The sequence below is a fragment of the Pristiophorus japonicus genome, chromosome 19 (assembly GCF_044704955.1).
Source record: "Pristiophorus japonicus isolate sPriJap1 chromosome 19, sPriJap1.hap1, whole genome shotgun sequence".
Taxonomy (NCBI): domain Eukaryota; kingdom Metazoa; phylum Chordata; class Chondrichthyes; family Pristiophoridae; genus Pristiophorus; species Pristiophorus japonicus.
In genome coordinates, this window is record NC_091995.1 from 70,184,815 (window position 1) to 70,328,993 (window position 144,179).

Here is a 144,179-nt window from a genome sequence, read left to right on the forward strand (position 1 = left end):
GGGAAATGACAGCGGTCTGACTGGCAATGTGGATCGACTCCTTCATTCTGCACGAAAACACACTGCTGTTTTTTTTTTGGTTGAAAGAACTACCAAAGAAAACAGGAAGAGGGGGAATGTGCAGGCTGTTCTGGTCCGTCTCACTGCTGAGCTACACCGTGGGAGCATTTGTGATTCTATTGTATGGCAAGAGCCTGTTTTGAAAGAGCCTACAGTAACAGCTGGGATTATCCCCGGAATAAGCAATAACTGGAACAAGAGTGCAGCTACTCGGGGAATAACCAGGGAGCGGTTCAGGGAATATTGGCCAATTGAAAGTGTGGGGGAGGCTGTCAGAAGAAAAAGGAGACTTGCATTTCTATAGCGCCTTTCACGACCACCGGACGTCCCAAAGCGCTTTGCAGCCAATGAAGTACCTTTGGAGTGTAGTCACTGTTGTAATGTAGGAACCACGGCAGCCAACTTGCGCACAGCAAGCTCCCACAAACAGCAATGTGATAGCCAGATAATCTGTTTTTAGTAATGTTGGTTGAGGGATAAATATTGGCCCTAGGACACCAGGGATACATCCCCTGCTCCTCTTTTTCAAAATAGTGCCATGGGATTTTTTACGTCCACCTGAGGGGGCAGACGGGGCCTCGGTTTAACGTATCGATCTGAAAGGCAGCGCTCCCTCAGCACTGCACTGGGAGTGTCAGCCCAGATTTTTATTTTTGTGCTCAGTACTCCACAACCTTCTGACTCAGAGGCACGAGTGCTGCCCACTGAGCCAGAACAGTCTCGCTGAAACATGCTCCCAAACAGGACCAGAGTGCCACCTGAACTCAGCTGCCCCTCAAATCCTGCCCACTGTCTTCCTGCAGATACACAGCCATCATCGGCAGTCCCTCGGAATCGAGGAAGACTTGCTTCCACTCTTAGAATGAGTCCTTACATGGCGGAACAGTCCAATACAAGAACCACAGTCCCTGTCACAGGTGGGACAGATAGTCGTTGAGGGAAGGGGTGGGTGAGTCTGGTTTGCCGCACGCTCCTTCCGCTTGATTTCTGCATGCTCTCGGCAATGAGACTCGAGGTGCTCAGCGCCCTCCCGGATACACTTCCTCCACTCCGGGCGGACTGGTCTTTGGCCAGGGACTCCCAGGTGTCAGTGGGGATGTTGCATTTTATCAGGGAGGCTTTGAGGGTGTCCTTGTAACGTTCCCTCTGCCCACCTTTGGCCCGTTTGCTGTGAAGGAGTTCCGAGTAGAGCGCTTGCTTTGGGAGTCTCGTGTCAGGCATGCGAACGATGTGGCCCGCCCAGCGGAGCTGATCGAGTGTGGTCAGTGCTTCCATGCTGGGGATGTTGGCCTGGACGAGAACGTGGATGAAGGTTGGTCAGGCGGGTTGCAGGAAGAATGGGCAGTGCTGGAGTTTTGGGGCTTTGTAGCAAGGACTGGGATAAACCCAGACACGGTGGGGGGGCAATGGGAAATTCTCTGCTGGATTTCAAACTGAAGGGTCACTGCTGGTTCGCTGCTCCACCCTTCCAGAGAGAAAGCCTTTGGGGCCGAAACAGCCCCCTCCCCAAACGGGACGCACTTCGTTGTTTGTTACCGACGAGGTTCAGCCCTTTGTATTTTTGCGGTGTTGCGGTCGGGTGTGGGGCGGACGTGCCGTGACAGCGGGTTGGCCGCTGCCCCGAGTCATCAATGATGTCATCGCGCTGACGCGGTGCACCGTCCCTCGGCTTCAGTTAAAGGGGAGGGCCGCTGCGAGCTCTGCAGCCACTCTAGTGACACCCACCCAGCCATCGGGGAGGGGGTTTGGGCCGGGCCAGCGGGCCGGTACCGAAGAGGGGGGTCCCGGGCTGCCCATTGGCGGCCCCGCCCAACCCGTGGCTGCCATTGTTGGGCCGACTGACAATTCGGAAAAAATGGCGGCCACAGCAGGACTCCCTGCCCGGCCGCCGGAAGCTTCTCGCCGGGGAAAGCTGTCGGGGGCACCGAGTGGCGGCTGATGTGCTCCCGTGGGGCAGTTTCCGTCGCGTGCCCGACGGAATGGGACGATGCCTTGGGCGGACCCCTACACGCTCCAAAAATAATGGAGGCCAATTTTCAAAATGGCGCCCCCTCCGTGCCGACCGAGCGGTGAGTCCTTTCCGACCCGTGATCGCCTCATTGAAGTCACGGCTCTTATAGAAGGGGCAATTTGGGCCCCCCTCGCATTTTCCAGCACCGAAGGATGAGCCGAATGGCTCCCTGCCTGTGCTGGAGCAATCCCAAAAATAATCCCACTGCCCCGCTCTCTCCCCGCCCCTTCCTCTGCTCCAATTGCCCCTTGAAGGAGAGCAATGGTCGCTGTCTCTGCTTCACTGCATCAAAAATCATCTAATCGGATAGTGGAGTCTATTCTCTTCCCAATTGGTGCAGAGAGGCTGGTCGGCCCAGGATGGACGTGTTGGTCGGCCAATGGCGGCACGGCCAGGGGCAAGGAATTCGTCCAACCAGAGTTGGCAACTCGACTCCTGGCCATTCCTGTCCCAGTATCTGAAGTATCTCTTCATCCAGTGCAATGGAAAGCCAGCTGAGGAGGGAATGGGGATGGAGGAGAGCTAACTCCGAAGATGGACAAGGCCCAGGCCCAGCCAAAGGCAGCCTGTTCGCCTAGGCCTCGGCCCATGCAGATACAGCAATAATGGAAGTGTTCTTTCTGGCTAAGCCCTGGGTGAACATCCCATTAAGCCCGAGGTCCTATCCTGGCCCACTTCCGGACACCTTCCTGTTCCCTGTGAGTGACCGTGAAACCAGAAATGAGCAGGATGGGGAGTTTGGGTGCAGGAAGCCACAGATTAACACGTGAGGCTCTTGTACAAAATGCTGCAGCTGCTGGAAATCTGAAATTAAAAACACAAAATGCTGGAAACGCTCAGCAGGTCAGGCAGCATCTGTGGAGAGAGAAACCGAGATAACATTCGGGTCGATGGCCCTTCGTCACAACTGGCTCTTTCACATGAGGCGCGCGCTCTCTCCTTTTTTGAAAGCACCCCATGCTCGGGATGTGGGCATCACTGGCGAGGCCAGCATTTCATGCCCACCCCCGGTTAGCCCGAAGTTTGATGCAGTTGCATCTCTTGCTCAGTCACTTCAGAGATCAGTTAATATTCAACCACGTTGGTCTGGGACTGGAGTCACACATAGGCCAAGACTGGGTAAGGATATCAGTGGACCAGTTAGAACATAAGAACATAAGAATTGGGAACAGGAGTAGGCCATCTAGCCCCTCGAGCCTGCTCCGCCATTCAATAAGATCATGGCTGATCTGGCCGTGGACTCAGCTCCACTTACCCGCCCGCTCCCTGTAACCCTTCATTCCCTTATTGGTTAAAAATCTATCCATCTGTGACTTGAATACATTCAATGAGCTAGCCTCAAATGCTTCCTTGGGCAGAGAATTCCACAGATTCACAACCCTCTGGGAGAAGAAATTCCTTCTCAACTCGGTTTTAAATTGGCTCCCCTGTATTTTGAGGCTGTGCCCCCTAGTTCTAGTCTCCCCGACCAGTGGAAACTACCTCTCTGCCTCTATCTTGTCTATCCCTTTCATGATTTTAAATGTCTCTATAAGATCAACCCTCATCCTTCTGAACTCCAAGGAGTAAAGACCCAGTCTACTCAATCTATCATCATAAGGTAACCCCCTCATCTCCGGAATCAGCCGAGTGAATCGTCTCTGTATCCCCTCCAAAGCCAGTATATCCTTCCTTGAGTAAGGTGACCAAAACTGCACGCAGTACTCCAGGTGCGGCCTTACCAATACCCTATACAGTTGCAGCAGGACCTCCCTGCTTTTGTACTCCATCCCTCTCGCAATGAAGGCCAACATTCCATTTGCCTTCCTGATTACCTGCTGCACCTGCAAAATAACTTTTTGGGATTCATGCACAAGGACCCCCAGGTCCCTCTGCACCTCAGCATGTTGTAATTTCTCCCCATTCAAATAATAATCCCTTTTACTGTGTTTTTTCCAAGGTGGATGACCTCACACTTTCCGACATTGTATTCCATCTGCCAAACCTTCGCCCATTCGCTTAACCTATCCAAATCTCTTTGCAGCCTCTCTCTGTCCTCTACACAACCCGCTTTCCCACTAATCTTGGTGTCATCTGCAAATTTTGTTACACTACACTCTGTCCCCTCTTCCAGGTCATCTATGTATATTGTAAATAGTTGTGGTCCCAGCACCGATCCCTGTGGCACACCACTAACCACCGATTTCCAACCCAAAAAGGACCCATTTATCCCGACTCTCTGCTTTCTGTTCGCCAGTCAATTCTCTATCCATGCTAATACATTTCCTCTGACTCCGCGTACCTCTATCTTTTGTGTGGCACCTTATCGAATGCCTTTTGGAAATCTAAATACACCACATCCATCGGTACACCTCTATCCACCATGCTCGTTATATCCTTAAAGAATTCCAGTAAATTAGTTAAACATGATTTCCCTTTCATGAATCCATGCTGCGTCTGCTTGATTGCACTATTCCTATCTAGATGTCCCGCTATTTCTTCCTTAATAGTTTCAAGCATTTTCCCCACTACAGATGTTAAACTAACCGGCCTTTAGTTACCTGCCTTTTGTCTGCCCCCTTTTTTAAACAGAGGTGTTACATTAGCTGCTTTCCAATCCGCTGGTACCTCCCCAGAGTCCAGAGAATTTTGGTAGATTATAACGAATGCATCTGCTATAACTTCCGCCATCTCTTTTAATACCCTGGGATGCATTTCATCAGGACCAGGGGACTTGTCTACCTTGAGTCCCATTAGCCTGTCCAGTACTACCCCCCCTAGTGATAGTGATTGTCTCAAGGTACTCCCTTCCCACATTCCTGTGACCAGCAATTTTTGGCATGGTTTTTGTGTCTTCCACTGTGAAGACGGAAGCAAAATAATTGTTTAAGGTCTCGGCCATTTCCACATTTCCCATTATTAAATCCCCTTTCTCATCTTCTAAGGGACCAACATTTACTTTCGTCACACTTTTCCGTTTTATATATCTGTAAAAGCTTTTACAGTTGGGTCTTCATGGTCCCTTTTACTGATTTATTTCGAGAATTAAAAAAAAAAGAAAAAAAATTATTCAAAATCCTGCCGTAGAGGGATTTGAACTAATGTTCTTGGAATCTCTAGTCTGGGCTCTGGACAACTGTGGCCCAGTGTGTAGCGCACACTCCTCTGAGTCCGAAGGTTGTGGGTTCAAGTCCCACTCTAGAGACTTGAACACAATAATCTAGGGTGACACTCCCAGTGCAGTGCTGAGGGAGCGCTGCACTGAGGGAGGGGCAGTGCTGAGGGAGCACCGCACTGAGGGAGGGGCCGCCTTTCGGATGAGACATTACACCGAGGCCCCGTCTGCTCTCCTCTCAGTTGGTCGTAAAGGATCCCACGGCACTATTTTGAAGAGCAGGGGAGTTCTCCCAAGTGTCCTGGCCAACAATTATCCCTCAACCAACACCTTTTAAAAGAAAAACAGATTATCTGGGCCATTATCACATTGCTGTTTGTGGGAGCTTGCTGTGCGCCAATTGGCTGTTGTTTCCCACATTACAACAGTTATTACACTCTCCAAAAAATTACTTAATTAGCTGTAAAGTGTTTTCGGTTGTGCTGAGGTTAAGAAATGCAGAGGCCTAGACTAGAAAAAGACTTGCATTATTCGTCCAGTAACATAACTACTACACCACCATCCCCTTCTGCAGTTATAAAGCCAAAGGTCCGTGTGTAGGTTTTGACTGAGTTAGACGTGGCTGAGTCCAAGGAGGAGAAGCCAGTGCGTCCGTGCTCTCGGCCCGGCTTTGATCTCGCGCACAATCCTGTGAACAGTCTGGTCGCCACAGTATAAAAAGGATATAGAGGCACTGAGAAGGTGCAGAACAGATTTGCAAGGATGATTCCCGAGCTGAGAGATTATTCCCATCGGGAAAGATTGAACAGGCTCGGACTCTTTTCTCTCAAAGAAAGAAGATTTGCATTTATATAGCGCCTTTCACGACCACCAGATGTCCCCAAGCGATTTACAGCCAAAATACTTTTGGAGTGTAGTCACTGTTGTAATGTGGGAAACGCTGCAGCCAATTTGCGCACAGCAAGCTCCCACAGGCAGCAGTGTGATGAGGACCAGATAATCTGTTTTTTAGTGATCGAGGGATAAATATTGGCTAAGACACTGGGGAGAACTCCCCTGCTCTTCGAAATAGTGTCATGGGAACTTTTACGAGAGCAGACGGGGCCTCGGTTTAATGTCTCATTCGAAAGACTGATTAGTCTTAAGATTGTGAATGGATTTGATCGAGTAGATGTAGAGGATGTTTCCACTTGTGGGGGGGGGAGACAGGAACCAGGGGCCATAGATACAGATTGAACCTCCCTTTATCCAGAACTCCCTTCTGCTGCATTCCCAGCCCCAAGCCAGCCAGCCCCGATTATCCCCTTGCTCAGGACCTGAACCATCCAATTTAACGTGACCACCCCTCGTCCAGAACAGGCCAGGACCTGAGGGTTCCGGAGAAGGGACGTTGAACTCCTGTATAAGATGGCCATTAATAAATCCTTTGTTTAATCCAAAGGGTGGTATGAATGTGAAACTCGCTACCACAAGGACTAGCTTGAGGCAAATTGCATAGAGCATTGAAGGGGACTCTTGCTGAGCACATGGCAGAGCAAGGAACCGAGTGATGTGTTGGTAGGGTGGGATGAGATGGAGTGGGAGGAGGCTCGTGTGGTGGCGAAGCACTGGGATAGACCAGTGGCCCGGGAACATTAGCCTCCTCTTGGTCCCTTCAGCCCTCGAACCTGTTCCGCCATTCAACTAGATCATGGATGATCTGTATCATGGCTCCATTTGGTTACGCTTTGGTTCTGCAACCTGTAATATCCTTGTACAAAAGCTAAATACTGCTGGAAATCTGAAATAAAAACACAATGCTGGAAACACTCAGCAAGTCGGGCAGCGTCTGTGGAGAGAGAAACTGAGTTGTCTTTTCTGGTCAATGACCCTGCGTCGGAACCTTAATACCCTTGCCTAACAAAATCTATCCATCTCCAGTTTGAAATTTTTTCAACAGCTTTTTGGGGGAGAGTTCAAGGTGAGTCCACACCTGGAGTATTGTGCACAGTTTTGGTCTCCTTACCAAAGGAAGGATATACTTGCCATAGAGGGAGTGCAACGAAGGTTCAGCAGACTGATTCCTGGGATGGGGGGATTGTCCTATGAGGAGAGATTATAAGGCCATCTAGCCCCTCGAGCCTGCTCCGCCATTCAATAAGATCATGGCTGATCTGGTCGTGGACTCGGCTCCAGTTACCTGCCCTCTCCCCATAACCCTTAATTCCCTTATTGGTTTAAAATCTACCTATCTTTGACTTGAAAATATTCAATGAGCTAGTCTCAACTGCTTCCTTGGGCAGAGAATTCCACAGATTCACAACCCTCTGGGAGAAGAAATTCTTTCTCAGCTCGGTTTTAAATTGGCTCCTCCGTATTTTGAGGCTGTGCCATCTAGTTCTAGTCTCCCCTACCAATGGAAACAACCTCTCTGCCTCTATCTTGTCTATCCCTTTCATGATTTTAAATGTTTCTATAAGATCACCCCTCATCCTTCTGAACTCCAAGGAGTAAAGACCCAGTCTACTCAATCTATCATCATAAGGTAACCCCCTCATTTCTGGAATCAGCCTAGTGAATCGTCTCTGTACCCCTTCCAAAGCTAGTATATCCTTCCTTAAGTAAGGTGACCAAAACTCCACGCAGTACTCCAGGTGCGGCCTTACCAATACCTTATACAGTTGCAGCAGGACCGCCCTGCTTTTGTACTCTGTCCCTCTTACAATGAAGGCCAACATTCCATTTGCCTTCCTGATTACCTGCAAACTAACCTTTTGGGATTCATGCACAAGGACCCCCAGGTCCCTCTGCACCTCAGCATGTTGTAATTTCTCCCCATTCAAATAATATTCCCTTACTGTTTTTTCCCCAAGGTGGATGACCTCACACTTTTCAACATTGTATTCCATCTGCCAAACCTTAGCCCATTCGCTTAACCTATCCAAATCTCCTTGCAGCCTCTGAGTCCTCGACACAACCCGCTTTCCCACTAATCTTAGTCAACTGCAAATTTTGTTGCACTACACTCTGTCCCCTCTTCTAGGTCATCTATGTATATTGTAAACAGTTGTGGTCCCAGCACTGATCCCTGTGGCGTGGCACACCACTAACCACTGATTTCCAACCGGAAAAGGACCCATTTATCCCGACTCTCTGCTTTCTGTTCGCCAGCCAATTCTCTATCCATGCTAATACATTTCCTTTGACTCCGCGTACCTTTATCTTCTGCAGTAACCTTTTGTGTGGCACCTTATTGAATGCCTTTTGGAAATCTAAATCTACCACATCCATCGGTACACCTCTATCCGCCATGCTCGTTATATCCTCAAAGAATTCCAGTAAGTTAGTTAAACATGATTTCCCTTTCATGAATCCATGCTGCGTCTGCTTGATTGCACTATTCCTATCTAGATGTCCCGCTATTTCTTCCTTAATAGTTTCAAGCATTTTCCCCACTACAGATGTTCAACTAACCGGCCTATAGTTACCTGCCTTTTGCCTGCCCCCTTTTTTAAACAGAGGCGTTACATTAGCTGCTTTCCAATCCGCTGGTACCTCCCCAGAGTCCAGAGAATTTTGGTAGATTATAACGAATGCATCTGCTATAACTTCCGCCATCTCTTTTAATACCCTGGGATGCATTTCATCAGGACCAGGGGACTTGTCTACCTTGAGTCCCATTAGCCTGTCCAGCACTACCCCCCTAGTGATAGTGATTGTCTCAAGGTTCTCCCTTCCCACATTCCTGTGGCCTGCAAATTTTGGCATGGTTTATGTGTCTTCCACTGTGAAGACGGAAGCAAAATAATTGTTTAAGGTCTCAGCCATTTCCACATTTCCCATTATTAAATCCCCCTTTTCATCTTCTAAGGGACCAACATTTACTTTAGTCACTCTTTTCCGTTTTATATATCTGTAAAAGCTTTTACTATCTGTTTTTTTGTTTTGCGCAAGTTTACCTTCGTAATCTATATTCCCATTCTTTATTGCTTTTTTAGTCATTCTTTGCTGTTGCTTAAAATTTTCCCAATCCTCTAGTTTCCCATTAATCTTGGCCACCTTGTACGCATTGGTCTTTGATTTGATACTTTCCTTTATTTCCTTGGTTATCCACGGCTGGTTATCCCTTCTCTTGCCACCCTTCTTTTTCACTGGAATATATTTTTGTTGCGCACTATGAAAGAGCTCCTTAAAAGTCCTCCACTGTTCCTCAATTGTGCCACTGTTTAGTCCTTGTTTCCAGTCTACTTTAGCCAACTCTGCCCTCATCCCACTGTAGCCCCCTTTGTTTAAGCATAGTACTCTCGTTTCTGACACAACTTCCTCATCCTCAATCTGTTTTACAAATTCAACCATATTGTGATCACTCATTCCGAGAGGATCTTTTACGAGGAGATCGTTTATTTTTCCTGTCTCATTACACAGGACCAGATCTAAGATGGCTTGCTCCCTTGTAGGTTCTGTTACATACTGTTCTAAGCAACAATCCCGTATGCATTCTATGAATTCCTCCTCCAGGCTACCCTGTGCGATTTGATTTGACCAATCGATATGTAGGTTAAAATCCCCCATGACGACTGCCGTTCCTTTTTCACAGGCCTCCATTATTCCCTTGATTATTGCCCGCCCCACCGTGAAGTTATTATTTGGGGGCCTATAAACTACGCCGACCAGTGACTTTTTCCCCTTACTATCTCTAATCTCCACCCACAATGATTCAACATTTTGTTCATTGGAGCCAATATCATCCCTCACAACTACCCTGATATCATCCTTTATTAACAGAGCTACCCCACCTCCTTTCCCTTCTTGCCTATCTTTCTGAATCGTCGGATACCCCTGTATGTTTAATTCCCAGTCTTGGCCACCTTGCAACCATGTTTCTGTAATGGCCACTTGTAATACCCATTTGTAATGATTTGTGCCGTCAACTCATTTACTTTATTTCGAATGCTGCGTGCATTTAGGTAGAGTGTTTTCATCCTAGTTTTTAAACCATGATTTTTAGTTTTGACCCCTCCTGCAGCCCTTTTATATTCAGTGGCCCTTTTTGTTTCTTGCCTTTGGTTTCTCTGCCCTCCACTTACTCATCTCTTTTTTCTGTCTTTTGTTTTTGTCTCCTTTTTTGTTTCCCTCTGTCTCCCTGTATTGGTTCCCATCCCCCTGCCATATTAGTTTAACTCCTCACCAACAGCACTAGCAAACACTCCCCCTAGGACATTGGTTCCGGTCCTGCCCAAGTGCAGACCGTCCAGTTTGTACTGGTCCCACCTCCCCCAGAACCTGTTCCAATGCCCCACTAATTTGAATCCCTCCCTGCTGCACCACTGCTCAAGCCACGTATTCATCTGAGCTATCCTGCGATTCCTACTCTGACTAGCACGTGGCACTGGTAGCAATCCCGAGATTACTACTTTTGAGGTCCTACTTTTTAATTTAGCTCCTTAAATTCGTCTCGTAGGACCTCATCCCTTTTTTTTACCTATGTTGTTGGTACCAATGTGCACCACGATTGAGTAGACTCAACCTATATTCTCGAGGGTTAGAAGAATGAGAGGTGATCTCATTGAAACATACAAACTTCTTACAGGGTAGATGCAGGGAGGATGTGTCCCCTGGGCTGGAGAGTCTAGAACCAGGGGTCACAGTCTCAGGATAAGGGGTCGGCCATTTAGGACTGAGACAAGGAGAAACCTCTTCACTCAGAGGGTGGTGAATCTCTGGAATTCTTTCCCCCAGAGGGCTGTCAAGGTTCAGTCGTTGAGTACATTCAAGACGGAGATTGATAGATTTTTGGATATTCAGGGATATGGGGATAGTGTGGGAATGTGGAGTTGAGGTAGAAGATCAGCCATGATTTTATTGAATGGTGGAGCAGGCTCGAGGGGCCAAATGGCCGACTCCTGCTCCTATTTCTTGTGTTCTTATTTCCACTCCCCTTTTGTGTGAAGAAGTGCTTCTTGACATCATCATCCTGTGTGGCCTGGCTCTGATTGTGAGGTGATGCCCCCAGCAGAGGAAACTGTTTCTCGCTCTGTACCCTTTCCAATTGCTTTCCAATTCCATCTTAAACACCTCAATTAGATCATCCCTTAATCTTCTATACTCGCGGGGACACAAGCCCAGTCTATACAACCTGTCCTCATAAGTGAACCCTTTGATCACGGGTATCATTGCGGTTAGTCTGCGCTGCTCCCCTCCAAACCCAATATATCCCTCCTGAGGGGCGGGGCCCAGAACTGGACCCAGGTACTCCAGCTGGGTTCTGGCCAGAGAGCTGTACAGCTGTAACATAACTTCCACCCTTTTCTAGTCCGACTCCCTTGAGATAATGGCAACATTCCTTTAAGCCTTTTTAAATATTTTTTTTTTGTCACCTGTGCATTAGGTTTTTGTGATTTCTGTACATGAACCCCTAAACCTCTCTGCCCCTCCACAGTTCCTAGCTTCTCGACTATTTCTGTGCTGTGAATTTGAAGTAATCCTCCGAGATCTGTGCGCTCCTCCAGTTCTGGCCTCTAGCACGTGGCCGATTTTAATCGCTCCCCTATTGGCGGCCATGCCTTCAGCTTTTGGTCCCCTGCCCTAACCTCTCCGCGTGTGGCTCTGTGACAAACGTCGTTTGTTGCGCCCTCCTGTGACGTGCCTCGGGGTGTGTGTGTTTGCCAGGTGAACGGCGCCGTTTAAATGCCTGTTGTTGTTGGGCTCTGCTCTGCCTTTGGATCTTGTCCCGCTCGACCCGTTCACCGTTTGTCGTCTCCGCAGCTGCAGAGTGTTTCCAGATGTGCCGGGGAGCGCTCCTAGGACGAGGCGCGAGGGCTTGTCGACCAGCCGGTGACGTTGCGGTCTGTCGGAGACCCAGGCGCAGCGCGATGGGCATCTCCGGGCGAGCGTGAAGATCTGAGAGCGAGGGACGCGGTTGGATGGTGAGTGAGCGCCCAATCCCCGAAAGGACCCGGCTGAATGTGCGCGGCATGTAATTGGTTCCACGGGCCTTGATGGACAAGCGCGCACAAGGCCCAGGCTAGCCTCGGCCTTGGACCCCAATGTCTGGTTCCTCAGTTTGTGGGCAGAGATAAACCAGTTCACCAATTTCTCAGCACATTAACGAGAACCTTTTTTTTTGAGAGACTTCCTGTGAGAGGTTACTGCACAAGATAAAAGTTCATGGGGTTGGGGGTAATATATTGGCATGGATAAAGGATTGGCTAACTAACAGAAAACAGAGAGTCGGGATAAATGGTTCATTCTCGGGTTGGCAACCGGTAACTAGTGGGGTGCCGCAGGGATCAGTGCTGGGACCCCAACTATTTACAATCTATATTAACGACTTGGAAGAAAGGACCGAATGCAACGTAACCAAGTTTGCTGATGATACAAAGATGGGAGAAAAAGCAATGTGTGAGGAGGAAACAAGAAATCTGCAAAAGGAGAGACAGGCTAAGTGAGTGGGCAAAAATTTGGCAGATGGAGTATAATGTTGGAAAGTGTGAGGTCATGCACTTTGGCAAAAAAAAAATCAAAGAGCAAGTTATTATCTAAATGGAGAAAGATTGCAAAGTGCTGCAATACAGTGGGACTTGGGAGTATTTGTGCATGAAACACAAAATGATAGTATGCAGGTACAGCAAGTGATCAGGAAGACCAATGGAATCTTGGCCTTTATTGCTAAGGGGATGGAGTATAAAAGCAGGGAAGTCTTGCTGCAGTTATACAGGGTATTGGTGAGGCCACACCTGGAATACTCCGTGCAGTTTTGGTTTCCATATTTACAAAAGGTATACTTGCTTTGGAGGCAGTTCAGAGAAGGTTCAGTGGGTTGATTCCAGAGATGAGGGGATTGACTTATGAGGAGGTTGGGCATCTACTCATTGGTGTTCAGAAGAATGAGAGGTGATCTTATTGAAACGTATAAGATTATGAGGGAGCTTGACGAGGTGGATGCAGAGAGGATGTTTCCTCTGATGGGGGAGACTAGAACTAGAGGGAATAATCTTAAAATATGGGGTCGCCCATTTAAAACTGAGATGAGGAGAAATTTCTTCTGATGGTTGTGAATCTGTGGAATTCGCTGCCTCAGAGAGCTGTGGAAGCTGGGACATTGAATACATTTAAGACAGAAATAGACAGTTTCTTAATGGGGAGCGGGTGGGAAAATGGACCTTAGTCCATGATCAGATCAGCCACGATCTTATTGAATAGCGGAGCAGGCTCGTGGAGCCATATGGCCATCTCCTGCTCCTATTTATGTTCTTATGAGACTTCCTGCGAGAGACAGGTGTTGGAGCAAAGGGCAGCATTCGGAGAGACCGGGCTATTGTGGGCTGCCATTCCACTGCCCCCGGGTTAATCGCTGCAGATCTGTCCTCGTTGACCAGACCGCAACTGTGACCCCAAATCTGAAACCGAGCAAGCTGGAAACACTCCGTTACGGGGAGAGACACCGGAGAAGCTGGGGTTGTTCTCCTTAAATCAGAGAAGGTTAAGGGGAGATTTAATAGTTGTTCAAAATCATGAAGGGTTTGGAGAAGAGTAAATGAGAAGAAAGTGTTTCAAGTGAAAGGAGAGGACACCGATTTAAGATAATTGGCCAGAGATGCGATGAGGAGAAATGTGTTTACGCAGCGAGTTGTTCTGATCTGGAACACACTGCCTGAAAGGGCGGTGGAAGCAGATTCAATCGTAACTTTTTCAAAAGGGAATAGGATAAATACTTCGAAGGGGTGAAATTTTCAGAGCTGTGGGGAAAGAGCAGGAGAGAGGGACTAATTGGATCACGCTTTCAAAGAGCCGACACAGGCACGATGGGCCGAATGGCGGCCTCCTGTGCTGTATCATTCCATGAGATTTGAGGTAAAATTCTTGTGGACAATGTCTCTTGTACCAGAAAGGGCCAATATTGGGAGATACCTTGTCACAGTCCGTCTCGGGAGGGACTGCAGGAGATCAGAACTCCCAGCCCCCGACCAATTCCGAGGTGAATTTATTTTTACTAAACATTCTCACGAAAGAAAACTGGTTACAGGGGATGGGAAGGAGCCACTGGCCGAGCAGAGTCCAAGTTCAATAACAAAACTGCTGTCCGCTCTGGGTCAATGGCTGAGGATTGGGAGAGGCCCAGCGTTAAACAGTGGGCACTGGGTTGGGTGACTGACTGATTTCCCCCCAAAAAGCTGTTTGGTCAATTGAAAATTTCAAAAATGAGTATGTGTTATGGAACCAAGGCAGGTAAATGGAGTTGAGATCCAGATCAGTTGAGATCCAGATCAGCCGTGATCTGCAATGTAATATCTCCAAGTTTGCAGATGACACTAAGTTGGGTGGCAGTGTGAGCTGTGAGAAGGATGCTAAGGGGCTGCAGGGTGACTTGGACAGGTTAGGTGAGTGGGCAAATGCATGGCAGATGCAGTATAATGTAGATAAATGTGAGGTTACCCACTTTGGGGGCAAAAACAGGAAGGCAGAATATTATCTGAATGGTGGCAGATTAGGAAAAGGGGAGGTGCAACGAGACCTGGGTGTCATGGTACATCAGTCATTGAAAGTTGACATGCAGGTACAGCAGGTAGTGAAGGCAGCAAATGGCATGTTGGCCTTCATTGCTAGAGGATTTGAGTATAGGAGCAGGGAGGTCTTACTACAGTTGTACAGGGCCTTGGTGAGGCCACACCTTGAATATTATGTACAGTTTTGGTCTCTTAATCTGAGGAAGGACATTCTTGCTATTGAGGGAGTGCAGCGAAGGTTTTACCAGACTGATCCCTGGGATAGCAGGACTGACTTATGAAGAAAGACTGGATCAACTAGGCTTTTATTCACTGGAGTTTTAAAGAATGAGAGAGGATCTCATAGAAACTTATAAAATTCTGAAGAGATTGGATAGGTTAGATGCAGGAAGAATGTTCCCGATGTTTGGGAAGTCCAGAACCAGGGGTACCAGTCTAAGGATAAGGGGTAAGCCACTTGGGACTGAGATGAGGAGAAACTTCTTCACTCAGAGAATTGTGAACCTGTGGAATTCTCTATCAAAGTTGTTGAGGCCAGTTCATTAGATATATTCAAAAGGGAGTAAGATGTGGCCCTTGCGGCTGAAGGGATCAAGGGGTATGGAGAGAAGACAGGAATGGGGTACTGAGGCAATGATCAGCCATGATATTGAATGGTGGTGCAGGCTCGAATGGCCGACTCCTGCACCTACTTTGTATGTTTCTATGCTTGGTAGATCAGGCTCGAGGGGCTGAATGCTGGCCTCCTATTCCTATGAGGACAGGTGACCAAAATCTTGGTCAGTAGTAGGTTTTAAAAGAGGAGAGGTTTCGAGAGGGAATTCCAGAGCTTAGGGCCCAGGCCGCCAATGGTGGAACGATTTAAAATTGGAGATGCTCAAGAGGCCATAATTAGAGGAGCGCAGAGATCTCTGGGGGGGGGCGGGGGGGGGGGCGGGGAAATTAGAAATGGTGGTGGGGGGGGGCTGGAGGAGATTGGAGATAGGGAGGGGGTGAGGCCAAGGTGGGATTTGCAAACCAGGATGAGAATTGTAAAATCGAGGCATTGCTAGACTGGGAGTCAATGTAGGGCAGTGAGCACAGGGGGTGATGGATGTGAGTGGGACTTTGTGTGAGCAAGGACATGGAGTGTAGAGAACAAGCTGAGTGAAATATCGGCTGGGTGGCAGTTTCAACCAATCAACAGGAAATGCCCCAAGTGTGAGAATAAGAATGAGCGGATGGGGGTTGGGAGAAGGGAGAGTGAGTGTATGTGGGTTGCTGGGTGGGGGGGAGGGAGGGGTGTGGGGAGGGTCTGTGGAGGAAGCGGGGGGGGGGATGTGTGTGGGGAGGGTCCAGGGGAGGGTCTGTTGGGGTGTGGGTCTGTGGGGAGGGGGGGTGTGGGGGGAGGGGGGTGGGTGTGTGGGTCTGTGGGGGGAGGGTGGGTGTGTGGGTCTGTGGGGGGGGGTGTGTGGGTCTGTGGGGGGAGGGGGGGTGTGTGGGTCTGTGGGGGGAGGGGGAGGGGGGGGTGTGTGGGTCTGTGTGGAGGGGGGGGTGTGGGTCTGTGTGGAGGGGGGGGTGTGGGTCTGTGTGGAGGGGGGGGTGTGGGTCTGTGTGGAGGGGGGGGTGTGGGTCTGTGTGGAGGGGGGGGTGTGGGTCTGTGGGGAGGGTGGGGTGGGTCTGTGGGGGGAGGGGGAGGGGGGGTGTGTGGGGGGAGGGGGGGTGTGGGTCTGTGGGGGGAGGGGGAGGGGGGGGTGTGGGTCTGTGGGGAGGGGGGGTGTGGGTCTGTGGGGAGGGGGGGGTGTGGGTCTGTGGGGAGGGGGGGGTGTGGGTCTGTGGGGAGGGGGGGGTGTGGGTCTGTGGGGAGGGTGGGGTGTGGGTCTGTGTGGGGAGGGGGGGGGTGGGTCTGTGAGGAGGGCGGGGGGGGGGGGCGGCGGCGGCGGTGTGTAAGCTGCACCGTGGGCTCCGGCCTCGGTCTGTTTGCAGCCTGGTACAATGAGCCGAGCCGGGCCCGAGCCTGGGATTGGCCGGGGTCCCCCGGAGAACCATTCCCAGCCCCCGCTCTCCGCGCCTTCCCATTGGCTGCCTGGAGTCAGCTGACCGGGTGATTTCCGCTGTAAATCCTGTCGGCACGGTGAGCAGGATCAGCAGCGAGGAGCCGAGCCCGCGGCGGCCCGCCCGGCCCGGCCCACAGCACAGCCCAGGGCCCAGGGCAGAGGTAACACCGAGCGGGCCCGGCCAGGGCCGCCCCTCCCCCACACACAGGCCTGGGGGGATGGGCTCTTCCAGCCTGATTCACACGGCTCCTGGTCACAGGAAACCCTGCTGTGACCCAGAGCCGTCAACCCAGCGCCGAGCTCCTCCCCTGCCTCGTTCCCTCGCTCCTTCCCTCTCGCGCGCTCTCCCCTTCCCTCTCTGTGTGTGTGTGTCTCTTTCTTCTCTCTGTCTCTCCTTCTCTCTCTCCTCTCTTGCCCTCGCTCTCCTTTCTCTTCCCCCGGTCACTGGGGTACAGTACTGGTGCGTACAGGTCTGTCACTGTATAACTGGGGTGCAGTACTGGTGGGTACAGGTCTGTCACTGTATAACTGGGGTGCAGTACTGGTGGGTACAGGTCTAACACTGGGGTATAGTACTGGTGGGTACAGGTCTGTCACGAACACGGGTATAGTACTGGTGGGTACAGGTCTGTCACGAACACTGGGGTACAGTACTGGTGGGTACAGGTCTGTCACTATAACACGGGTACAGTACTGGTACAGGTCTGTCACTGTATAACACTGATGATGGGAGGGAGTGCTGAGCGGGTGTATTGTGCGGGGGTGATGGTATTGACCTCGGCAGTGTGGTCACATTCACCGATGCCATTCCCGCGCTGTGCCCACAGACCCTGAGCCCGGCTCTCGGCCACAGCCAACCTGTGGGTCTCCCTGGCGTGCCCGTCTAACGGTGCCCCTTGCGCGGGCAGTAAGTGAGCCACCCTTGGGATCGTGGCTGGGACTGTGCACTGATCCTGCGCGGTATAAAAGGCGTTGTCCGCGAGTCCATGCTCCAAACTGGGCCGTCTGTACACGGACTTCAGCCCACATGAATTGTTCTCGGAGAATTCTTCTGCGGCGGGTGTTTATGTGATTGCGATGGTTTACGCCGCTTTGAGGGAAGGGACCTCACTATTCCCTTCCTGTTCCCCCTCTCGGGGATTCAGTAATGAGACCGTGCCTCAAGCAAGGGCCTGTTGAGAGCTTGGACTGAAGCTGTCAGCAGGGTATGTGCCAAGGGTGTGATCCACGCTGGCTGTGATCAGGTGCAAGTGTCCCTATCCTGGGGCATTGTACCCTGTTTCCCCCTCTGTACATAACCAGCTCCGCTCCAATCCCCCTGGGCTGTTGAAAGGACAGGCAGAAAGGAAAAGAGGTGGAGTAGCTCAGTTAATAAAGGATGAGATCGGTGCATTAGTGAGAAACGGTATTTGGCTCAGAAGGTCAAGATGTTGAAAGGGGATGAGGAAAACGTCACTGGTGGGCCTATTCTATAGACCCCCTAACAGTAGCTACGCTGTTGGATGGAGTATAAATCAAGAAATAATGGAGGCTTGTAATAAAGGAATAGCAATAATCATGGGTGATTTTAACCTTGATATTGATTGGATAAAGAAAATTGGCCAGGGTTAGCCTTGAGGAAGAGTTCATAGATGGTATCCGGGATAGTTTGCTTGAACAGTACATTGCGGAACCAAACAGGGAGCAGGCTATCTTCGATCTGGTGCTGTGTAATGAGACCGGATTAATAAATGATCTTGTAATAAAGGATCCTCTAGGAATGAGTGGTTGAATTTCAAATTCAGTTGGAGGGTGAGAAAGTTGGATCTCAAACCACTGTCCTGAGCTTAAATAAAGGAGACTACAAAGGTATGAGGGCAGAGTTGGCTAAAGTGGACTGGGAAGATAGATTAAAGTGTATGACGGTTGATGTGCAATGGCAGATATTTAAGGAGCTATTTCACAACTCGCAACAAAAATATATCCCAATGAGAAGGAAAGACTAAGAGAAGGGATAACCATCGTGTCAAATTAAGGAAACAAGGGATGGTATCAAATTGAAAACAATGTGGCCAAGACTAGTGGGAGACCAGAGGATTGAGAAACTTTTAAAAGCCAGCAAAGAACGACTAAAAACAAAATAAGAGGGAAGATAGATTATGAAAGTAAACTAGCACGAAATATAAAAACAGATAGTAAGAGTTTCTACAGGTAGATAAAAAGGAAAAGAGTGGCTAAAGTAAATGTTGGTCCTCTAGAGGATGAGACTGGGGTTTTAATAATGGGGAACAGGGAAATGGCAGAGACATTGAACAAATATTTTGTGTCGGGCTTCACGGTAGAAGAAACTAAAAACGTCAATAGTGAATAATCAAAGGGCGATAGGGAGGGAGGAACTTAATACAATCACTATCACTAAAGAAGTAGTACTCGGTAAAATAATGGGACTAAAGGCGGACAAGTCCCCAGGACCTGATGGCTTGCATCCTAGGGTCCTAAAAGAAGTGGCTGCAGCGATAGTGGATGCATTGGTTGTAAGCTACCAACATTCCCTGGATTCTGGGGCGGTCCCAGCGGATTGGAAAATCGCAAATGTAACGTTCCTATTTTTTTTTTTTTTAAAAAGAGGCAGACAAAAAGTAGGAAACTATAGACCTAAATCTGTCGTGAAAATGCTGGAGTCCGTTATTAAGGAAGCAGTAGTGGGACATTTGGAAAAGCATAATTCAATCAAGCTAAGTCAGCATGGTTTTATGAAGGGAAATCATGTTTGACAAATTTGCTGGAGTTCTTTGAGGATGTAATGAGCAGGGTGGATAAGGGGGAACCAATGGATGTGTATTTGGATTTCCAGAAGGCATTCGATAAGGTGCCACATAATAGGTTCTTGCATGGGGTTGGGGGTAATATATTAGCCTGGATAGAGGATTGACTAACTGACAGAACACAGAGAGTCGGGATAAATGGGTCATTTTCTGATTGGCAAACAGTAACTCGTGGGGTGCCGCAGGGATCAGTGCTGGGACCCCATCTATTTACAATCTATATTAATGACTTGGATGAAGGGACCGAGTGTAATGTAGCCAAGTTTGCTGAGGATACAAAGATGGGTGGGAAAGCCAATTGTAAGGAGGACACTAAAAATCTATAAAGGGATATAAACAGGCTAAGTGAGTGGGCAAAAATTTGGCAGATGGAGTATAATGTGGGAAATGTGAGGTTATCCGCTTTGGCAGAAATAATTGAAAAGCAAATTATAATTTAAATGGAGAAAAATTGCAAAGTGCAGCAGTATAGAGGGACCTGGGGGTACTTGTGCATGAAACACAAAAAGTTAGTCTGTAGGTACAGCAAGTGATCAGGATTGGCCTTTATTGCAAGGGGGATAGAGTATAAAAGCAGAGAAGTCCTGCTACAACTGTACAGGGTATTAGTGAGGCCACACCTGGAGTACTGCGTACTGTTTTGGTCTCCGTATTTAAGGAGGGATATACTTGCATTGGAGGCTGTTCAGAGAAGGTTCACTCGGTTGATTCCTGAGATGAGGGGGTTGACTCATCGTCATCATCATAGCCAGTCCCTCGAAACGAGGATGACTTGCTTCCACGTTTTTAAAAAAAAAAAGGATGCGTTCCCAAGTGTTTCGAAAGAAAAACCCGAACTACATCCTGAAGAGTGGAAGATGCCTGTGCGTGGATTGTTTTAACGCGTGGTGACCATTGCACACCAGCCACCACACGGGCTTGACAGAGCTAGGTCTTGGTCCAGTGGCAAGGGTTAACCAAGACAACTGGAGACCAGCTCTGCTGCACGGACCCAGTGCGCGCACATATCAGTGTGGGCAGCCCCTGGACCCGAACTCGCGCCTAACCTGGGCCCCGATCACATCCCTCTACAATCTCTCGCCGCTCCTTCTACAAGACCTCGCTGCTCCTGCTGTATCTGCCCGCGCTCCAATCACCGACCTGAACCGTGATGACGTCACTCTTCGCTGCCGTCGCCCTCCTGCACCAGCTCGCGCTGTACCTTGCCGTGGTACACCACACTGCTCCCAGGCCGCCGCTCACCGCTCCTTTTTGTAGCTCCGACCTGCCGCTGAGGTTCTCTGAGGTAGGGGCCTCCACGAGATTATGGTCTAATTGAATGATGGTGCGGGTCCGAGGGGCTGAATGGTCGTCTCCTGTTCCCAAGTTCCTCCCTGTTAATGGGGCCAGCAACGGGGGAGGGAAGGAGTCACGGCAAGTACTTACTTTTTTAGTTGACTTATGAAGGTCGGTTGGGCCTATATTCATTGGAGTTCAGAAAAAGGAGAGGTGATCTTATCGAAAGATCTAAGATAATGTGGGGACTCGACAAGGTGGATGCAGCGAGGTTATTTCCACTCATCGGGGAAACTAAAACTAGGGGACATCGGGCCCAAATTTGGCCAGTACAGATTTCTGGCCCACTCGCCAGAGATGCGCTGCTCTTGTTGAACTTCAAGGGTGCCAAAAATCTTCAGGCCGAGTTTGGCCGCTGCCCAGCCTCTCCTGCATGCACAGTAGCTCCTAGCCCCCGGAATCTGAGTGTGAGATACAGGCTGTGTGGGAGGGGCCGATGCTCGCCGTCCCTATCCCAGGCCGAGTGGCCTGCCACACAGGCCGGCCACTGCCCTATCCACGCTGCGGGCTACAAGACGGGTTGGTGGGTGGGGAGAGCTTTGAGCGGTGGGAGGGGAGGGGAAGAGTTTTGATCTGGCGGGAGGGGGCTCCCGGGGTGGGCCCGCTGTAGATCTCTTCTCTTCCCCCTCCCACCCCGTTACGATGCTGCGTTCAATACCCCCAGCCCCCCACCTCAGCCTGCCGTGTTGAGCCCTCTCCCTCTTTCTCCCCCCCCCCCCCCCCCCACCAATCCTGGGGTTCAGATGCCGCATTCTCCCGCAGCGAGTCCTGCATGGCCAGCCGCTGCTAAGATTAGTTGAGGGTAGGATTTACTTCAGTTCTTTATTCATTTAATTATTTACTTCAGTTTTTTTTATTGAATGCTTATTACTTTTTGTGCTGTGTTTGGAGCTTTAAATGTAGTTACTTGTGCCGATTCCTCAACTCTAGGTAAGGTTTTTCTGTGCGGTCAGAAGTGGCAACATATGCTGGCCTAAGTTAGTTTGGAGCAACTATTTGCTGGCCAAACTCGCTTAAATGGCCAAAACCGGTGTAAGTGTCTGGGGGGGAAAAAAAAACTTAAAAAAAAAACTTAACTAACTCACTTAAAATGGTTAGAATTGCAACTAAAAAGATACTCCAGAAAAATCAAGTTGCCCCCCAAAAAAACAGAGCAACTCCTGGGGAAATTTGGGCCCATTGGGCAGCCCCTTATTCTGAGACATTTAAAACTGAGATGAGGAGTTGCAAACCTGTGGAGGCTGGGTCATTGAATATATTTAAGGCAGAGATAGACAATTTTTGAGCAATAATGGAGTAAAGGGTTATGAGGAGCGGGCGGGGAAGTGGAACTGTGTCCATGATCGGATCAGCCATGATCTTATTAAATGGCGGTGCAGGCTCGAGGGGCCGTATGGCCGACTCCTGCTCCTATTTCTTATGTTCTTTTGTTCTAGGAGTCAGTTGGGGGGGATTGTGTGCTCCGCCTTGGGAAGAGCTATTCAGTCAGCCAGAATCAACCTCCACCATGGCCACGAGTGTGCATTCTTCTAATTCTACCCTTGAACTAGATTTCATTTTAGAAAATAAGAACCTTTTTGCAGGGTTGCTGGGCAACCAACAGTTGTCTATTGGTTATAGACCTAAATCTCTCCGGGCGCAATGGTTACCCACACCAGGATCAATCTGTCTTCAATAAATCGATGCAATGAATAATTATAGTTCTGAATAAATAGTGACTCTGTACAGTTAGTGAGTGACCTTCCCTCTGAATGCTCTCTCGCTCTCTCGCTATCTCGCGCTCCCGCCCCTTCCAAATGCCATGCATTCTCAAAACCTATTTGCTGTGCTTTCTCTGCCCCCCCACCCCCGGGCGATCACTCCTTCAGCTCCAGGTATCAAAGTGAATGGCCTCTTCTCTGTGGGAGAGAGGGCCTAGCGTTGGCCTCTTGACCACGGGAAACGTTGCCAGGGTCACACTCACTCTTCCCAGCCTGGCCCTGCAGGAAGTGAAGGGGCTGCTGCTACCAGCCCGTTGCATTCGACTGCCAGGATCCCAGCCCGCAGTGTGGGCGATTTGCGTTGGGGGCCCCGGAGCGGGGGTCGCTCGCTGTGCTGCCCTCTCTCCCTCCGGCCGGCCGGCCTTGGTGCCGTTTGAATGAAATTGAGCGGCTCCCATGGGTAAAGCTGTCGAATAGTCGCTGGCTGCATGAGGAGACTGCCGCCCCTCGCTGGTTTGCTCGTAAGCGTGCCGGGCACTGACTTCCTCGCCATTCCTGCGCCTGCTCCGTGCTGCCCCCTCCCCCCACCTCGCAGCGTGACCAAAGGAAAGGTCCGCCCCGGGGCCTAGTTTTGTACCAACCCCGATTGACGGGGCTTGGGGCAGGAATGGCCAGTGAGCTTCTCTGTACAGGCCGAGAGCCTGACCCCGGGAGTGATTCTCGCCCCCCCCCCCCCCCTGCCCCCGTGTCTCTTGCCGCTGTTGGCTCCGGCCACGTTTTACTGATATTTCTTTCCTTCTCTTTTTTTTTTTTGTCTCCGATTTTCCCCCGCAGACCCCTGACGGAGATCGGACTGGACCGCGCCGCACCGCAGCATGCAGTCGTACCGGGAGCAGAGCAGTTACCACGGCAACCAGAGGCTGCTGCACCAGGAGGCCCAGGAGTCTGCCCGGCTGGCCGAGTACGGCCAGCACCAGCCCAGCCAGATGTTCGGCGCATCGGCCGGCCGGCCGCTCGGCGAGGCCTGTGACCAGCAGCTGTACCCGGCCCTGCGCCGGGAGCCCACCGCCGACTACTACTACGCCCGGAGCAAGGAGCTGGCCGGCCCCCAGGCCCAGCGGCGGCTGGTCGGGCCCCTGCCCGCCAGCTATGGGGCGCAGCAGGCCGGCGGCTACTCGGTGCAGTACCTGAGCGAGGGCCAGTGGCGGGCGCCCCTGGCCGCCATGCCGGGCTACGGCCAGTTCGAGCCGGACGTGTACGGCGGCCAATTTTCACCGGGTGCCGGACAGCCGCAACAGCTGCGGCATCCGCCCTTCCCGGCCCCCCCTGGCTCCCAGCAGCTGTCCCAGCCCCCACTCTCCGCTGTCCAGCTGGCCCACCAGTCCAGCACGGCCCTGTTGGCCAAGTACCAGCAGCGGGCCGCCCAGTACAGCGCCCCGCAGTTCCCAGCCCCGGCCTCCACCTCCTCCTCTTCCTCCTCCTCCTACCCGTCTCCCCAGGGCTACGGCCAGTCCGCTGGCCAGGCCTTCGATGGCTACCACATGAGCGCCAGCACCCAGTGCGACGGCTACATGGTCAACGCTGCCGCCGCCCCCGGCTACGGGGCCCAGCCCGCGTACGGCTACCAGCCGGCCCTGGCCAAGCCCTGCTACGAGCAATCGAAGGCGGCCCAGGCTCAGCCCCACACCCTCCACCCCCTGCAGTACTCCAAGGTGGCCCTGCTCAACCAGCAGTTCGCCCCCTACTGCTCGGCTGACATTCCCGCCAAGTCGCCCATGCCGTTCCACCAGAACTTCAGCCCCGGCTCCAACCCCTCACCCACCACCCCCGTGGCCCAGTCCCCCTCCTGCAGCTCCACCCCCTCCCCCCTCATGGTCACCGGCGGCGACGGCCTGCAGTGTGGGCCCGCCGCCATGGGCCTGGGGGTGAGGAGCCGTGTCCTGCAGCTGCTGCCCCAGCCCAGCCCTGCCCCCGCCGGCCTGATGCCCAGCCCCGGCTCGCAGGCCGGGGCCTACGAGGGCTTCGGGCTGGAGGGGGCCGAGAAGCGGGCCTCCGACCTGGGCCTCAGCAGCCTGACCGCCCTGAGCTCGCAGGTGGCCAACATCCCCAACACGGTGCAGCACTTGCTGATCTCGGACACGCTGGCTCTGCACCGGCGCCAGGCTCGCCGCTCGTCCGCCGCCAGGCCGGGGGGCCCCACCGAGCACCTGGGCCTGGAGGAGCAGCTGAAGTCACCGCGGGCCGAGTCCCTGGACGGCGGCTGCTCCAGCTCCTCCGAGGACCCTGGTGAGCGGGTCCGGCAGCTGAGCGGGCAGAGCGGCTGCTCGGAGCGGGCCTACAAGGCCCGGCGCCTGGAGCTGCCTGGTCCCCTCGGCGATGGCCGGCCCCTCTCCAAGGAGGAGCTGATTGCCCAGCTGTGCCAGGAGGGGAACGGGGTCGCCCTGGCGACGCTGGCCGAGCCGCGCGGCGAGAAGCCGGTCGGCGTCATCGTGTCCCGCGAGGCGATGGTTGGCAGGGGCGACGCTGTGGGCGCCGGCCGGCACGAGGACCCACACTCCAGGCCCGCCGTCTTCCCAGCCGGCGGCGAGAAGGCAACCGGCCGCAGCCAACCGCCCGCCAACGCTCGCGGCGTCATGGCGCAGCTAACCGCCCAGAACGGGAATGGTCTGGTGCACCAAGGCCAGCTGGTGCTCGGTGACCCCTTGGCTGCCAGAATGGACCCCTCCTCCAAGTCTCCCAGCTGCCTGGCCTATGGGTTTCGGGACTTGCCCAAGACTGATGGGGGTTACCATTACATGCAGTACCCGGTGGCCCCTTACAACCAGCCGGAGGCCGACCAGTTCACACTGGGGGACAGGAAGCACCTCCCGGCCAAGACCGAAAAGAGCCACAGTTTGCTCCAAGAAGCTTTGCAGGCCAGCTACCACGGGCGGAAGTTCCACCCCGGCTACGCCCCTGAGCTCCAGTATCTGGGCTTCATGGATGCCCCGGTGCAGCCTGGCTACCCCGCCCGGCAGATGGTGGAACTAACGCGCAAGGACGTGCGCGCCAACCCCGTGGCCTCCCCCTCGGCCTGGGGGGACGGCAGGCTGCCGGAGCCGGGCTTCGGCGCCGAGCCGAGCAAGGCCGAGCCGGAGGCCCAGCTCGACGGCGTGATGTCGGAGCGGAAGTCGGTCATCTGCGACGTCTCCCCGTCGAGGCCGTTGGGCAGAGGCTCGGTGCCGCCGGACTGTGGGCACCCGCACGACGGCGGCTTTGGCCGGGGCGTCGGGTCTTGCAAGGCCGGCCAGTCGGTGATCCAGTCAGGCCTTTTCGCGGCAGGGGAGGCGAGAGTCAAGGACGAGGCGGACCTGGCCCACGGTCAGAACCGGGCCGGCGGGCACCGCGACGGCCTGGGCCCCGGGGCCCCCTCGCCGCCCCACTGGAAGTACGAGCACCCCGAGCTGGCCAGGGGCCCCGCCCTGGTCACCACCGCGTTGCCCCCGGGACCCGCCGCCGGCAACTTTCCCCATCAGGCCCTGAACAACCGGCCCTCGAGGGCCAGGCGGCCATACGGCAGGGGGGCAGGGCGGGCCGGGTCCAGGAGGCGACCTCCGGCAAGGGCGGAGGACCAAGTTCTCCTGGCCAGAGCAGCGCTGGTCAAGCAGGAAACCGGGCTGGAGCTGCGCGAAGCTGGGCCCCTCCGCCACCACCACCAGCCGCCATTCGACAAGGCCGCCTTGTATCCTCTTCCCGCCAACTCCGACACGCTCTCCGCCCTGCTGACCAAGCAGCTCCACGCCCCCCTGGCAGGTCTGGAGTCCGAAGCTGCCTTGAGGTCCCCAATCCCTTCGCACTGGCAGGTGCTGGATCCCGATTGGACGAGCGCCCCTGGCCGGAGGGAGCACCCCGGGGAGTTGTGCAGGGCCGGGGTTCCCAATGAGCCGAGAGTCTATTGCGCCGGGCAGCAGGAGATGGGCGGCCACCTCTCGCTCCAGGCCCAAAGCCCCAGGTCGGACGAGTGGTCAGCGGACGCGGACAAGCTTGTGCTGAGAAAGCCAGGTGACCCGCCGGGCCCGGAGGACCAGTCCGTTCAATCCCCGATTTTGTCGCGGAGACGGATTCGCTCGTTCATATCGCCCATTCCCGCCAAACGACTTTGCCCGGACTCCAAAGCCAGGGATGGGGAGGTCCAATCGGTGCCCCCTCACAACTCCAACCCCCCCCAGCGCCGAGCCAGCCTTAGCCCCTCGCAGAAGCCTGAGTTTGGCCTCGACCCTCCCCCGACGGCCGACGAGAAATACAGCCCCAGTGGCAGCGTGTCTCCGGCCGCTTCCCTCGCCAGCCCCGGTAAGACCAAAACGCTGCCGCCCCGAAAGGGCCGGGGCTTGAAGCTGGAGGCCATCGTCCAGAAGATCACCTCGCCCAACAGCAGGAAGTTCCCTGCCCCAGGAGCGCTGGACGGGGCCTGCGACAGCCTGACCCTGGAGGACATCCTGTCGGTCAAAGGGGGAGGTTGGGAGTGTGGTGCCCTGGCCGCTGTGCAGCCCGGCGATGCGGTGCGCGCCGATCCATTGGAGGAGGCCCGGGCCGCGGGGCACGGGGGCGCTTGCGAAACGGCGCGCGCCGATGGCTCCCAGATCGGCGGCCCTCCGCCGAGCGCCCTGCACCATCCCGAATCCAAGCCGTGCGGCGCCCCTTGCTCCCGGCCTGGCTCCCCGGGGCGCCAGGCCGGGGCGGGGCCTGTCGGCATGGCCCACAAGGCCGAGGGCGGGTCGGTCAAGGGTTACTTTCCCTCGGGCAAGAAGCGGGGGCGGCCCTGGGGAGCATCAACAAGCAGAAACGGCATCGGCCAGAGGGGGTGGTGGTGGGCGAGCGGCCGGCGGCGGCAACGACGGTGACGGCGGAGGTGGGCGAGGAGCCGGAGGAGACGGCCAAGCGGAAGCCCAAGCCCGAGGGCAAGAAGCCGCCTCCCCACCTGGACCGGCGCCGTAAGCGGCTGGTGGGCCCTGCGGTTACGCCCCCGGAGCCCGAGGCCCCGCCCAAGCATGCCACGCGGGCAGCGGGCCGGAGGCGGGGCGAGGCCCAGGACCGGGCCTTCTCCCCGTACGTGCTGCTGGAGACCAAGTGCGAGGCCACCCTGCTGTGCACGATAATCAACACCCAGGACGAGGAGCAGCACCGGGCCCAGGGAGGGGTGAAGGGTCACCCGGGCCCGGCCTCCGCCCCGCCACCCAGCTGCGTGGGCAAGGCCTTGCCCGCCTCCTCGCACATGGTGCCCGGCCCGCTAGTGATGGAGAGCGCCACCCTCGGCCTCCTGGTGTGCTGTCTGTGCGGGAAGTGTGCCAACCATCGGGACCTGGGCGACCTGTTCGGGCCCTACTACCCGCACCAGTACGCTGGCACCTTGCCCAAGAACCCGCCCCCCAAGAAGATGATGCCAGCCCAGAGCCGGGTCAAGGTGCGGCACAAAAGCATGCCCGAGCTGCGAAAGACCAGTCAATCGGAGGACGAGGGCAAGGAGGTGGGTAGCGTCCCGGGGCACTCCAGGTTCAAGCGCCGCCACAACTCTGAGGACTGCACCCCGACCTGGGCCAGCCCCCGCACCAGCAAGGGGCACCGCCGCTGCTACTGCTGTGAGAAGACCTCCTCTGTCGACTTCCGGACTCAGAGATTGAAGAGCGAGCTCGGCTCGCAGGTGGAGCTCCAGCTCCCGCAACTACCTCTCGACCCCAAGGAGCTGTGGATCCACGAGGCCTGCGTGCTCTGGGCCAGCGGCGTCTATCTGGTCTCTGGGAGACTCTATGGGCTGCAGGAAGCTGTGGAAATGGCCAGAGAGACGGTGAGAAATGTTTTGTGAGCGAATGTCGGGGATGGGTGGGGGTGGGGGAGAGAGAAGAGAGGGTGAGTGCGGGGAGAGGGTGGGGGAGGGGAGGAGAGGAGAGGGTGGGGGAGGGGAGGAGAGGAGAGGGTGTGCGGGGGGGAGGGGAGGAGAGAGGGTGTGCGGGGGGGAGGGGAGGGGAGAGGGTGTGCGGGGGGGAGGGGAGGGGAGAGGGTGTGCGGTGGGGGGAGGGGAGAGGGTGTGCGGTGGGGGGAGGGGAGAGGGTGTGCGGTGGGGGGAGGGGAGAGGGTGTGCGGTGGGGGGAGGGGAGAGGGTGTGCGGTGGGGGGAGGGGAGATGGTGTGCGGTGGGGGGAGGGGAGATGGTGTGCGGTGGGGGGAGGGGAGATGGTGTGCAGTGGGGGGGAGGGGAGGAGAGAGGGTGTGCGGTGGGGGGGAGGGGAGGAGAGAGGGTGGGAGGGGAGGAGAGAGGGTGGGGGGGGAGGGGAGTAGAGAGGGTGTGCGGGGAGGAGAGAGAGAGAGTGCGGGGGGGGGCGGTGGAGAAAGAGGGTGAGTGGCGGGGGGGGAGAAAGAGGGAGAGGGGGGGGTGGGGGAGGGTGAGTGTGGGACGGGGAGGTCGAGTACGGTGGGAGAGCAGGGTCCCGGTAGTTCGGTGCTGTGAGGTTGACTGTAGGACCTCTAGCCTTCGCTTGCTAATTAACAACATGAGGATTAGGAGCAGAATTGACCATTCGGCCCCTCAAGCCATTCAATAACATCACGGCTGATCATCGACCTCCACTCCACTTTCCTGCCCGATCTCCATATCCCATGATTCTCCTGGAATCAAAAAATCTATCTATCTTGGCCTTGAATATATTTAACGATTCGGCATCTGCAGCTCTCTAGGGCAGAGAATTCCGAAGAGCGATGTCCCTTTGAGTGAAGAAATTCCTCCTCATCTCAGTCTTAAATGGCCGACCCCTTATCCTGAGACTGTGTCCCCTGGTTCTCAACTCTCCAGCCCGGGGGAAACAACCTCTCAGCATCTACCCTGTCAATCCCTCTCGGAATCTTGTGTTTCAATGACATCACCTCTCATTCTTCTAAACTCCAGAGAGTATGGGTCCGTTCTACACAATCTCTCATCATAGGACAGCCCTTTCATCCCAAGAATCAATCCAGTGACCCTCCGTGCTACCGCCCCCAAGGCAAGTATATCCTTCCTTAGATAAGGAGACCAAAGCTGTGCCCAGTACTCCAGGTGTGGTCTCACCAAGGCCTTGTACAATTGTAGCAGGATTTCCTTACTCTTATACTCCAAACGCCTGCAATAAAGGACAACATGTCATTTGCCTTCCGTATTACTTGCTGTACCTGCATGCTCACTTTCTGTGTTCCTTGCACAAGGACCCCCAAATCTCCTGAACACTGATATTTAAAAGTTTCTCACCATTTAAAAAAAAAAAATTCTCTTTTTTTTTTTATTCTTCCTACCAAACTGAGTAACCTCATATTTCCCCACATTATACTCCATCTGCCACCTTACTGCCCACTCACTCAGTCTATCTATATCCCATTACAAGGGAGCGGGCGGGGAAGTGCAGCTGAGTCCATGATCAGATCAGCCATGCTCGTATTGAATGGCGGAGCAGGCCCGAGGGGCCAAATGGCCAACTCCTGCTCCCATTATGTTCTTAACCTCAAATAGACCCCTCTCCCCTCTCCCCATGTCAGTTTTGATGGGGAGTGTTTGTGGGCCATTTGACCACAGGCAGCACACAATCAGGCCCGATAACCACATGAGCATACTTTGCATGAAGACTTCTCAGGAACCTTGGCTGATTGATTTTATTTTTTCCCAACCCATTGCACCCAGCTTTGCCCCTACCTTGCCCCATCATTGGTGGTCATGCCTTCAGCTGGTTAGGCCCAGATCTCTCGCATTCCCTCTCCTCCTGTTAAGACCTACCTCTTTGGCCAAGTTTTTGGTCATCCATCCTAATTATCTCCTTTTATGTGGCTCGGTCTTTTTTTGTCTGATTACGGCCTTGGGCTGTTGTCCCAAGTCAATGTTGTACTGCTGAGTTACTGATATTTCCCAACCGCCCTCACCCCCACCCACCGTCGCCGGGTGAGGGGAGGCCCAGGATTTGACACTGGACCCTCGGGTCAAGTTACCCAGGTAGGGTTTTGTCTCCAATAGCAGCTGACCATTATCCCGCCATTCACACCCTATCTTGACTAATGTTTTTCTAACTCCTGGCATTACCATTTCAATTTGGCCCAGCATCCCTTTTGTCTCTAATCTCTCCTGCCTTCCACCCTAACACAGACCTTCCCTTTTGTTCTTTCCTCCCCTTTTCAGTGCTTTTTAAGAATCTGTTCTTTCCGAACACCCTCCAGTTCTGACGAAGAGTCATCGACCCGAAACATTAACTCTGCTTCTCTCCACAGATGCTGCCAGACCTGCTGAGATATCCAACATCCGCTGTATTTTGCTGATTCTCCTGGTTTTTCGAGTGCGCTATCTCCCTTCAGAGCTGAAACCCATATCTGTGAGCCCTTGCTAGCTCAGATTCAGCAACGACAGTAGGGCACTTGGAATAGTACACTGCGCTCCCCGACATGAGCAACTGACTCCTTGATCACTACTTAATCTTGTGTGATACCATTCCCATCAGATGTTACACCCACCAGTACTGTACCCCAGTGTCATAGTGACAGACCTGAACCCACCAGTACTGTACCCTAGTGTTATACAGCAACAGACCTGTACCCACCTGATATGAGTATGATTTTATCACAAGTGACCTGCCATTAAAAATTCCACATTTAAGTTCCTTTTTGTGACTCGTTCCCAGTGCACTATTGAGAAGGTACAGCTTGGGACACCTGTCTGTACAACCAGTCCCACTATCAGGCACTCCACACCAGCCTTTCTTTCATGATTTAAAAAAAAAAAAAAAATTTGTTGCCTAATCTGCTGCTCACCTTCCCCGCCCCCGGCCCCCCCTCTCCATCAGCTTGTCCACTGAGCACTTCCCCCGATCCCTCCTCGCTCTCCGCCCTCTCACCCAATTCCCTTTGTGAGAAATCATTACGCTCACTCTGTTTCCCTCCCCCTCCCCACACACTGTCGCTGCTGGGAATAAACGGAGAGCCTTTATCCGAGGGGTTGGACTCGAGGGCAGCCGTTCCTCTCCCAGACTAACCGAACATGATGTAAAAGTGGCATCACCCAGAGCCTAGGAAGTGTGGAACCTGGGCCCGGGTGATAATCTGACAGTGGTGCAGAAGCTGTTAAAGGGCCGCTGCAATGACATTGCTGGCTGGAGTGAGATTGGTTCAGGCTGTGTGGTGCGGTGCAATGACACATTCTTCCACCCTCCCCGCTCTGAAACTTGAACTCACTCTCGCTTTTCTCTGTCCTCTTGTCCTCCCCAGAAATGCTCGCACTGCCAGGAGCCTGGCGCTACCCTGGGCTGCTACTGCAAGGGATGCCCACTCAACTATCACTATATCTGCGCCATGGAAGCAGGTAACTGCGGATGGAGGCTGGGCCTGGCTCTGAGGTCGGGGGGGGGGGGGGAAACGAATGGGTTCGCAGTGACGGGTCAGGGGGTCGGAGTTGATGGGTCAGGGGGGGTGTTGTGGAGGCGAGGTGCAGGCTCGGGGGTTCTGTGTGGCTTGCCCGCTTTGTGAGGGGGAGGGGGTTTCAGTGCTGCCTGTGGGCAGCTGGGACTGGTGCCACACGGAGACTGGGCGTGGTAGCGTGGAACCAGTGCCCCGGCAAAGTTTGGCCCTCGCCATGCCTGCGAGTGCTCGGCGCCCGGCACAGGGCTTCTCGCATCGTACAGGTCACCTCCGTGCACTCCCACACGTGACCTTGGGGCCCCATTCACAGGGCGTAGTCCACAGATCGCATCGTAGGCACGGACTGCACAGGGGGAGGCTATTCGGCCTTTCGGCCCTCTGCTGGTTCTGTGAAAGTGTGATTGTGCTCAGTCCCACATCCCCACGTTTTGTCTGCAAGTTCCTCATCCTCCAGTACCTGTACCGCGGGGACAGGCTCCACCTGAACCAGAGTGGGCCCAGTGTCCTAGCGGAGAGGACCAATAGGACTGTGGCCTCGTAAGATGGGGGTGTGGGATCACAGAATCATAGAAATTTACAGCACAGAAGGAGGCCATTTCGGCCCATCGTGTCCGTGCCAACCGACAAAGAGCTATCCAGCCTAATCCCACTTTCCAGCTCTGGGTCCGTAGCCCTGCAGGTTATGGCACTTCAGGTGCACATCCAAGTACTTATTAAATGTGATGAGGGTTTCTACCTCTACCACCCTTTCAGGCAGTGAGTTCCAGACCCCCACCACCCTCTGCGTGAAGACATTTCCCCTCAAATCGCCTCTAAACCTTTCGCCTCCCCCAATTACTTTAAATCTATGCCCCCTGGTTGTTCCCTCTGCTAAGGGAAATATGTCTGTCCTATACACTTTGTCTAGGCCCCTCATAATTTTGTCCATCTCAATTAGGCCTCCCCCCAGCCTCCTCTGTTCCAAGTAAAACAACCCAGCCTATCTGGCAAAAATGTCAAGTCTGAAGACAGTCACATTTGGAGTTGAGAATAAACACAAGAACACAAGAAATAGGAGCAGGAGTCGGCCATTTGACCCCTCGAGCCTGCTCTGCCGTTCAATAAGATTATGGCTGATCTGATCATGGACTCGGCTCCACTTCCCCGCCCGCTCCCCATAACCCTTTACTCCCTTATTGCTCAAAAATCTGTCTATCTCCGCCTTAAATATATTCAATGACCCAGCCTCCACAGCTCTCTGGGGCAGAGAATTCTACAGATTTACAACCCTCCGAGAGAAGAAATTCCTCCTTGAAGGTCAGACCAAGGTCAGGAACGAGGAGAAATGGTCAGAGAGCAGATACAGTTATAAAACAGAAGTATAAAAGGACTGTTTTTTTTAAAAAAGTAACTATTATAGACACATTAAACTGCCTGTACAGCAATGTGCACAGCATCCAAAATAAAGTGGGGAAAAATGTGGGCCATAATCCTTTGCGAGGACGACATGTGGGAATAACTGAAACACAGCTACCTAAAGGGCAGGACTGGCAGCTAAATATTGCCGGTTCTAACACAATCCTAATGGATCGGGAAGGAAAACGGGGCGGAGGGGTAGCTGTACTAATTAGAGATAACATCATGGCAGTATAAAAAAGAGGCATAACTAACCGAAGGTTAGAAACAGAATTTATGTAGATTGAAATAAAAGATAAGGAATAAATTATACTAATAGGGGTATATATCATCATCATAGGCAGTTCCTCGAAACGAGGATGACTTGCTTCCGTGTCAGATGGGATGAGTTTACAGGTGTTTCAATGAAGGACCTAATATTCCAGGTCCCGAACTACATCCTGAAGGGTGGAAGATGCCTGTGCGTGGATTTTTCTAACATGTGGTGGCCGTTGCACACCAGCCACCACGCGGGCTTGACAGAGCTCGGTCTTGGTCCAGTGGCAAGGGTTAACCAAGACAACTGGAGACCAGCTCTGCTGCATGGACCTAGTGCGCACACATATCAGTGTGGGCTGGGCCCCAAATTCACACCTCTCCTGAGCCCCGGTCACTTCCCTCTACAAGCTCTCACCGCTCCTTCACCCCTCCTGCTGTGCCTGCCCGCACTGCAATCAGCGACCTGGCTTCGCAGCCGTCGCCTTCCTGCAGCAGCACGCGCTGCTCCCTGCAGTGGTATGTCGCCGCACACTGCTCCCTCCAATGGCCCCGGCCTGCTGCTGGTCTTGCAGGCCGGGACTGCATCGGTCTCCGGGCCGGGCTGCCGCATAGAGGTGTACAACAGACCACCGAATAGGGAAAGGAGGTGGAGGACAAAATATGCAAGCAATTATGAGTAAATGATTGATAATCAGAGATTTTAGCGACCCCAAATAAACTGGCAAGAAGGGGTACAGGGAATGGAGTTTTAGAATGTGTGCAGGACTCTTTTGTTATGCAATATGTAAGTAGTCCAACAAAAGGGGAATCACTGCTGGATCGGGTAATGGGGAAATAAACCAGAACAGACCGAGAAGTAAGTGTCGGGGAGCACCTAGGCAATAGTGATCACAACAACAAAAAGTTTAAGACAAAGATTGAGCAGGACATAAATAAGACAAAAACGAAAGTAATAAATTGGAGGGAAAAAGCTGATTTTAAGGTGATGAGAATGGAACGAGGGAAAATAAACCGGAAAAATATACGGACAAACCAAGAATTAGAACAACAGTGAGAAACACGGTACCAGTAAGGTCATGGGGAGATATATCCCACTACAAAGCAAGAACAACGAGCCAGTAATGACATACCATGGATGAAAAAACAAATAGGGGAAAAAAAACAATTAGGAAGGCAAAGAGAATCGACAAAATTAAATTATCAAGGAACATAAAAAGAAATAGTAAAGTATTCTACAGACACCTTAATAACAAAAGAAAAATTGGGATAAGGCCACTAAGGAATACACCTGATAAATTCACAGGTAATGGCAGAAATATGAAATAATTGCTTTGCCTTGGTACTTATCAGGAAAACTAACAGCAATACTGGACATAGAAGAAGGAATCAAAAAGGATATAAAGACATTTATGATAGAAAGGGGAGATAATAAAGTAACCAAACTTAGAGAATAAAACCCCTAGGCCGGATGCATTGATTCCACATAATGTTCGGGAAGAGATAGCAGAGACTATATATTATATATAGTGCCAGAGGACTGGTGAACAGCTAATGTGATTTCTATATTCAAAAAGGGAGATAGAACTGATCCAGGGCACTGTAGACCAGTTCACTTAATGTCAGTGGTAGGAAAGATTTAATAGAAAAACATCTAGAAACTGAAAATATTATAAAGAATAGTCAGCACGGGTTTTCAAAAGGGAAGGTCCTGCTTGACCAACGTTATTGAATTCTTTGAAGAAGTAACATTAATGCAGTAGACATAATATATGACCTTCAATAAAGCACCGCATAGACAGATGACTGCGGTGAGAACGTGTGGAGTCGGGACAGGTAGCAGAATGGATAACAAGCTGGCTACGGAACAGAAAACCGAGAGTAGGGGTTAAAGGTCGTTCCTCAGACTGGCAATCTGCACTCGGAAGTACAACTCCAAAATTTGCGGATGACCCCAACTTGGGGGTGTAGTTAATACATAGATCATCATCGGTAGTCCCTCGAAATTGAGGAAGACTTGCTTCCACTCTAAAAGTGAGTTTTCAAGTGACTGAACAGTCCAATATGGGAATTATAGTCTCTTTCACAGGTGGGACAGACAATGGCTGAGGAAAGGGTGGGTGGGACAGGTTTGCCGCACGCTCCTTCCGCTGCCTGCGCTTGATTTCTGCATGCTCTCGGCGACGAGACTCGAGGTGCTCAGCGCCCTCCCGGATGCTCTCCCTCCACTTAGGGCGGTCTTGGGCCAGGGACTCCAAGGTGTCAGTGGGGATGTTGCACTTTATCAAGGAGGCTTTGAGGGTGTCCTTGAAACGCTTCCTTTGCCCGCCTGGGGCTCGCTTGCCCTGTAGGAGTTCAGAGTAGAGCGCTTGCTTTGGGAGTCTCGTGTCAGGCATGTGGACAATGTGGCCCGCCCAACGGAGCTGGTCGAGTACATAATACATAGAAGAACTGCAACAAAATACAGAAAGACATTAATAAACTTGAAGAATGGGCCTGTAATTGGCAGCTGAATTTCAATATAGATAAATGTGCAGTGGTACATTCTGGCTGGAGAAATAAGGAGGCCACATACTACTTGGCAAATAGGGCAGAGGAAGAGGGATCTGGGGCACAGATACACAAAATCAAAGTCGTGACACAGGTTAACAAGGCCATTTTTTTAAAAAAAACAAAGCACTCTGGCTCCTTTCTGGAGAGATAGAATTGAAAAGCAGAGAAGTGATGTTACACTTGTATAGGCCAGACTTGGAGCATTGTGAACTGTTCCGGTCTCTATTATAAAAAGCATATGGAGGCTGTTAGATCTCTTAATTTCCAATGAAATACGAACTCCGATTGTAGTTTTAATGTAACTTTATTTTGGCGGCAGCAGCAACAAGCTCTTGGCTTTAAGCCAGGCCTTTGTCCTTCTGAGACCACATGGCCAAAATGGCTGTTTTTATACCTGGTTCAATTTACAGAAAAGAACTTTCCTTCTTTGACCTTATTGGCTCAAATTGATAGTCTGTTGACCTTGAATTGGCTCGCTACCCAAGGTCCTAAAATGTCAAGTTGATTCATGACTTAATGCAATGTGGTCTGTGTTTTCTCAAAACTGCAGCCAGGCTGCAGAGCTTGAATTCTTTCACAAACTGAATCATAAAACATCAGGTATCACTGGTTAAACATTCTACAGAATAATTTCATATGTGTTAATAGAGTTTCCTTCCAAAATTTGTCGATGTGTTTCGCCACATGTCCGGACTAGTAGCTTCCACACAAATTTACACCAACCCGAATTCCATCCTGGCCACAATGGAAGTCTGGTTTTAGTAGGTTAATTAACCTTATTCCAATTTAATCCAAATCAATATCTTAATTTAACCAGTAAACAACCTTCCCTTAAGCATATCATACCCCTGTGCCACGTACAGACGGTCTGCTGGGACCTGCAAGGTGTCTCACCTGCGGGACAGCAGCTACAGCCGCCTGGTCGCAACAACATTTAATCAACATAAACAAACAATATAAAAGTAAAACAATTACAACAAATAGAATTAAACCTTCCACCAATGAAGTTCCTATTGAACCTAGCCATTCAGTGGCTCCGCTCCACAAAGTGAATGATGGGGGTTGCTTAAGTTTTTCTACCTCCTTTTGGATATGCTCCGCTAAGTGGGTAATTTCTTCGGAGCTATCTGGGATATATTGCAACACTCAGTTCCGAGTAGGGCGCAAGTACCTCCCTTTTCAGCCAGGATGTAATCGAGGGCCAGTCTATTCTGTAGGGCTACTGTGCGGATTGCTACCATTTCTGCATTGATTTTAACTAGGGCCTCTGAGGTATCATTGGCTACTCGTTCCACAATGGATGCCATGTTGATGGATTCCCTTGCCAATCTGGCGGTCCCATACCTGGGGATCAGAATGGCAAAGAACCTCTGTTTCTGTGATAGCGCTCTCAGGACGGTGTAAATGTTCCGACAGTGACTTTATATGAAACATATATGGCACAATGTAGGCTAAATAGCAGGATCCCATCCAATTCTGGGGCAGCCAAGGGTAGGCCTTGTGGCCACACACCCAATAGGTGCCATTATAGGCAATGAATGTTAGCTGTTTCTTTGTCAGCAACACTCCTGGGCCTGTCCAGGCTTTTCCATCTGTTTATTCAGAATTCCCGTTACGTTAAGAATTCCCACATCGGCCCAGTTTGGACGGTTCCGTGGCTTGATTACATTATAATTCCGGGAGCAGTTACTGTACCCCATATTTTGGCCTCCTTTGATGTTTCTAATCAGACAGACCAATTCCCCCGGTCTTCCTATTCCCGTTGTATTAGTGATAACAAAAAATGGGGGCCGTTTGGAATTATTGTAACATGGTTGGTATCCCCCTTCAAAGGTAGTCAGATTGTAACCTGCTGACTTCCATTTACGTGCTCAGTTTTCCGTATCCTGAAACGCATTGCCTGTTTTGTTTTGATTAATTATCCACTCAGCCATTTCCGAGATATTCAAGGGAACTGGCCTCAAGGGAATCCCTCCCTTTGAGTGAATAGGAATATGCGCACACACCCAACAACTAGAAATGTTGCCTTGTTTGGCATTAATGTATGACGTATATAAAAAGGTATTTACATGTAATTCCCTTGCTACCCTACTATTTCTCTTTGGTGCAGAGGGTCGGCTAGTAAGAAGTAGGCAAATGCCTAGAATACCTACAGTCAGTAATACAGTAAATTTATACATTTTGGCAAAAAGTAATTGTCCTTATTAGATTTCAGCTTCAGTTACGGGTGCTCATTTAACATGAAGCGTGGATCCAGGCTTTCTTTCCTTGGACTTTAACAGCTGCCTGGGTGGTCAATAACACTTGATAAGGTCCCTCCCACTTGGCACCCAAAGGTTGTTTTGCAACTTTTTCACATACACCCAGACTCCCGGGATGATGTCGTTTCCTCCTTCGGGTGGATTATCCCAAGCTGCTGATACCTGTCGGGAAACAAAACTAATAGCATTGGTTAAGTTCTGACAGTATGATAACAGTGTCACTTATTAAGTGAACATCAGCTTTCCGTAAATTGATAGTTCCTGGCAGCGACATGGGTCTTCCTATTATAATTTCAAATGGACTTAGACCTGTAGTTCTGTTTGGGATTGCCCTAATGCTACATAGCACTATTGGTAGTGCCTGGGGCCATGGTGTTCCTTCTTGGTGATATTTGGCAAGCTGTTGTTTCAGAGTTCGATTCATTCGCTCTACTTGTCCTGATGATTGTGGATGATAAGGACAGTGTAAATCCCACGTAATGTTCAGTAACCTACAGACTTCTTGGCAGACAGCACCTGTGAAGTGTGTTCCCTGATCTGAGTCAATGCTACTCGGGACTCCCCATCGGGGAATGTAATCCTTACACAAGACCTTTGCAGTGTGATTGGCTGTGGCTCTTTTAGTTGGGACAGCTGCTACCCCTCTAGAGAATCTGTCGACCATGACAAGAATGTTAGTGTATCCTTGACATGAAGGAAGAGATATATAATCAACCTGCAGATGCTGGAATGGTCCGACAGGGGCAGGGGGCCTCAGTTGGGGCATTACCGTGATGGGGCCAGAATTATTTTTCTGGCAGACCACACAGCGGTCTACTACCAGCTGGGTGTGTTTTTTTAAATCCCCGACCCCACCAGCTTTTCTGTGCCGTCATCTGTTGTGAGGCCAAGTGTCCCCACGAGTGGATCTGTTGGGCTAAAAAAGGCATAAGCGCTTGTGGCGCGACTGGCTTGTCGGTAACTCTTTGTCTCCAGACACCATCTTCGCATAGCTTAATTCCTGCCTCAATCCATGTCCATTTTTCCTCTCTGGAGCACTCGCCTTGCATTGTTTGAAGGTCTCGTGTCAGAGTCCCGAGTGCTTTCAATCTGCACATCTGTGTTGGTTCTTCTGGGGGAACACCCTGTGAGGCGGCATCTTTAGCTGCCTGGTCGCCTAGGGCATTTCCCTGTGCTTCCGTGGTATTTTCCTTGGTATGGGCCTTACACTTCAGGATGTACACTTCCTGAGGTAATTGTATGGCCTCCAGTAAGTCTCGGACTTCTTTTCCATTTCGGATAGGTGTACCAGCAGCAGTGAGGAATCCCCTTTTCTGCCATAACAGACCAAAGTCGTGAGCGACTCCAAAAGCATAACGCGAATCTGTGTAGACATTAGCTGTCTGTCGTCCTGCTATTCGACATGCTTCTGACACGGCCCATAACTCGGCCTGTTGTGCTGACGTTCCTGAGGGTAAACATCCTTTTGCCACTATCTCATATAAGGTTGTAACTGCCCATCCTGCTTTTCTGGTACCATTGTCAACAAAGGAGGAACCATCTGTAAACAGGATGAGGTCTGGGTTGTGCAGAGGCTCCTCTGCTGCTAAGGCTGCTTCTTCTGTTTCTTTTAAAATCTCCATGCAGTCGTGCTCTTCACATTTTCCCCCCTCTTGCTCCCTCGATTCTGACATTGGGAGCATAGTTGCGGGATTAACCGGGCTGGCCTGGACAATATGGAGATTAGGAGCTTCCAAAACTGCTGTCCAGCGGGTCCATCTAGCTGCCGTCACCTGAGACATTCTATTCATAGACAGCAAAGTGTATACGGTGTGGGGACACTTGACAATCAGCTTTTGGTCGAGGACTAGACCCGCAGTGGTCATTACCGCTCGACATGTAGCTTCCGTGGCCCTTAGGCAACTTCCCCATCCGAGGGCAACCGCATCCAGTTTTGCCGAATAATAGCCAATAGTTCTTTGCCGATCCCCATGTTCTTGTGTCAGTACAGCTGTCATATATCCTTCTTTCTCATGGACAAACAGGGTTAATGGCTTACCACTGTCGGGGATTCCCAGAGCCGGTGCCGAACACAAAGCCTTTTTCAAACTCTGGAAGGCCTCTTGCTGTTCCTTAGTGAGGGTGATGGCTTCTTTAGAGGCACGTTTCCCCTTTAAAATATCATTCAATGGCTGAGCAAGCTGTGTGAAGGAGTCAATCCAATTTCTGTTAAAGTTACACAATCCCAAAAAAGACTTTAGTTCCTGAATAGTGGTGGGTTTTTTAGCAGCCCGAATGGCTGCAGTTCTATCCTGGGTAAGTTCTCTTTCCTTGTGAAATCCTTTGTCCCAGGTATACAACCTCTTCTTGGGATATTTGGGCTTTGTCGATGCTGGCTTTATGTCCTTTCAGCCGAAGGTGGTCCAGCAAAGCTCGTAAATCTTGTTCATGCTGTTCTTCTGTGTTTGAAGCTAGCAGGATATCGTCTACATGTTGGATGACTGTGGATGACAGGGGAGGTAATTCTCGCAAATGGCTTTGTAAAGTCATGTGGAATACCGTAGGGCTGTTGTGGAAACCCTGCGGTAACCGGGTCCAAGTATACTGTTGTCCTTGGACAGTGAAAGCAAACCACTGTCGAACCTCCGGTGCCAGAGGCACCGACCAAAATCTGTTGGCCATATCTATAGCCGAGAAATATTTATGTTCCGGTTTGAGGGCATTAAAAATGGTGGAGGGATCTGCGACCAAAGGAGCTTTTTGATCAATACACTGGTTAGCTTTCCTATAATCAACAGTCAAACACCAAGTCTCATTAGATTTCTGTACCGGCCACACGGGGCTATTGGAGGAGCTATGTGTTTTAATAAGCACCCCTTGTTTCTCCAATTGCTGAATAACCGGTAAGATTCCCTCGATGGCAGTTGGACTGATGGGATACTGTTTAGTGCATGGAGGCTTGGTCCCGGTAAATGACGCAGGCTCCATCTGGAGTAGGCCACAATCATTCTTATCTTTAGCCCATATCGGGTGTTCCTTCAATTCTTCTTTCTTCAAAGTTCTAATTGACCATGTCACCCGACCATCCTCGAAATGCAACGATGAATCTACTTGGATTAGAACGTCCATTCCCAAAAGGGGTTGATCTACTGAGCCTATCCAGACCGGCGTGGTTAGTTCATGTGGACCCAGCCTTATAAGTACCGGTGTTGTCCTTTTAATTTCCATTTTATGGCCCCAACTCCATAGGCTATACGGTGCCCTACCATCCAACGGCAAAAAGTCTCCATCTTGTAGGGGTAAGCATGTTAATTCCGCCCCTGTGTCTAAAAGACAGTCCACATCCTTATCGCCCACCCTCAGTTATAAAAAGCCCATCTCCCCTCTGTTGTATTAGTGCGAGGAGGGGGGCAAGGGTGGGCTCTAATCGTTTTTTGCTATCCCAAGTAACTCCTTCTGTTGTTGTATTGTCAGTCACTTAAATGCTTCTGAGGTCATTATCTTGTGACGAGCCTGGTTTGTTGGTTGAATTGTATCCCTGGCTGTGTCCTCTTCCCCAGCCACGACCTTGCTGTTTTGCCCTGCACATCTTGGCCCAGTGACCTCCTTTCCCACAATAATGACATTTTCCGGGTAATTTTCCTAATGACTGTTTATCGGAATCCTGGGATTTCCATCCATAGCCTGTACAGCTCGGACTTTAGCTCCCATATCCCGATCTAATTGGTTACATCGATCCACCAATGCTGCAAAGGTAGTTCCTCTATCTTCCCAGTCCGGTAACACTACCTTAAGCATTTTGGACAGTTCTGGCTTTAGACCTGCCACAAAAGCTGCTTTCAGGGGTCTAAACACTTGTTCATCCATTTCCTCATCCGTATTATTCATACCCGAATGTTCTAGCCACGTGCATCTAAACCGCTCGTCATACTCCAGGACCTCCTCTGTTCCTTTCTCTTGGCAGGCTGCAATTTTTCCCCAGTCTGTCTTAGCTGGACTGAAGGCTTGCAGCCAGTGTTTAATCACCTCCCATCCTGCGTTTAATTCTTGCTCATCCTGCCTCAAAGCTTCTTCTACCTTGTGCAATTTTCGTCCTTGTGTTTTTGGCACCATTATGGTCAAAATTTGCACTCCGTCCCAGGGATGAAGTTGATATATATTTCTTAAGCGGTCCAATTGGTCCCACGTTTTCACTCCCCCTTTTGGATTGGGCAATTCCTTGGACCATTTATCAATTTTCTCTGGGTCTGCCGGCTCATGAACTAAATATTCTGCATACACCCTTTTCTTTGTTTTTTTGGTTCCGCCCTCATCCGCAGTTTCTTCTGATTTGACTACAACTCGTCTTTTTTTTTTAAACGGGGCAAAGCGCACCCCTAATTCTTCATCCTCCGACCCTGTATGGTCGGAGGATTCAGAAACCGTATCTATTCCTCGGTCGTGTCTTTGGGTTTGCGCTTTTAATTTATCCAAACATGGGTACCCTGGGGATTATCAATACATTTTCCTTTTCCTATTACTGTCTCTTGACCTAATGAATTTTTCCATTCTTTAATTTCACCTTTAAGATCTTTAACTTCCACTTCCGACTTTTCAAGTTCAAGTCTTTTCTGTTATGCACGAACAGCTTGCAATTGGTCCTTTGTACTGGTCAGTTCTCGATCATGTTGGGAATGCATTATAATATCATTCCGCTTTTGGATCTGTCCCATAACGGCTAGGGACCATCTAGTTCGCTCTTTATTTTTCATACGGGTCGTTTTTCCCCAGACCCTTTTAATCTCATCCAAGGACCATTGTCCATTGGAGGTACCGTACTTTTGTTCGACCTTAATACAGATTTTAGATAAGTTGAATTGTTGCTCTATGTATTCTTTCAACTGTTGGAGGATTTCATCTATCGAAACCTCAGGTGGTGCCCGCCCGCCTTTAACAGTTGTAGGCAATTCTTTGCTCTTATCTCCTGCTGCCATAATATAGATTTCTTTCCTGGGGTCTCGAGTCGTAGGCTTTCCAGCCGATCAGTAGGTCGGTGGTTAATTAACTAACACACCGCCGAAGTTTAGACGTCTATGGGACCTCGAGCCGACTACCAACCGGAGGGTTCGCAAACCGGAGGCTTTTGGAATCGCGTAGAAGGAGAGGCGAATTTAGACTTTTGACCGAGGACTTTTTATAAAGAGGAGTCCTTACCTCAATATGTAGGTCCGATGTCCAAAATTCAGTTTCTTCCCTCAGTGATCGTGTTCGTGACGCCAAAATTGTTAGATCTCTTAATTTCCAATGAAATACGAACTCCGATTGTAGTTTTAATGTAACTTTATTTTGGCAGCAGCAACAAGCTCTTGGCTTTAAGCCAGGCCTTTGTCCTCCTGAGACCACATGGCCAAAATGGCTTTTTTATACCTGGTTCAATTTACAGAAAAGAACTCCTTCTTTGACCTTATTGGCTCAATTGATAGTCTGTTAACCTTTAATTGGCTTGCTACCCAAGGTCCTAAAATGTCAAGTTGATTGATGACTTAATGCAATGTGGTCTGTGTTTTCTCAAAACTGCAGCCAGGCTGCAGAGCTTGAATTCTCTGTCAGAGGCATTACCAGAATGATACTAGAACTGAACGATTATACCTATTGGGAAAGATTGAATCGGCTAGGGCTCGTTTCTCTAGAAAAAAGGTGACCTGATCGAGGTCTTCAAGATTATGAAAGGGTTTGATCGAGTTTACATAAAGATATTTCCACTTGTGGACGAGACTAGAACTTGGGAGCCATAAATATAAGGTGGTCACGAATAAATCGAATGGGAATACAGGTGAAGCTTCTTTACCGAGGGGGTGGTTAGATTCTAGAACTCACTCCCACGGGGAATGGTTAGATTCTAGAACTCGCTCCCACAGGGAATGGTTAGATGTGGAACTTGCTCCCACAGGGAATGGTTAGATGTGGAACTTGCTCCCACAGGGAATGGTTAGATGTGGAACTTGCTCCCACAGGGAATGGTTTGATGTGGAATTTGCTCCCACAGGGAATGGTTAGATGTGGAACTTGCTCCCACAGGGAATGGTTAGATGTGGAACTCACTCCCACAGGGAATGGTTAGATGTGGAACTCACTCCCACAGGGAATGGTTAGATGTGGAACTCGCTCCCACAGGGAATGGTTGAAGCTCAGCCGAATAGCACACAGGCATTTAAGGGGAAGCTCGATTAAACGCACGAGAGAGAAAGGAATCGAGGGATACATTGATGGGGTGGGAGGAGACTTATGTGGAGCATATACATTGGTGTAGACCTACTGGGCTGAATGGCTTGTTTCTGTGCTATAAAAACTTCCTGACTGGTAACTGTCGACCCGGTGTGACACGCTCCCTGTCGCACCCCGACTGTCGCTGACTGCAGTAGCTGTTGAGTTTTCTTGTTTTTTTTTTTTACAGATTGTTTTCTGAATGAAGAGAATTTCTCCATGAAATGTCCCAAACACAAGGTGAGTCAGGAGTGTACCCAGTCCACCCAGCGTTATTCTCAACTAATGTCAGTAAACTCTGCGATCCTAAACGGGGACATTTCTAAGCTGGAGAATGGAACACTTTTAGGCACCCACTGCCCCATCAAACATTCCCAGGGCAGGTACAGCACAGGGTTAGATACAGAGTAAAGTTCCCCCTACACTGTCCCATCAAACACTCCCAGGGCAGGTACAGCATGGGTTAGATACAGAGTAAAGCTCCTTCTACACTGTCATAAGAACATAAGAATTAGGAGTGGCCTGTGCAGCCCCTCGAACTTGCTCTGCCATTCAGTAACATCATTGCTGACCTTCGATCTCGGTTCTACTTTCTCACCCGACCCCCAGATCCCTTGATTTCTCGAGTCCAAAAATTTTTCTCCGTCTTGAATATGCTCAATGACTGAGCAATCCACAGCCCTCTGAGGTAGTGAATTGCAAAGATTCACCATCCTCTGTGTGAAGAAATTCCTCCTTGTCTGAGTCTTAAATCCTCTCTTCATCCACGTGTGAATTTTGGCTGCTGCTCTGGACTCCACCAGTAAGAACATAAGAAATAGGAGTAGGCCATACAGCCCCTCGAGCCTGCTCCGCCATTTAATACCATCATGTCTGATCCGATCATGGACTCAGCTCCACTTCCCCGCCCGCTCCCCATAACCCCTTATCCCCTTACCGTTTAAGAAACACTCTATTTCTGTCTTAAATTTATTCAATGTCCCAGCTTCCACAACTCTCTGAGGCAGCGAATTCCACAGATTTACAACCCTCAGAAGAAATTTCTCCTCATCTCTGTTTTAAATGGGCGGTCCCTTATTCTAAGATTATTCCCTCTAGTTCTAGTCTCCCCCTTCAGTGGAAACATCCTCTCTGCATCCACATTGTCAAGCCCCCTCATTATCTCATATCTTTCGATAAGATCGCCTCATTCTTCTCAATTTCAATGAGTAGAGGCCCAACCTCCTCAACCGTTCCTCATAAGTCAATCCCCTCATCTCCGGTATCATCGCCCCTCTCTGCATTTCCCTTCAAAATGTACGTTCACTTGTAAATAAGAGCCTTGCCATCCATGACCTTATTGTGGATGATCAAATTGACAGTGTGGCATTGACGGAGACATGGTTGAGGATGTCCCCGTAATAAGCTTCCTCAGCTGGCTATACCGTCCACCATATTCCACGCCCCACTCACACTTCTGTCCGTCTCCCTACTCCTGCCGGAACATGTCCTTCTCAGCATTCCCGATTTTAATTGCTCCACGACTTCAGCTGCCCAGGTCCAGGTCCTGGAACTCCCTCTGTAAATCTCTCCACCTCTCCACCTCTCTTTCCTCCTTTAAGACGCTCCTTAAAGCCTACCTCTTCGACCAAGCTTTTGATCACCTGCCCTAACATCTCCTTGTATGCCTTGGTGTCAAAAATGTTTTTTAACTCTCCTCAGAAGCAACTTCCGATGTTTAATTACATTAATAGCGCTAATTAAATATTTGTCGAAGGAGCGGCGAGAGACTGTGGAGGGATGTGATCGGGGCCCAGAAGAGGTGAGGGCCCAGGGGCAGCACGGGCCCAGCCCACACTACGATATGTGCGCGCACTAGGTCCGTGCAGCAGAGCTGGTCTCCAGTCGTCCTGGTTAATCCTTGCCACTGGACCAAGACCTCACTCTGTCAAACCCGTGTGGTGGCTGGTGTGCAACGGCCACCCCACGTTAAAAAAAATCCACGCATAGGCATCTTCCACCCTTCAGAATGTAGTTCGGAGCCTGGAATATTAGGTCCTTCATTGAAACACCTGTGAACTCATCCTTTTTTGCCGTGGAAGCAAGTCTTCCTCGTTTTGAGGGACTGTCTATGATGATGATTGAATATTTGTTGTTAAATGGCCGACCTCTTATCCTGAGATTGTGCCCCCCAGTTCTAGACATTCCAGCCCGGGAGAAACAACCCCTCCGCATCTACCCTGTCAAGCCCCCTCAGAATCTTGTATGTTTCAATGAAATCACCCCTCATTCTTCTAAACTCCAGAAAGTTTAGGCTCAATCTCTCCTCATAGGACAATCTCCTCATCCCAGGAATCAATCTAATAAATATTCATTGCACCATCTCTAAAGTATGTATAGCCATCCTTAGACACGGAGACCAAAACTGTGCACAGTACTCCAGGTGTGGTCTCACCAAGGCCTTGTACAATTGTAGCAAGACTTCCTTAGTCTTATACTCCAACCCTCTTGCAATAAAGGCCAACATGCCATTTGCCTTCATTATTGTTTGCTGTAACGGTATGCTAACTCAGTGTTTTCTGTATGGGGGCACCTAAATCTCTCTGAACACCAGCATTTAATAGTTTCTCAGCATTATAAATAAAAATCTGTTACTCTATACTTCCGACTAAAGTGAATAATCTCACATTTCCCCACATTATACTCTGCCTGCCAGCTTATTATTCATTCACTTAAACTTGCTGTATTCCTCTGCAAGCTCTTTGTGTCCTCACAGCTGTCCCATCAAACATTCCCAGGGCAGTACAGCACGGGGTTAGATACAGAGTAAAGCTCCCTCTACATCATCATCGGCAGTCCCTCGGAATCGAGGAGGACTTGCTTCCCCGTCCCAAAGTGAGTTCTTTGGCTGAACAGTCCGATATGAGAGCCACAGACCCTGTTACAGGTGGGACAGACAGACATTCGGCGAGGGAAGGGATCGGTGGGGCTGGTTTGCCGCGTGCTCCTTCCGCTGCCTGCGCCTGGCCTCCATGCTCCTTGTGTCGAGACTCAAAGAGCTCAACGCCCTCCCGGATGGATTTTCTCCACCCCGGGCGGTCTGCGGCCAGGGTCTCCCAGGTGTCAGTGGTGATGTCTGCCTCTACACTGTCCCATCAAACACGCCCACGGCAGGTACAGCACGGGGTTAGATACAGAGTAAAGTTCGCTCGACACTGTCCCATCAAACACTCCCAGGGCAGGTACAGCATGGGTTAGATGCAGAGGTGACAGACCAGTGTGTCTGCACTGTCCCATCTCCCTATCCTATTTGAACAAGTAGCCTGGGCCCATCCAGCAGTGTATTACCCAATTGGTGCCACGCTTTAGGCAGGTGTGTGTGTGTGTGTGTGTGTGTTGTGCGCCCATTGCGGGCTCTTGACTGCGAGACTAATTCCGGCCCCCCATGTTTCGCTGGTGAGTTTTGTGTTTGTGCAGTCCAGTTCCTGGGGAGGTGTGACTGCCCCCTGGTGCTGAAATAAAATGATAGAACAGTATAACACAGAGGGAGGCCATTCGGCCCATCGAGTCTCTGCCGGCTCATTCGAAGAGCAATCCAGTTGGCCCCGCAGTTTTATCTCCAAGTATGTATCCAGTTCCTTTTTGACGGCTTCTATTGAATCAGTTTCCACCGCCCTATCAAGCAGCCCATTCCAGACCCTAACCACTCGCTGTATGAAGTTTATTTTCTTGTGTTGCCTCGGGTCCTTTTTCCAATTGCCTTAAATCTGAGCCCTCTGGTCATCGAACCTTCAGCCAGTTTCTCATTATTTCCTGTCTAAACCCCTCATGATTTTGAATACCTCTATTGATTCTCCTCTTGGCCTTCTCTACTCCAGGGAGAGCAATCCCAGACTCTCCAGTCTATCCTCATCCTGGAACCATTCTGGTTAATCTCTTCTGCACCCTCTCTAAGGCCTTCACATCCTTCCTAAAGTGCGGCGCCCCGCATTGGACACAATCCTCTGGCTAGGGCCGAGCTCTGTTTTTATAAAGGTTTAGCATAACCTCCTGACCTTTGAACTCTCTGCCTCTATTTATAAAGCCCAGGATCCTGTATGCTTTAAGTGCTCTGTTAACCTGTCCTGCTGCCTTCAAAGATCTGTTGCAAAGGAAGGAACGAGTTAAGATACAAGGTTTGCTCTCTCCAGCACAGGGCTGCGAAGTGTAACAGTACAGAGCAGTCGGAGCGAGGCTGAGCCAGGCACCACCACTTCTCTATGGACAAAGCACGAACAGGTGAGCACACTGCGGAGGGGCCTGTTTGGGGGGAGCACAGAGTGTGGTGCTATGGGGTTTGGGGGTTACAGTGGAGGGGGGTACAGAGCGTGGTGCTGTGTCCGATCTCCCCTGCTAACCCTTTCTAACAGTGTTTGCTGTGGCTCAGTGGGCAGCACACTCGCCTCCTGAGTCGGAAAGTCATGGGTTTGGGTTCAAGTCCCACTCTTTGAAAGAGAATGTCCAATTAAGTCCCACTCCCTCTTGCTCTTTCCCCATAGCCCTGCAAATGTTTTCAGTTCAAGTATATATCCAGTTCCCTTTTGAAATCTCTTTGACGAGATTATCCAGAGGTCCACAGCTCAAATAAGGTTGTGGGGATCTGGAACTCGATGCCTGGGAGAGTGGTGAATGCAGAAACCCTCAGCACTTTTAAGAGATGGTTGGATGGGCACTTAAAGTGCCGTAACCTGCAGGGTTACAGACCTAGAGCTGGTAATTGGGATTAGACTGGATGACCTTTTGTTGGACGGAGCAGATATAATGATGAATACGGCCAGGGTGATCCCCTGGACTAGTGTCGATCGCTTGAATGGGTCAGAGGAATTTTCCCAGATTTTTCTCCCTAAATTTGTTTTTTTTGTGTTTCTTGCCTCTCCCAGGAGATCACATGGCTCCGGTTGGGGTGGAGTGTAGAATGTTTCAGTATAAGGGGTGTTGCAGTTGTGTGGGGCGGACTGGTTGGGCTGGGTGCACTTTGTCTTTCCGTCATTGTTCATAGGTTTATATGTAACCTTCAGGGCTGCTAACCGAGGGCCGTGTGGCTCTTTGTCGGCCGGTGCGGACACGATGGGCTGGAATGGCCTCCTTCTGCACTGTAAATTTCTATGTTGAGCACACAAATCTAGGCTGACACTCCAGTGCAGTGCTGAGGGAGTGCTGCACTGTTGGAGATGCCGTCTTTCGGATGAGACGTTAAACCGAGGCCCCATCTGCGCTCTCGGGTGTAAAAGATCCCATGGCACAGTTTCCCAGAAGAGCAGTGGAGTTATCCCCGGTGTCCTGGGGCCAATATTTATCCCTCAATCAACATCACCAAAACAGATTATCTGGGTCATTATCACATTGCTGTTTGTGGGAACTTGCTGTGTGCAAATTGGCTGCCGCGCTTCCCACATTACATCAGAGACTACATTCCAAAAGTACTTCATTGGCTGTAAAGCGCTTTGAGATGTCCGGTGGTCGTGAAAGGCGCTATATAAACGCAAGTCTTTCTTTCTGCCCCCGTTTCCTGCAGGTCCTCCTGTTGACGGAGACGGTGAATCCGACACGATTACGCGACCGGACACGGCGACTCCGCAGGCGTGTTTGCCGACCCCGGCACGCTCGCAGTTTACCGCAACCTCACCACAATCGCTGGCAAAGGACTTGGAGCAAAGAATGCTCACGGGCCCCACGGCCCAGAACCCCAGGGACTGCAGGGCAGCGCTCAAAACGGCAACCCGTCCCGACTGGGGAGGGGCAGAGGGCGGGGGGTCAGGGGGCTGGGGCCAGGGGAGATTCGGCTGAAGCTGCCCGTCCCTCCCCTCCCCTTAACCGTGCAGTGACCCAGAGCTGTGTCCCACACCCTGTGCTGTGCTTGGGTCAATCTCCTGATGTAAATGGCTTCAGTTTGAGAGGGTGGGTCGCCAAGATTTATATATTTTATTTTTTATTTTAAATATATCGGTGAGTCTTGGTTTTAAAATACTTTTTTCTCCTGTTTCTCTGTCCCCCTCCTCCCTCCATTGGCTGACCGGGGTCCGGTCTCCACACACGACAGTGAGAGAGCGGCCCATGTATGTTCAGTGTTATTTTGGGTGTTTTATTCTATATATAAATATATATTATATTATATATAGTTATTAAATTGTTTACAACAGTAATGGAGGCTGCTGCTGCTTTCATTTGTTTGCTCATTGAACAGTGGGGGGGGGGGGCCTTCCCGCTGGGGATTGAATGGACAGCCGATGCGTCCTGGGGTTGCACATGGAAGATGGCCACCTCGACCGATTTTGGTCGTGAGGATAGCTGGAGCTCTACTTGAACATCTGGAAACCAAAATTATAATATTGAATAGTCAGCTTAGATCTCAAAAGAGAAACTTGTGCTTGATCAACTTCGTTGAACTCTTCGAAGAGGTATCAGGGGAGTAGACAACAGTCATGCAATAGATGTAATGTATCTAGATTTCGAAAAGGCCTTTGATAAAGTACCCTATAATAGTGTAATGAATAAGGACAGGGCACAAGGTCAGGGGACAAGGAGCAGAATGCAAACCTCGTTGAGGAGGGGGCGGGGGCTCTCGTTGGGGGAGGGGTGGAGCTCGCCGATGAGGCCGGGTTAGCAAGGTCATAAAAAAGCAAACCAAGCACTCGGGTTTATTTCTAGAGGGATAGAATTGAAAAGTAGTGAAGTTATAATAAACTTGGTTCGACCACACTTGGAGAACTGCATACAGTTCTGATTGTCATATTATAAAAAGGATATAGAGGCACTGGAGAGGGTGCAAAAAAGATTTACACAGCTGTCCAGAACTGAGAGTAAAGGATGAACAGGCCTGGCCTCTTTTGCAAAGAGAAAGCTGAGGGGTGACCTCATAGAGGTCTTTAAAATAATGAAATTATTGATGGAGTAGACAGAGAATGTTTCCACTTGTGACGAGATCAAAACTAGAGGCCATCAATATAAGATAGTCACCAAGAAATCCAAAAGGGAATTCAGAAGAAACGTCGTCACCCAGTGGTGAGAATGTGGAACTCGCTGCCACAGGGAGTGGTTGAGGCGAATAGTATCGATGCATTTAAGGTGGGGCTGGACAAGCGCTTGGAGAAGGGAATAGAGGGTTATGCTGATAGAGTTAGATGAGGAAAGACGGGAGGAGGCTCGAGTGGAGCATAAACGCCACCATGGACTGGATGGGCCAAATAGCCTGTTTCTATGATGTGTAACCCAGTCAGCTTTTGCCAGATCTTCAGCCTTCTGCAAAGTTAAATTCTGGGACTAGCTTTGGATTGGCCAATAAGAAGCAAGCTGATAGTCTGATCAGGTGTTCCCTACAGGCAACTTTGATACAGCACCAGGGGTCACGGGATCACGGCTAAACGTGCCGGGGGTCACGGGATCATGGCTAAACGCACCAGAGGTCACGGCTAAACACACTCGGGTCTCCGCTAAAGGCACCGGGGGTCAGTGGCAAACAGAACATCAAGAATGTTTTCCTCCTTCGTTAATGTGTAAGAAAACAATGCCGATGTCCACAGGAGCCTCAAGCACTCAGCGGTGGCTCCGTGCGTACCATTACCACCTTTTGTTCGAGTCTCACTTCAGGGACTGGAACACAAAAATCCAGACTGACACTCCAGCGCAGTACTGAGAGTGTGGGAGCGCCCACTAGGGGCCAATCTCCCCACTCCCCCAGTGCAGACCCTGTGGATGCAGGCAGTGGGGCAACGTGGAGGGAGAGGGTTAGTAATGGCTGCCCCACTTGCGAACAAGGCCTTTCCCATCCATCAGCTTATCATGGATGATACCAACATCGTGGCCCTGATACGAACCTGGCTGAGGGGTGATGACACCTTCCCTTTCAATGAAGCCTCCCCGCCCGGCTATACCTCCCACCACTTGCCCCGCCCAGACCGCCGTGGTGGGGGTGTGGCTCTCATCAGCAAATCCCACCTTGGTCTGTCCCCCAACTCCCCCGACAATTTCTCCTCCTTTGAGCGTCTCACTTTATTCCACCCCTCCTACCTCTCATTTAAAATCCTCGCTCTACCGCCCACCCAAGTATGATTTTTTTTTTAAACTTTATCACGGATATATCCTCACTGCTTTCTTCCCTCAGCCTCTGCATCAAGCGACTTCTCATTCTCGGTGATTTCAGTCTCCATCTCAATTTGCGATCCTCTGAGTTCACCGGCCTCCTATCCTCCCTTAATCTCACCCTCCATGTAAACTCCCCAACCCATATTCACGGCCACCCCTTTGACCTTGCCATCACTCGTGGCCTCGCTACTCCCATCGTGTCAATCGTGGATAAGGCCATCTCTGACCACTTCCTCGTATCGCTCGCCACCCACTTCCCCGCCCCCCCCCACAAATCCGACTGTGACCGCCCTTGGAAGAAACTCCAAACTCTCTTACAAATGCACTTATCAACTCCCAACTGCCCAGCCTTTGGCCCTCCATTCACCAGGACATTTCTGCAGCCACCGACCTGCTCAATCACACCCTCACCACCACCTTTGATACCCAAGCCCCTGTTAAAAACCATTACTCTCTCTCTCTCTCACCCTGGCCGGTCCCCCTGGTACAGCCCTCATCTTCACGCTCTCAAGTTCAAGGGGCGCAGACTTGAACAGATAAGAACATAAGAAATAGGAGCAGGCCACCCGGCCCCTCGAGCCTGCTCCGCCATTCAATAAGATCATGGCTGATCCGATCACGGACTCAGCTCCACTTCCCTGCTTACTCCCCATAACCCTTTATCTCCTTATTGCTCAAGAAACTCTCTATTTCTGTCTTAAATTTATTCAATGTCCCAGCTTCCACAGCTCTCTGAGGCAGTGAATTCCACAGATTTACAACCCTCTCAGAGAAGAAATTTCTCATCTCAGTTTTAAATGGGCGGCCCCTTATTCTAAGATCATGCCCCCTAGTTCTAGTCTCCCCCATCAGTGGAAACATCCTCTCTGCATCCACCTTGTCAAGCCCCCTCATAATCTTATACGTTTCGATAAGATCACCTCATTCTTCTAAATTCCAATGAGTAGAGGCCCAACCAACTCAACCTTTCCTCATAAGTCAACCCCCTCATCTCTGGAATCAACCGAGTGAACCTTCTCTGAACTGCCTCCGATGCAAGTATATCCTTTTGTAAATATGGAAACCAAAACTGTACGCAGTATTCCAGGTGTTGCCTCACCAATACCCTGCATAACTGTAGCAAGACTGCCCTGCTTTTAGACTCCATCCACTTTGCAATAAAGGCCAAGATTCCATTGGCCTTCCTGATCACTTGCTGTACCTGCATACTAACCTTTTGTGTTTCATGCACAAGTACCCCCAGGTCTCACTGTACTGTGGCACTTTGCAATCTTTCTCCATTTAAATAATAACTTGCTCTTTGATTTTTTCTGCCAAAGTGCATGACCTCACACTTTCCAACATTATACTCCATCTGTCACATTTTTGCCCACTCACTTAGCCTGTCTATGTCCTTTTGCAGATTTTGTGTGTCCTCCTCACACATTGCTTTTCCTCCCATCTTTGTATCATCAGAAAACTTGGCTACGTTACACTCAGTCCCTTATTCCAAGTCGTTAATATAGATATGGCGGACAACTGGTTTAGCCATTCACCGCCAGGTCTGGCTAGTTCACATAAAGCACTATCGGGTCCTACTCTCGTCTGCCAAAATTTCTCATTGTTCCAGAATCATTCTGGAATGTAAAGGTAAACCCGGCTTCTATTCTCTACTGCTAACCATCTTTTTAAACCCCCCTCCCCAGTCTCCACCCTCACCTCCGACAATAAGTGTAAGGAGCTCATGGACTTTTTTGTCTCTAAGATTGAGGCCATCCGTTCGGCCGCCTCTGCATCTTCCCCTCCTTCCCCTTGCCCACCGGCCCAAACTTCCTCTAATGAAGTCCCCTGCCCTAGTTCTGGCCTCACATCTCTCTCCAGTTTCTCTCCAATCTCCCCTCGGGTCCTGTCTGAGCTCATTCTGCCCATGAGATCCCATGGCACTATTCCGAAGATGAGTAGGGGTGTTCTCCCCCAGTGACCAGGCCAATAATTATCCCTCCATCAACATCACTGAAAAAAAATGATCATCTTGTCATTGTTTGTGGGGGCTTGCAGATTGGCTGCCACCTTTCCTACATTACAACAGTGACTACACTTCAAAAAAGTACTTCATTGGCCGTGAAACGCTTTGGGATGTCCGGTGGTCGTGCAAGGCGCTATATAAATGTAAGTGGTTCTTTTACACTGGATGGTGCACCATTTAACACAAGGAATGGTGTGGAATCTCCCAGGGACAGTGCACAGAGGAGTGTCAGGACTGCTCATTCAGTGCCGTGTCTGAGTTACAGGGGGATGGTGGAGAGACTCGGGCCTTCAGCCTGGGTGGGGAGCTAATGGGGGAAGGACCTTATGGAGGGTGGTCGATAATAAACAGGATAGAGAAGGGAAATCAGATGCAACACTGAAACTAAAGCTGTGCAGTCGGAAAAGTGCTGCGTCAGTTGTCACACAAAGTCCGACCACCGTGTAGGTTTGGGCGTTACAAGCAAATACTCCAGGATCAGTTCACAAAGCATTTCACAGCCAACGAAGTACTTTTTGAAGTGTAGTCACTGTTGTAATGTCGGAACTGTGGCAGCGAAGCTGAGCACCGCAAGCTCCCACAAACAATGATCAGATAATAGGTTTTTCGCTGGACAAACTCGATGGGCTTCCTTGTACGTGTTCGCCTTGTGAAATACTCTGTGCATTGGTCAGGAAGTTTGTGAGACATGGACGTGACTCAATGATCACAGGCTCTGTTTTTAACCAAACAAAAACCACAACGAGGAACTGGGGGAAACGACAAACTTCCTTGTTTGATTTCTCCACAAACGGGGCTGAAAGGGGCAGGAGAATGTCTCCGACCACAAGGATCCTGATTGCACTGGTTCTTTATTCTCGGCAAGGTAGGAATCGGCATTTGGACTGACGGTGTTGTGATGGGGGGAGGGGGAAGAAAATGGGGCAGCTTCCCAGTCTTAAAGCTGCCTCTCCATGTTTGGAGGTGGGCTAACCCAGGCCTAATGTATTACACCCAGGCCCTGAGGCCTGGGCCCAACTTAATTTCGGCCCTTGGAAGTGAACAGGAGGGTATCGGACACACCGGGGGCGTGTTTCGGTGTCCCTAGCACCCTGCTTGTACCTAAATAGTGGGTACAGAATGGCGCCTGTCGTGTGAACTGGCTTTGTGCCCATTCCGAACTCGGGGAGGAGTGCGATCCTGGCATAACACAACAAAAGAACATAAGAAATAGGAGCAGGAGTAGGCCATACGGCCCTTCGAGCCTGCTCCACCATTTAATACGATCTTGGCTGATCCGATCATGGACTCAGCTCCACTTCCCCGCCCGCTCCCCATAACCCTTTATTCCCTTATCAGTTAAGAAACTGTCTATTTCTGTCTTAAATTTATTCAATGCCCCGGCTTCCACAGCTCTCTGAGGCAGCGAATTCCACAGATTTACAACCCTCTGAGAGAAGAAATTTCTCCTCATCTCTGTTCTAAATGGGCGGCCCCTTATTCTAAGATCATGCCCTCTAGTTCGAGTCTCCCCCATCAGTGGGAACATCCTCTCTGCATCCACCTTGTCGAGCCCCCTCATAATCTGATACGTTTTGATAAGATCACCTCTCATTCTTCTGAATTCCAATGAGTAGAGGCCCAACCTACTCAACCTTTCCTCATAAGTCAACCCCCTCATCCCCGGAATCAACCGAGTGAACCTTCTCTGAACTGCCTCCAAAACAAGTATATCCTTTCGTGCCAGTCGGACTCAGATGGCACAGTTATCACCCGCGGACTCCATTTCCATCCCTGCCACGGTGCCGCCCGCAGCTCCTGTTCCCGTCTGTGAAGCCAGCACAATACAAGTCCACCTGCCGCCATTTCCAGCGGCGGTTTTAAGGTTAATACCACAGGCCTCTGATCAAACTCTTGGAGGTCCGGGGAAACATTCTGCTCCTGTTGGCTTTTTGCTACTCGGTCGATTTCAAAGTGCGAGTATAATGTTCTAAACTCTTAAGGGGCGTCTGGCCATACACTGGTGGGCCAAAACGTCCCCCTTTTTTGAAGGCCCGTCACTGCCTCGAAGAAGCGGTAATGGGGCGGGGGGCTATCCCGACCGGTGCGCCCCCACCCGGAGTGTCCCCTCCCCTCCGGACCGGGGGCGGAGGAAGTGGGTCTGCGCTGTGCCCCGTGTTTCCAGCCCCGCTCGGCGCTCCGACCCATTGTCGGGCCGCACGGCGACCCCTGACCGACTGCCGGTGACCCCACTTCTGTCCGCGGTGCGGGGGTGGGGTGGGGGGGCAATTGCCCCGCTGAGAGCGTAGCCGCCGCCAGCCGGTGCCCTCCCCCCACAGCTTCGCGCCGCAACAAGCTTCCGGTGGCTGGGCAGCGCGTCCGCCCTTAAAGGGGAGGGCGCACCGCCGCGGCCGCCATTTTGTTTCAGTGCCGGGCCGACTCTGCCTCCAAAGAAAGTATACCCTTTCGTGCCAGGCGGACTCAGTTGGCACAGTTATCACCCGCGGACACCATTTCCATCCCTGCCATGGTGCCGCCCGCAGTTCCTGTTCCCGTCTGTGAAGCCGGCACAATACAAGTCCACCTGCCGCCATTTCCAGCGGCGGTTTTAAGGTTACTACCATAGGCCTCGGATGAAGGGGGTGCCAAGGGGGCCTCACTGCGTCCCGCCCCTTTAAGTGAGGGGGAGGGCCGTTGCTACGGCTCAGTGCGGCGCTAAATGGCACCGCCCGCCTCCCGCCCCCGGCTCTCTGCCGCCCCAACAACTTTTTACACAAAAAGTTCACCTTTTAACACAAAAGGGCCGAAGTTCCCTCCGATCTCCGCTCCATCTGCGCTGGTGGTAATTCATCGTTTCATTTTGTATTAAACGGGGTGGAGGGCAATCTCAGCCCCTGGGTGTCCTGCTGGGGTCTCTCGAGCCAAGAGAAGACGGAGGAGGAGCAGACGGGAACAGAGCTACAGCTGAAGGGAGATGAAATAGGAGGAGGTGAGCTGGCAGGAATCCTGCCCCTGCCAGCAGAGTGCACAGGCCCTGGGCAACGTACCCGGCGTTCCCCGAGGGGCAGAAGGCAGGAGGCTGCACTTCTCCAGGGAGGCTGTTTCCTGCAGCTAGGCCTCTGCCCCACTGCCCGAAGGAGCTCAGCCCGCCCTCAACATCACTGACAGCCTCCAATTAATTGCGTCTGCCTCCTTCCTACCCTCAAGGGCTATTAGGAACATCTGCCAATCTGCAGTCCGAACTTGCACCGAGTCCCACTCACCCATCACCCCCTGTGCTCGCTGCCCCGTGTCCGAACACGCACCGAGTCCCGCTCACCCATCACCCCCTGTGCTCACTGCCCTGTGTCCGAACACGCACCGAGTCCCGCTCACCCATCACCCCCTGTGCTCACTGCCCCATGTCCGAACTCGCACCGAGTCCCGCTCACCCATCACCCACTGTGCTCACTGCCCCGTGTCCGAACTCGCACCGAGTCCCACTCACCCATCACCCCCTGTGCTCACTGCCCCATGTCCGAACTCTCACCGAGTCCCACTCACCCATCACCACCTGTGCTCGCTGGCCTACATTGGCTCCCAGTTAAGCAACGCCTCGATTTCAAAATTCTCATCCTTGTTTACAAATCCCTCCATGGCCTCGCCCTCCCTATCTCTGTAATCTCCTCCAGCCCCACAACCCCCCGGAGATGTCTGCGCTCCTCTAATTCTGCCCTCTTGAGCATCCCTGATTATAATCGCTCCATCAGTGGCCGTGCCTTCTGTTGCCTGGGCCCCAAGCTCTGGAACTCCCTCCCTAAACCTCTCCGCCTCTCTTTCCTCCTGCAAGATGCTCCTTAAAACCTACCTCTTTGACCAAGCTTTTGGTCACCTGCGTTAATTGCTATTTACGTGGTTCGGTGTCAAGATTTTGGCCCATAATGCTCCTGTGAAGCGCCTGGGGGCAGCTCGCTGCGTTAAAGGCACTATATAAATATAAGTTGTTGATGAGCACTGCACGGTCAGAAGGGCCGTCTTTTGGATGAGACGTTAAACCCAGGTCCGTCTGCTCTCTCAGGTGGACGTAAAAGATCCCATGGCACTATTTCAAAGAGGAGCAGGGGAGCTTTTCCCCCAGTGACCAAGCCAATAATTATCCCTAACATTACTAAAAAACAGATCATCTTGTCGTTGTTTGTGGGATCTTGCTGTGCGCAGATTGGTTTCCTACATTACAACAGTGACTGCACTTCAAAAAAGTACTTCGTTGGCTGTGAAACACTCCTGTGAAGCGCCTTGGGACATTTCACTACATGAAAGGCGCTATATAAATCTAAATTGTTGTGTTGTTGTCCTTGTTTGTATTAAGCAGGTGACTGAGGCCATGTGTGCCAAAACAAATCCTGCCATTGCCTTCCCCATGGCCATCCAGAAGCAGGGCCTGGGTCTAGCCTTCCCGCAGACTGCAGGGCATCCCCCAAATCCAGAGCTCTGTTGACGGCAGCCACCTCACCCGACAGGCTCCTTCAGCCAACCTCTCGACCCTCATGAATCGTGAAGGCTTTCTCTCCACCAATGCGCAACTGCTGTTTGACCATCAGCAAAGCACTCTGAAGATTGAAGGGGCCCCATTTTCCTGGCAGCTGCCACAGCGCTTTTACATTCTGTCAAGCCGCCACCAGCCACCCCGTCCCTCAAAACCAAATGTCGAGGACAAAGTCTGACACCGCCTCCAGTGTGCCAGTGCAGCCTTTGGTCGCCTGAGGAAGAGAGTGTTCGAAGACCAGGACCTCAAACCCGGTACCAAGCTCATGGTCCACAGAGCAGTAGTGATACCCGCCCTCCTATACAGCTCAGAGACATGGACCATGTACAGCAGTCACCTCAACGCTGTCTCCGCAAGATCCTGCAAATCCATTGGCAGGATAGGCGCACCAACGTCAGCGTTCTCGCTCAGGCCAACGTGGCTTGAGGAGTGCTGCAAAAGGGAGGGATTCAAATTCCTGGGACATTGGAACCGGTTCTGGCGAAGGTAGGACCAGTACAAACCGGATGATCTGCACCTGGACAGGACCAGAACCAATGTCCTAGGGGGAGTGTTTGCTAGTGCTGTTGGGGAGGAGTTAAACTAATATGGCAGGGGGATGGGAACCTATGCAGGGAGGCAGAGGGAAATATAATGGAGGCAGAAGCAAAAGATAGAAAGGAGAATAGTAAAAGTGGAGGGCAGAGAAACCCAAGGAAAAAAACAAAAGGAGCCACATTACAGCAAAATTCTAAAGGGGCAAAGTGTGTTAAAAATACAAGCCTGAAGGTTCTATGCCTCAATGCGAGGAGAATTTGGAATAAGGTGGACGAATTAACTGCGCAGACAGCAGTTAACGGATATGATGTAATTGGCATCACGGAGACATGGCTCCAGGGTGACCAAGGCTGGGAACTCAACATCCAGGGGTATTCAACATTTAGGAAGGATAGGCAGAGAGGACAAGGAGGTGGGGTGGCGTTGCTGGTTAAAAAGGAAATTAATGCAATCGTAAGGAGGGACATTAGCCTGGATGATGTGGAATTGGTATGGGTGGAACTGCGGAATACCAAGTTGTGTACAGACCACCAAACAGTCATAGTGAGGTTGGGGACAGCATCAAACAAGAAATAAGGGATATGTGCAATAAAGGTACAGCAGTTATCATGGGTGACGTTAATCTACATATTGATTGGGCTAACCAAACTGGTAGCAATGCGGTGGAGGAGGATTTCCTGGAGTGTATCAGGGATGGTTTTCTAGACCAATATGTCGAGGAACCTAACTTGAGACCTGGCCATCCTAGACTGGGTGATGTGTAATGAGAAAGGACTAATTAGCAATCTTGTTGTGCGAGGCCCCTTGGGGAAGACTGACCATAATATGGTAGAATTCTTTATTAAGATAGAGAGTGACACAGTTCATTCGGAAACTAGGGTCCTGAACTTAAGGAAAGGTAACTTCGACGGTATGAGACATGAATTGGCTAGAATTGACTGGCAAAGGATACTTAAAGGGTTGATGGATAAGCAATGGCAAACATTTAAAGATCACATGGATGAACTTCAGCGATTGTACATCCCTATCTGGAGTAAAAAATAAAACAGAGAAGGTGGCTCAATCGTGGCTAACAAGTGCTAAAACCAAGAAAGAGGCATATAAATTGGCTAGAAAAAGCAACAAACCTGAGGACTGGGAGAAATTTAGAATTCAACAGAGGAGGACTAAGGGTTTAATTAAGAGGGGGAAAATAGAGTACGAGAGGAAGCTTGCAGGGAACATAAAAACTGACTGCAAAAGCTTCTATAAATATGTGAAGAGATAAAGATTAGTGAAGACAAACGTAGGTCCCTTGAAGTCGGATTCTGGTGAATTTATAATGGGGAACAAAGAAATGGCTGACCAATTGAACAAATACTTTGGTTCTGTCTTCACGAGGGAAGACACAAATAACCTTCCGAATGTACTAGGGGACAGTGGGTCTAGTGAGAAGGAGGAACTGAAGGATATCCTTATTAGGTGGAAAATTGTGTTAGGGAAATTGATGGGATTAAAGGCCGATAAATTCTCGGGTCTGATAGTCTGCATCCCAGAGTACTCAAGGAAGTAGCCCCTAGAAATAGTGGATGCATTGGTGATCATTTTCCAACAGTCTATCGACTCTGGATCAGTTCCTATGGACTGGAGGGTAGCTAATGTAACAATACTTTTTAAAAAGGGAGGGAGGCGAGACAACGGGTAATTATAGACCGGTTAGCCTGACATCAGTAGTGGGGAAAATGTTGGAATCAATCAGTAAGGATGAAATAGCAGCCCATTTGGAAAGCAGTGACAGGATCAGTCCAAGTCAGCATGGATTTATGAAAGGGAACTCATGCTTGATAAATCTTCTGGAATTTTTTGAGTATGTAACTAGCAGAGTGGACAAGGGAGAACCAGTGGATGTGGTGTATTTGGACTTTCAAAAGGTTTTTGACAAGGTCCTACACAAGAGATTGGTGTGCAAAATCAAAGCGCATGATATTGGGGGTAATGTACTGACGTGGATAGGGAACTGGTTGGCAGACAGGAAGCAGAGAGTCGGGATAAACGGGTCCTTTTCAGAATGGCAGGCAGTGACTAGTGGAGTGCCGCAGGGCTCAGTGCTGGGACCCCAGCTCTTTACAATATACATTAACGATTTAGATGAAGGAATTGAGTGTAGTATCTCCAAGTTTGCAGATGACACTAAGCTGGGTGCACTAAGCTGGGTGGCGGTGTGAGCTGTGAGGAAGATGCTAAGAGGCTACAGGGTGACTTGGACAGGTTAGGTGAGTGGGCAAATGCATGGCAGATGTAGTATAATGTGGATAAATGTGAGGTTATCCACTTTGGTGGCAAAAAAAGGAAGGCAGAATATTATCTGAATGGCGGCAGATTAGGAAAAGGGGAGATGCAACGAGACCTGGGTGTCATGGTTCATCAGTCATTGAAAGTTGGCATGCAGGTACAGCAGACGGTGAAGAAGGCAAATGGTATGTTGGCCTTCATAGCTAGGGGATTTGAGTATAGCAGCAGGGAGGTCTTACTGTAGTTGTACAGGGCCTTAGTGAGGCCTCACCTGGAATATTGTGTTCAGTTTTGGTCTCCTAATCTGAGGAAGGACGTTCTTGCTATTGAGTGCAGCGAAGATTCAGCAGACTGATTTCAGGGATGGCTGGACTGTCATATGAAGAGAGACTGGATTAACTGGGCCTTTACTCACTGGAGTTTAGAAGGATGAGAGGGGATCTCATAGAAGCATATAAGATTCTGACAGGACTGGACAGGTTAGATGGCAGGCAAGAGGGATAGAGTATAAAAGCAGAGAAGTCCTGCTACAATTGTACAGGGTATTGGTGATGCCACAGCTGGAGTACTGCGCACAGTTTTGGTTTCCGTATTTAAGGAGGGATATACTTGCATTGGAGGTTGTTCAGAGAAAGTTCACTAGGTTGATTCCGGAGCTGAGGGGGTTGACTAATGAAGATAGGTTGAGTAGGTTGGGCCTCTACTCATTGGAGTTCAGAAGAATGAGAGATGATCTTATCGAAACATATAAGATAATGAGGGGGCTCATCAAGGTGGATGCAGAAAGGATATTTCCACTCATAGGGAAAACTAAAACTAGGGGACATAGTCTCAGAATAAGGGGCCGTCCATTTAAGATGAGGAGGAATTTCTTCTCTCAGAGGGTTGTAAATCTGTGGAATTCTCTGCCCCAGAGAGTGTGGAGACTGGGTCATTGAATATATTTAAGGCGGAGATGGACAGATTTTTGAGCGATAAGGGAATAAAGGGTTATGGGAAGCGGGCAGGTAAGTGGAGCTGATTAAATTATTAAATAGTGGAGCAGGCTCAAGGGGTCAAATGGCCTACTCCTGCTCCTATTTCTTATGTTCTTATTTTTATGTTCTACTGCCCTGGGAGAGTTTGAAGGGACAGTGTAGAGGGAGCTTTACTCTGTATCTAACCCCCTGTACCTGCCCTGGGAGTGTTTGACGGGACAGTGTAGAGGGAGCTTTACTCTGTATCTAACCCCCTGTACCTGCCCTGGGAGTGTTTGATGGGACAGTGTAGAGGGAGCTTTACTCTGTATCTAACCCTGTGCTGTACCTGCCCTGGGAGTGTATGACGGGACAGTGTAGAGGGAGCGTTACTCTGTAACTAACCCATGCTGCTTATTCCTAGCTGCATTACTGTGGGCTCAATTTTGTCCAAGCCTGTTTTCTGGTGTATTACCAGAGTTATGCCCATTTTTCTAGGCCAGAAATGCGGCAGAAATATTTTGCCAAAGTTTCCCCGATGTATAATTCTAATTTGGCGCCGTGCAGCGTGTCCAGTCACCACGGGGGAGGGTGGAGCCTGCTGTCTGCGCCGAAAACACGATGCTGCACCTTCTGCGCATGAGCGACCAAAAAATGTCGTTTTTGACGTTATATCAATGGACGCGCATGCGCAGTACAGCTCCAGGTTGGCAATTGGCCATTTTGAAAGAGCCAGTTGTGTGAGAAGGAGTGCTGTGTGAGAGCATTGGAAAAATCAGAACTGCAGCAATACAAGATGCAACGCGGTGCAAGGACCAAGAATTTCTTATAGGATGAAGTGGAGGCACTAGTTACTGTGATTGAGGCCAGATGGCAGGAGCTGGACACCAGCAGAGGTCACATAGAAGATTACTGTGCAATGGTGACCACCATGAGATCTGGAGGCCAGTGTAAAAAGTGGCAGGACCTTGGTCAATGAGTTAGTGTAAGTAATATTTTCATTTATTCAATGGGATTGCAATTGTAAATGTGACCAGCTGTATATGTCCCACCCAGTAGAAAGACACCCTCTCTAAAAAGTTGCATTTTCATCTTTGCAGAGGAAGGTGGCACATAATAAAAGGGAAAGAACTCGAACAGGAGGAGGCCCGGCAAATCTGCAGCAACTGGCACCCTTGGAAGAGAGGGTCGCTGCTTTGATGGGTCCTGGCTGGAGAAAAGCAACCACCACTGCACAAGCTGGGCCCACACTCGAGGGAGAGGGTAAGTTCTGCAAATTCCACGGTCTGGCTTTGCTAAATGTTAAGTACTGTGTGGGCTAGCCATGCTTCGGTTCATGGGGCTGTCTCCATCAGCTACACTTCGGTTGGTGCAATGTGCTATCATTCACCGTCCTTCAAATCAGCCTGCTGCCTGCGCTGTGTGAGCCTACTCATGCCACCCACCCTGCCCCCTCCTCTGCTGCCAATCATTTGTCTGTTCTGTTATATAGTGCAGAACTTGAGGCCAACCCTGATGATACAGAAGAAGATTCAGACGAGGATGAGCATGAAGAGGAGAACATCTTCCAATCCCACCTTCCAGACCAAGAGTGAAGGGGGGTGAAGATGGATGAAACCATCACTGACTTTGGTGGAGGTGTAGGTGCCACCCATTGAGGTGCCAGCCCCTTCCGTGATTAGTGCTTTGAGTGTTGGTGGAACATTCCATAGTTTCCTAACGTCCGAGGCTGCGGGTTCCAGTGATGGGGTGCAGCGAGGCACACCCAGGGCCCCACCTTCCGAGGCTGCGGGTCCCAGTGATGGGTGCAGCGAGGCACACTCTGGGCCCCACCTTCCGAGGCTGCGGGTTCCAGTGGTGGAGTGCGAGCCACACCCGTGGGGAAGCGGGGAAGGAGGTGCAGGATGTGGTTGAGATGATGGCAATGAGTGGGGAGAGTGCTGACCTTACCCGATCACTCCTAGACACCATCAGTAAGGTGCGTGATGAGGTAACGGGACTGTCGGGAGAAGTAACAGCAATCTCACGAGAACTGGGAACGATGTCCGGGAACATGAGTGAGGGAATATCTCAGTCAGCTGAAACCATGTCAGTGACCATGAGGGAGGGAATGTCAGAGGTAATTGAGACAGTTTTGCTCAACATGAGGGAGGAAATGTTGCAGGTCATTGAGACGCTGTCAGGGTGCATGAGGGACGACATGTTGGAGCTAGCTACTGCAATAAGGGAATACGCTCAGACCCCGCGCTCACTGACAGAATCAACTTCAACTCCCACTCCAGTCCCCACACCAGCCTCTGAAGAACCCCAAGCCAGGCCCTCCACATTGTTGCCTGGGCCACCCCTCCACCCTCCAACAGATGCGCACTACCCACGATCTTAGAAAGAATAAGCTTGGTACTAAGCCCAGAAACACTGCGCCATCGCCTGTGGGCAGGGGTGGTGGAGTCACCAAGAATAAGCGTGGTGGGCGGTCTTAGAATAAGTTGGAGGAGAGCTGGGTGCAGCCTTTCTTTGCTGCTGCTGTTGTTGTTATTATTGTTACTGTTGTAACTGTTGTTCTCAAATTAAAAGATTTTTGTAAGTTATGTAAATTTGCAAATTTTAAAGTTAGTAAGTGATCGTAAAGTTTTTAAATGATCTTAGAGTTTGTAAATGATCGTAATTGAAAACTTTAAAGTTTGATACAAGAATAATTTTATTAAAGTTATGTTAAGTACAAAGAACTGTTTGTTAAACTTTTGAATAAAATATACTTTACATTAAATCAGAATCATTTCCATTATTTGTTCGATTATTAACACAACTTTTGAAGAAACATGAATCAATTCCATCATTTGTTCCATTAACACAACACAACACATTACGGAACAGCTCCAAACAGTAAACATGGTCCATGTGGAATAGTTGTCACTGAGCCCTCAGGCAGCAGTAAAGCTTTCACGGATGAGCACAAGGCTCGAGCAATTGTTAAAGGGCCACAATGGCCCGCCTTCCTCTGCCGTCGTGTTCCGGGTTCAGGTACTTGCATGGCTTCCTCATCCTCATCTACCGCCTCGGCATCTGTATCTTCGTCATCATTATCATCAGCCACTCTCACCTCATGTGGGTCTTCTCCTACCAGGTGCTGCTGGTAGGTTATGCTGGCTAAGTTATGCAGCATGCAGCACACAACAGGGGACTGACCGACAATCTCAGGGGAGTATTACAAGTAGCCTCCGGAATGGTCTAGGCATCGGAAGCGCTGTTTCAAGATGCCAGTGGTCCTCTCTATGATGCTGCGCATTGCAATGTGCGACATGTTGTATTCCCGGTCAGCTTCCGTCCGGGTTACGCGTAGGGGCGTCATGAGTCAGGTGACGAGGCCGTACCCTTTGTCTCCCAGTAGCCAGCTCTGCCCTTTTGGCTGCTGCTGCTGATAGATGCATCATGGGTGCTCCCAGGATACCTTGCATCGACTGACATGATGCGATGCATGTTGTCACACACGTGCTGCACATTAATGGAGTGGAAGACTTTTCTATTCCTGTACATCTCGGAATCCTCCAAAGGTGCTCACAAGGCGATGTGGGTACAATCAATGCAGCCTTGTACCTCTGGGAAGCCAGCAATCCTGGAGAAGCCCACAGCCCCGTCACGCATTTCTTGGGTGATGGGGAACTTTATGTAGTCATTCCTCTGGGCATATATTGCAGCTGTCACCTGCCAAATGCAGTCACGTGTTGCATGTTGAGAGATGGCGCACACATCCCCAGTTGTAGCTTGGAACGATCCAGATGCATAGAATGAAAGTGCAGCTGTAACTTTCACATCAACTGACAAAGCAGTCCTCCTGATGCTTCGAAGTTGCAGGTCTGCTTTGACCAACTCTCAGATCTCAGTTACAACTTCTTGGCGGAAACACAGCCTTCTGACACAGTCTGCATCACTCAGGTGCAGGTACGAACGCCTGTCTCGATATACCCGAGGTGGGTAAGGCCTCCTGCCCAGCACCCTACGGGAGTTCTGTGAGGAAAATTCCAAGCATGTGATTGCGTTTGAGATTGGCAAAGCTGACCTCTAAAGTTTAACCCTGTCAATGGGATATTCCTTACTTCAGACTGTAAGATGGTCTGTAAATTACAACAACAATAACATTTTAATTTATATGGCATCTTTAATGTAGTGAAAAGGTCCAAGATGCTTCACAGCAGTGTTACAAGACAAATCAGATAAATTTGACACCGAGTCACATAAGAAGGAATTACGGCAAGTGACCAAAAGCTTGGTCGAAGAGATAGGTTTTGAGGAGCGCCTTAAAGGAGGCAAGAGAGGTAGGGAGACGGACAGGTTTCAGGAGGGAGTTCCAGAATTCAGGTTCCTCATGCGATGGCGTTGAATCAATTGTTTCCTACGTAGCACCATGATGCAGAAGGCTCACTCAAGGTGTGGCATTGTCAGTGTTGCTCCCAGAGTAACATTTTACCTTTGCAAGAAGCTCAAAACGGCAGGAAGGCAGGCCGGTTCTTTGTTCTCTTTCCCCAAGGCCTGTATGGATGGAGCACACCCAGGTCTTGCGACTTCTCCTCCCCCTCTCCCCACCCGCCACCCCGCCCCACCCCCAAACTCATTGCAGTCTTGTGCCTAGTGCAGCAGCCTTACGATCAGCACCTCCCTCCCCGGGTTTGTTTTCCAGCCGAGCCCCTGTGACAACCGACCCCCCGCCCTCCAGCCCAGGTGGTGGCAAGTGGGGAAACAAAAAATGAAAACTTCAGTAATCCAGGAAACTTCCGTGTACTCCGTTGAAAGGTTAAAAAAAAAAGGTTGAACTTTATTATAGATATTTCCCTCCAAAAACTTGGATGAGAAACAATGGCGTCTCTCAGCATCGATTTCTCGACGCGCGCTGCTTTCTGTTAATGCGCCAAAATGTTTTTCGGGAGTAGCCAGGTCTGCCGACCGAGGATAAAACATTTTGGGCAAACCGCGGAAGATGTTGAAATCTGGCGCAGACATGGGAACGTCAAAAAAAAACGAATTTAGAAAAATCGTAACTGAAGCAGTTACATCGGCACAGATTCCGGGGGGAACTTTGAATTAAATAATTACGCCAGAAAAAAATGGCGCAAATGACCCGGGAAAATCAAGCCCTGTCTCCCACAGCTGCCATCCTTTTCCCTCTCGCAGCAGGACCATCGGGCTGAAAGGGGTCTGGCGAGGGATTCTGAGACTGGACACAATCATGTGACACAGGACCCTTCCTGCCAGCTGCCATATCAGCCCATGTCAGCCTGAGCCGGGGTGAAAGTTGAAAGGGCAAAGGTTCTGGGTCTTGTTCCGTGAGGAGGGAACTAACTGCCTGTGTGTGCTTGTTATAGGGCAGGGAAAACTGGATTGTCACATCAGTCAGACAGAAACGATCATCGTCGCAGTGGTGAACGAAATCGTGACGTTTCCGTGCCAATATAGATGCCACACGCCGACCAGCACGGCAACTTCACCAGCACCGCCCGTCCCCTACACCGTCAAGCTGCTGAAGGGCACGCAGCAAATTATTGAAACTTATAGCGGGAGCAGCGCTGAGCCCAACTTCGCCAAGGGATGGGAGCTGATAGTGCAGGGAACAGATCAGAGCGGCATGTATTACTGCCACGGAGAGGCTCAATCCATCCGCAGCGAAGGCAAAGGAACATTCCTGCAAGTGCGGGGTAGGTTCGGCAACCATTGCCAGAGTAAGAACCAGAAGTCCTGTTACACCCACTCTTGTAAACCCACTCCCGTTATATCCAACTCCCGTAACACCCACTCCGTTATATCCCACTCCCATAACACCCACTCCCGTTATATCCAACTCCCGTAACACCCACTCCGTTATATCCCACTCCCATAACACCCACTCCCGTTATATCCAACTCCCATAACACTCACTCCCGTTATATCCAACTCCCGTAAACCCACTCCCGTTATATCCAACTCCCGTAACACCCACTCCGTTATATCCCACTCCCATAACACTCACTCCCGTTATATCCAACTCCCGTTACACCCACTCCGTTATATCCCACTCCCGTTACACCCACTCCCATAAACTCACTCCCGTTATATCCAACTCCCGTAACACTCACTCCCGTTACACCCATTCCCGTAAACCCACTCCGTTATATCCCACTCCCGTTACACCCACTCCCGTTATATCCCACTCCCGTTACACCCACTCTCCGTTACACCCACTCCCGTTACACCCACTCCCATTATATCCAACTCCCGTTACACCCACTCAGTTATATCCCACTCCCGTTACACCCACTCCCGTAAACTCACTCCCGTTATATCCAACTCCCGTAACACCCACTCCCGTTATATCCCACTCCCGTTACACCCACTCCCGTTACACCCACTCCGTTATATCCCACTCCCGTTACACCCACTCCCGTAAACTCACTCCCGTTATATCCAACTCCTGTTACACCCACTCCGTTACACCCACTCCCGTTACACACACTCCCGTAAACTCACTCCCGTTACACCCACTCCCATAACACCCACTCCCGTTATATCCCACTCCCATAACACCCACTCCCGTTATATCCAACTCCCGTTACACCCACTCCCGTTACACCCACTCCCGTAAACCCACTCCCGTTATATCCAACTCCCGTAACACCCACTCCCGTTATATCCCACTCCCATAACACCCACTCCCGTTATATCCCACTCCCGTTACACCCACTCCCGTAAACTCACTCCCGTTACACCCACTCCCATAACACCCACTCCCGTTACACCCATTCCCGTAAGCCCACTCCGTTATATCCCACTCCCGTTACACCCACTCCCGTTATATCCCACTCCCGTTACACCCACTCCCGTTATATCCCACTCCCGTTACACCCACTCCGTTATATCCCACTCCCATTACACCCACTCCCGTTATATCCAACTCCCGTTACACCCACTCCGTTATATCCCACTCCCGTTACACTCTCCGTTACACCCACTCCCGTTACACCCACTCCCGTTATATCCCACTCCCATTATATCCCACTCCCATTACACTCACTCATGTTACACTCACTCCAGTTACACTCACTCCTGTTACACTCACTCTCGTTATACTCCATTCCCTGAAATACCCTAATCCCTGTTGAACAGAACCACAAACCTCACCTACAGTCTCACACACACACAGAACCACACACACACTCAGTCTTGCACACACTTTCAGAGTGACACATAAGTTCTTTCTCAGACACACACATTCCTTATTGTAATACAGTGTTCAATAATCTCGTGCTGCCCTGAGTGCTGTCCTGACGGTACATAGGAACAGGAGTTGGCCATTGAGCCCCTCAAGCCTGTTCTGCCTTCCAATGGGTCCATGGCTGAACTGCAACCCAGCTCCATTTGCCTGCTTTTGCCCCATATCTGCTCCTCATCCTGCCCCCTTCAGATAGTCTCCTGCTCCAAGTTGCCATGGTCCGTTTTCTGTCTGTCCCTCCGACAGTCTTTATCCTTAACCTCACAGGTAGCAAATACATGGTACCCGTTGGATAGCATCGGTTTCTGTGCCTCCTCATTCCCTTTCTTACCTGGGTTCCCCTAACCCTGCACACTATCAGTCACGCCAACCCCATTCTGAAGCTGCACCTCACAATGAGGTGTGACCGAGGTCCGGAGCAAACCACCAGAAAGGGCTTCTCCCTCCCTTACGTGTCCGAGTGTCTCCAACTCGCTCCAGCTCAATCATTCTGAGCCGGAGCGATTCGAGACGGAGACATCTCCTGCAGACATGTTCACTCGGGACCGTTTCGCTGTCCACAAACTCCCACATACTGCAGTCCAGTCACACAACCTGCTCTACCATGACTTACTCTAACTTTGTTTTATTTATTTATTTAATTAAAGTCTTTATTCAAATGATTTTTTTATAGTTATATTAATTAGTTTATCGAGTTAAGTTAGTGTGTTATATTAACGACTTGGAGGAAGGGACTGAGTGTAACGTGGCCAAGTTTACCGACGATACAAAGATGGGAGGAAAAGCAATGTGTGAGGAGGACACACAATATCTGCAAAAGGACATAGACAGGCTAAGTGAGTGGGCAAAAATTTGGCAGATGGAGTATAATGTTGGAAAGTGCTTTGGCAGAAAAAAATCAAAGAGCAAGTTATTATTTAAACGGAGAAAGATTGCAAAGTGCCACAGTACAGCGGGACCTGGGGGTACTTGTGCAAGAAACTCAAAAGGTTAGTATGCAGGTACAGCAAGTGATCAGGAAGGCCAATGGAATCTTGGCCTTTATTGCAAAGGGGATGGAGTATAAAAGCGGGGAAGGCTTGCTACAGTTATACAGGGTATTGGTGAGGCCATACCTGGAATACTGCGTGCAGTTTTGGTTTCCCTATTTACGAAAGGATATACTTGCTTTGAAGGCAGTTCAGCGAAGGTTCACTAGGTTGATTCCGGAGATGAAGGGGTTGACTTATGAGGAAAGGTTGAGTAGGCTGAGTAACTTTTAGAAGCATACGCAACAGGTTGTAGTTTAACTGACTCATTAGCTTGTTGGAGCACGCGACCAACTCCATATGACGAAGCATCACAGGCCAATACTAGCTGCTTGCATGAATCATAATGTACCAGCAGCTTGTTAGAGCAAAGCAGATTAGTAGCTTTCTCAAAAGCTCTATCTTGAGACGCACCCCAAACCCAGTTGTCGCCTTTTCTTTGCAGCATGTGCAGTGTCTCTAATAAAGTGCTCAATCTAGGTAGGAAATTACCGGTTGAGTAGATCAAGGAGGAACGAACGCAGCTCCATCACATTCTAAGGCTTGGGTGCATTTTTGATGGTCTTGGTTTTCGAGTCCATAGGCCTGATGTCGTCAGCAGCAATTTTCCTCCCCAGGAATTCGACTTCCGGTGCCATGAAGACGCACTTCGAACGTTTCAGTCTGAGTCCCACTTTGTCCAGACGATGTAGAACCTCTTCCAGGTTGTTCAGATGCTCGGCGGTGTCACGACCTGTGACCAGGATGTCATCTTGGAATACGACGGTTCTGGGAATGGACTTCAGTAGACTCTCCATGTTCCTCTGAAATATGGCTGCAGCCGAGTGAATTCCGAAAAGACACCTCTCGTATAAACAGTCCTTTATGAGTGTTGATGCATGTAAGTTTCTTTGGCATCTCGACAAGCTCCTGTGTCATGTAGGCCAACGTCAGATCCAGTTTAGTGAACGACTTCCCCTGGCTAGCATTGCAAACAGGTCATCAGTCTTCGGTAACGGGTATTGATCCTGTTTTGAAACTCGGTTGATCGTAACCTTGTAGTCTCCACAAATCCTGACAGTGCCATCACTCTTCATCACAGGAACAATGGGCCTGGCCCATTCGTTAAATTCGACTGGTGGTATGATCCCTTCACGCTGGAGTCTGTCCAGTTCGATTTCGACCTTCTCCCTCCTCATGTACGAAACCGCTCGAGCTTTATATGGACGGGTCTTGCATCCGAGTCCACGTGGATCTGCACCTTGACTCCTGTGAAATTGCCGATGCCTGGTTCAAACAGCGAGGGGAACTTGCTCAGCACTTGAGCACATGGAGTATCATCTTCCGACAACAACGCTTTGATATCGTTCCAATTCCATTTGATTTTTTTCTAGACAATTCCTGCCGAACAGCGTTGGACCATTGCCTGGAACAATCCATAACGATAAATCATGAACCTTGACTACTGCACTGCCAATCACCGTTATGAGTTCTTTAGTGTACGTACGCAACTTGGCATAGACTGGACTCAGCTTAGGCCTCACAGCCTTAGTATCCCACAGCTTGTCGAATGTTCTCTGGCTCGTTATTGATTGACTCGCACCTGTGTCCAATTCCATCAGTACCGGCACACCGTTAAGTTGCACATTAATCATTATCGGTTGGCTCTTTGTTAGGAATGAATACAGTCCATACACTTTCTCCTCTGGTATCTCGGATTGCATATCCGGATCTGCACTATACTGGTCATCATCCTCCACGTGGTGTGTTGCAGCACGCTTGCTCAGTTGCGGACACATGCGCTGGAGATGCCCCACTTTCGAACAGCCTTTACAAATATACTGTTTAAACCGACACTGATGAGGCTGATGATTGCCCCCACAACACCAACACGGTGAAATCGGATTCATTCCCGTTGGCGGACTTTGAGCAGCCACAGGTTTCGCATATGCGGTCGAGTAGACCCTGCCATATGCAGCTCTGCCAAACATCGATACAATCTTGTTTACAGTACTTGCCGAGTTCCTATTTTCTGATAATATCTGCTTTAAGTGTTTGTCCGTCATCATTGTGCCTGGGCAATCGTGATGGCCTTGCTCAAATCCAACGTTTCCGCCGCCAGTAGATTACGCAGGATCACCTCGTGGTTGAGGCCGATTACAAAGAAGTCCTGTAGCATGTCTCCCAACATGTTTTCGAACTTATACAGTCCAGCTAGACGTCTTAGGTCAGCAACGAATTCCAACACATCCTGGCCCTCAGTATGAACGTGCTTGTAGAATCGATATCGTGAGATGATGATGCCTTCTTCTGGTTTGAGATGGTCACGTACCAGAGCACACAATTCCTCATAGTCCTAGACCATTGGACTTGCAGGCGAGAGAAGATTCTTTATGAGTCCATAGATTTTCGGACCGAAAATTGTGAGGAAGACCGCCCTGCGCCTAACTGCGTCAGTGGGTTCCTCCATTTTGTTTGCCACGAAGTACTGGTCCAGGCGAGCTACAAAATCTGTCCAGTACTCTCCCTCCATGAATCTCTCCAGAATTCCAATTGTGCTCATTTTTGCATGCGAAGGTTCTTAAGTCACCTCGTCGCCAAATGTTATGTATGTAATAACTCTATAGACTGAATTCTGTAAACTAACACAGGTACAAACCTGGCTCTGCTTTATTAGGGCCCAAAGTGATTACATTACATGATGGCTTGCCTTTTATACCTGGGCTGCACACATGTGTATACAGCCCAATGACCTCCAACATTCGCGCCACCTGGTGGCTAGTAACCCCAAGCATTATCATGGGCGATTTCAATCTACATATTGACTGGGCTAACCAAACTGGTAGCAATGCGGTGGAGGAGGATTTTTTGGAGTGTATTAGGGATGGTTTTATCAAGGAACCAACTAGAGGACTGGCCATCCTAGACTGGGTGATGTGTAATTAGAAAGGACTAATGAACAATCTTGTTGTGCGAGGCCCCTTAGGGAAGAGTGACCATAATATGGTAGAATTCTTTATTAAGATGGAGAGTGACACAGTTAATTCAGAGACTAGGGTTCTGAACTTGGGTAAAGATAACTTGGATGGTATGAGACGTGAATTGGCTAGGATAGACAGGCGAGTGATACTTAAAGGTTTGACAGTGGATAGGCAATGGCAAACATTTAAAGATCACATGGATGAACTTCAACAATTGTACATCCCTGTCTGGAGTAAAAATAAAACGAGGAAGGTGGCTCAATCGTGGCTAACAAGGGAAATTAAGGATAGTGTTAAATCCAAGAGGCATATAAATTGGCCTGAGGACTGGGAGAATTTTGTAATACAGCAGAGGAGGATAAGGGGTTTAATTAGGAGGGGGGAAATAGAGTATGAGAGGAAGCTTGCTTAGAACATAAAAACTGACTGCAAAAGCTTCTATAGATACATGAAGAGAAAAAGATTAGTGAAAACAAATGTAGGCCCCTTGCAGTCAGATTCAGGTGAATTTATAATCGGGAACAAAGAAATGGCGGACTAGTTAAACAAATACTTTGGTTCTGTTTTCACGAAGGAAGATACAAATAACCTTCCGGAAATACTAGGGGACCGAGGGTCTAGTGAGAAGGAGGAACTGAAGGATATCCTTATAAAGTGGAAAATTGTGTTAGGGAAATTGATGGGATTGAAGCCCGATAAATCCCCGGGGCCTGATAGTCTGCATCCCAGAGTACTTAAGGAAGTGGCCATAGAAATAGTGGATGCATTGGTGATCATTTTCCAACAGTTTATCGACTCTGGATCAGTTCCTATGGACTGGAGGGTAGCTAATGTAACACCACTGTTTAAAAAAGGAGGGAGAGAGAAAACGAGTAATTATAGACCGGTTCGCCTGACATCAGTAGTGGGGAAAATGTTGGAATCAATTATTAAAGATGAAATAGCAGCGCATTTGGAAAGCAGTGACAGGATCGGTCCAAGTCAGCATGGATTTATGAAAGGGAAATCATGCTCGACAAATCTTCTGGAATTTTTTGAGGATGTAACTAGTAGAGTGGACAAGGGAGAACCAGTGGATGTGGTGTATTTGGACTTTCAAAAGGCTTTTGACAAGGTCCCATACAAGAGATTGGTATGCAAAATCAAAGCACATGGTATTGGAGGTAATGTACTGATGTGGATAGAGAACTGGTTGGCAGACAGGAAGCAGAGAGTAGAGATAAATGGGTCCTTTTCAGAATGGCAGGCAGTGACTAGTGGGGTGCCGCAGGGCTCAGTGCTGGGAACCCAGCTCTTTACAATATACATTAATGATTTAGATGAAGGAATTGAGTGTAATATCTCCAAGTTTGCAGATGACACTAAACTGGGTGGCAGTGTGAGCTGTGAGGAGGACACTAAGAGGCTGCAGGGTGACTTGGACAGGTTAGGTGAGTGGGCAAATGCATGGCAGCTGCAGTGTAATATGGATAAATGTGAGGTTATCCACTTTGGGGGCAGAAACAGGAAGGCAGAATATTATCTGAATGGCGGCAGATTAGGAAAGGGGGAGTTGCAACGAGACCTGGGTGTCATGGTTCATCAGTCATTGAAAGTTGGCATGCAGGTACAGCAGGCGGTGAAGAAGGCAAATGATATGTTGGCCTTCATAGCGAGAGGATTTGAGTATAGGAGCAGGGAGGTCTTACTGCAGTTGTACAGGGCCTTGGTGAGGCCTCACCTGGAATATTGTGTTCAGCTTTGGTCTCCTAATCTGAGGAAAGACGTTCTTGCTATTGAGGGAGTGCAGTGAAGGTTCACCAGACTGATTCCCGGGATGGCAGGACTGACATATGAGGAGTGACTGGATCGGCTGGGCCTTTATTCACTGGAGTTTAGAAGGATGAGAGGGGATCTCATAGAAACATATAAAATTCTGATGGGACTGGACAGGTTAGATGCAGGAAGAATGTTCCCGATGATGGGGAAGTACAGAACCAGGGGACACAGTCTAAGGATAAGGGGCAGGCCATTTAGGACTGAGATGAGGAGAAACTTCTTCACTCAGAGAGTTGTTAACCTGTGGAATTCCCTGCCGCAGAGAGTCATTGATGCCAGTTCATTGGATATATTCAAGAGGGAGTTAGATATGGTTCTTAAGGCTAAAGGGATCAAGGGGTATGGAGAGAAAGCAGGAAAGGGGTAATGAGGGAATGATCAGCCATGATCTTATTGAATGGTGGTGCAGGCTCGAAGGGCCGAATGGCCTACTCCTGCACCTATTTTCTATGCATGCATGACATTATTGAAACGTATACGATACTGAGGGGGCTTGACAGGGTAGATGCAGAGAGGATGTTTCCCCTCAGGGGCTTAGTTTCCGAATAAGGGGTCAGCCATTTAAAACAGAAAAGGGCCATGAATCTTTGGAATTCTCTGCCCCAGAGAGCTGTGGAGGCTGGGTCATTGAATATATTTAAGGTGGAGATAGACCAATTGTTGAAAGATAAGGGAGTGAAGGGCTATGGTGAACATAATAAGAACACAAGAAATAGGAGCAGGAGTCGGCCATACAGCCCTTCGAGCCTGGTCTCCCATTCAATAAGATCATGGCTGATCTGATCGTGGACTCAGCTCCACTTTCCTGCCCTCTCCCCTTAACCCTTTAATACCTTATTGTTCAAAAATATGTCTCTCTCCACCTTAAATATATTCAATGATCCAGCCTCCACAGCTCTCTGGGGCAGAGAATTCCACAGATTTATAACCCTCAGAGAGAAGAAATTCCTCCTCATCTCAGTTCAAAATGGGCAACCCCTTATCCTTAAACTACGCCCCCAGTTCTAGATTCCCCCATGAGTGGAAATATCCTCTCTGCATCTACCTTGTCGAGCCCCCTCAGTAGCTTATATGTTTCAATAAGATCACCTCTCATTCTTCTGAACTCCAATGAGTAGAGGCCCAACCTGCTCAACCTATCTTCATAAGTCAACACCTTCATCTCAGGAATCAACCGAGTGAACCTTCTCTGAACAGCCTCCAATGCAAGTATATCCTTCCTTAAATACAGAGACCAAAACTGCACGCAGTACTCCAGGTGTGGCCTCACCAATACCCTGTACAGTTGTAGCAGGACTTCTCTGTTTTTATATTCTATCCCCCTTGCAATAAAGGCCAACATTCCATTGGTCTTCCTGATCACTTGCTGTACCTGCATACTAACTTTTTGTGTTTCATGCACAAGGACCCCCAGGTCTCTCTGTACAGCAGAAATGTGTAATTCTTCTCCATTTAAATTATAATTTACTTTTTTATTATTTCTGCCAAAGTGGATGACCTCAAACTTTCCCACATTATACTCCATCCGTTTCCAAATTTTTTGTGTCCTCCTTCCAACTTGCTATCCCACCCATCTTTGTATCATCAGCAAACTTGGCTACATTACACTTGGTCCCTTCATGCAAATCATTAATATAGATTGTAAATAGTTGAGGCCCCAGCACTGATCCCTGCGGCATCCCACTAGTCACTGTTTTCCAACCTGCAAATGACCCATTTATCCTGATTCTCTGTTTTCTGTTAGTTAGCCAATCCTTGATCCATGTTAATATATTAACCCCAACCCCGTGAACTTTCATCTTGTGCAGTAACCTTTTATGTGGCACCTTATCGAATGCCTTCTGAAATCTAAATACACCACATCCACTGGCTCCTCCTTATCCACACTGCTCGTTACATCCTCAAGAACTCCAGCAAATTTGTCAAACTTGATTTCCTTTTCATAAAACCATGCTGAGGGCAGGGAAGTGGAGTTGAGGCCAAGATCAGCTCAGCCATGATCTTATTGAATGGCAGAGCAGGCTCGAGGGGCCAGATGGCCTACTCCTGCTCCTATTTCTTATGTTCTTATGTTTTTCGGATGAGACGTTAAACCCAGCCTCCATCTGCTCTCTCAAGTGGATGTAAAAGATCCCATGACACTAGTTCAAAGAAGAGCTTGAGAGTTCTCCCCGGTGTCATGGCCAATAGTTATCCCTCAATCAACACAACAAAAAACAGATTATCTGGTCATTATCACATGGCTGTTTGTGGGAGCTTGCTGTGTGAAAATTGGCTGCCGCGTTTCCCACATTACAACAGTGACCACACTCCAAAAAGTACTTCATTGGCTGTAAAACGCTTTGGGATGTCTGGTGGTCGTGAAAGATGCTATATTAATGCAAGTTCCTTGTGAGGAAAGGTTGAGTAGGTTGGGCCTCTACTCATTGGAATTCAGAAGAATGAGAGGTGATCGTATCGAAAAGTATAAGATTATGAGGGGGCTTGACAAGGTGGATGCAGAGAGGATGTTTCCACTGATGGGTGAGACTAGAACTAGAGGGCGTGATCTTAGAATAAGGGGTCACCCATTTAAAACTGAGATGAGGAGACATTTCATCTCTCAGAGGGTTGTAAATCTGTGGAATTCGCTGCCTCAGAGAGCTGTGAAAGCCGGGACATTGAATATATTTAAGACAGAAATAGACAGTTTCTTAAACGATAAGCAGATAAGGGGTTATGGGGAGCGGGCGGGGAAGTGGAGCTGAGTCCATGATCAGATCAGCCATGATCTTATTAAATGGCGGAGCAGGCTCGAGGGGCCATATGGCCGACTCCTGCTCCTATTTCTTATGTTCTTATGCAAGTCTTTCCTTTTTCTTTCCCTCGGTGTTGCCGCCTGGTAAAGGCACTGCCCGACGGAGCAATAAACTGGAGTGTCTTTTAGACTCTAGTTTCAACCTCTGGTTCACTGGCCATCCAGGGCAGTCATCGAGGTGCCAACCGCCATTGGCCGCATGCCCCAGGGCTGCACCCTATCACTGAGCGGTGAGAGCTGTCAGAGTGTGGGTGTCGCAGCCTGCAGTCTCCCCTTGCAGAGAGGCGGAGGTCTGGGGGTGCGGGTAACAGATAACAGGGGCTGTATTTACAGCAGTGAACGGTGAGAGTCTCACTCGCCACTCCTGCTCGAAGGAGGATCTCTCCACTCAGCACTTCCTTATTTTTTTTATATATTGATAGAAAATATTTTTAAATATTGCAAGAAAGCTATATAAATGGGGTGAGCCCGCCCCATTTTACTGCGATTACACAGGGCCCTGGTGAGGCCACACCTGGAGTAGTGTGCACAGTTCTGGTCTCCTTACCTAAGGAAAGATATACTTGCCATAGAGGGAGTGCAACAAAGGTTCACCAGACTGATTCCTGGGTTGGGGGGATTGTCCTATGAGGAGAGATTGAGTAGACTAGGCCTGTATTCTCTGGAGTTTAGAAAACATAGAAACATAGAAACATAGAAAATAGGTGCAGGAGTAGGCCATTCGGCCCTTCGAGCCTGCACCACCATTCAATATGATCATGGCTGATCATGCAACTTCAGTACCCCATCCCTGCTTTCTCTCCATACCCCTTGATCCCTTTAGCCGTAAGGGCCACATCTAACTCCCTTTTGAATATAACTGGTCTCAACAGCTTTCTGTGGTCGAGAATTGCACAGGTTCACCACTCTCTGGGTGAAGAAGTTTCTCCTCATCTCGGTCCTAAATGACTTGCCCCTTATCCTTAGACTGTGACCCCTGGTTCTGGACTTCCCCAGTATCTAAACTGTCCAATCCCGTCAGAATTTTATATGTTTCTATGAGATCCCCTCTCATTCTTTTAAATTCCATTGAATGTAAGCCTAGTCGATCCAGTCTTTCTTCATATGTCAGTCCTGTCATCCCGGGCATCAGTCTGGCGAACCTTCGCTACACTCCCTCAATAGCAAGAATGTCCTTCCTCAGATTAGGGGACCAAAATTGTACACAATATTCAAGGTGTGGCCTCACCAAGGCCCTGTACAACTGTAGTAAGACCTCCCTGCTCCTATACTCAAATCCTGAAGAATGAGAGGTGATCTCATTGAAACATACAAAATACTTACAGGGCTTGACAGGGTAGATGCAGGGAGGATGTTTCCTCTGGCTGAGGAGTATAGAACTAGGGGTCACAGTCTCAGAATAAGGGGTCTGCCATTTAGGACTGAGATGAGGAGAAACTTCTTCACTCAGAGGCTGGTGAATCTCTGAAATTCTCTACCCCAGAGGGCTGTGGGGGTTCAGTCTTTGAGTATATTTAAGACAGAGATCGATAGATTTTTGGATATTAAGGGAATCAAGGGATATAGGGACAGTGCAGGAAAGTGGAGTTGAGGGAGAAGATCAGCCATGATCTTATTGAATGGCAGAGCAGGCTCGAGGGGCCGAATGGCCTACTCCTGCTCTTAATTCTTAGGTTTTTATATCACAAAGAATTGTAGAATCATACAGCACAGAAGGAGGGTACGGTAGCATAGTGGTTATGTCACTGGACCAGTAACCCAGAGTCCCGGACTAACGATGCAGAGACATGAGTTCAAATCCCACCACGGCAGCTGGGGAATTTAAATTCAGTTAATTAAATAAATTTGGAGTAAAAAGCCTGTATCCGCAATCAGACCGTGACCTGATTGTTGAAATAACCCACCTGGTTCAATAATGTCCTTTCCGGGAAGGAAATCTGCTGCCCTTACCCGGTCTGGCCGACATGTGACTCCAGACCCACAACAATGTGGTTGACTCTTAAGGGCCTGCTGAAATGGCAGCTCACCACCTGCTCAAGGGCAATTAGGGATGGGCAATAAATGCTGGCCTTTCCAGCGACACCCACATCCCATCAACGATTATGAAAGTGTTGGCTTTTTGAAAGTGCTATCTAATTACTCCCTCTCCCCTGCTCTTTCACCACAGCCATGCAAATCTTTCCCCTTCAAGTATTTATCCAATTCCCTTGTGAAAGTCACTATTGAATCTGCTTCCACCGCCATTTCAAGCAGCGCGTTTTCACCACAACAACTCGCCGTGAAACAAAAAAGTCTCATCGGCTCCCCTCTAATTCTTTTGCCAATTGCCTTATATCTGTATCCTCTGATTACTGACCCTTCTGCCACTGGAAATAGTTTCCCCTTATTTACTCTATCAAAAGAAGCTTGCAGGGAACATTAAGACGGATTGCAAAAGTTTCTATAGATATGTAAAGAGAAAAAGGTTAGTAAAGACAAACGTAGGTCCCCTGCAGTCAGAATCAGGGGAAGTCATAACGGGGAACAAAGAAATGGCGGACCAATTGAACAAGTACTTTGGTTCGGTATTCACTGAGGAGGGCACAAACAACCTTCCGGATATAAAAGGGGTCGGAGGGTCTAGTAAGGAGGAGGAACTGAGGGAAATCCTTATTAGTCGGGAAATTGTGTTGGGGAAATTGATGGGATTGAAGGCCGATAAATCCCCAGGGCCTGATGGACTGCATCCCAGAGTACTTAAGGAGGTGGCCTTGGAAATAGTGGATGCATTGACAGTCATTTTCCAACATTCCATTGACTCTGGATCAGTTCCTATGGAGTGGAGGGTAGCCAATGTAACCCCACTTTTTAAAAAAGGAGGGACAGAGATAACAGGGAATTATAGACCGGTCAGCCTGACATCGTTAGTGGGTAAAATGATGGAATCAATTATTAAGGATGTCATAGCAGTGCATTTGGAAAGAGGTGATATGATAGGTCCAAGTCAGCATGGATTTGTGAAAGGGAAATCATGCTTGACAAATCTTCTGGAATTTTTTGAGGATGTTTCCAGTAGAGTGGACAAGGGAGAACCAGTTGATGTGGTATATTTGGACTTTCAGAAGGCTTTCGACAAGGTCCCACACAAGAGATTAATGTGCAAAGTTAAAGCACATGGGATTGGGGGTAGTGTGCTGACGTGGATTGAGAACTGGTTGTCAGACAGGAAGCAAAGAGTAGGAGTAAATGGGGACTTTTCAGAATGGCAGGCAGTGACTAGTGGGGTACCGCAAGGTTCTGTGCTGGGGCCCCAGCTGTTTACACTGTATATTAATGATTTAGACGAGGGGATTAAATGTAGTATCTCCAAATTTGCGGATGACACTAAGTTGGGTGGCAGTGTGAGCTGCGAGGAGGATGCTATGAGGCTGCAGAGCGACTTGGATAGGTTAGGTGAGTGGGCAAATGCATGGCAGATGAAGTATAATGTGGATAAATGTGAGGTTATCCACTTTGGTGGTAAAAACAGAGAGACAGACTATTATCTGAATGGTGACAGATTAGGAAAAGGGGAGGTGCAACGAGACCTGGGTGTCATGGTACATCAGTCATTGAAGGTTGGCATGCAGGTACAGCAGGCGGTTAAGAAAGCAAATGGCATGTTGGCCTTCATAGCGAGGGGATTTGAGTACAAGGGCAGGGAGGTGTTGCTACAGTTGTACAGGGCCTTGGTGAGGCCACACCTGGAGTATTGTGTACAGTTTTGGTCTCCTAACCTGAGGAAGGACATTCTTGCTATTGAGGGAGTGCAGCGAAGGTTCACCAGACTGATTCCCGGGATGGCGGGACTGACCTATCAAGAAAGACTGGATCAACTGGGCTTGTATTCACTGGAGTTCAGAAGAATGAGAGGGGACCTCATAGAAACGTTTAAAATTCTGATGGGGTTAGACAGGTTAGATGCAGGAAGAATGTTCCCAATGTTGGGGAAGTCCAGAACCAGGGGACACAGTCTAAGGATAAGGGGTAGGCCATTTAGGACCGAGATGAGGAGGAATTTCTTCACCCAGAGAGTGGTGAACCTGTGGAATTCTCTACCACAGAAAGTTGTTGAGGCCAATTCACTAAATATATTCAAAAAGGAGTTAGATGGAGTCCTTACTACTAGGGGAATCAAGGGGTATGGCGAGAAAGCAGGAATGGGGTACTGAAGTTGCATGTTCAGCCATGAACTCATTGAATGGCGGTGCAGGCTCGAAGGGCTGAATGGCCTACTCCTGCACCTATTTTCTATGTTTCTATGTTTCTAACCCTTCATAATTTTGAACGCCTCTATTAAATCTCCCCTTAAACTTCTCCTCTCAAAGGAGAATGATCCCAGCTTCTCCAGTCTCGCCATATAACTGGCACCATTACAGTAAATCTCCTCTGCCACTCTCCAAACATGACCATCCTTGCTAAAGTGTGCTGCACTCAACCATTGTCCAGACGCTCACAGTAAAACCACTTGGCTCCCTGCGATACCTCACTAACCGGCGACTGTGACGTGTGTGCGTTTTTCCTCTCCAGACAGAGGTTACGTGGAGCCGACGTCTTCTCTCACGCTGCCATATACTTTGGTGAGCGTGTGCATGGGGCTGGCAGTGTACAGCGTCATTGCAACATCGGCAGTCCTCATCAAAAGAAAGGTCAGTGAATAGCTGGAGTCCGCAATCGCTGCCTGGGACTGGGGAACAGGGATTATCCCAGTGTTAAAGGGATTGGGAGACAGGATTATCCCAGTGTTAGAGGGATTGGGAGACAGGGTTATCCCAGTGTTACAGGGATTGTGAGAAAGCATTATCCCAGTGTTAGAGGGATTGGGAGACAGGAATAATCCCAGTGTTAAGGGGATTGGGAGACAGGATTATCCCAGTGTTAGAGGGATTGGGAGACAGGGATTTTCCCAGTATTAGAGGGATTGGGAGACAGGGATTATCCCCGTATTAGCAGGATTGGGAGACAGGATTATCCCAGTGTTAGAGGGATTGGGAGACAGGATTATCCCAGTGTTAGAGGGATTTGGAGACAGGATTATCCCAGTGTTAGAAGGATTGGGAGACAGGGATTATTCCAGTGTTAGAGGGATTGGGAGACAGGGATTATTCCAGTGTTAGAGGAATTGGGAGACATGATTATCCCAGTTTTAGAGGGATTGGGAGTCAGGGTTTATCCCAGTGTTGGAGGTACTGGGAGACAGGATTATCCCAGTGTTAGAGGAATTGGGAGACAGGATTATCCCAGTGTTAGAGGGATTGGGAGACAGGGGTTTTCCCAGTGTTAGAGGAATATGGAGACAGTGATTATCCCGGTGTTAGAGGAATTGGGAGACAGGATTATCCCAGTGTTAGAGGGATTGGGAGACAGGATTATCCCAGTGTTAGAAGGATTGGGAGACAGGGATTATTCCAGTGTTATAGGGATTGGGAGACAGGGATTATCCCAGTGTTCGGGGGATTGGGAGACAGGATTATCCCAGTGTTAGAGGGATTTTGAGACAGGGATTATCCCAGCGTTAGAAGGATTGGGAGACAGGGATTATCCCAGTGTTAGAGGGATTGGGAGACAGGGATTATCCCAGCGTTAGAGGGATTGGGAGACAGGGATTAATCCAGCATTAGAGGGATTGGGAGACAGGGATTATTCCAGTGTTAGAGGGATTGGGAGACAGGGATTATCCCAGTGTTTGGGGGATTGGGAGACAGGATTATCCCAGTGTTAGAGGGATTTTGAGACAGAGATTATCCCAGCGTTAGAAGGATTGGGAGACAGGGATTATTCCAGTGTTAGAGGGATTGGGAGACAGGATTATCCCAGTGTTAGAGGGATTGGGAGACAGGGATTATCCCAGTGTTAGAGGAATTGGGAGACAGGGATTATTCCAGTGTTAGAGGGATTGGGAGACAGGGATTATTCCAGTGTTAGAGGGATTGGGAGACAGGATTATCCCAGTGTTAGAGGGATTGGGAGACAGAGATTATCCCAGCGTTAGAGGGATTGGGAGACAGGGATTATTCCAGTGTTAGAGGAATTGGGAGACATGATTATCCGAGTTTTAGAGGGATTGGGAGTCAGGGTTTATCCCAGTGTTATAGGGATTGAGAGACATGGAATACCCCAGTGTTGGAGGTACTGGGAGACAGGATTATCCCAGTGTTAGAGGAATTGGGAGACAGGATTATCCCAGTGTTAGAGGGATTGGGAGACAGGGGTTTTCCCAGTGTTAGAGGAATATGGAGACAGGGATTATCCCGGTGTTAGAGTGATTGGGAGAGAGGATTATCTCAGTGTTAGAGGGATTAGGAGAGAGGATTAACCCACTATTAGAGAGATTGGAAGAGCGGATTATCCCAGTGTTAGAGTGATTGGGAGACAGGGATTATCCCCGTGTTAGCAGGATTGGGAGACAGGATTATCCCAGTGTTAGAGGGATTTTGAGACAGAGATTATCCCAGCGTTAGAAGGATTGGGAGACAGGGATTATTCCAGTGTTAGAGGGATTGGGAGACAGGATTATCCCAGTGTTAGAGGGATTGGGAGACAGGGATTATCCCAGTGTTAGAGGAATTGGGAGACAGGGATTATTCCAGTGTTAGAGCGATTGGGAGACAGGGATTATTCCAGTGTTAGAGGGATTGGGAGACAGGATTATCCCAGTGTTAGAGGGATTGGGAGACAGAGATTATCCCAGCGTTAGAGGGATTGGGAGACAGGGATTATTCCAGTGTTAGAGGAATTGGGAGACATGATTATCCCAGTTTTAGAGGGATTGGGAGTCAGGGTTTATCCCAGTGTTATAGGGATTGAGAGACATGGAATACCCCAGTGTTGGAGGTACTGGGAGACAGGATTATCCCAGTGTTAGAGGAATTGGGAGACAGGATTATCCCAGTGTTAGAGGGATTGGGAGACAGGGGTTTTCCCAGTGTTAGAGGAATATGGAGGCAGGAATTATCCCGGTGTTAGAGGGATTGGGAGAGAGGATTATCTCAGTGTTAGAGGGATTGGGAGTGAGGATTAACCCACTATTAGAGAGATTGGAAGAGCGGATTATCCCAGTGTTAGAGTGATTGGGAGACAGGGATTATCCCCGTGTTAGCAGGATTGGGAGACAGGATTATCCCAGTGTTAGAGGGATTGGGAGACAGGATTATCCCAGTGTTAGAGGGATTTGGAGACAGGATTATCCCAGTGTTAGAAGGATTGGGAGACAGGGATTATTCCAGTGTTAGAGGGATTGAGAGACAGGGATTATCCCAGTGTTCGGGGGATTGGGAGACAGGATTATCCCAGTGTTAGAGGGATTTTGAGACAGGGATTATCCCAGCGTTAGAAGGATTGGGAGACAGGGATTATTCCAGTGTTAGATGGATTGGCAGACAGGATTATCCCAGTGTTAGAGGGATTGGGAGACAGGGATTATTCCAGTGTTAGAGGGATTGGGAGACAGGGATTATTCTAGTGTTAGAGGGATTGGGAGACAGGATTATCCCAGTGTTAGAGGGATTGGGAGACAGAGATTATCCCAGCGTTAGAGGGAATGGGAGACAGGGATTACCCCAGTGTTAGAGGAATTTGGAGACATGATTATCCCAGTTTTAGAGGGATTGGGAGTCAGGGTTTATCCCAGTGTTATAGGGATTGAGAGACCGGGAATACCCCAGTGTTGGAGGTACTGGGAGACAGGATTATCCCAGTGTTAGAGGAATTGGGAGAGAGGATTATCCCAGTGTTAGAGGGATTGGGAGAGAGGATTATCCCACTATTAGAGAGATTGGAAGAGCGGATTATCCCAGTGTTAGAGTGATTGGGAGACAGGGATTATCCCCGTGTTAGCAGGATTGGGAGACAGGATTATCCCAATGTTAGAGGGATTGGGAGACAGGATTATCCCAGCGTTAGAAGGATTGGGAGACAGGGATTATTCCAGTGTTAGAGGGATTGGGAGACAGGATTATCCCAGTGTTAGAGGGATTGGGAGACAGGGATTATCCCAGTGTTAGAGGAATTGGGAGACAGGGATTATTCCAGTGTTAGAGGGATTGGGAGACAGGGATTATTCCAGTGTTAGAGGGATTGGGAGACAGGATTATCCCAGTGTTAGAGGGATTGGGAGACAGGGATTATCCCAGTGTTAGAGGGATTGGGAGACAGGGATTATCCCAGCGTTAGAGGGATTGGGAGACAGGGATTATTCCAGTGTTAGAGGGATTGGGAGACAGGGATTATCCCAGTGTTAGAGGAATTGGGAGACATGATTATCCCAGTTTCAGAGGGATTGGGAGTCAGGGTTTATCCCAGTGTTATAGGGATTGAGAGACCGGGAATACCCCAGTGTTGGAGGTACTGGGAGACAGGATTATCCCAGTGTTAGAGGAATTGGGAGAGAGGATTATCCCAGTGTTAGAGGGATTGGGAGAGAGGATTATCCCACTATTAGAGAGATTGGAAGAGCGGATTATCCCAGTGTTAGAGTGATTGGGAGACAGGCATTATCCCCGTGTTAGCAGGATTGGGAGACAGGATTATCCCAGTGTTAGAGGGATTGGGAGACAGGATTATCCCAGCGTTAGAAGGATTGGGAGACAGGGATTATTCCAGTGTTAGAGGGATTGGGAGACAGGATTATCCCAGTGTTAGAGGGATTGGGAGACAGGGATTATCCCAGTGTTAGAGGGATTGGGAGACAGGATTATCCCAGTGTTAGAGGGATTGGGAGACAGGGATTATCCCAGCGTTAGAAGGATTGGGAGACAGGGATTATTCCAGTGTTAGAGGGATTGGGAGACAGGATTATCCCAGTGTTAAAGGGATTGGGAGACAGGGATTATCCCAGTGTTAGAGGAATTGGGAGACAGGGATTATTCCAGTGTTAGAGGGATTGGGAGACAGGGATTATTCCAGTGTTAGAGGGATTGGGAGACAGGATTATTCCAGTGTTAGAGGGATTGGGAGACAGGGATTATCCCAGCGTTAGAGGGATTGGGAGACAGGAATTATCCCAGCGTTAGAGGGATTGGGAGACAGGGATTATTCCAGTGTTAGAGGGATTGGGAGACATGATTATCCCAGTTTTAGAGGGATTGGGAGTCAGGGTTTATCCCAATGTTATAGGGATTGAGAGACAGGGAATACCCCAGTGTTGGAGGTACTGGGAGACAGGATTATCCCAGTGTTAGAGGGATTGGGAGTTAGGGTTAATCCCAGTGTTATAGGGATTGAGAGACAGGGAATACCCCAGTGTTGGAGGTATTGGGAGACAGGATTATCCCAGTGTTAGAGGAATTGGGAGAGAGGATTATCCCAGTGTTAGAGGGATTGGGAGAGAGGATTATCCCACTATTAGAGAGATTGGAAGAGCGGATTATCCCAGTGTTAGAGTGATTGGGAGACAGCGATTATCCCCGTGTTAGCAGGATTGGGAGACAGGATTATCCCAGTGTTAGAGGGATTGGGAGACAGGATTATCCCAGTGTTAGAGGAATTTGGAGACAGGATTATCCCAGTGTTAGAACGATTGGGAGACAGAGATTATTCCAGTGTTAGAGGGATTGGGAGACAGGGATTATCCCAGTGTTCGGGGGATTGGGAGACAGGGATTATCCCAGTGTTAGAGGGATTTTGAGACAGGGATTATTCCAGTGTTCGAGGGATTGGGAGACAGGGATTATCCCAGTGTTAGAGGGATTGGGAGACAGGATTATCCCAGCGTTAGAGGGATTTGGAGACAGGGATTATCCCAGCGTTAGAGGGATTGGGAGACAGGGATTATTCCAGTGTTAGAGGGATTGGGAGACAGGATTATCCCAGTGTTAGAGGGATTGGGAGACAGTGATTATCCCAGTGTTAGAGGAATTGGGAGACATGATTATCCCAGTTTTAGAGGGATTGGGAGTCAGGGTTTATCCCAGTGTTATAGGGATTGAGAGACAGGGAATACCCCAGTGTTGGAGGTACTGGGAGACAGGATTATCCCAGTGTTAGAGGGATTGGGAGACAGGGAATACCCCACTGTTGGAGGTACTGGGAGACAGGATTATCCCAGTGTTAGAGGAATATGGAGACAGGGATTATCCCGGTGTTAAAGTGATTGGGAGAGAGGATTATCCCAGTGTTAGAGGGATTGGGAGAGAGGATTATCCCACTATTAGAGAGATTGGAAGAGCGGATTATCCCAGTGTTAGAGAGATTGGAAGAGCGGATTATCCCAGTGTTAGAGAGATTGGGAGGGAGGATCATCCCAGCGTTAGAGGGATTTGGACTCAGGACTATCCCAGTGTTGGAGGTACTGGGAGACAGGGATTATCCCAGTGTTAGAGGGATTGTGATACAAAGAATATCCCAGTGTTAGAGGGATTGGGAGACAGGTTTATCACAGTGTTAGAGGGATTGGGAGACAGAGATTATCCCAACTTTAGAGGGATTGGGAGACAGGGATTATTCCAGTGTTAGAGGAATTGGGAGACATGATTATCCCAGTTTTAGAGAGATTGGGAGTCAGGGTTTATCCCAGTGTTATAGGGATTGAGAGACAGGGAATACCCCAGTGTTGGAGGTACTGGGAGACAGGATTATCCCAGTGTTAGAGGAATTGGGAGAGAGGATTATCCCAGTGTTAGAGGGATTGGGAGAGAGGATTATCCCACTATTGGAGAGATTGGAAGAGCGGATTATCCCAGTGTTAGAGTGATTGGGAGACAGGGATTATCCTCGTGTTAGCAGGATTGGGAGACAGGATTATCCCAGTGTTAGAGGCATTGGGAGACAGGATTATCCCAGTGTTAGAGGAATTTGGAGACAGGATTATCCCAGTGTTAGAAGGATTGGGAGACAGGGATTATTCCAGTGTTAGAGGGATTGGGAGACAGGGATTATCCCAGTGTTCGGGGGATTGGGAGACAGGATTATCCCAGTGTTAGAGGGATTTTGAGACAGGGATTATCCCAGCGTTAGAAGGATTGGGAGACAGGGATTATTCCAGTGTTAGAGGGATTGGGAGACAGGGATTATTCCAGTGTTAGAGGGATTGGGAGACATGATTATCCCAGTTTTAGAGGGATTGGGAGTCAGGGTTTATCCCAGTGTTATAGGGATTGAGAGACAGGGAATACCCCAGTGTTGGAGGTACTGGGAGACAGGATTATCCCAGTGTTAGAGGGATTGGGAGACAGGGAATACCCCAGTTTTGGAGGTACTGGGAGACAGGATTATCCCAGTGTTAGAGGAATTGGGAGACAGGATTATCCCAATGTTAGAGGGATTGGGAGAGAGGATTATCCCACTATTAGAGAGATTGGAAGAGCGGATTATCCCAGTGTTAGAGTGATTGGGAGACAGGGATTATCCCCGTGTTAGCAGGATTGGGAGACATGATTATCCCAGTGTTAGAGGGATTGGGAGACAGGATTATCCCAGTGTTAGAGGAATTTGGAGACAGGATTATCCCAGTGTTAGAAGGATTGGGAGACAGGGATTATTCCAGTGTTAGAGGGATTGGGAGACATGATTATCTCAGTTTTAGAGGGATTGGGAGTCAGGGTTTATCCCAGTGTTATAGGGATTGAGAGACAGGGAATACCCCAGTGTTGGAGGTACTGGGAGACAGCATTATCCCAGTGTTAGAGGGATTGGGAGACAGGGAATACCCCAGTGTTGGAAGTACTGGGAGACAGGATTATCCCAGTGTTAGAGGAATTGGGAGAGAGGATTATCCCAGTGTTAGAGGGATTGGGAGAGAGGATTATCCCACTATTGGAGAGATTGGAAGAGCGGATTATCCCAGTGTTAGAGTGATTGGGAGACAGGGATTATCCCCGTGTTAGCAGGATTGGGAGACAGGATTATCCCAGTGTTAGAGGGATTGGGAGACAGGATTATCCCAGTGTTAGAGGAATTTGGAGACAGGATTATCCCAGTGTTAGAAGGATTGGGAGACAGGGATTATTCCAGTGTTAGAGGGATTGGGAGACAGGGATTATCCCAGTGTTCGGGGGATTGGGAGACAGGATTATCTCAGTGTTAGAGGGATTTTGAGACAGGGATTATCCCAGCGTTGGAAGGATTGGGAGACAGGGATTATTCCAGTGTTAGAGGGATTGGGAGACAGGATTATCCCAGTGTTAGAGGGATTGGGAGACAGGGATTATCCCAGTGTTAGAGGAATTGGGATTCAGGGATTATTCCAGTGTTAGAGGGATTGGGAGACAGGGATTATTCCAGTGTTGGAGGGATTGGGAGACAGGATTATCCCAGTGTTAGAGGGATTTGGAGACAGGGATTATCCCAGTGTTAGAGGAATTGGGAGACATGATTATCCCAGTTTTAGAGGGATTGGGAGTCAGGGTTTATCCCAGTGTTATAGGGATTGAGAGACAGGGAATACCCCAGTGTTGGAGGTACTGGGAGACAGGATTATCCCAGTGTTAGAGGAATTGGGAGAGAGGATTATCCCAGTGTTAGAGGGATTGGGAGAGAGGATTATCCCACTATTGGAGAGATTGGAAGAGCGGATTATCCCAGTGTTAGAGTGATTGGGAGACAGGGATTATCCCCGTGTTAGCAGGATTGGGAGACAGGATTATCCCAGTGTTAGAGGGATTGGGAGACAGGATTATCCCAGTGTTAGAGGAATTTGGAGACAGGATTATCCCAGTGTTAGAAGGATTGGGAGACAGGGATTATTCCAGTGTTAGAGGGATTGGGAGACAGGGATTATCCCAGTGTTCAGGAGATTGGGAGACAGGATTATCCCAGTGTTGGAGGGATTTGGAGACAGGATTATCCCAGTGTTAGAAGGATTGGGAGACAGGGATTATTCCAGTGTTAGAGGGATTGGGAGACAGGGATTATCCCAGTGTTCGGGGGATTGGGAGACAGGATTATCCCAGTGTTAGAGGGATTTTGAGACAGGGATTATCCCAGCGTTAGAAGGATTGGGAGACAGGGATTATTCCAGTGTTAGAGGGATTGGGCGACAGGATTATCCCAGTGTTAGAGGGATTGGGAGACAGGGATTATCCCAGTGTTAGAGGAATTGGGATTCAGGGATTATTCCAGTGTTAGAGGGATTGGGAGACAGGGATTATTCCAGTGTTAGAGGGATTGGGAGACAGGATTATCCCAGTGTTAGAGGGATTGGGAGACAGGGATTATCCCAGCGTTAGAGGGATTGGGAGACAGGGATTATCCCAGCGTTAGAGGGATTGGGAGACAGGGATTATTCCAGTGTTAGAGGGATTGGGAGACAGGATTATCCCAGTGTTAGAGGGATTGGGAGACAGGGATTATCCCAGTGTTAGAGGAATTGGGAGTCAGGGTTTATCCCAGTGTTATAGGGATTGAGAGACAGGGAATACCCCAGTGTTGGAGGTACTGGGAGACAGGATTATCCCAGTGTTAGAGGGATTGGGAGACAGGGAATACCCCAGTGTTGGAGGTACTGGGAGACAGGATTATCCCAGTGTTAGAGGAATTGGGAGACAGGATTATCCCAGTGTTAGAGGGATTGGGAGACAGGGGTTTTCCCAGTGTTAGAGGAATATGGAGACAGGGATTATCCCGGTGTTAGAGTGATTGGGAGAGAGGATTATCCCAGTGTTAGAGGGATTGGGAGAGAGGATTATCCCACTATTAGAGAGATTGGAAGAGCGGATTATCCCAGTGTTAGAGAGATTGGAAGAGCGGATTATCCCAGTGTTAGAGAGATTGGGAGGGAGGATCATCCCAGCGTTAGAGGGATTTGGACTCAGGACTATCCCAGTGTTGGAGGTACTGGGAGACAGGGATTATCCCAGTGTTAGAGGGATTGGGATACAAAGAATATCCCAGTGTTAGAGGGATTGGGAGACAGGATTATCCCAGTGTTAGAGGGATTGGGAGACAGGGATTATCCCAGTGTTAGAGGGATTGGGAGACAGGATTATCCCAGTGTTAGAGGGATTGGGAGACAGGGATTATCCCAGTGTTAGAGGAATTGGGATTCAGGGATTATTCCAGAGTTAGAGGGATTGGGAGACAGGGATTATTCCAGTGTTAGAGGGATTGGGAGACAGGATTATCCCAGTGTTAGAGGGATTTGGAGACAGGGATTATCCCAGTGTTAGAGGAATTGGGAGGCATGATTATCCCAGTTTTAGATGGATTGGGAGTCAGGGTTTATCCCAGTGTTATAGGGATTGAGAGACAGGGAATACCCCAGTGTTGGAGGTACTGGGAGACAGGATTATCCCAGTGTTAGAGGAATTGGGAGAGAGGATTATCCCAGTGTTAGAGGGATTGGGAGAGAGGATTATCCCACTATTGGAGAGATTGGAAGAGCGGATTATCCCAGTGTTAGAGTGATTGGGAGACAGGGATTATCCCCGTGTTAGCAGGATTGGGAGACAGGATTATCCCAGTGTTAGAGGGATTGGGAGACAGGATTATCCCAGTGTTAGAGGAATTTGGAGACAGGATTATCCCAGTGTTAGAAGGATTGGGAGACAGGGATTATTCCAGTGTTAGAGGGATTGGGAGACAGGGATTATCCCAGTGTTCGGGGGATTGGGAGACAGGATTATCCCAGTGTTGGAGGGATTTGGAGACAGGATTATCCCAGTGTTAGAAGGATTGGGAGACAGGGATTATTCCAGTGTTAGAGGGATTGGGAGACAGGGATTATCCCAGTGTTCGGGGGATTGGGAGACAGGATTATCCCAGTGTTAGAGGGATTTTGAGACAGGGATTATCCCAGCGTTAGAAGGATTGGGAGACAGGGATTATTCCAGTGTTAGAGGGATTGGGCGACAGGATTATCCCAGTGTTAGAGGGATTGGGAGACAGGGATTATCCCAGTGTTAGAGGAATTGGGATTCAGGGATTATTCCAGTGTTAGAGGGATTGGGAGACAGGGATTATTCCAGTGTTAGAGGGATTGGGAGACAGGATTATCCCAGTGTTAGAGGGATTGGGAGACAGGGATTATCCCAGCGTTAGAGGGATTGGGAGACAGGGATTATCCCAGCGTTAGAGGGATTGGGAGACAGGGATTATTCCAGTGTTAGAGGGACTGGGAGACAGGATTATCCCAGTGTTAGAGGGATTGGGAGACAGGGATTATCCCAGTGTTAGAGGAATTGGGAGTCAGGGTTTATCCCAGTGTTATAGGGATTGAGAGACAGGGAATACCCCAGTGTTGGAGGTACTGGGAGACAGGATTATCCCAGTGTTAGAGGGATTGGGAGACAGGGAATACCCCAGTGTTGGAGGTACTGGGAGACAGGATTATCCCAGTGTTAGAGGAATTGGGAGACAGGATTATCCCAGTGTTAGAGGGATTGGGAGACAGGGGTTTTCCCAGTGTTAGAGGAATATGGAGACAGGGATTATCCCGGTGTTAGAGTGATTGGGAGAGAGGATTATCCCAGTGTTAGAGGGATTGGGAGAGAGGATTATCCCACTATTAGAGAGATTGGAAGAGCGGATTATCCCAGTGTTAGAGAGATTGGAAGAGCAGATTATCCCAGTGTTAGAGAGATTGGGAGGGAGGATCATCCCAGCGTTAGAGGGATTTGGACTCAGGACTATCCCAGTGTTGGAGGTACTGGGAGACAGGGATTATCCCAGTGTTAGAGGGATTGGGATACAAAGAATATCCCAGTGTTAGAGGGATTGGGAGACAGGATTATCCCAGTGTTAGAGGGATTGGGAGACAGAGATTATCCCAGCGTTAGAGGGATTGGGAGACAGGGATTATTCCAGTGTTAGCGGAATTGGGAGACATGATTATCCCAGTTTTAGAGGGATTGGGAGTCAGGGTTTATCCCAGTGTTATAGGGATTGAGAGACATGGAATACCCCAGTGTTGGAGGTACTGGGAGACAGGATTATCCCAGTGTTAGAGGAATTGGGAGAGAGGATTATCCCAGTGTTAGAGGGATTGGGAGAGAGGATTATCCCACTATTGGAGAGATTGGAAGAGCGGATTATCCCAGTGTTAGAGTGATTGGGAGACAGGGATTATCCCCGTCTTAGCAGGATTGGGAGACAGGATTATCCCAGTGTTAGAGGGATTGGGAGACAGGATTATCCCAGTGTTAGAGGAATTTGGAGACAGGATTATTCCAGTGTTAGAGGAATTGGGATTCAGGGATTATTCCAGTGTTAGAGGGATTGGGAGACAGGGATTATTCCAGTGTTAGAGGGATTGGGAGACAGGATTATCCCAGTGTTAGAGGGATTGGGAGACAGGGATTATCCCAGCGTTAGAGGGATTGGGAGACAGGGATTATTCCAGTGTTAGAGGGATTGGGAGACAGGATTATCCCAGTGTTAGAGGGATTGGGAGACAGGGATTATCCCAGTGTTAGAGGAATTGGGAGTCAGGGTTTATCCCAGTGTTATAGGAATTGAGAGACAGGGAATACCCCAGTGTTGGAGGTGCTGGGAGAAAGGATTATCCCAGTGTTAGAGGGATTGGGAGACAGGGAATACCCCAGTGTTGGAGGTACTGGGAGACAGGATTATCCCAGTGTTAGAGGAATTGGGAGACAGGATTATCCCAGTGTTAGAGGGATTGGGAGACAGGGGTTTTCCCAGTGTTAGAGGAATATGGAGACAGGGATTATCCCGGTGTTAGAGTGATTGGGAGAGAGGATTATCCCAGTGTTAGAGGGATTGGGAGAGAGGATTATCCCACTATTAGAGAGATTGGAAGAGCGGATTATCCCAGTGTTAGAGAAATTGGAAGAGCGGATTATCCCAGTGTTAGAGAGATTGGGAGGGAGGATCATCCCAGCGTTAGAGGGATTTGGACTCAGGACGATCCCAGTGTTGGAGGTACTGGGAGACAGGATTATCCCAGTGTTAGAGGGATTGGGAGACAGGATTATCCCAGTGTTAGAGGGATTGGGAGACAGAGATTATCCCAGCGTTGGAGGGATTGGGAGACAGGGATTATTCCAGTGTTCGAGGAATCGGGAGACATGATTATCTCAGTTTTAGAGGGATTGGGAGTCAGGGTATATCCCAGTGTTATAGGGATTGAGAGACATGGAATACCCCAGTGTTGGAGGTACTGGGACACAGGAGTATCCCAGTGTTAGAGGAATTGGGAGACAGGATTATCCCAGTGTTAGAGGGATTTTGAGACAGGGATTATCCCAGCGTTAGAAGGATTGGGAGACAGGGATTATTCCAGTGTTAGAGGGATTGGGAGACAGGATTATCCCAGTGATAGAGGGATTGGGAGACAGGGATTATCCCAGTGTTAGAGGAATTGGGATTCAGGGATTATTCCAGTGTTAGAGGGATTGGGAGACAGGGATTATTCCAGTGTTACAGGGATTGGGAGACAGGATTATCCCAGTGTTAGAGGGATTGGGAGACAGGGAATACCCCAGTGTTGGAGTTACTGGGAGACAGGATTATCCCAGTGTTAGAGGGATTGGGAGACAGGGGTTTTCCCAGTGTTAGAGGAATATGGAGACAGGGATTATCCCGGTGTTAGAGTGATTGGGAGAGAGGATTATCCCAGTGTTAGAGGGATTGGGAGAGAGGATTATCCCACTATTAGAGAGATTGGAAGAGCGGATTATCCCAGTGTTAGAGAGATTGGGAGGGAGGATCATCCCAGCGTTAGAGGGATTTGGACTCAGGACTATCCCAGTGTTGGAGGTACTGGGAGACAGGGATTATCCCAGTGTTAGAGGGATTGGGATACAAAGAATATCCCAGTGTTAGAGGGATTGGGAGACAGGATTATCCCAGTGTTAGAGGGATTGGGAGACAGAGATTATCCCAGCGTTGGAGGGATTGGGAGACAGGGATTATTCCAGTGTTCGAGGAATTGGGAGACATCATTATCTCAGTTTTAGAGGGATTGGGAGTCAGGGTTTATCCCAGTGTTATAGGGATTGAGAGACATGGAATACCCCAGTGTTGGAGGTACTGGGAGACAGGATTATCCCAGTGTTAGAGGAATTGGGAGACAGGATTATCCCAGTGTTAGAGGGATTTTGAGACAGGGATTATCCCAGCGTTAGAAGGATTGGGAGACAGGGATTATTCCAGTTTTAGAGGGATTGGGAGACAGGATTATCCCAGTGTTAGAGGGATTGGGAGACAGGGATTATCCCAGTGTTAGAGGAATTGGGATTCAGGGATTATTCCAGTGTTAGAGGGATTGGGAGACAGGGATTATTCCAGTGTTGGAGGTACTGGGAGACAGGATTATCCCAGTGTTAAAGGGATTGGGAGACAGGGAATACCCCAGTGTTGGAGTTACTGGGAGACAGGATTATCCCAGTGTTAGAGGGATTGGGAGACAGGGGTTTTCCCAGTGTTAGAGGAATATGGAGACAGGGATTATCCCGGTGTTAGAGTGATTGGGAGAGAGGATTATCCCAGTGTTAGAGGGATTGGGAGAGAGGATTATCCCACTATTAGAGAGATTGGAAGAGCGGATTATCCCAGTGTTAGAGAGATTGGGAGGGAGGATCATCCCAGCGTTAGAGGGATTTGGACTCAGGACTATCCCAGTGTTGGAGGTACTGGGAGACAGGGATTATCCCAGTGTTAGAGGGATTGGGATACAAAGAATATCCCAGTGTTAGAGGGATTGGGAGACAGGATTATCCCAGTGTTAGAGGGATTGGGAGACAGAGATTATCCCAGTGTTCGAGGAATTGGGAGACATGATTATCTCAGTTTTAGAGTGATTGGGAGTAAGGGTTTATCCCAGTGTTATAGGGATTGAGAGACATGGAATACCCCAGTGTTGGAGGTACTGGGAGACAGGATTATCCCAGTGTTAGAGGAATTGGGAGAGAGGATTATCCCAGTGTTAGAGGGATTGGGAGAGAGGATTATCCCACTATTAGAGAGATTGGAAGAGCGGATTATCCCAGTGTTAGAGTGATTGGGAGACAGGGATTATCCCCGTGTTAGCAGGATTGGGAGACAGGATTATCCCAGCGTTAGAGGGATTGGGAGACAGGATTATCCCAGTGTTAGAGGAATTTGGAGACAGGATTATCCCAGTGTTAGAAGGATTGGGAGACAGGGATTATTCCAGTGTTAGAGGGATTGGGATTCAGGGATTATTCCAGTGTTAGAGGGATTGGGAGACAGGATTATCCCAGTGTTAGAGGGATTGGGAGACAGAGATTATCCCAGTGTTCGAGGAATTGGGAGACATGATTATCTCAGTTTTAGAGTGATTGGGAGTAAGGGTTTATCCCAGTGTTATAGGGATTGAGAGACATGGAATACCCCAGTGTTGGAGGTACTGGGAGACAGGATTATCCCAGTGTTAGAGGAATTGGGAGAGAGGATTATCCCAGTGTTAGAGGGATTGGGAGAGAGGATTATCCCACTATTAGAGAGATTGGAAGAGCGGATTATCCCAGTGTTAGAGTGATTGGGAGACAGGGATTATCCCCGTGTTAGCAGGATTGGGAGACAGGATTATCCCAGCGTTAGAGGGATTGGGAGACAGGATTATCCCAGTGTTAGAGGAATTTGGAGACAGGATTATCCCAGTGTTAGAAGGATTGGGAGACAGGGATTATTCCAGTGTTAGAGGGATTGGGATTCAGGGATTATTCCAGTGTTAGAGGGATTGGGAGACAGGGATTATTCCAGTGTTAGAGGGATTGGGAGACAGGATTATCCCAGTGTTAGAGGGATTGGGAGACAGGATTATCCCAGTGTTAGAGGGATTGGGAGACAGGGAATACCCCAGTGTTGGAGGTACTGGGAGACAGGATTATCCCAGTGTTAGAGGAATTGGGAGACAGGATTATCCCAGTGTTAGAGGGATTGGGAGACAGGGGTTTTCCCAGTGTTAGAGGAATATGGAGACAGGGATTATCCTGGTGTTAGATTGATTGGGAGAGAGGATTATCCCAGTGTTAGAGGGATTTGGAGAGAGGATTATCCCACTATTAGAGAGATTGGAAGAGCGGATTATCCCAGTGTTAGAGAGATTGGAAGAGCGGATTATCCCAGTGTTAGAGAGATTGGGAGGGAGGATCATCCTAGCGTTAGAGGGATTTGGACTCAGGACTATCCCAGTGTTGGAGGTACTGGGAGACAGGGATTATCCCAGTGTTAGAGGGATTGGGATACAAAGAATATCCCAGTGTTAGAGTGATTGGGAGACAGGATTATCCCAGTGTTAGAGGGATTGGGAGACAGAGATTATCCCAGTGTTAGAGGGATTGGGAGACAGGGATTATTCCAGTGTTAGAGGAATTGGGAGACATGATTATCCCAGTTTTAGAGGGATTGGGAGTCAGGGTTTATCCCAGTGTTATAGGGATTGAGAGACATGGAATACCCCAGTGTTGGAGGTACTGGGAGACAGGATTATCCCAGTGTTAGAGGAATTGGGAGAGAGGATTATCCCAGTGTTAGAGGGATTGGGAGAGAGGATTATCCCACTATTGGAGAGATTGGAAGAGCGGATTATCCCAGTGTTAGAGTGATTGGGAGACAGGGATTATCCCCGTGTTAGCAGGATTGGGAGACAGGATTATCCCAGTGTTAGAGGGATTGGGAGACAGGATTATCCCAGTGTTAGAGGAATTTGGAGACAGGATTATCCCAGTGTTAGAAGGATTGGGAGACAGGGATTATTCCAGTGTTAGAGGGATTGGGAGACAGGGATTATCCCAGTGTTCGGGGGATTGGAAGACAGGATTATCCCAGTGTTAGAGGGATTTTGAGACAGGGATTATCCCAGCGTTAGAAGGATTGGGAGACAGGGATTATCCCAGCGTTAGAGGGATTGGGAGACAGGGATTATTCCAGTGTTAGAGGGATTGGGAGACAGGATTATCCCAGTGTTAGAGGGATTGGGAGACAGGGATTATCCCAGTGTTAGAGGAATTGGGAGACATGATTATCCCAGTTTTAGAGGGATTGGGAGTCAGGGTTTATCCCAGTGTTATAGGGATTGGGAGACAGGGAATACCCCAGTGTTGGAGGTACTGGAAGACAGGATTATCCCAGTGTTAGAGGAATTGGGAGACAGGGAATACCCCAGTGTTGGAGGTACTGGGAGACAGGATTATCCCAGTGTTAGAGGAATTTCGAGACAGGATTATCCCAGTGTTAGAAGGATTGGGAGACAGGGATTATTCCAGTGTTAGAGGGATTGGGAGACAGGGATTATCCCAGTGTTCGGGGGATTTTGAGACAGGGATTATCCCAGCATTAGAAGGATTGGGAGACAGGGTTTATTCCAGTGTTAGAGGGATTGGGAGACAGGATTATCACAGTGTTAGAGGGATTGGGAGACAGGGATTATCCCAGTGTTCGGGGGATTGGGAGACAGGATTATCCCAGTGTTAGAGGGATTTTGAGACAGGGATTATCCCAGCGTCAGAAGGATTGGGAGACAGGGTTTATTCCAGTGTTAGAGGGATTGGGAGACAGGATTATCCCAGTGTTAGAGGGATTGGGAGATAGGGATTATCCCAGTGTTAGAGGAATTGGGATTCAGGGATTATTCCAGTGTTAGAGGGATTTGGAGACAGGGATTATTCCAGTGTTAGAGGGATTGGGAGACAGGATTATCCCAGTGTTAGAGAGATTGGGAGACAGGATTATCCCAGTGTTAGAGGGATTGGGAGACAGGGATTATCCCAGCGTTAGAGGGATTGGGAGACAGGGATTATCCCAGCGTTAGAGGGTTTGGGATACAGGGATTATTCCAGTGTTAGAGGGATTGGGAGACAGGATTATCACAGTGTTAGAGGGATTGGGAGACAGGCATTATCCCAGTGTTAGAGGAATTGGGAGACATGATTATCCCAGTTTTAGAGGGATTGGGAGTCAGGGTTTATCCCAGTGTTATAGGGATTGAGAGACAGGGAATACCCCAGTGTTGGAGGTACTGGGAGACAGGATTATCCCAGTGTTAGAGGGATTGGGAGACAGGGAATACCCCAGTGTTGGAGGTACTGGGAGACAGGATTATCCCAGTGTTGGAGGAATTGGGAGACAGGATTATCCCAGTGTTAGAGGGATTGGGAGACAGGGGTTTTCCCAGTGTTAGAGGAATATGGAGACAGGGATTATCCTGGTGTTAGAGTGATTGGGAGAGAGGATTATCCCAGTGTTAGAGGGATTGGGAGAGAGGATTATCCCAGTGTTAGAGAGATAGGAAGAGCGGATTATCCCAGTGTTAGAGAGATTGGGAGGGAGAATCATCCCAGCGTTAGAGGGATTTGGACTCAGGACTATCCCAGTGTTGGAGGTACTGGGAGACAGGGATTATCCCAGTGTTGGAGGGATTGGGATACAAAGAATATCCCAGTGTTAGAGGGATTGGGAGACAGGATTATCCCAGTGTTAGAGGGATTGGGAGACAGAGATTATCCCAGCGTTAGAGAGATTGGGAGACAGGGATTATTCCAGTGTTAGAGGAATTGGGAGACATGATTATCCCAGTTTTAGAGGGATTGGGAGTCAGGGTTTATCCCAGTGTTATAGTGATTGAGAGACATGGAATACCCCAGTGTTGGAGGTACTGGGAGACAGGATTATCCCAGTGTTAGAGGAATTGGGAGACAGGATTATCTCAATGTTAGAGGGATTGGGAGAGGGGATTATCCCACTATTGGAGAGATTGGAAGAGCGGATTATCCCAGTGTTAGAGTGATTGGGAGACAGGGATTATCCCCGTGTTAGCAGGATTGGGAGACAGGATTATCCCAGTGTTAGAGGGATTGGGAGACAGGATTATCCCAGTGTTAGAGGAATTTGGAGACAGGATTATCCCAGTGTTAGAAGGATTGGGAGACAGGGATTATTCCAGTGTTAGAGGGATTGGGAGACAGGGATTATCCCAGTGTTCGGGGATTGGGAGACAGGATTATCCCAGTGTTAGAGGGATTTTGAGACAGGGATTATCCCAGCGTTAGAAGGATTGGGAGCCAGGGATTATCCCAGCGTTAGAGGGATTGCGAGACAGGGATTATTCCAGTGTTAGAGCGATTGGGAGACAGGATTATCCCAGTGTTAGAGGGATTGGGAGACAGGGATTATCCCAGTGTTAGAGGAATTGGGAGACATGATTATCCCAGTTTTAGAGGGATTGGGAGTCAGGGATTATCCCAGTGTTATAGGGATTGAGAGACAGGGAATAACCCAGTGTTGGAGGTACTGGGAGACAGGATTATCCCAGTGTTAGAGGGATTGGGAGACAGGGAATACCCCAGTGTTGGAGGTACTGGGAGACAGGATTATCCCAGTGTTAGAGGAATTGGGAGACAGGATTATCCCAGTGTTTGAGGGATTGGGAGAGAGGATTATCCCACTATTAGAGAGATTGGAAGAGCGGATTATCCCAGTGTTAGAGAGATTGGAAGAATGGATTATCCCAGTGTTAGAGAGATTGGGAGGGAGGATCATCCCAGCGTTAGAGGGATTTGGACTCAGGACTATCCCAGTGTTGGAGGTACTGGGAGACAGGGATTATCCCAGTGTTAGAGGGATTGGGATACAAAGAATATCCCAGTGTTAGAGGGATTGGGAGACAGGATTATCCCAGTGTTAGAGGGATTGGGAGACAGAGATTATCCCAGCGTTAGAGGGATTGGGAGACAGGGATTATTCCAGTGTTAGAGTAATTGGGAGACATGATTATCCCAGTTTTAGAGGGATTGGGAGTCAGGGTTTATCCCAGTGTTATAGGGATTGAGAGACATGGAATACCCCAGTGTTGGAGGTACTGGGAGACAGGATTATCCCAGTGTTAGAGGAATTGGGAGAGAGGATTATCCCAGTGTTAGAGGGATTGGGAGAGAGGATTATCCCACTATTAGAGAGATTGGAAGAGCGGATTATCCCAGTGTTAGAGTGATTGGGAGACAGGGATTATCCCCTTGTTAGCAGGATTGGGAGACAGGATTATCCCAGTGTTAGAGGGATTGGGAGACAGGATTATCCCAGTGTTAAAGGAATTTGGAGACAGGATTATCCCAGTGTTAGAAGGATTGGGAGACAGGGATTATTCCAGTGTTAGAGGGATTGGGAGACAGGGATTATCCTAGTGTTCGGGGGATTGGGAGACAGGATTATCCCAGTGTTAGAGGGATTTTGAGACAGGGATTATCCCAGCGTTAGAAGGATTGGGAGACAGGGTTTATTCCAGTGTTAGAGGGATTGGGAGACAGGATTATCCCAGTGTTAGAGGGATTGGGAGACAGGGATTATCCCAGTGTTAGAGGAATTGGGAGACAGGGATTATTCCAGTGTTAGAGGGATTGGGAGACAGGGATTATTCCAGTGTTAGAGGGATTGGGAGACAGGATTATCCCAGTGTTAGAGTGATTGGGAGACAGGGATTATCCCAGCGTTAGAGGGATTGGGAGACAGGGATTATCCCAGCGTTAGAGGGATTGGGAGACAGGGATTATTCCAGTGTTAGAGGGATTGGGAGACATGATTATCCCAGTTTTAGAGGGATTGGGAGTCAGGGTTTATCCCAGTGTTATAGGGATTGAGAGACAGGGAATACCCCAGTGTTGGAGGTACTGGGAGACAGGATTATCCCAGTGTTAGAGGAATTGGGAGACAGAATTATTCCAGTGTTAGAGGGATTGGGAGAGATGATTATCCCACTATTAGAGAGATTGGAAGAGCGGATTATCCCAGTGTTAGAGTGATTGGGCGACAGGGATTATCCCCTTGTTAGCAGGATTGGGAGACAGGATTATCCCAGTGTTAGAGGGATTGGGAGACAGGATTATCCCAGTGTTAGAGGAATTGGGAGACAGGGATTATTCCAGTGTTAGAGGGATTGGGAGACAGGGATTATTCCAGTGTTAGAGGGATTGGGAGACAGGATTATCCCAGTGTTAGAGGGATTGGGAGACAGGGATTATTCCAGTGTTAGAGGAATTGGGAGACATGATTATCCCAGTTTTAGAGGGATTGGGAGTCAGGGTTTATCCCAGTGTTATAGAGATTGAGAGACAGGGAATACCCCAGTGTTGGAGGTACTGGGAGACAGGATTATCCCAGTGTTAGAGGGATTGGGAGACAGGGAATACCCCAGTGTTGGAGGTACTGGGAGACAGGATTATCCCAGTGTTAGAGGAATTGGGAGAAAGGATTATCCCAGTGTTAGAGGGATTGGGAGACAGGGGTTTTCCCAGTGTTAGAGGAATATGGAGACAGGGATTATCCCGGTGTTAGAGTGATTGGGAGAGAGGATTATCCCAGTGTTAGAGGGATTGGGAGAGAGGATTATCCCACTATTAGAGAGATTGGAAGAGCGGATTATCCCAGTGTTAGAGAGATTGGAAGAGCGGATTATCCCAGTGTTAGAGAGATTGGGAGGGAGGATCATCCCAGCGTTAGAGGGATTTGGACTCAGGACTATCCCAGTGTTGGAGGTACTGGGAGACAGGGATTATCCCAGTGTTAGAGGGATTGGGATACAAAGAATATCCCAGTGTTAGAGGGATTGGGAGACAGGATTATCCCAGTGTTAGAGGGATTGGGAGACAGAGATTATCCCAGCGTTAGAGGGATTGGGAGACAGGGATTATTCCAGTGTTAGAGGATTTGGGAGACATGATTATCCCAGTTTTAGAGGGATTGGGAGTCAGGGTTTATCCCAGTGTTATAGGGATTGAGAGACATGGAATACCCCAGTGTTGGAGGTACTGGGAGACAGGATTATCCCAGTGTTAGAGGAATTGGGAGAGAGGATTATCCCAGTGTTAGAGGGATTGGGAGAGAGGATTATCCCACTATTGGAGAGATTGGAAGAGCGGATTATCCCAGTGTTAGAGTGATTGGGAGACACGGATTATCCCCGTGTTAGCAGGATTGCGGGACAGGATTATCCCAGTGTTAGAGGGATTGGGAGACAGGATTATCCCAGTGTTAGAGGAATTTGGAGACAGGATTATCCCAGTGTTAGAAGGATTGGGAGACAGGGATTATTCCAGTGTTAGAGGGATTGGGAGACAGGGATTATCCCAGTGTTCGGGGGATTGGGAGACAGGATTATCCCAGTGTTAGAGGGATTTGGAAACAGGATTATCCCAGTGTTAGAAGGATTGTGAGACAGGGATTATTCCAGTGTTAGAGGGATTGGGAGACAGGGATTATCCCAGTGTTCGGGGGATTGGGAGACAGGATTATCCCAGTGTTAGAGGGATTTTGAGACAGGGATTATCCCAGCGTTAGAAGGATTGGGAGACAGGGATTATTCCAGTGTTAGAGGGATTGGGAGACAGGATTATCCCAGTGTTAGAGGGATTGGGCGACAGGGATTATCCCAGTGTTAGAGGAATTGGGATTCAGGGATTATTCCAGTGTTAGAGGGATTGGGAGACAGGGATTATTCCAGTGTTAGAGGGATTGGGAGACAGGATTATCCCAGTGTTAGAGGGATTGGGAGACAGGGATTATCCCAGCGTTAGAGGGATTGGGAGACAGGGATTATCCCAGCGTTAGAGGGATTGGGAGACAGGGATCATTCCAGTGTTAGAGGGATTGGGAGACAGGATTATCCCAGTGTTAGAGGGATTGGGAGACAGGGATTATCCCAGTGTTAGAGGAATTGGGAGACATGATTATCCCTGTTTTAGAGGGATTGGGAGTCAGGGTTTATCCCAGTGTTATAGGGATTGAGAGACAGGGAATACTCCAGTGTTGGAGGTACTGGGAGACAGGATTATCCCAGTGTTAGAGGGATTGGGAGACAGGGAATACCCCAGTGTTGGAGGTACTGGGAGACAGGATTATCCCAGTGTTAGAGGAATTGGGAGACAGGATTATCCCAGTGTTAGAGGGATTGGGAGACAGGTGTTTTCCCAGTGTTAGAGGAATATGGAGACAGGGATTATCCCGGTGTTAGAGTGATTGGGAGAGAGGATTATCCCAGTGTTAGAGGGATTGGGAGAGAGGATTATCCCACCATTAGAGAGATTGGAAGAGCGGATTATCCCAGTGTTAGAGAGATTCGAAGAGCGGATTATCCCAGTGTTAGAGAGATTGGGTGGGAGGATCATCCCAGCGTTAGAGGGATTTGGACTCAGGACTATCCCAGTGTTGGAGGTACTGGGAGACAGGGATTATCCCAGTGTTAGAGGGATTGGGATACAAAGAATATCCCAGTGTTAGAGGGATTGGGAGACAGGGATTATCCCAGTGTTAGAGGGATTGGGATACAAGGAATGTCCCAGTGTTAGAGGGATTGGGAGACAGGGATTATCCCAATGTTAGAGGGATTGGGATACGAGAAATATCCCTGTGTTAGAGGGATTGGGAGACAGGGATTATCCCAGTGTTAGAGGGATTGGGATACAAGGAATATCCCAGTGTTAGAGGGATTGGGAGACAGGGATTATCCCAGTTTTAGAGGGATTGCGAGAGAGGATTATCCCCGTGTTAGAGGGATTGGGAGTCAAGGATTATCCCACTGTTAGGGATTGCGATACAAGGAATATCCCAGTGTTAGAGGGATTGGGAGACAGGATTACCCCAGTGTTAGAGGGATTGGGAAATAGGGATTAACCCAGTGTTAGAGAGATTGTGAGACAGGATTCTCCCAGTGTTAAAGGGACTGGGAGACAGAATTATCCCAGTGTCGGAGAGACTGGTAGACAGAATTATCCAAGTGTTTGAGGGATTGGGAGACAGGGATTATCCCAGTGTTAGCGGGATTGGGCAATAGGAATTGTCGTTGTGTTAGAGGAGCAGAGGGTCGATTTGAGGTGTACGGCTCGAAGAAATTCTCAAGGTAGGGGCGGGTGAGTTGATGGAGGGGTTTGGAAGAAGGATGAGAATGTTGATTTTGCTGAGGCACAGGGAGGCCCCAGGGGTCTGACAATGCTCCAGTACATCATAGTTTCAGGATCTATTGAGGTTTGAAAAGAACGAATGTTAGTGAGGGATGTGGAGGGATGGTGGGACTTTGCGATTAACAAGATAAAGTGCCGTAACTACCAAACTGCACACAGGGCGGGCCGTGTGGCCAACCTGGTGGTCCTTTTTGCTTTTCCTGGGTATTTAGGGCACAGACCCAATCACAAATCTCATCACATTCTTTCTATTTCAGATCTGTAACCGGTGTAAATCTCATCTGATGAAAACTGCCCATCCAGACTCTCGGCAGCTGTCTGCCTCTGACCAGGTAAGTACAAGGCTCGATACCAGAGTACCGCTTATACCAGAGGTCCCCATCATCACAGGTCTGGAGTCTAGAATACCACTGACACGCCAACATGTGGACAGTGCAGTGAATATACACACAATAGACCATATAGACCCAAGCATTTACATTTATATAGCGCTGGACCACCGGACACCCCTAATCACTTCACAGCCAATGACGTTATTTTTTCAAGTGCAGCCACTGTTGTAATGTAAGAAATATGGCAGCCAATTTGTGCACAGCAAGCTCCCGCAAACTGCAGATAATCTGTTTTTAGTGATGTTGGTTGAGGAATACATATTGGCCAGGACACTGGGGATAACTCATCCCTGCGGCAACGTCAGGGCGACGGAGCGGCGAGAGATTGTAGTGCCCTGGGATCTTTTACATCCACCTCAGGGGCACCTGGTTTCACATCTGAGCCGAAAGACGGCACCTCCGACAGTGCCTGCAATGGGAGTGCCAGGCTGGATTCTGTGCTCAATGCTGCCCAGGGCCGCCGCTTGTGGCGAGGTACAGCGCGAGCTGGTGCAGGAGGGCAACGGCAGCGAAAGAGAGATGTCATCAAGGTCCAGGTCGGTGATTGGAGCGCAGGCAGGTACAGCAGGAGCGGCGAGGTCGGGGCGAAGGAGCAGCGAGAGTATGTAGAGGGACATGATCGGGGCCCAGGAGAGGCGAGAGTTCGGGGCCCACTAGAGGCGAGGGCCCAGGGGCAGCACGGGCCCAGCCCACACTGTGATATGTGTGCGCACTAGGTCCGTGCAGCAGAGCTGGTCTCCAGTCGTCTTGGTTAATCCTTGCCACTGGACCAAGACCTAGCTCTGTCAAGCCCATGTGGTGGCTGGTGTGCAACGGCCATCCCACGTTGAAAAAATCCACGCACAGTCATCTTCCACCCTTCAGGATGTAGTTCGGGATCCGGAATATTAGGTCCTTCATTGAAACACCTGTGAACTCATCCCTTTTTGGCGTGGAAACAAGTCATCCTCGCTTCGAGGGACTGCCTATGAGGATATGCTCAAGTGGATGTACCCGCAACTGGCCAAGTATAGGTTGTCTGGGCACTCAGCAGGACGTGTCCACAGAGAAGGTCGAAGGGTGAATTCTCCAATTGGTTTCTATAATGAACGGAAACAATGAACAAAATCAGTCCTGTTCGATCCCTGTTTAATATTTCTCACGATCTGAATTTATGCTCAATCAGAATTAAGTGAGAGCAACGATAGCAAAACATTTTCCCCGCATCTGAATCCAGCACGAAATGGAAGAGACCTCCTCAATATGTGTGCGGTCAGCTCTGGGCTTGCTGCATACCTGTTAATAAACACACCAAGGGATGGGTTGCATGTTGTGATCAACATGTTCAAGGAGAGGTGTTAGAGACTGTGAGGGGAGTCTAGCCACTCACCACTTGCAGCCTCGAGACAGTGGGTCAGTTGCTAAAATGAATGACTGATGCTGACTTTCTCCATATTCATTATGGGTTATTTGTTCTATTCAGCCACAAACGTGGAGCTCTGTTAAAAGGGTCAGCACACAAATGCGTCAGTCTGAAATGACCTTTTACATCAGGGCTCCTTGTTTTCCAGGTGCAGACGGCCTCTGAATCGCAGCAAGCTTCCGCAGCAGGGCAGGCTGCAGAGCCAGCAGACAGTGACAATGCATACATGGTGAGTGTAACCTTCAACAGTGGCACAGACTCCACACGGTCAGTCCCTGTGTCAGTACGGACATCAGTGCTGTGTATAGAGGGTGAGAGTGTGTTATATAGAGAGTTGCTGGGGCTGAGAGTGTGTTATATAGAGAGTAACAGAGATTGTGAGTGTGTTACATAGAGAGTAAAGGGGACTGAGAGTGTGTTATATAGAGAGTAACAGAGATTGAGAGTGTGTTATATAGAGAGTAAAGGGGACTGAGAGTGTTATATAGAGAGTAACAGAGATTGAGAGTGTGTTATATAGAGAGTAAAGGGGACTGAGAGTGTGTTACATAGAGAGTAACAGGGACTGAGAGTGTGTTACATAGAGAGTAAAGGGGACTGAGAGTGTGTTACATAGAGAGTAACAGGGACTGAGTGTGTTATATAGAGAGTAACAGAGATTGAGAGTGTATTATATAGAGAGTAACAGATTGAGAGTGTTATATAGAGAGTAACAGAGATTGAGAGTGTGTTATATAGAGAGTAAAGGGGACTGAGAGTGTTATACAGAGAGTAACAGAGATTGAGAGTGTGTTACATAGAGAGTAAAGGGGACTGAGAGTGTGTTACATAGAGAGTAACAGGGACTGAGTGTGTTATATAGGGAGTAACAGAGATTGAGAGTGTGTTATATAGAGAGTAACAGCGATTGAGAGTGTGTTATATAGAGAGTAACAGAGATTGAGAGTGTGTTATATAGAGAGTAACAGCGATTGAGAGTGTGTTATATAGAGAGTAACAGAGATTGAGAGTGTGTTATATAGAGAGTAAAGGGGACTGAGAGTGTTATATAGAGAGTAACAGAGATTGAGAGTGTGTTATATAGAGAGTAACAGAGATTGAGAGTGTGTTATATGGAGAGTAACAGAGATTGAGAGTGTTATATAGAGAGTAAAGGGACTGAGAGTGTTATATAGAGAGTAACAGAGATTGAGAGTGTGTTATATAGAGAGTAAAGGGGACTGAGAGTGTGTTATATAGAGAGTAACAGAGATTGAGAGTGTGTTATATAGAGAGTAAAGGGGACTGAGAGTGTTATATAGAGAGTAACAGAGATTGAGAGTGTGTTATATAGAGAGTAAAGGGGACTGAGTGTTATATAGAGAGTAACAGAGATTGAGAGTGTGTTATATAGAGAGTAAAGGGGACTGAGAGTGTTATATAGAGAGTAACAGAGATTGAGAGTGTGTTATATAGAGAGTAAAGGGGACTGAGTGTTATATAGAGAGTAACAGAGATTGAGAGTGTGTTATATAGAGAGTAACAGAGATTGAGAGTGTGTTATATAGAGAGTAACAGAGATTGAGAGTGTGTTATATAGAGAGTAAAGGGGACTGAGAGTGTTATATAGAGAGTAACAGAGATTGAGAGTGTGTTATATAGAGAGTAAAGGGGACTGAGAGTGTTATATAGAGAGTAACAGAGATTGAGAGTGTGTTATATAGAGAGTAAAGGGGACTGAGAGTGTTATATAGAGAGTAACAGAGATTGAGAGTGTGTTATATAGAGAGTAACAGAGATTGAGAGTGTGTTATATAGAGAGTAAAGGGGACTGAGTGTTATATAGAGAGTAACAGAGATTGAGAGTGTGTTATATAGAGAGTAAAGGGGACTGAGTGTTATATAGAGAGTAACAGAGATTGAGAGTGTGTTATATAGAGAGTAAAGGGGACTGAGAGTGTTATATAGAGAGTAACAGAGATTGAGAGTGTGTTATATAGAGAGTAAGGAGGACTGAGTGTTATATAGAGAGTAACAGAGATTGAGAGTGTGTTATATAGAGAGTAACAGAGATTGAGAGTATGTTATATAGAGAGTAACAGAGATTGAGAGTGTGTTATATAGAGAGTAAACGGGACTGCGAGTGTTATATAGAGAGTAAAGGGGACTGAGAGTGTTATTTAGAGAGTAACAGAGATTGAGAGTGTGTTATATAGAGAGTAAAGGGGACTGAGAGTGTTATATAGAGAGTAACAGAGATTGAGAGTGTGTTATATAGAGAGTAAAGGGGACTGAGTGTTATATAGAGAGTAACAGAGATTGAGAGTGTGTTATATAGAGAGTAACAGAGATTGAGAGTGTGTTATATAGAGAGTAACAGAGATTGAGAGTGTGTTATATAGAGAGTAAAAGGGACTGAGAGTGTTATATAGAGAGTAACAGAGATTGAGAGTGTGTTATATAGAGAGTAAAGGGGACTGAGTGTTATATAGAGAGTAACAGAGATTGAGAGTGTGTTATATAGAGAGTAAAGGGGACTGAGTGTTATATAGAGAGTAACAGAGATTGAGAGTGTGTTATATAGAGAGTAAAGGGGACTGAGAGTGTTATATAGAGAGTAACAGAGATTGAGAGTGTGTTATATAGAGAGTAAAGGGGACTGAGTGCTATATAGAGAGTAACAGAGATTGAGAGTGTGTTATATAGAGAGTAAAGGGGACTGAGTGTTATATAGAGAGTAACAGAGATTGAGAGTGTGTTATATAGAGAGCAACAGAGATTGAGAGTGTGTTATATAGAGAGTAACAGAGATTGAGAGTGTGTTATATAGAGAGTAAAGGGGACTGAGTGTTATATAGAGAGTAACAGAGATTGAGAGTGTGTTATATAGAGAGTAAAGGGGACTGAGTGTTATATAGAGAGTAACAGAGATTGAGAGTGTGTTATATAGAGAGTAAAGTGGACTGAGTGTTATATAGAGAGTAACAGAGATTGAGAGTGTGTTATATAGAGAGTAAAGGGGACTGAGTGTTATATAGAGAGTAACAGAGATTGAGAGTGTGTTATATAGAGAGTAAAGGGGACTGAGAGTGTTATATAGAGAGTAACAGAGATTGAGAGTGTGTTATATAGAGAGTAAAGGGGACTGAGTGCTATATAGAGAGTAACAGAGATTGAGAGTGTGTTATATAGAGAGTAAAGAGGACTGAGTGTTATATAGAGAGTAACAGAGATTGAGAGTGTGTTATATAGAGAGTAACAGAGATTGAGAGTGTGTTATATAGAGAGTAACAGAGATTGAGAGTGTGTTATATAGAGAGTAAAGGGGACTGAGTGTTATATAGAGAGTAACAGAGATTGAGAGTGTGTTATATAGAGAGTAAAGGGGACTGAGTGTTATATAGAGAGTAACAGAGATTGAGGGTGTGTTATATAGAGAGTAAAGGGGACTGAGTGTTATATAGAGAGTAACAGAGATTGAGAGTGTGTTATATAGAGAGTAACAGAGATTGAGAGTGTGTTATATAGAGAGTAACAGAGATTGAGAGTGTGTTACATAGAGAGTAAAGGGGACTGAGAGTGTTATATAGAGAGTAACAGAGATTGAGAGTGTGTTATATAGAGAGTAAAGGGGACTGAGAGTGTTATATAGAGAGTAACAGAGATTGAGAGTGTGTTATATAGATAGTAAAGGGGACTGAGAGTGTTATATAGGGAGTAACAGAGATTGAGAGTGTGTTATATAGAGAGTAACAGAGATTGAGAGTGTGTTATATAGAGAGTAAAGGGGACTGAGTGCGAGATAGAGAGTAACAGAGATTGAGAGTGTGTTATATAGAGAGTAACAGAGATTGAGAGTGTGTTATATAGAGAGTAACAGAGATTGAGAGTGTGTTATATAGAGAGTAACAGAGATTGAGAGTGTTATATAGAGAGTAACAGAGATTGAGAGTGTGTTATATAGAGAGTAAAGGGGACTGAGAGTGTTATATAGAGAGTAACAGAGATTGAGAGTGTGTTACATAGAGGGTAAAGGGGACTGAGTGTTATATAGAGAGTAACAGAGATTGAGAGTGTGTTATATAGAGAGTAACAGAGATTGAGAGTGTGTTATATGGAGAGTAACAGAGATTGAGAGTGTGTTATACAGAGAGTAAAGGGGACTGAGAGTGTTATATAGAGAGTAACATAGATTGAGAGTGTGTTATATAGAGAGTAAAGGGGACTGAGAGTGTTATATAGAGAGTAACAGAGATTGAGAGTGTGTTATATAGAGAGCAACAGAGATTGAGAGTGTGTTATATAGAGAGTAACAGAGATTGAGAGTGTTATATAGAGAGTAAAGGGGACTGAGAGTGTTATATAGAGAGTAACAGAGATTGAGAGTGTGTTATATAGAGAGTAATGGGGACTGAGAGAGTTATATAGAGAGTAACAGAGGTTGAGAGTGTTATATAGAGAGTAAAGGGGACTGAGAGAGTGTTATATAGAGAGTAACAGAGATTGAGAGTGTGTTATATAGAGAGTAACAGAGATTGAGAGTGTGTTATATAGAGAGTAACATAGATTGAGAGTGTGTTATATAGAGAGTATAGAGCCAGGTCGCTAGCTGCTCTTTCCACTCCCCGGCCTGATCCGATGCTGCCAACAGCCCCAGACACACACAGCCCCAGACACACACAGCCCCACACATACACACACAGCCCCTCACACACACAGCCCCAGACACACACAGCCCCACACATACACACACAGCCCCTCACACACACAGCCCCAGACACACACAGCCCCACACATACACACACAGCCCCTCACACACACAGCCCCAGACACACACAGCCCCAGACACACACAGCCCCTCACACACACAGCCCCACACATACACACACAGCCCCAGACACACACAGCCCCTCACACACACAGCCCCACACATACACACACAGCCCCTCACACACACAGCCCCAGACACACACAGCCCCACACACACACACAGCCACGCATACACACACATAGCCCCACACACACAGCCCCCCCCCACACACACACACAAACACACACAGCCCCACACACACAGCCCCAGACACACACACACACAGCCCCACACACACAGCCCCAGACACACACACACACACACACACACCCACACACACACACACACACACACAGCCCCACTCACACAGCCCCACACACACAGAACCACACACAGCCCCCCCCACACACACACAGCCCCACACACACAGCCCCATACATACACACACACAGCCCCACACACACATACAGCCCCACACACACGGCCCCACACACACAGACCTACACACACACAGCTCCACACGCACAGACCCACACACACACAGCCCCACACACACACAGCCCCACACACAGCCCCCCACACACACACAGCCCCTCATACACACTCAGCCCCTCACACACACACAGCCCCTCACACACAGACCCACACAAACACAGCCCCACACACACAGCCCCACACACACACAGCCCCACACACAGCCCCACACACACACACAGCCACGCATACACACACACAGCCCCACACACACAGTCCCACACACACAGACCCACACACATACAGCTCCACACACACACAGCCACACACACAGACCCACACACACAGACCCACACACACACAGCCCCACACACACACACACAGCCCCACACACACAGACCCACACACACACAGCCCCACACACAGCCCCCCACACACACACAGCCACGCATACATACACACAGCCCCACACATACATTGGCACACACACACAGACCCACACACACACACACACACAAACACACACACACACACACACACACACACTGGCACACAAACAGCCCCCCCCACACACACACACACACACACTGGCACACACACAGCCCCACACACACACTGGAACAGACACAGCCCCACAAACACACTGGCACACACACACACAGCCCCAAACACACATACACACAGCCCCACACACACACACACACACACACACACACACACTGGAACACACACAGCCCCACACACAGCCCCACAAACACACTGGCACACACACACACAGCCCCACACACACACACACACACACACACACACACACACACATACACTGGCACACACACAGCCCCAAACACACATACACACAGCTCCACACACACACCCACACACACAGCCCCACACACGAGAGATGGGCACTTGGCAGGAGGTGGAGAGAGGCCGTGGTGCCCATGTAGCCATGCCCAGGGCATTGACCAGCTCCTGCAGCGGGGTGAAGTGGAGGGGGGCGGAGGAGGGAGGCGAGCAATAAATGGGCTCACAGCCCGTGTCGAGGCGCTCTGACAGGAGGTAAGTGGCACGTTGCCCATAGCTCTGCTTACCCGGTGTGGATGCCTGCACAGCCCCGGCACTCCCACACACCCTGTCCGGAGTGATGCTCGGTGATGAGCTGATTGCACCCAGCCCGGAATCGAACCTACCATTGTCGGAGCTGTTCGACCGTGAGACGCTGCACAGCGCAGTTACCTATTGATAGAAATTCATTTCAAGTCCTTGTGCAACTTTGCCCTGGGCCCTGGGTCCTGCCTATTTTAAAACTGCGCCCGTCTGCTGAGTACATGCATGTTCGGCTGATCCGTTTTGTGATTTAATGCTGCCTTTCATTCCTAATTTGAGCCCCCCCCCCGCCCCCCCAACTCCCTGGCCCCGTTTCCTGTGGCACTGGCGAGGGCAGCGTGCTCCAGTCGGGCTGCAAGCTGGCTCCAGCAAGTGCTGCTGCAGGAGGTGCTCACTCACTCCATTCCCTCCCTCCCTCCCACCAGCGTCAGCCAGAGGTGCTGGACGTTCCCGAGGTCCCAGCAAACCCCCAGAGTGTCAGCATTGAGCAGGGTGGTATGGCTGCTTAATGTCATCCAACCCACCGCACAAAGGAAACTACGAAGGTATGAGGAATGAATTGTCTGTGATAGATTGGGAAGAATCATTAAAAGGCATGACAGTGGATAGGCAATGGCTAACATTTAAGGAACGAATGCATGAATTGCAACAGTTATACATTCCTTTCTGGCGTAAAAACACAAAAAGAAAAGTGGCCCAACCATGGCTAACAAAAGAAATTAGGATAGCTTTAGGTTCAAAGAGTTATACAAAGTTGCCAGAAAAAGTACCAAGCCTGAGGATTGGGAGCAGTTTAGAATTCAGCAAAAAAGTACCAAGAGATTGATTAAGAGGGGAAAAATAGAGTACGAGAGTAAACTTGCAAGGAACATAAAAACCGACGGCAAAAGTTTCTGCAAGTACGTAAAAAAAGATTAGTGAAGACAAATGTAGGGCCTTTACAGACAGAAACAGGAGAATTTATAATGGGGAACAAGGAAATGGCAGAACAATTAAATAAATACTTCAGTTCTGTCTTCACAGAAGAAGACACAAATAATATCCCAGAAACACTCGGGAACCAAGGGTCTAGTGAGCAAGAGGAATTAAAGGAAATGATAATTAGTAAGAAAATAGTGCTAGAGAAACTAATGGGACGGAAGGCCGATAAATCCCCAGGGCCTGATGATTTGCATCCCAGAGTACTAAAAGAGGTAGCCATGGAAATAGTAGATGCATTTGTTGTCATCTTCCAAAATTCTATAGATTATGGAACAGTTCCTGGAGATTGGAGGGTGGCAAATGTAACCCCACTATTTAAAAAAGGAGGGAGAGAGAAAACGGGGAACTACAGACCAGTTAGCCTGGCATCAGTCGTCGGGAAAATGCTGGAGTCTATTATAAAGGATGTGATAACGGCACACTTAGATAATATCAACGGGTTTAGACAAAGTGAACATGGATTTATGAAAGGAAAATCATGCTTGACAAACCTACTGGAGTTTTTTGAGGATGTAACTAATAGAATAGATAAGGGAGAACCAGTGGATGTAGTGTATTTGGATTTTCAGAAGGCCTTTGATAAAGTCCCACATAAGAGGTTAGTGTGCAAAATTAAAGCACATAAGATTGGGGTAATGTATTGGTATGGACTGAAAATTGGTTAACTGACAGAAACAGAAAGTAGGAATAAACAGGTCTTTTTCGGGGTGGCGGGCAGTGACTAATGGGGTACCACAGGGATCAGTGCTTGAGCCCCAGCTATTCACAATATATATATAAATGATTTGGATGAGGGAACCAAATGTAATATTTCCAAGTTTGCTGACGACACAAAACTAGGTGGGATTGTGAGTTGTGAGGAGGATGCAAAGACGCTGCAAGGCGACTTAGATAGGTTGAGTGAGTGGGTAAACACATGGCAGATGCAGTATAACGTGGATAAATGTGAAGTTATCCACTTTGGTAGGAAAAACATAAGGACAAAGTATTATTTAAATGGTGATGGCTTGGGAAGTGTCGATGTACAGAGGGACCTGGGTGTCCTTGTACACCAGTCATTGAAAGCAAACATGCAGGTGCAGCAAGCAGTTAGGAAGGCAAATGGTATGTTGGCCTTCATTGCAAGAGGATTTGCGTACAGGAGCAAGGATGTCTTACTACAGTTATACAGGGCCTTGGTGAGACCGCACCTGGAATATTGTGTGCAGTTTTTGGTCTCCTTACCTAAGAAAGGATATAATTGCCATAGAGGGAGTGCAGCGAAGGTTCACCAGACTGATTCCTGGGATGGCAGAACTGTTATATGCGGAGAGATTGGGTCGACTAGGCCTGTATTCACTAGAGTTTAGAAGAATGAGAATGAAACGTATAAAATTCTGACTGGGTTGGACAGACTGGATGTGGGGAGGATGTTTCCCCGGGCTGGGAAGTCTAGAACAAGGAGTCACAGTCTCAGGATACGGGGTAGGAATTTCAGGACCGAGATGAGGAGAAATGTTTTCACTCAGAGAGTGGTGAACTTGTGGAATTCTCTACCACAGGAGGCTGTGGAGGCCAAGTCACTGAATATATTTAAGAGAGAGATAGATAGATTTCTAGAAACAAAAGACATCAAGGGGTATGGGGGAAAAGCGGGAATATGGTGTTGAGATAGAGGATCAGCCATGATCATACTGAATGGCGGTGCAGACTCGAAGGGCCGAACGGCCTACTACTGCTCCTATTTTCGATGTTTTTATGTTTCTATGCACTGTGCTTTGTGGCAATGTGAGCTCCCTGACTGTCCTCTCTCCCTGCAGGCTCTTCAAACACACCAGGAATATATCTACAGCACGCTTGACAGCGACACCACCGGCATCTGCAACTCTGCTGCAGCAAATGGACCCAAGGTGTGCGGAGAGGCGGGGCGCGAGTGGGAGCAGTAGCGGGGCGGGGGGCGGGGCGAGGGAGGGAGCGGGGGGAGGGAGCGGGGAGGGGGCATTCCGCAGCCGCGGAGGCGAGGCGCTTCCCTGAATTAAAGGGAAGGGGCCCCAGCTGAAAACTCTGCAGCAAAACATAGCGCTACCTGGACCAGCAGGGAGCGGGGTTGCCGTGCCAACAAGCAGAGTGCCGGGCCGACTGTACGCGTGCCCTGATCCTGCCGTTGGCATCGCCCCGGTGCAGCTTCAGGGGGTGATACCCAATTTAGGGTCCGGGGCGATAACGGGGAGCTGCGCGCGGTCATAATGTCAGCACCGCCGGCACAGCGGAGCGGGCACTGCAGGTTACCGCTGTCGCTAAAATCCCGCCGAATTTAGCAGGAGTCGTTAGCGGCCCCATTAGCGGCCCCTCGGGGGCAGTAACGGGAGGCACAAATGACCCGAATTTCTCCCCCTCCCCCCCAGGTGTTTCGGATAGGCGAAGCTCTGCTACACTGGGAACACTCCGGGTCGTGCGATCAAACACTAACGTTCACCCCTCTTCCCTCCTTATTTGCAGAGGCAGCATGCGCAGATCGTGGAGGCTGAGGCCGAGTGTGTCTATGAGAGTTTCTGAAGGCAGCTGCCGCGGGAAAACGGAAAGAAGCACACTGCCCCTTCCCCCTGCCCCCACACCCCCTCCTGCCGGCCGAGGTCCTCCAGTGTGCACCACACCCATCACACGGGCTGCACCTCCGACACACCCTACCATTCCCACATGGACACACAGGCCCCCTCCTCCGCCCCCGATTGTGACTGCCCCTCCCCTGTTAGGGATGGAAGGGGTTACCCAGGATACGGGGCACTGTGCAGTGTTGGCACTGGGGGAAGTGTTCCATTCACCATGGTAACCAATTCCGTTAATACACTTCATATTTTATTTTTATAAAATTAATTTCTCGAAAGATATGCCAACACACACATAGACACACACATGTACACACAGTGCGCGCACTTACTCACACACGAACCATTTGCTGCCATGCTTTCAGCTGACCTACATTGGCTCCCGGTTAAACAACGCCTCGATTTCAAAATTCTCATTCTTTTTTACAAATCCCTCCATGGCCTCACCCCTCCCTATCGCTGTAATCTCCTCCAACCCCACAACCCTCCGAGATGTCTGCGCTCCTCTAATTCTGCCCTCCTGAGCATGCCTGATTATAATCGCTCAACCATTGGTGGCCGTGCCTTCTGTTGCCTGGGCCCCAAGCTCTGGAACTCCCTCCCTAAACCTCTCCGCCTCTCGTTCCTCCTTCACAACTGTCATGTATCTTACATTATTATATATAACTGTATCCCAACATGCTATACATGACTGTAATAAGATATGACCTGTAACCACCAGCATACCTTACCACCAGGGGTGCACTTGCAAGAGATAGGTATATAAAGACAGGTCTCAGGCAAGTGCAGCATTCCAGAGCTGTGAAATAAAGGTGCAGGTCCAGAGTGACCTTGACTTCACTACATGCCTCTTGTGAATCTGTACTGAGGGGACAGGACTTTACAGTGGCGACGGGTTACGGGATTACAGAATCCACAGAATGGTGAACAACGGAACAGATGAAAAGTACAATGTGGGAGACAATTGGGAGGACTTTATAGAAAGGCTCCAGCAAAGCTTTGGAACCAAAGACTGGTTAGGCAACGATACGGCAGACAAGAGAAGAGCCCATCTCTTGACCAGCTGTGGCTCGAAAACATACGCTTTAATGAAGGATTTGTTGGCACCTGAGAAACCAGCAAGCAAGTCGTTTGAAGAATTGAGCACACTGGTAAGAGACCACCTGAAGCCAGCGAGCAGCCTACACATGGCCAGACACAGGTTCTACAACTACAGACGCTGTGTGGGCCAGAGCATACCCGACTTCGTGGCGGAACCTTGGAGGTTGGCTAGTTTATGTGAGTTCTCCGATGAACTGAGGAGAGAAATGCTGAGAGACTTTTTCATTGAAGGAATAGGCCACACAGGCATATTCCGAAAACTCATAGAGACCAAGAAGCTGACCTTAGAGGCAGCAGCATTGGTTGCACAGACATTCTTGATAGGGGAAGAAGAAACGAGGTTGATTTACAATGCAGATACGACAACTAACGAAATAATGGAACAAGGAGTTAACAGCATTAGAAAAGCTGCTACCCCCACACACAGACAAAACCGGCAGAACAGGCTTTCGACAGCAAGCAGTGGCAACAGAAGCCATCAAGGACCACAGGAACGTTCACACCTCATCAACCCACAATGCGAGCAATCAACTACAAACTGAGAGAAGCTCAAGAGAGATCAGCCAGACGCAGCTCATTCTTTGGGAACTCTTTGAACAATGGAACAGGTCTGTGCTGGAGGTGTGGGGATGGGCACTCGTCAAGGGAATGTCGATTTCAGCAGGCTGTTTGCAGGAACTGTGAATATACAGGGCATTTGGCCCGCATGTGCAAAAAAACGGTAGCTCGGCTGGTATACGAATCGGATGGGTCGGAAAGCGGACCAGAAGACGGTGGGAACAGTACCCGGGACACCGATGTACAGCGGGTCAACACGATCAATGGCCTACAACAGGACGCCTCCTATAATGATGAGGGTCCTACTCAACGGGATACCTGTCAATATGGAGCTGGATACAGGAGCGAGTCAATCTCTCATGGGCGCTCAACAATTTGAACAACTGTGGCCGCATAAAAGAGACAGACCAAAACTCACAAGGGTCGATACCAAACTAAGGACCTATACCAAAGAAATCGTACCAGTCCTCGGCAGCGCCATGCTCTCTGTCACACACAAAGGGACAGTGAACCGACTTCCCCTGTGGATTGTCCCGGAGACCCCCCAGCACTGCTGGGGAGAAGCTGGCTGGCAAAACTAAACTGGAAATGGGATGATGTCCATGCCATGTCATTAGAGGAACGGACCTCCTGCTCAACAGTTATAAAGCGATTTGAACATCTCTTTCAGCCAGGTGTGGGCACTTTCAAAGGGCCAAAGTCAAAATCTACATCACACAGGATGCTAGACCGGTCCATCACAAGGCCAGAGCTGTACCTATGTGATGAGAGAAAAGATTGAACACGAACTAGACAGGCTTCTGCGGGAAGGCATTATATCACCTGTGGAATTTAGCGACTGGGCAAGTCCCATCGTCCCAGTCATGAAGCCTGATGGATCCGTACGAATCTGTGGGGACTACAAATCGACCATAAACAGTCTCCCTACAGGACCAGTACCCGCTGCCCAGAGTGGAGGACTTATTTGCCACATTGGCTGGAGGTAAACTTTTCTCAAAATTAGACCTCACATCTGTGTATATGACGCAAGAATTGACCGAGAAATCCAAGCTACTCACCACCATCAACACACATCGAGGCCGTTTCATGTACAATCGATGCCCATTCGGCATCAGGTCGGCAGCTGCCATATTCCAGCGCAACATGGAGAGTCTGCTCAAGTCCATCCCGGGGACAGTTGTATTTCAAGACGACATACTTATCATGGGCAGGGACACTCCCATCTCCGTAATTTGGAGGAAGTACTAAAGCGATTGGATTGGGTAGGCCTATGAGTCAAGAAATCCAAGTGCCTGTTTCTCGCACCCAAGGTTGAATTTTTGGGCAGAAGGATTGCCGCTGATGGAATCCACCCAACAGAGTCCAAAACAGAAGCAATTCGCCTGGCACCCAGGCTCCGGAATGTCTCAGAACTGCGCGCCTTTCTCGGGCTACTCAATTACTTTGGGAACTTTATGCAGAACTTAAGCACGCTGCTGGAGCCTCTCCATGTGCTACTCAGGAAGGGGTGCGATTGGTTTTGGGGGGACACCCAGGAACGCGCCTTCAATAAGGCATGCAACCTTCTGTGTTCCAACAGTGTTTTGACTTTCTTTGACCCAGGTAAAAAGCTAGTTCTCACATGCGATGCGTCAGCATATGGGGTCGGGTGCGTTTTGCAACATGTCAATAGTGCGGGCAAATTACAACCCATAGCTTATGCCTCCAGGTCACTTTCGCTGGCGGAGCACGGGTACGGAATGGTAGAGAAGGAGGCGCTCGCGTGCGTGTATGGTGTCAAAAAGATACACCAATACCTTTTCGGGGCCAAGTTCGCATTAGAAACCAACCACAAGCCCCTCACCTCCCTCCTATCCGAGAGTAAGGAAATAAACGCCAACGCCTCGGCGCGAATTCAATGGTGGGCACTCATGCTGGCGTCCTACGACTATACCATAAGGCACAGACCAGGCACAGACAACTGTGCCGACGCGCTCAGCAGGCTACCCCTGGCGACCACGGAAGGGTCTGACGAACAGGACTGTGAGATAGTCATGGCAATCAATGCCTTTGAGTCCACAGGTTCGCCCATGACGGCTCGCCAAATCAGAGCCTGGACGGCCAGCGACCCCACGTTATCCTTAGTAAAAAGATGTGTCCTAACCGGTGACTGGGCAGAGGCTCGCGATGCCTGCCCCGAGGAATTAAAACCCTTTCACAGGCGCATGCATGAGCTATCACTACAAGCAGACTGCCTGATGTGGGGCAGCCGAGTAGTCATGCCTCTGTGAGGCAGAGAGGCATTTATCCGGGAGCTCCACCGCGAGCACCCGGGGCTCATTATCATGAAGGCCATAGCCAGATCCCACGTCTGGTGGCCTGGTATTGACGTGGACTTGGAGCTCTGCGTCCGAAGGTGCACCATTTGTGCCCAACTCAACAATGGCCCCAGAGAGGTTCCACTGAGCCCCTGGCCCTGGCCTACCAAACCGTGGTCACGGGTGTACGTAGACTATGCGGGCCCATTCATGGGCAAAATGTTCCTCGTAGTTGCAGATGCATTTTCAAAGTGGATCGAATGCACCATTTTAAACTCGAGCACAACCTCCACCACTGTGGAGAGCCTCTGACATATTGGTCAGTGACAATGGTCCATGCTTCACCAGCGCAGAATTCCAAGACTTTATAATTGACCACGGCATAAATCACGTTAATACGGCACCATTCAAGCCGGCCTCCAACGGCCAGGCGGAGAGAGCAGTGCAAATCATTAAACAAGGCATGCTTAAAATCCAAGGTCCCACGCTGCAGGGTCGCCTATCGCGACTGCTGTTGGCATACAGATCTCGTCCGCACTCATTGACTGGGATCCCCCCTGCGCAACTGTTGATGAAAAGGACTTTAAAAACAAGGCTCTCATTAATTCTCCCAGACATGCACGAAATCGTTGAGGCAAAGCGCCGTAAGCTGACTGAGTATCATGACAGAAATTCAAGGGGGAGATGGAATGAGATAGGGGACAAAGTGTTTGTACTAAACTATGGCAGGGGTCCCAAATGGCTTGCAGGGACAGTAACGGGCAAGGAAGGAAACAGGCTACTGGTAGTACAAATGGGCAATGGCCAAACCTGGAGGCATGTAGACTAAGTCAAAAGCAGATTTACCAACAGCACTGCAGAACCAGAGGCAGACTACAATGTGGAACTCGCACCACACCTGGTGGACAGACAGAGGGAACAACCTGAGGAAAGGACAATCCCAACAGACAGCCCAGACGAGTCAACAACAATCACACCAATCGCAACAGACAGCCCAGGAGAGATACCAGTAACCACACCCAAAGAAAAACAGACACCAAGGCAAACAACTGAACCACAACTCAGACGCTCCACGCGAAAGCGTAGACCACCTGAGAGACTGAACTTATAAAGACAATAAGACCTTGGGGGAGGGTGATGTCATGTATCTTACATTATTATATATAACTGTATCCTAACATGCTATACATGACTGTAATAAGATATGACCTGTAACCACCAGCATACCTTACCACCAGGGGTGCACTTGCAAGAGACAAGTATATAAGGACAGGTCTCAGACAAGTGCAGCATTCCAGAGCTGTGAAATAAAGGTGCAGGTCCAGAGTGACCTTGACTTCACTACATGCCTCATGTGAATCTGTACTGAGGGGACAGGACTTTACAATGACGCTCCTTAAAACCTATCTCTTTGACCGAGCTTTTGGTCACCTGCACTAATTTCTACTTATGTGGCTCGGTGTCAAATTTTTAGCGCATAATGTTCCTGTGAAGTGGCTTGGGACGTTTCACTACGTTAAAGGCACTATGTAAATATAAGTTGTTGTTGTGTAAGCCCTCTCCCGTTCTGAAGTTCCCTCCCTAAACCCTCCCTCTCACCACCTCTCCCTCTAAAGTCCCTCTTTGGTCACGCCTTTATTTCGGTTATACCGCTGTGAAGTGACTTGAGACGTTGTTCCACATTAAAGACTTTATTTAAATGCGAGCTGTTGTTGTCTTGAAGGGACATTTTCTCAAACCTGTCGCCCCTGTGGCTTCAGCAGTTGAGGGCCAAGTTGTGGGATGTGTTTTGCCGAGGACAGAGAGAGGGGGAGCGAGAGGAGCGATTCAGCCTGTCAGTCTGGGGTTGGATTGGGTCACAGTTTCTAAGGCTCCAAGGGCAGGGAGTTTGGCAGAAAAAAAAATCAAAGAGCAAGTTATTATTTAAATGGAGAAAAACTGCAAAGTGCTGCAGTACAGCGGGACCTGGGGGTCCTGGTGCACGAAACACAAAAGGTTAGTATGCAGGTGCAACAAGTGATCAGGAAGACGGCCACGGGTACGGCCGGGCCACCAACAGTTGATCAACTGCCGCTCGGTGCCCCCGACAGCTTCGCGCGGCGGGAAGCGGCCAGTGGCTGGACGGCGCGTCCGCTCTTAAAGGGGAGGGTGCACCACTGCGGCCGACATTTTAATTGAATTGCCGGCCGACTCTGCAATCGCCCCTGACAATGGCAGCCATGGATTTGGCCGGACCAGCAACAGGCAGCCTGGGACCCACCCTCTCGGGTACCGGCCCGCTGACCTGGCGGCCCAGTGGGTACCGAGTAGGCCTCGCTTGGCCTCGCACCATCAGCGCAATGCTGATGACACCGCCCGCCTTCCGCCCCGCTCCCGACTCCCTTCCGCCCCTCTGTTGCCCCAAACAGCGCCCCAATTATGTTTTCGAAGATAATGGGGCAGTTTCCCTCCATTCCCCAGCCCATCGATTGGGCCGGTAATTCACCAAATAATTCTCTTTATCCGCCCACTCTGGATAAAGTAGTTTCTTCTGAATTCCCGACTTGGTGACTATCATATATTGGTGGCCTTTGGTTTTGCTCCTTTTCCACATGTGGCAACATTCTCTCTGTGTCCACTCTATCCAAACCTTTCATCATTTTAACGTTTTATAAAATGAGTCCGGCAGGAGTTTCAGCCACTTATCTGAAGGCCCCAATCAAAATGGCGGCAGTCTGAACTGCCCGGACCCCATCCGAAAACAGGTGGCGGTGGGGGGGGGAATGGCCCCCAGAGAGCCTGTAATAAAGAAGAGCGACATTTGTGAGGAAGCCTGGGCGATGGCAGTGTTTCTGCTGCCTCAGTCGGTCTCTCATAGCTGGTGGGCCCCATCACACTGCAAGTTATTCTTTGATATTTTTATAACTGATACATCAGTGTTAAACGCAACTTTTTTTCATTGTTTTTTAAAGCCCCGATGATTTTCCACCCCGAGTTGCTTGCAACAGTGTTTTGGCTATAATTCCTGTACAGTTCTGAGGGAGCGCTGCACTGTCGAAAGTGTCGTGTTTTGGATGAAATGTAAAACCGAGGCCCCGCCTGCCCTCTCAGGTGGATGTAAAAGATCCCATGTCACTATTCGAAGAAGAGCAGGGGTGTTAACTCCAGTGTCCTGTGCCTATATTTATCCCTCAATCAACATCGCTAAGACAGACAGATTATCTGGGCCAGTATCACACTACAGTTTGTGGGAGCTTGCTGTGCGCAAATCGGCTGCCGCGTTTCCCACATTACAACAGTGACTACACTTCAGAAAGCCCTTCAGAAGGCTGTGAAGGGCTTTGGGGCGTCCGGTGGTCGTGAAAAATTGGCCAAGAAATTGCTGGCAAAATAACGGCCAGTTTAATGAGGCCAGTATGTAAAAAAGCCAGCAATTTGTGGCCAGGAAGAGATACAATGTGAGTTGTGAATGGCCACAAGTTGCTGGACGATTTTTTGCCGCTCCCCCCCTTAGCCTCCCTAAAATTGGAGAACGCCCTCAACCTTGCCCCAAGTGTCGAGAAGTGGCGGCATTTGCACCGTAAGTACGAATGAATCTCGCTGCAGACATTCAGGGCTGGTAATTCATGTCGCAAGGACACTGCTAATACGGTGATTCATGGTCCTGACGTGAAACCTAACCTTGGAGGCCCAGAAACTGTATAGTCTCACTCCAGCAGGTAGTAAATTGTTGCTAGAGGTTTTTTTTAAAATTCTGTTTGCTGTTTATGGGAGCTTGCTGTGCGTAATTTGACTGCACTCCAAAAAGTACTTAATTGGCTGTAAAGCGCTTTGGGACCTCCGGTTATCGTGAAGGGTGCTATAGAAATGCAAGTCTTTCTTTACTTCTTTATCTCTAGTTACAATTTGTCGGGTAGATGCCAGTGTTGTAGCTGTACTGGAACAGCTTGGCTAGAGGCGTAGCTAGTTCTGGAGCACAAGTCTTCAGCACAACAGCCGGGATGTTGTCAGGGTCCACAGCCTTTGCTGTATCCAGTGCGCTCAGCCGTTTCTTGATATCACGTGGAGTGAATCGAATTGACTGAAGACTGGCTTCTGTGATGGTGGGGATCTCAGGAGGAGGCCAATATGGATCATCCATTCGGCACTTCTGGCTGAAGCTGGTTGCAAATGCTTCAGCCTTGTCTTTTGCACTCACGTGCTGGGCTCCGCCATCATTGAGGATGGGGCTATTCATGGAGCCCCCTCCTCCCGTTAGTTGTTTAATGGTCCACCACCATTCATGCCTGGATGTGGCAGGACTGCAGAGCTTTGATCTGATCCGTTGGTTGTAGGATCGCTTAGCCTTGTCGAGAGCATGCTGCTTCTGCTGTTTAGCATGCATGTAGTCCTGTGTTGTAGCTTCCTCAGGTTGGTACCTCATTTTTAGGTATGCCTGGTGCTGCTCCTGGCATGCTCTTCTACACTCCTCATTGAACCAGGGCTGGTCCCCTGGCTGGATGGTAATAGTAGAGTGAGGGATATGCCGGGCCATGAGGTCACAGATTGTGGTGGAATACAATTCTGCTGCTGCTGATGGCCCACAGCGCCTCATGGAGGCCCAGTTTTGAGCTGCTAGATCTGAATCTATCCCATTTAGCACGATGATATCCATGAGGTAACATAAAATTTAATCCAAAAGTTATCTATAGACATATAAATAGTCGTTCATAGGTGGTCCTTCGAACGAGGATGACTTTCTTCCACACGAGTTCACAGATGTTTCAATGAAGGACCTGACGTTGCAGTCCTGAACTCCAGTTGAAGGGTGGAAGATGCCTGTACGTGGACTTTTTTAACGTGGGGTGAGCGTTGCACACCAGCCACCACACGGGCTTGACGGAGCGAGGTCTTGGTCCAGTGGCAAGGGTTAACCAGGACGACTGGAGACCCGCTCTGCTGCATGGACCTAGTGCGCACACATATCGCAGTGTGGGCTGGGCCCGTGCTGCCCCTGGGCCCTCGCCTCTTCTGGGCCCCGAACTCTCATTCACCGCACCTCCGCCCACAATGTTCCAGGGCCCGGCACTCCAGCTCTATTTATAGCCCCGACCTGCGGTGGTGGTCTCACACAGTAAACGGGTCATAAAAGGTAATGGGGGTCTGGAACTCACTGCCTGAAAGGAGATAGAGGCAGAAATCCTCACCATATTTAAAAATACTTGGATGTTCACTTAAAGTGCTGTAACCTGCAGGGCTACGGACCAAGAGCTGGAAGGTGGGATTAGGCTGGATAGCTCTTGGTCGGCCATCGCAGACACGATGGGCCGAAATGGCCTCCTTCCTTGCTGTAAATTTCTATGATTCTCGGAGGGGTGGGCCCGATTAGGGCCCCAAAAGGAGGCCTACACATGGAGACAGAGGGCATGGCTCAGATACTAAACAAGTACTTTGCATCTGTCTTCACCAAGGAAGAAGATGCTGCCACTGACATAGTGAAGGAGGCGGTAGAGGAGACACTGGATAAGATCAAAATTGATAAAAGAAGGTACTAGAAAGGCTGGCTGTACCTAAAGTAGATAAGTCACCAGGACCAGATGGGATGCAGGCGAGGATGCTGAGGGAAGTAAAGGTGGAAATCGAGGAGGTACTTGCCACAATATTCCAATCCTCCATCGATACGGGCGTGGTGCCAGAGAGCTGGAGAATTGCAAATGTTACACCCTTGTTCAAAAAATAGTGTAAGGATAAATCCAGCAACTACAGGCCGGTCAGTTTCACCTCGATCGTGGGGAAGCTTTTAGAAATGATAATACTGGACTATACTGGAATCTTGGCCTTTATTGCAAAGGGGATGGAGTATAAAAGCAGGGACATCTTGCTACAGATATACAGGTATTGGTGAGGCCACATCTGGAATACTGCGTGCAGTTTTGGTTTCCATATTTATGAAAGGATATACTTGTTTTGGAGGCAGTTCAGAGAAGGTTGATTCCGGAAATGAGGGGGTTGACTTATGAGGAAAGGTTGAGTCGGTTGAGCCTCTACTCATTGGAATTCAGAAGAATCAGAGGTGATCGTATTGAAAGGTATAAGATTATGAGGGAGCTTGACAAGGTGCATGCAGAGAGGATGTTTCCACTGATGTGTGAGACTAGAACTAGAGGGCATGATCTTAGAATAAGGGGCCGCCCATTTAAAACTGAGATGAGGAGAAATTTCTTCTCTCAGAGGGTTGTGGATCTGTGGAATTCACTGTCTCAAAGAGCTGTGGAAGCTGGGACATTGAATAAATTTAAGACAGTTTCTTAAACAATAAGGGGATAAGGGATTATGGGGAGCGGGCGGGGAAGTGGAGCTGAGACCATGATCAGATCAGCCATGATCGTAGTAAATGGTGGAGCAGGCTCGAGGGGCCTTATGGCCTACTCCTGCTCCTATTTCTTATGTTCTTATGTTAACAGTCACTTGGACAAGTGTGGATTAATGAAGGGAAACCAGCACGGATTTGTTAACGGCAAATTATGTTCAACTAACTTAATTGAATTTTTTGATGAGGTAACAGAGAGGGCGTTTGAAGGCAATGTAGTTGATGTGATGTACAGGGACTTCCAAAAGATGTTCGACAAAGTGCCACATAATAGGCTTGCAGTAACGTTGAAGCCCATGGAATAAAAGGGACAGTGGCAGCATGGATACAAAATTTGCTAAGTGACAGGAAACAGAGTAGTGATGAACGGTTGTTTACAGGACTGGAGGCAGGTATACCGTGGTGTTCCTCAGGGGTCGGTACCAGAACCACTGCTTTTCTTCATATATGTTAATGATTTGGACTTGATGTACGGGGCACGATTTCAAAATTTGCAGATGACACAAAACTTGGACATATAGTGAACAGTGAGGAGGATAGTGATAGACTTCAAGAGGACATAGACAACTGGCGAAATGGGCGGAGACATGGCAGAAAAATGTGAAGTGATACATTTTGGTAGGAAGAACGAGGAGAGTTAATAGAAACTAAAGGGTACAATCCTACAGAGGGTGCATGAACAGAGAGACCTGAGGTATATGTGCACAAATCGTTGAAGGTGACAGGGCAGATTGAAAAAGTGGTTAAAAAAGCTTACGGGATCCTGGGCTTCATAAATAGAGGCATATGTACAAAAGCAAGGAAGTTACGATGAATCTTCATAAAACATTGCTTGAGCCACAACTGGAGCACCGTGTCCAATTCTGGGCATCGCACTTTCGGAAGGATGTGAAGGACTTAGAGAGGGCGCAGAAAAGATTTACCAGAATGGTTCCAGGGACGAGGGACTTCAGTTACGTGGATAGACTGGAGAAGCTGGGGTTGTTCTCCTTGCAGCAGAGTGAGAGGAGATTTGATGGAGGTGTTCAAAATCATCAGGGATCTGGACAGAGGAGAGAGACTGTTCCCATTGGCCGAAGGGTCGGGATTCTATCAATCCCACCCTGGGCTGTTGTATTTTTGCATTTTGTTTTGGGGTTTTTGCGACAATTCGATAGTTTCATGGTCACCGTTACTGATGCTAGCTTTTTATTCCATTTTGATTGTTAAGATTTGCATTTTAATCAATCGGGGGTTTAAATCAATCTGAGCTTTTTCAATTCAGCAATTCACCTGCTCCAATTGGTGAACAAGCAGATATTTCCTGATTAAATGCCTCTCATCTTCACTGCACAATACCTTATTGTATATTGACTATTTCCTGAAGATACAAATTATCCTTTTTAATAACAATTATGTAAGTAAAGTAAGGATTTATTTTTTCCAAAGAAATTGCAGCGAACTTTGCAGCAGTGCCGATGTGTTGCAGTTCCAGGCTCTTCCAACAGGTGTCCTCGGCCTCCTTTGCCGACAAGTTTCCAGTTCCACATCAATCCAACAGAGGTGCCGAGTCTGCCTGTACTTCAGATCACCAGATACACGATGATGGGAAAGGCCATTTGCCCATCGAAATTCATACGAACAATGACGGTCAGGTAAGGATCATCTGGTCCATCAAACCCGTCCCACACGATTGCGATACCTTGTGCATCACAGACGACGAGGTTCAACACCGCCTCCAGCGGGCCAGCGTAGCCTTCGGCCGCCTGAGGAACAGTGTTTGAACATAAGAATTAGGAACAGGAGTAGGCCATCTAGCCCCTCGAGCCTGCTCCGCCATTCAACAAGATCATGGCTGATCTGGTCGTGGACTCAGCTCCACTTACCCGCCCGCTCCCCATAACCCTTAATTCCTTTATTGGTTAAAAATCTATCTGTGACTTGAAAACATTCAATGAGCTAACCTCAACTGCTTCCTTGGGCAGAGAATTGCACAGATTCACAACCCTCTGGGAGAAGAAATTCCTTCTCAACTCGGTTTTAAATTGGCTCCCCCGTATTTTGAGGCTGTGCCCCCTAGTTCTAGTCTCCCCGACCAGTGGAAACAACCTCTCCGCCTCTATCTTGTCTATCCCTTTCATTATTTTAAATGTTTCTAGAAGATCACCCCCTCAGGCCCTGAAATCTGCCACCAAGCTCATGGTCTGCAGGGCTGCAGTAATACCCGTCCAAGGGAATTAGAGTCTCTGTCACAGGTGGGACAGAGGAAAGGGTGGGTGGGACTGGTTTGCCGCACGCTCTTTCCGCTGCCTGTGCTTGATTTCTGCATGCTCTCGGCAACGAGACTCGAGGTGCTCAGCGCCCTCCCTCCAATTAGGGCAGTCTTTGGCCTGCAGTATCTATCTTCTGTAAAAGGTGATCTCCACCGCAGCCAGGAACAAATCCAGCTTTTTCTTGAAGGAATTCAGCGAGTCTGCATCCACCACATGAAACGGCAGCTTGTTCCAGAGGTTTACTATTCTCTGGGAAAAGAACCACCTCCTGACATCTAACCTAGATCTGTGCTCTGTAATTCCCGTATTGGAGAGTCACCTAAGAACTCAGTTTTAGAGTGGAAGCAAGTCTTCCTCGATTCCGAGGGACTGCCAATGATGACTTAAAGTGGTTGTTAGAAGGATCAGAGGGGAAATGTGGAAACATTTCTTCACCCAGAGGGTGATGGGGGTCTGGAACTCAATACCTGAAAGGGTGGTAGAGGCAGAAATCCTCGTCACATTGAACTTGGATGTACACTTTGACGAGAGATAACCTACAGGGCTACGGAAGGTGGGATTAGGCTGGGCAGCTCTTTTTGGACCAGCACGGACACGATAGGCCGAATGGCCTCTTTCTGTGCGGTAATTTTCTATGATTATCTGTTATCCACTGTAACGTGAAATGGCACGGTGTCAACGAGACGGTGCAGAATGGGCTGATGGAAGGCGGAACTTAGCTCACACCGAACTAGAGCAAACAGCCGCTGCTTCTTACATCAGTTTGTGCTTTTTTTTTAAAAGATAAATTGGGAGACGGAGCAGGGAAACCAAACCTTGGTCTCCCCCAAATCACGCAGGACAGAGGGAGCCCCACCATCTCCCGTTCCAAAAATTAGTTATTATTGTTGTTACTGTTGTATAGCTTGACAGCACGGCTCCCGCTCAGGTCTCGCAAGCCGCGCCTCTTTAACATCAGAGCGACTACGTACTGATCGTGGGCGTATTGATATCAAATGCGGTCTGTCACTAACGTTTTCCCTGAATGTTTATGGCGGCACAAAAGGAATTAAGGACATTTCTCCCCTTTCTTTTTTCGACTGCACGTTTAATTTATTCACTTATTTGCATATCTTCAGCCATTCGCCAATTGGACAGCGGGTTTCGCGACATTCCGGACCCCAAAATTCAGCAAGCCGCTGATTGGCTCCACGGAATGGAAATCACATTCGTGCCCCGCCTTTCAATTCTGTTTATTGGCTGTTGGCAATGCCACTCAACTCTAACCGAGCCATCAGAGCCAGTCCCTCAGAATCGAGGAGGACTTGCTTCCACTCTTAACATGAGTCCTCAGGTAGCTGAACAGCCCCTGGAACCACAATCCCTGTCACAGGTGGGACAGACCGTGGTTGAGGGAAGGGGAGGGTGGGACTGGTTTGCTGCATGTAGCTTCCACTGCCTGCGCTTGCTTTCTGCATGCTCTCGGCGATGAGACGCGAGATTTTTTTTAAATTTCAAAATATACTTTATTCAGATAAAAATTTGCACAATACATTGGAAAGCAGTTCAGTACATTTGGATGCGGTCAGCCATTCCATACAATACCCTCCCAACCCCCATTTTGGAGAGCACGTCCATCAGGTACATGTGCGAGACGCGAGGTGCTCAGCGCCCTCCCGGATGCACTTCCTCCACTTAGGGCGGTCTTTGGCCAGGGACTCCCAGGTGTCAGTCGCACTTTATCAGGGAGGCTTTGAGGGTGTCCCTGTAACGTTCCCTCTGCCCACCTTTGGCTCGTTTGCCGTGAAGGAGTTCCGAGTAGAGCGCTTGCTTTGGGAGTCTCATGTCTCGCATGCAAACAATGCGGAGCTGATCGAGTGTGGTCAGTGCTTCAGTGCTGGGGATGTTGGCCTGGCCGAGGATGCTAATGTTGGTGCGTCTGTCCTCCCAGGGGATTTGTAGGATCTTGCAGAGACATTGTTGATGGTGTTTCTCCAGTGACTTGAGGTGTCTACTGTACATGGTCCATGTCTCTGAGCTATACTGGAGGACGGGTATTACTACAGCCCTGCATGGGATAGACTTTCCACTTCACATTGCCCATCTAAGGCCCATCTATCGCCCAAAATGGACCTCTATCGCCCATTTTGAGCAAAAAGTGGAAACTAGGCCAGAACGATTACCGGAAAAACAGGTGCCCAAGTTTCCACTCTGATCGCCGAAATGATTACCCACACAAGGCCCATCCCAAGTTTAAGCACCTAGCATGCACTTCGCTGGGCCAATGCAAGGAGTGCTGAGAAATAGTTGCTTTTGCTGGACTTAACAGAAGGAAATGGGCACTACGGACGCTATTTTGAAGATCGGAGGAAGGGTGGAGGCAGCAGAAAAGAAGGAGCTAAATAGTTGTGAGTTATTTAGAGATATAATTTAAAGATAATTTTACTCAGAATATTAGATCAGAGTATATAAAGTAGATATTATCAAGTTATTTTGGAAATAGGTTTTATATATTGACATTATTTTGGAAATAGTTTTTACATAGTGAAATTATTTACAGATATTGTTGGGGCCTATTAAACTGACTGGTGTACAGCGTAGTGAGTACAGAGTACAGTGATTAGAGAGTATAGAGTAGAGAGATTATATTAAATTAGTGAAAGTAATTATTGATAGTGATGGGGCCTATGCTTTCCCTGCCTTTAATTGCAACTGCTCGCACACTGGTTACTGAAAGGATCAATCGAAGAGGTGGCAGAGTAATGCATAGATGGAGACAAAGGCAGAGGAGGAGACCGTATAGCCAACGAAGGTACTTGGAAAAGCAATCTTACCTGAACTTGTCTAAAAATGCTTGTCTTAGGAGGCTCCGATTCCAGAAGGAGGTCATCGATGAGATATGTCAACTCATCAAGGATGATCTGCAGCCTTCCAGCACCATCAGAACCGCACTGTCCGTTGAGGTGAAGGTTACTGCTGCCCTAACCTTCTACGCATCGGGATCTTTTCAGGCTTCAGCTGGCGACATCTGCCATATCTCTCAGCACGCCTCACACTGCTGCATTCGACAGGTGACTGAAGCTCTTTACGCTCGCAGGATCAATTTCAGAAGCTTCCCAATGACCAGGGAGGCACAGACCGAGAGGGCTTTAGCTTTCTACAGGTTATGACACTTCCCCAAGGTGCAGGGAGCAATAGACTGCATGCACATTGCCCTGAAAGCCCCCTTAAAGAACACAGAGGTGGTTTGTAACAGAAAGGGGTTCCACTCCCTAAATGTGCAGCTTGTTGTCGACCACAATCAAATTCTGACAGTAAATGCTACATTTCCTGGCAGCATCCATGATGCGCACATCTTACGTGAAAGTGCTATCCCTGACCTGTTTGTCAATCAGCCAGAAGGTCACGGTTGGATGCTGGGGGTTAAGGGATATGGCCTTGCCAGTTGGCTGATGACCCCTCTGCGTAATCCCGTCACTGAAGCAGAGAAGCGTTACAATGAAAGTCACATAGCGACTCGCAACATCGTTGAAAAGACAATTGGAATCCTAAAGCAGCGCTTCAGATGCCTGGATCATTCTGGTGGCAGCCGACAGTACCACCCTGAGCAGGTCGCTGAGTTTATTGTGGTGTGTTGCATGCTGCATAACCTAGCTATAAGGAGAGGACAAGTAATGCCAGATCGGGCTGCAGGTCCACCTCCAGAAGGAGGGGAGACAGAAGAGCCAGCCGGTGAGGAGGAAGAGGCGGAAGAGGACACAGGTGAGGACATACGGGAGGGCAATCAGCCTGGTGATCTAGCACTGGGAACACCTCCCGAAGATCAGTAGCCAGGAGCAGTTACACGGTCGCTAAGCTGTTGTGTCAGCAGCTAATTAATGAACGCTTTGCATGAACTATCATTGTGGATTTTCAAAGGTTCATTTACAGTTATGGTTAATCCAAAGTTTCATTTGCGTGGGGTTTCATTGTTGTCTTGCCTGTACCTGCCTATCATTGGCATTAATGCTTACTTTAAGTAAAGTTTAAGTAAAGTACTGCTACAGTAAGAGAATAAATAAATAAGGATGAACAACTGTAAATTTGTTAAGTAATGTAACTAAGAGAGAAGGCACAAAAAAATTTGTTGAATTATTGATTTTTTTATGAACAAAGAAAACTATTAAAAAAACTAACACCGTCCCCCAACGCCACCCCCCCAAACCACCCTTCCCTCAAATCCCAACGAACATTGAACAAAACGATAACGATAACAATTTTCAAGCAACAACAAAAAACACTGCAACAATTCAACAATTAAACAATGATAAACAAACCCCCCTCCCTACCTGCGGCCTGACCCACCCCATGTTCTTACCCCACCCGCCCGTTTTGGTCGATCAGACCGACATGAAGACGTTGTGCAGAGTGGGACGGCAAGACTTGCTGCGGTGGTGCATGTGACGGAGTGGAAGCAGAAACCTGAGGCTCCACTTCCGAGTCAGGAGGAACTGTACCCTCCGTACTCGCCAGTGTGCTCGGGGTCTCGCTGCGAGCCGACACGAAACCTTGGGGTGCAGCGCTGTGTCCAGCCAGCAACGCATGCCGAAGGGCAATGGTTGTGGCGGTCTGCTCACGAGTTGCCTCCAACGTCCCCCGTGCTGTCTGTGTTTGCACGGAAGACCAGTTGGAGAAGCTCGGGCGGAACGCGCTCCAGGTTGCGGAGAACTGGCTCCAGTTTGCGGAGAAAGCCACAAAACCCTGGATAAGGTGACGACCGATCTCGACCGTCTCCCTGCACAGGGAGATCAAGCACTCCGCCTGGCCCTCCGAGGTAGGTGATTACTTTTTTTTAATTTCAAAATATACTTTATTCATATAAAAAATTTGCACAATACATTGGAAGACAGTTCAGTACATTTGGATGCGGTCAGCAATTCCATACAATACATTTAGATGCTGATGGCAGTTCCGTTCAATACATTTGCTTGCTTTACATTTCGAGGTACAATTCAGTACAATCCAGGATACATTGTAATACAGTCATCAAATTACATTACATGTGGCACTATACGGTACACGGAATGGGTGAGGGTACAGTTACATTTCTTTGCAACATACATTACTAAACAGAACTTGCATTATACATGGCACTACATAGGTGTTTTCAGATCATGGTGCTCGATGTATGCAGAAAGTTTACAAGTACGGCCCGAGGGGAGTTTTGTACTGATTCCTGCCCCCGGGTTTACCGTGGCAGAAGGGCTTTAAACTGTGGCCCTTCCCCACCGTGCCTTTGCGGCGACTGCACCAATTTTAAGTGCGTCCCTCAGCACATAATCCTGGATCTTGGATTGCGCCAGTCTGCAACACGCAGACGTGGACATCTCCTTGCTCTGGAGAACCAGCAAGTTTCAGCAAGACCAAAGAGCGTCTTTGACCGAGTTGATGGCCCTCCAGCAGCAGGTGATGTCTGTCTCGGTGTGTGTCCCTGGGAACAGCCCGTAGAGCACCGAGTCCTGTGTTACGGAGCTGCTTGGGATGAACCTCGACAGCAACCACTGCATCTCTTTCCAAACCTGCCTTGCGAAGGCGCAATCCTGAAGGAGATGGGTGACAGTCTCCTCCGCCCCGCAGCCGACTCGGGGGCACCGTGCCGTGTTGCTGAGACGTCGGCTGTGCATGAACACTCTGATGGGTAAGGCCCTCCTCACCGCCAACCAAGCTACGTCTTGGTGCTTGTGTGAAAGCTCTGGCGATGAGACGTTCTGCCAGACGAGTTCGACAGGGTCCACCCTCTTCTTTCGTAGGGCGTCCAGGACCTTACGTGCTGACCACTGTTTTATGGCCTTGTGGTCAAAGGGGTTTTTCCTGAAAAACTTTTCCACGAAGGACAGGTGGACAGTCATGGTCCAACTGGTGGGGCCGTTTCGCGGCAGCATGGCCAGGCCCATCCTTCGCAACACCGGGGACAGGTAGAACCTCAGCACGTAGTGACACTTGGTGTTTGCGTACCGGGGGTCTGTGCACAGCTTGATGCAGCCGCACACAAAGGTGGCCATCAGGATGAGGGCCACGTTCGGAACATCCTTTCCTTCACTGTCCAGAGATTTGTACATTGTATCTCTGCGGACACGTTCCATTTTGGACCTCCAGACAAAGTGGAAGACGGCCCGGGTGACTGCCGTGGCACAGGAGCGAGAGATGGGCCAGACCTGTGCCACGTGCAGCAACCCCGAGAGCACCTCACTCCTGATGACCAGGTTCTTTCCTGCCATGGAGAGGAAGCGCATCTTCCATCATCCCAGTTTTTGCTTCACTTTGGCGATACGCTCTTCCCAGTTTTTGGCGCACGCCCCGTCCGCTCCGAACCATATTCCCAACACCTTCAGGTAATCTGGCTTCACGGTGAAGGGAATAAAGGATCAGTCGGCCCAGTTGCCGAAGAACATGGCCTCGCTTTTGCTGCAATTGACCTTTGCTCCCGAGGCCAGTTCAAACTGGTCGCAGATTGTGAGCAATCTGCGGACCGACTGCGGATCCGAGCAAAAGATGGCCACGTCGTCCATGTACAGGGAGGTCTTGACCTGAGCACCTCCGCTGCCTGGGATCGTCACCCCTCTAATGCCCGCATCCTTCCTGATGGACCCAGCAAAGGGCTCGATACAACACACAAACAAGACAGACGAGAGAGGACAGCCTTGCCTGACTCCAGATCTGATCGGAAAGCTTTCAATTTCCCACCCGTTGATTAGAACTGCACTACTGATGTCTCTGTAGAGCAGTTTGACCCAATTGCGGATACCCTCCCCAAACCCCATTTTGGAGAGCACGTCCATCAGGTACGTGTGCGATATCCTGTCAAAGGCCTTCTCCTGGTCTAAGCTGATTAAGCAGGTGTCCACCCTCCTGTCCCGCACGTAGGCGATCGTATCCCTGAGTAGCGCCAGGCTTTCAGAGATCTTCCTGCCAGGGACAGCGCAGGTCTGGTCCGGGTGAATCACCAGCTCAAGAGCAGACTTGACCCTGTTGGCGATGACCTTTGACAGGATCTTGTAGTCCACATTGAGCAGCGAAATGGGCCGCCAGTTTTTGATTTCCTCCCTCTCCCCCTTCTGCTTGTAGATGAGGGTGATGATGCCTTTCCTCATTGATTCTGACATACTGCCAGCCAGAAGCATACCTCCGTACACTTCCAGCAGGTCTGGGCCCATCCAGTCCCACAGAGCCGAATACAACTCGACCGGTAAGCCATCGCTTCCGGGAGTTTTATTCGTCGCGAGGGACCGGACGGCCTTTGTCAGCTCGTCCAGAGTTAACGGGTGGTCCAGACTCTCCCGCTCGCTGTCGTTTAGGACCTCCGAAATAGACGACAGGAAAGACTGGGAGGCCGCGCGGTCTGTGGGCTTGACGTCGTACAGCCCGGCATAGAAGGATTTGCTGATCCTCTGCATGTCAGGCTGTGAAGACGTCACAGAACCGTCTTCTTCCTTTAGGCTGGTGATCACAGAGCTCCCCCTGTGTACCTTTTGGAAGAAGAAACGCGAACACGTCTCATCCTGCTCGACGGAGCGGACTCTGGAGCGGATAATGATTTTGGAGGACTCTGAGGCAAAGAGCGAGGCTTGCTGGCCCTTCACCTCTTCGAGTTCCTCCGTGACATCGACCCCCATCGACTGCAGCAGGAGCAGGTTTTGCATATTCGTCTGGAGTTGGGACAATTCCCTCTGTCTCCCTCTCGCCTCCTGAACACCTTTGAGGATGAAGAACCTCTTGATGTTTGTCTTGATTGTTTCTCACCAGTGCATCGGGGAATCGCAGAGGGGTTTTACGGTTCTCCAACCTTTGTAATCCCTCTTGAGTTCCTCAACGTTTTCCGGAGTCAACAGTTTCACGTTCAGCTTCCATATCCCTCTGCCAACTTTCTGGTTTTCCTGTGGGAGACAGTCGGCCAGTAGCAGGCAGTGGTCAGAGAAGAACACCGGCGTGACGTCGGTGGATCTGACCTTGAGCGTGTGGGACACAAACAGGAAGTCTATTCTGGAACGGACGGACCCGTCTGGTCTCGACCAGGTGTATCTGCGCGGTGCTCCGTCTGCAGGGTTGCTGAAGACGTCGCACAGCTTGGCATCTTTTACCACATCCATCAGGAGTTTGGACGTGGCGTCCAGTTTGCTGTCGGCTCTGCTGGATCGTCCAGCCGCATCGATGATGCAGTTGAAGTCACCGCCCAGAATGACCGGCCTGGACGTTGCCAGTAGCAGTGGGAGCTGCTGGAAGAGGGCCAGCCGCTCGCTCCTGAGAGGCGAGGCATCCACGTTAATTAGCCTTAGAGGGGTATTTTTATACATTACGTCTGCTACGAGGAGGTGACCGCCCACCACCTCCTTAACTTCGGTGATGGTGAAGTGGCCTCCCCGCAGCAGAATGCCCAGGCCGGAAGCCCGGCTGTCGTTGCCTCCTGACCATATGGATGGTCCATGGGTCCACCATCGTGACCACTGCCGGTAACTGCTGGAGTGCGGCAGGCTGCACTCCTGCAAGAACAGCAGGTCTGCCTTGACCTTGGCGAGGTACCCCAAGGTGGAAACACATCGCGTAGTTGACTTAATGCTACGCACGTTAATAGATGCAATCTTTAAACCCATTTTTAAATTGGCGGTTACAATCCAAAAATTACATTTAGATCACGCAGTCCTTTGGCCCTGTGGCCTGTTCCCGTATACATAGGTTAGCTTTAAACTTTTCTACTGCACCTTGGCTGAGGTATGGGTTGTCCTCTGCCTTGGGGATTGTTCGACCAGGGGACGCCAGCAGTGTGGACGGGGGTCCTCCAAGTCAACTGGGCTGCCCTCGCCTGATGTTGGTTGTTCCTTGTGTGTATCCCCCGTGGTGTCGTCGCTCACAGTGTTCTGGAGTTGGGGTGCATCTGTCGCTTCGTTGCTCCTGGAGATCCGGAGCGGGGGTACATCGGTGACATCACTGCTCCCGGGGTCCCGGAGCTGGGCTGCACTGGTCACATTGGCGTTTTGCCTCTTCTTCTGCTGGTGGTAGTGGAGGCTTTTGCCTCGCCCTTCGTCATCGGAAGAGCTGCAGCCACCGCTGTCCGTCGTGGACTGTAACCGTCTTTTGCCTCTCGTTTCTACGGGAGGCCTCTTTGCCTTAGGCTTGTGGGTCTTCTTCTTGGTGACACGTTGCCATTCCTGTTCCTCTTCTGTTTCTGCTCCCTCCTCTTCCATGGACTCGGTGTCTCGGGGGGAGTTTCACTGCTGGGTGTTAGTGTCTGGCGGCTTGCCGTGGCAGACTTCCTTTCCTCCTCTCGGTCAGTGTTGACTAGGGCGGTGGTTTGTTCGCACGGTGTGTTGGTGGGGAGGGAGGTGTAGGTCTCCTCTGGGGCGTTGCACTCCTCAGCTCCCTCCTCACATGTCACCATGTTCTTTGCCGCCTGCCCATAGCTGAAATTGCGTTTGGGGCAGGCCAAGTACAGATGTCCAGCCTGACCACAAAGGTTGCACCACTTGTTCTCTTTACAGTCCTTTGTCTGGTGTCCTTCCTTCTTGCAGTTGCGGCAAATGATTGCTTTGCAGCTTGCCACCACGTGGCCTGCCTTCCCGCAGGTCCGACACACGTTGGGTTATCGGCGTACACCATGTAGCCCCGACTTCCTCCGATGGTGAAGCTGGAGGGGGGGTGCAGGATGGTTCCACTGGGGTCCACCTTCATGGTGACCTGGATCTGGCGCTTGCTGGTCCAAATCCCGTGGAAATCCTTCAGGTCGATGCTGCGAGGTAGTTCCAGGAGGAGTTGGAGATTCTAATGACACTTGACCTTAAAAAGACGAATGACATTTCTAAACATTTCTAAACATTTCAAGACAACTTATTAGGACATTAACGGTGCTCATTATTATTAAACATACATATCAATACATAATAATTTTTCAATAACCCTTTACATAAGAATAATTTTCAATACCCCATATGCACAATGGTTCACCAGGGCTGCCTTGACCTCATTCGTAAATCATGATTACCTCAAAAGTACACATCATAAAGCATTATCATACAGCATTATCATTGCAGGACATTACATGCGTAACTAAGATATTTTAAAGATGTATTTGATAATGTTTGATACATTACACAGTTCCCATTGCTCATGAGACTCGAGGCTGGGTTCGGCCACACCACGGGTTGTGACCAAACGGCTGTCAGGCCCCACTAAGGCGACCGCAAACTCTTCATATTCAGAAAGTTGTTGAAGTTGAGCCAAGCCACTGCCTATCCTCCTCTGCTCAGCTCTATTCATTGAAACCTTCTTCTGTAAATGATGATAACATTGCATGGCATAAGCTAATTGACTTGGTAATAAACATTTAACATTGACACATTTAAATGTTCGATTAGAATCTTGTATTGCATTGCATATGAACACTATGAACAATATTCCATAATATAAAATTCAACTTAGTGTTAGGATCCATAAATTATTTCATAATTTAATTAATTAATACTATAACAAAATGACATTGAAGATTCCAATTAAAATGTCCATACATCATTTAAATATTAAATATGTATAATGTTAAATATAAAATGCAACTTACTCTGGCTGCTGCCAGCAGGCTGTTCCATCTTTTACGGCACTGGTCTGGTGTATGCACTTCGTTGGATGCCGATGTGACCACATCGGCAATCTCGGCACAGATTCTCCTATAAGCATGGGGTGGTGGTTTCCCCTGCCCACCCTGTGTTAAATCAGCCCACCTGCCGCTCACGATATTTAACAACACCTCGTTGGCTTCCTCGCTAAAGGGTTTAGTCCTTTTATGTTCCATTTCTCCCTCCATTCTAATATATAGTTAAATATATTTTTAATTATATTACACAATATATTGTATGTTATGTATATATATATATATGTGTCAAAAAAAATTATTTAAAACACAAAAAGAATGAATATTTAACAACAAGATTTAGATTTTCAATTCACAAACACTCGAACAGCTACTCCTCCCTTCCTTCCTCTCTCTCCCTCTGGCCCTCCCTGTGCTTCTGAGCATGTGTGATGACCCCTGACCTGTCAAAATGCGACAAAGAAACTCAACCACAAAAGAAAATCCCACACATGAGCACAATAGCGTTGCTAGAGAAGCTTTTTTTTTTAACTTCCGTTTTCAGTGGGCGATCGTGAGATCGCCGAAAAATCACATCGCCCATTTGACATCGCTGGGGTAAGGCCGAGTGGAAAATTGCAACAAAAAAAATGGCCGATGTGTCGGCGATCAGCAAGGCCGAGACATCCCACATCACTGGAACATCGCCCACCTTTTTGGGCGATGGTCCCCTAATGGAAAGTCTAGCCCCATGAGCTTGGTGGCGGTTTTGAGGGCCTGGTCTTCAAACACACTTTTCCCTGGCGTACTGGAGGCGGTGTTGAATCTTGTCGTCAATGTCTGCTCTTGTTGATAAGAGGCTCCCGAGGTATGGGAAATGGTCCGCGTTGACCAGGGCCGCGCCGTGAATCTTGATGACTGGGGTGCAGTGCTTGCGGCGAGGACAGGCTGGTGGAGGACCTTTGTCTTACGGATGTTTAGCGTAAGGCGCGTGCTTTCATACACCTCAGTAAATAGGTCGACTATGTCCTGGAGTTCAGACTCTGTATGTGCGCAGACGTAGGCATCGCCCGCGTATTGTAGCTCGACGACAGAGGTTGGGGTGATCTTGGACCTAGCCTGGAGACAGCGAATGTTGAACAGCTTCCCACTGATTCTGTAGTTTAGTTCCACTCCAGCGGGGAGCTTGTTGACTGCGAGGTGGAGCATGGCAGTGAGGGAGATTGAGGAGAGGGTTGGGGCGATGACGCAGCACTGTTTGACCCCGGTCCGGACGTGGATTGGGTCTGTAATGGATCCGTTGGTCAGGATCACAGCCTGCATGTCGTCGTGGAACAGGCGGAGGATGGTGACGAATTTTTGGGGGCATCCGAAACGGAGGAGGACGCTCCATAGACCCTCGCGGTTAACAGTGTCAAAGGCCTTTGTAAGGGTGAAGAAGGCCAGGTACAAGGGCTGGTGCTGTTCCCTGCATTTTTCCTGAAGCTGTCGCACTGTAAAAATCATGTCCATTGTGCCCCGTAGGGGATGAAATCCACACTGTGTCTCCGGGAGGAGCTCCTCAGCCACAGGGAAAAGACGGTTGAGGACTCTAGCGACGACCTTCCCGGTGGCTGATAACAGGGAGATTCCCCTGTAGTTGTCGCAGTTGGACTTGTCCCATTTTTAAAAAATGGTCACGATCACTGCATCTCTGAGATCTCCCGGCATGCTCTCCTTCCTCCAGATGAGAGAGATGAGGTCATGTATTCATGCCAACAGCGCCTCTCCGCCATACATCAGTGCCTCAGCAGGGATTCCATCCGCTCCCGTAGCCTTGTTGTTCTTAAGCTGTCTTATGGCTTTTTCTACCTCGTACAGTGTTGGGGTTTTACTGAGGTGGTGGCGGGTAGCATGCTGCGGGATGGAGTCACGAACACTCGAGTCAAAGGCAGAGTCTCAATTGAGGGGATCTTCTAAGTGCTCCTACAAGAGGGCACTGACTGCCTCGGTGAACTTGATGAGTGTTTCCCCGTTCTTGGCCAGCAGTGGGGTAGGGCCTTGGGTGCTAGGGCTGTAGGTGGTCTTGACTGCTTTGAAGAATCCTCGCACGACGTGGTTGTCGCCTAACTGCTGGATCTCCTGCGCTTTCTCCAGCCACCATCTTTCTTTAGGTGACGGGTTGCTTATTGGACCTCGGCCTTCAGCCGCATGTAGAGCTACTTTCTTGCTCTCGTGTTGGGTTGCTGTTTCAAGTTCAGAAATGACATGCGCTTGTGGATAATTAGCTCCTGGATCTCGGTCGTTCTGGTCGAACCAGTCTTGGTGTTTCCTGGCCGAGTGACCGAGCATTTCTTCGCAGATGCTGATTACGGAAGCCTTGAGGGTAGAGCAAGTGCTGTGGGCACTCTGCGTCTCTGGGAGTCGTCAGGTTGGCAGTGAGGCACCGGCTGAATCGGTCTTTCTTAGCGGGGTCTTTGAGTGCCCCAGCGTTGATTTTTCTGCGGCATTGTTTCTGTTGCTGTTGCTGTTTTGGGGCTACATTGATGTTGGTGACAGAACGGATTAGGCGGTGGTCCGTCCAGCAGCCGTCGGCTCCTGTCATGGCGCGGATGATGCGCACGTCCTTGCGGTCCCTCGCTCAGACGATGACGTAGATGAGGCAAGTCCTTGTAAAGAAATAACTTTAAACCATTCCCACTTACCTTTTTTACAGGA

At 49.2% G+C, this 144,179-nt stretch overlaps 2 protein-coding genes across 2 annotated transcripts; both read left to right on the forward strand.

Annotated features, from left to right (window-relative positions):
- The first annotated feature begins 16,651 nt into the window (after positions 1 to 16,651).
- Positions 16,652 to 50,767, forward strand: tcf20 (transcription factor 20). The gene is given in 7 exon segments (XM_070861554.1): positions 16,652 to 16,847; positions 23,360 to 27,322; positions 27,325 to 28,346; positions 31,771 to 31,864; positions 44,797 to 44,846; positions 48,776 to 48,863; positions 50,140 to 50,767. Coding segments are annotated over 5 exon segments (5,136 nt in total). The 5' UTR covers positions 16,652 to 16,847; positions 23,360 to 23,400; the 3' UTR covers positions 48,824 to 48,863; positions 50,140 to 50,767.
- A 4,587-nt stretch (positions 50,768 to 55,354) lies between these two features.
- Positions 55,355 to 119,213, forward strand: nfam1 (NFAT activating protein with ITAM motif 1). Its single transcript, XM_070862304.1, has 7 exons — positions 55,355 to 55,576; positions 68,337 to 68,666; positions 83,368 to 83,486; positions 106,901 to 106,975; positions 108,586 to 108,666; positions 117,588 to 117,677; positions 118,267 to 119,213. Exons 1-7 carry the CDS (start codon positions 55,414 to 55,416, stop codon positions 118,321 to 118,323), a joined length of 915 nt encoding a protein of 304 aa, XP_070718405.1. The 5' UTR covers positions 55,355 to 55,413; the 3' UTR covers positions 118,324 to 119,213.
- The last annotated feature ends 24,966 nt before the right edge of the window (positions 119,214 to 144,179 follow it).

Excerpts from the sequence above, each read along its gene's own strand:
- nfam1 (XM_070862304.1), top strand. The coding sequence starts at position 55,414 with ATGATCACAGGCTCTGTTTTTAACCAAACAAAAACCACAACGAGGAAC. Across the intron at positions 108,667-117,587 it reads ACAGTGACAATGCATACATG|GCTCTTCAAACACACCAGGA; the intron begins GTGAGTGTAACC and ends CTCTCCCTGCAG. Across the intron at positions 117,678-118,266 it reads CTGCAGCAAATGGACCCAAG|AGGCAGCATGCGCAGATCGT; the intron begins GTGTGCGGAGAG and ends CCTTATTTGCAG.